Consider the following 109412-nt stretch of genomic DNA (forward strand, 5'->3'; position numbering starts at 1 on the left):
AGGGGAAGCAGCAAGAGGAGCTTAAAAGTTTCAAGGAGCTGGAGTCATTGCCATAGGCCCAGAGACCATCACCAAAGTCCCAGTGTGACTCTGCTGGTATGAGGCCAAGGACATGGCCTGCCCCTGGGCCAGGGCAATCCCAAGCACAGACTCAGGCTGGGCAGGGCAGGGGTTGAGAGCAGCTCTGAGCAGAAGGACTGGGGCATGTTGGTGGACAGAAGTCCCAGTGTGCCCCAACCCCTTGCGCTGTTACCCAGAAAGCCCCATGTCCTGGGCTGGCCCCACAGAGTGGGCAGCAGGGGACAAGGGGGATTCTGCACCTCTGCCCTGCTCAGGTGAGACCCCACCTGCAGAGCTGCCTCCAGCCCTCGGGTCCAGCATCAGAAGGATGTGGAGCTGCTGGAGTGAGTCCAGAGAGGCCAAAGAGATGCTCCAAGGTCTGGAGCCCCTCTGCTCTGAGCCGAGCTGGGAGAGCTGGGAGTGTTCAGCCTGGAGAAGAGAAGGCTTCAGGGAGACCTTAGAGACATTTCCAATGCCTAAAGGGACTCTAAGAGAGCTGAGGGCTGACCTTGGACAAGGGCTTGGAACGCCAGGACAAGGGGAATGGCTTTCCACTGGCAGAGGGCAGGGTTAGAAGAAACTCTTCCCTGTGGGGATGGTAAGACACTGGCACAGGTTGCCCAGAGCAGCTGTGGCTGTCCCGTCCCTGCACGTGTCCGAGGCCAGGTTGGAGGCGGCTTGGAGCAACCTGGTCTGGTGGCAGGTGTCCCTGCCCATGGCGGGGGGTGGAATAGGATGAGCTTTGAGGTCTCTCCAGCCCAAACCAGTCGGGGATTCTATGCTGAGGTGAAACATCACCATAGTTGATGCCAAATCCAGGGGTTGCCAAGCTGCCATGGCATCATGTCCATTGAGTGGTCCCTGGCAAGGTCAAAGGGCAGCTCCTGAGGAGACAGGGTCATCTGACTGGGCCAAAGCTGCAGAAGTGGGATGCCATCACTCAGTGCTGAAGGCTCACTGTCAGGTGCCCTGACCCTTGACCGGTAGAAGCTGGAGGCTCTTGTGCCTTCAAGGCGGGGCAGCCTGAGCACATGGCTTCTGCCTCTCCTGCCTGTGGTTCTCCCCTGTCTGGGCAAGGGATGCGAGCTGAGCTGAGGCTGGACATGACATCAGTGCGTGGCATGTCTGTCAGCCGCAGGGACCACAGAAATGGGGGTGGCTCCAGCCAGGAAGACGCATTGCTGCCACTCACCGTGACAGAAAACGTGGAAAACAGAAAGTTTTGGTTGCAAAATACAGCTTAAAGACTAACTAGCAAATGAGATAAAAGAATGTAAAAGTAGACAGACGGGATGTTGAACAGAGCTGGAAGCAGTGGAAAAACAGATTATAAGGCACCCAAGTGGGTTTTGTGGCAAAGTTATGTAACAAGAAACAACAGTGCATGCCCTAAGAGAAGTTCAAGGCAAGGGCACTTCCAGTTTTGAGGGCTCACTGTGAATATGACCACCAGAGACCTCTTTAGATGACCCTCCAAGACCATAAAGGGACTTCCAGCAAGAGGCAGAGGTGGGCAAAATAGTTCTATGAAAAGTAATGTTTATGTATGAGCTAGGAACTACCTTGTGATATGTATGATCATGGTGGAATAAGCCCCCTGTTGTAAAGTTTCTTCGATTAGAGGAGACATTCTCTGCATATAAATATTAGTCATTAATCAACAGTAATGCTGGCTCCAGGGATGATCTGGAGTGGGTGGTGTCACCACAGCCTGGCCACTTCATACATCTGATCCAGCAGCACTGAGCCCGCTGGTTTGGGCGGTTTTCCCTTGGCCATTCACTCAGTCCATATCTCACCAGTCGGGCTGTAAGGGGACTGCGTGGCTGCTGAATGTTTTGCAATGTCGGGCGACACCATGCCTGGTCTCCCGTAATTTGCAGAGTCGCTCAGGTTGGCCAGGCACCATGTCCCTGTGCTAAATCTGTGCTGGCTGTTCCCAATGCCCTTCTCTCTCAGTTGCTTGAAAGGGTGTCCAGGAGGATTTGCTCCATCACTTTCCCAGGGATTCCAAAGCAGCTGATTAGCCTGTAGGTCTTCAGACCCTCCTTTGTGCCCATCTTTAAGACTGCTGTAGTTCTCAGGAAGTTCTCAGGAACCACCTGCACTGGCCAGGCTCTTCTGAAGACAATGGACAGCTGACGTAGCTTCCTCCAGTCCTTAGACCTGGTGTATGCCTGGCTTAAGATTCTAACTATTCTCCCTAACTATTCTCCCCCTTCCCTACTGCTGTGGCATATGAATGTGAGAGACACAAGCTAGAAGCAAGTGAATTGGGTTTATTGCAAAGTTAAGACATTATTTATACATTTTATTGTGAGAAACTGTGCTCAGCAGTTTGCTCAAAAGCGGTTGCAGGCCTGTAATAAATCCGTCCTTTTGACGGCTTGTTCTTCTTCTCACAAGGTTTACAGGCTTGACAATCAGGACGCCTTTCCAGTTTTCAGATCGTGTGTAATCAGCTTTCTTCCCCATTTCTCAGCATTCTTGCTCACATGATGCAGGGCAGGCTTCCTCTTAACTCCATAACTGCTTCCACAGCAATGTCTGTACACGCCCCCTGGATAACTTGATTCTTCTTCCACATCCCTCCTTTCTGAGATGAGGTTGGTCAGAAGTTTCCGGTTCACTTGATCTCCTATCACCCAGGGTTGTGATTCTGCTTTTCACTTTGCTAAGTTATTTTAAATTATGCCCTCAACCCTTGACCTTGTATGTCACACCAGTCTGGCACAGTTCCTCTGCAGGTGACCTCCACTGTCACCAACAACAGGACCTCTTTTCCTTTAGCCACTGCCAGTGAGAGGGAGCATGGATCATTACATTTTTTCCCACTTAAGATATGGAGCAGAAATCCCTGTTGTAAATCCTGCCAATTCTTTCTGAATTTGTGCATACAAGCAAAGACGCCTTGCACAGAATCTACCTTCTTGGAACCCTGGAGGTCAGTGGCACAAAGTCTAGCGGTGGAGCCTGGAGGACAATGCTGAGTCCAGTCCTTGCTGACACCTTTGTCAGTAAACTGGGTGATGGGGCCAGGGGGTGCCCTCCCACAAACCGGGAGCGGTGGCTGCTCTGCCAGAGAGAAGTGCTGCCATCCCGAGGGACAGTTCAACAGGGGTGACAGTTCTATGACAGGTGCTGAGTCCTGTCCTTGGGAAGGAACAACCACAGGCACCGGTATCTGCTGGGGGCCACCCGGTTGAAAAACTAAAGTTTGGCAGGGTCCTGCTGGACACCAGGATGCCCACGGGCCAGCAATGTGCTCGTGCAGCAATGCAGAACAGCGTCCTGGGCTGCACCGGGAGGATGCGACACAGCTGCTGGAGGGAGGGGATCCTTTCCCTCTGCTCCACAGCAGTGAGGCCAGCCCTGGAGTGCTGGGCCCAGAGCTGGGCTGCCCAGTACAGGAGACAGGGACAGACTGGACAGAGTCCAGCACAGGGCCATGAAGGTGACGGAGGGACTGGAGCATCTCTGCCGTGAGGAGAGGCTGAGAGAGCTGGCACTGCCCAGCCTGGAGCAGAGCAGGCTCAGAGCATCTCATCCCTGGGGATAAATACCCGGGGGGAGGCTGCAGAGGGGACAGAGCCAGGGACATTCCAGGGGCCTCGGGCACCAAGTGACACACAGGAGGGGCTCTCTGAGCTCAGGAGGCACTTCTGCACTGGGAGGGTGGCCGAGCACTGGTGCAGGTGCCCAGGGAGGTGGTGGAGTCTCCATCCCTGGAGAGACTCAAAAGCCACCTGGACACATCCTGGGCAGCTGGCTCTGGGTGGCCCTGATGGAGCAGGGGCTGGGCAAGGTGACCTGCAGAGGTGCTTCCAGCCTCCCCCGGCCTGAGATTCTGGGACTCTGAGAATAATCAGGCTGCAGTTTCCTAAGGACAAATGACAAAGCTCCACACATGGCAGGTTTCTCCTGCTCTCACCAAAGTGGTTCATGTCACATGTCTCCCTTCTGCAGATTCCACCCTGGAGTGAGGATGCTTCTCAAGGTCATGCCTTGAGGCTGAGAGAAATGTTTGCCCGTGGTCCTTGCTTTGGGTGAGTAGCATCAATCTTCAAGAATTGGTTTTGCTGGCTTGACTAGAATTGCTACAATGTTGCTTCAAAACATAATGCACTATACTGGAAGTTATAGGTCTCTGTACTGGGTAGTAAATAACCCTGATAAAGATCTATTAGTTTAATCATGATCATCATAAACTCTTTATTTTTCTATAAATATATCTTTCATCCTATGGAACACAGTTGTGTAAAGGTTCAATTTCACCTATACTATCCTTTAAACATAAACTACTGACTAAGTCTAAGACTGCATCCAGCTGCACCCTGGCTGCTCTCTGAGTCGTTCAGGAAGCAAGGAGGTCCCTTCTGCACCTTGTGTCTCCTGCCTGCTCCCTGCACAGCTCTCCAGGTGGTCCTGTCGGTCTTGGGCCAGCTGTGACTGCAGCAGGGACACCTGAAAGAGGCACAAGGCCCGGCTCAGACAAGCCCACGCTGGCAGGAGCACCTGCAGCCCCACGGTACCGGCTCTCGGGGCAGACACAGCCTCCAACTCCAGCCCTCACCAACTCTCTGCCCTGGGGCAAGGGGAAGGGAACAGGCTCCCACACAGAGCAGAGCTCAGATGATCAACAGGTCCAGTTCAAGGCTGGCAAAGCCTTCCCACGGACATCCCCCAGCCACCACAGGTCTGTTAGAGAGAGTTCCGAGGGGATTTAGGAACCCAACTCTGATTTCCAAATTTGGGCCACTGACCCCTTTCTCCACAGGCTGTGCATCAGCAGGAGGGCTGCTGCTTCCCTGAGCTACTGGAGGAGTCTTCTGTTGTAGAAGTCGACGATTTCGATAGGCAGGCTTGTGGACAGGAAACGTAAAGCAATCTGGGGGGAACACTCTCCTAAAAGTTCTGTTTCTTCTCCTTTCAGGTTCCACCTGCACGTTGGATGGGAGAGAGGGTCACAGAAACCTGTCAGCAAACACGGAGCAAAAAGACCTGTGGACATCATGGCAAGGAGATCTCTGCTCTGAGACCCTGAATTGCACTAGACAACACTGGGGGCAAAAAGCTCTCGCTGGGGGCTGTGCAAGAGAGGCCAGTGTGTGTGCGGGGACACAGGGCCAGGGAGGGAGGCAGCGGAGTGAAGGTGCCCTTGTGAAAGCCATGGGCTGCCCCAAGAGAGAGGACAAACAAAAGGGTGTGCCCACAGCAGGGACAGGGAGAGGCAAGGAAACAAGCAGAGGTCTCCAAAGCACTGCCTGGGCTAACGTGCCAAGTTCCAGAGGAGCCTGAGGCTCGGCAGAGGCAGTGAAAGCCCAATTTACCCGCTCGCCACTTCTGGGCTCAGTGGTTAATTCAGGCCTCTCTCTCTTCTCCTCTTCTAGTGATGCAATTGGTTGCTTGGATTCCAGGATGGTCCCTGAGCCACGTAACAGCTGTTCCACTTGTGCTCCAACAGCCTGCAGGGTATTCAGAGAGGAGATGATGCCCATATTTCAAACACCACAGAAGCTGTCCCTCAGGAATCTCCATCTCAGGAAGCATCCTCGAAGCACCAGCAGTGCAGCTGCTCTTCAGCCCTCTCAGTACAAAACTCAGCTGGGTTTAGTGCATCCCTCTGCTCACCTGCTCCATTACTTCCCACACCAAATCCAAACCCCCATGTGTTGCATGGGCACAGGAAAAGCAGCTCCCCATGCCCAGCTTTTGGCCTGGAGCAGATTGGAACAGTAAGCTCCAGAGCTGGAGCAGTCTTTCTGGGCGAGCCAGGAAACAATCTGGCAGTCAATGGTCTCTGGCTGGAGCCAGGCAGACAGACAAGGCTGCCTGCTGCAGCCCGGGCTGCTTTACCCAAGCAGGCCTGGACTGACAGGGATAGAGACCCACCTCCTCATGGGAAACAGCACTGGAATAATTCAGGGACCCTGGAGTGGACTTAAGGTCAATGCCAGTGCCTGCCTGGATACCAGACTTTCCCTTCAGGATGTACAAGTGTTTCATCAGAGTCCCTTTGGCAATTTCACTTTTCTTCAGTGCAGCACTCAGTACTTGGGTGTTCTCTCTCCATTTCTTCAAAGAAGCAGCCCCATGCTCCAACTCTTCCTGCTCGCCTTCTCTCTCCACTTCCCATTCTTGAGTATTTTCCTTATGAATTCTTAACTCATCTGCATGCATTTCATTCTTCTCTTCCACATCTCTCATGTGCTGCTGGTTCAATTCCTGTCCATGCTGCCAAAACAGGGAGAAAAAGGGTCACTCATTCGCCCCCTCGGTTTGCTTTTCAGACCAGATCTGGACTCCTGCTGCAGGGGCAGGCACTGGCTGCCCCTCTCTCTCTGCCCCTCGGGATGCTGCAGACCTTTGCTGGGTTCCCCCCTTGATTCTGCTCCTTCCCTCAGCCTGTCCCAGCTTCCTTTCTGCCCTTCCCCAAGCTCTTGCAGCCCCACTCCAGTGCTCCTCTGGGGAGGAGCTGCCAGAACTGCAGCCAGGATTTCAAGTCCATGCTAAGCAGGATTTAGGCAGTGCCACGAGGATGTGCTCTCCATCAGGGAGGAAGGGAAGAGCAAACACCGCCAGCATTTCCTTCCCTGGGCTTGGGCTGACAGCAGTGGTTTTCCAGCTCTGCTGTGTAGAGTTTCCATGGCTCCATCCCCGAGAGCCCCACTGCCCTCTCTTGGAGCAGCAATGGCCAGATCCCTCTGTCATCCTCTGCTGCCACTCAGGACGAGTTCTCCCCTTGCAGGCACACGTCCTGGTGTGGATCAGCACTTGGCTTTCCTCTCTTCTCTCCCCACTGGCTGCTCTCAGATGGCCAAGGCCAAACACCTTTCTATTCACAGCAAACTTGGTCTTCTCACCCCTCCTTCCAGATCCAGATATTTAGGAATCTGGACATGGGTTTGGACACGAGGAATTCCCCAAAGCATGCAATGTCCATAGAGGCAGTGTGGACATTGAGGACTAAAGCTTCTAGGGCACAGAAGCCCAGCATGGAGGAAAATCAGCAGGCTCAGCATTAACTGGCTTTGACATGACTACAACATCTTCTCCTCCTTATTCAGAAGAACGCAGTTGGAGAAGTTTAACTGGAAAAAGGTGCTCCTTAGAACTATTAACTGAATGTGCAAACACAGCTAGGAAATGGCCCTTTGTGGCATCTGCCAATCTCACCAGCACATCCATCCTTTCCTTCTGCAGGCTCTCCAATTTCCTCTGCAGAGATGCCACCTCCTGACGAAGAGCCACAGCCTCTTCCTGCCTTTCACAGGCCTCTTTCTCCAGGGCAGTTTCTCGAGAGGTGTGCTTGACTGCTGCCTCCCACAAATCTGCAGCAGGGAGGGGGAAGGAACAGGAGAAAGGAGAAGGGGAAAAGCAAAGCAAAGGCAAACTGATGTGCATCCTGCAGACAACAGCAGTGTCTTCTCTGCCTGCCTGAGTTTGCCAGGCCCTGAGCCCACAAGGCAGAGAAAAAAGCAGGAATGAAAGGGGAAATGTTCAGAGGGATGGGAAAGTGTGTTTGCTCTAGGCCTTGTGCAGAGTGAGCAATCCAAGAGAGACAAAGGAGAGGGGATGCCTGTGCAGCTCTGCTCCAGAGAAGCCAGTAGCCTGGAGGCTCTGGCAGGGCCTGGAGTTTGGGGGAATCGAGCTGAGGCATCCAGCTACAGCTCCTCAGCACAGACACGGCACCTGGAAGGCTCCAGCTGTGCACGGGATCAGCCATGGCACAGCCGGATGGCACTGCCAGCCACAGCATCTTTCTCAAGAAAAAGCTTTCACTGGCACTTGGATGGATAAATCTCCTGCTGGTTGTTTTTCCCCTCTGCCATCTCTGGGCACTTTTCCTCTGCGAGCCATCAGCGAGATCCCCGCAGGTGAGGCAGGATGGGGCAGTGAGTGGGAGAGGAGAAGCTGTACCTTGCTCACTTTGCTCCAGCTGTTTCAGCAGCTCCTGATTGTGGGCTCTGAGATGGTCCCTCTGAGCCTGTGTCTTCCTCAGCTCCAGCTCCACGTCCTTACACTCTATGGCCATGGCCTCTGCTCTTTCCTCAGAGCTCTGGAGCCTCACACGCAGCTCAGACACCTCAGCCTCCAGCACATCCGCAGAGTCCCTCAAAGCCCATTCTCCTGCTCGAGACTCCTCAAACGTCTGCAGCAGCTTCTTCTTTCGAGTTGTTTGGGAAGCCTCCATCTGCAGCACTGTGTCCTGCAGGGCCTGGATCTGGAAGATGGATGCACAGAGCCTCAGGGACAGGGCTGCTCCTGAGGCTGCAGAGTGGGCCGCAGGGAGAGCAGCAAAGAAGAAATGATTTCAGACAAAAACCATGCCAAAACCAAAAGGCAGAAAAGCAAGGATTCCAAAGGAGACCAATGTAGAGAAAAGAGGGAAAGGGAGGCAATGGGCATCCTTGAGGCTGCAGCTCTGAACAGCAGCTGAGATGGCTGCGCTGGAAGTGCCCTGCCCAGCCTGCCATAGCCACCTCTGTGTCCCCACATTGCTCAGTGCCCGGCACAGGCACCAACTCTGTCTGGGACAACACTGCTAACTGAGGGACACAGAGGCTCCAGAGGAGTCTGCTGCTGCTCCCCTCCCAGATTTCCTGCTGGGAGCCGGGAGAGAACGGTGCAAAACTTGGGCAGCAGACAGCAGATCCAGCCTCGGCCTCAGGGTGCAGCAGCAGCCCCGGGCAGAAGACGGCAGCTGTGCGTGCTGCTGGGAGGGGAAAGAGGTTGGGGCCTCCAAGGCAAAGGTGCTGTGGTGTGTCCCTGGAGAAGAGGATGCCACTGCACAGCTTACCTGGGTGTTGAGCTCCCGCAGTTGTCCAGCGCGGTGAGAAGAGAGCTGCTCTGCCTGCTGAAGAGCAGAGTGATACTGAGACACCTGATAGTTCAGCAGCAGGTTCTGTTTTTCCAGAGTTCTGAGGCGCTGGTTCTTCTCCTCCAGAGACACTATCAGCCTAGAAGGGAAGCAAGCAACTCATTGCTACACGGTATCAGATTTTATAAACTCTCAGGACTTGCAGCACCTCAGGGAAAAACTCCTCTGTCTGATGAGGTCTGTCTAAACAACTTGGCTGTTTGTTCTCCCTGCAGTCAAAGCCCAGCATGTGCCTACTCTGCTTTTGGCCCTGAAAGAACAGGGAGTTCCTGCCTACATGCCCTACCTTCTTTTTGAGGTGGGAATGTGAATACAAACCTAACAAAGTCTTGCAATGAAGACGCCCTCCAGGCACCGGGGCACATTTTATGAGGAACCATGCAACAGAGCCGCTCTTGTTGCTGGGCTGCCTCCGAGGGCAATCTGGCCTAGATCAGCAATCAGGGCCTTCAGATGGTTCTGCCCAGAAAAAGCATCAGAGGCCAGGCTGATCCACATCCCAGAGGCTTCAAGTTACAGGACCCAAGGTGGAGCTGATGGATGTATCCAGCTCCTTACAATGCAGCTCGGGCAGTGTCAACACACCCACCTAAAAACACAATACCCCCTAGAGGGAAAGAGCTACCCCCAAATCCTTTCTCTGCAGAAAAACTCTGTTTGAAGTCTTAAAAGTAAAGAAAATGAAAGACAACATCCAGACAAGGAGAAGTGTCTGCACGGAGAGTTCAGAATCTGCCACTTAGGAAATGCTGCCAGAGCCCCTGGCAGGTGCAAAGAGGGCAAAGAGGGAATCCATTCACCACAATGCAGAGTCCCACAGGCTTTCATTTACCTGGCTTTTTCACTCTCTAGGACATCCACCGAAGCCTGCAATTCTGAATTTTGCTGAGCCACTTCTTCCCAGCGATTCCTTTCCCTCTTCAAGGACTCCACATGCACTTGCAGCTCCTTGTTCAGATTTTCTGCCTCCTCCAGGATCTTCTGGACGTGTTCAACCTCCGACAGCTTCTGCCTGGACTCTTCCTGGGCCTCCCTCACCTCTTGCTGGGCTCTCTGGACAGTCGTTTCCCGGGACTCTCGGGAGGCTGCCAGCTGAGATGTCAACTCTCCCACCTCCAGTCAAAGGGAACAAAGCAGTCAGGGGCTGCAGCCACAGCTTGTCACTGTCAGCCACAGCACAGGCTGAGAGGAAAGGCAAAGGACAACTTTCCATTTCTCCCTGTCCTGAGAGCACCAGATTCACACTGGATATGGACAACTTGTTTCAGTCTCTAAGTGGCCCACCACCAAGGGCACCTGAAAAAGCACCTCCCAAACCAAGGCTGGCAAGGAGAGGCCAGCAGGAATCCATGCTGATGGTTGCTGGCCAACAGCCCAGAGGACTAGCCCAGCTGTCCAGAGCAGCAGCTGAGATTCAGCAGAGCACTGTGTGTCCTACAGAGCAGCTGCCATGGAGCCCCCAGAGCCCGAGACAGCCCCAGGGATCACCCCACCAGCTGCTGCTCTGCCATGGAAAAGCAAGAAGGCCACAGACCCCTCGCTGCATGGCTGCCGTGCCAGTGCTGTTTCACTCACCTGCTTTTGTAGAGCCTCCCTCTGCTCAAGGAGCAGATTCATTTCCTCTTTGAGGCCGTGTAGCTCTTCCTTGTGCCTCCTCTGCACTGCCTGGACTTCACTGCGAGCTTCCTGCAGCTCAGCTTGCAGATTTGCCTTGATGGTCTGGCAACAAAATGCAGAGCAACTTCCTGGGACCTGCCCTCAGGCTCAGCTTGTTCCACGTGCTGCCTCAAAATCCCATTCCTTCAGCTGCTTCTTTTGGCTTCTCTAGCCAGCTCTGCTTCCACTGCAAGCCTTCCTTCCTGGGGCTGAGCTCTGGAGCTTACCAGGCTCTGTGCTCCCAGGGCCTGAAGCAGCCCTTGCCTCCTCAGTCCCAGGAGCTGCCTTTTGTGCCCTTGTCCCTGCCCTGCCCTCTGTTGCCTGCCTACTCACACTTACCTGCCCCTTCTCTTGCAGCTCTTTCACCTCCTGCCTGAGCTGCTGGACCTGCTGGTGGGCTCGGCTGAGCTCCCCCTGAGTCTGGAGCAGTGCCTCTGATAAAGCACTCTTCTCCTTCTGCTCTTCCAGCAGCACCTGCACCGAGGGAAAGAGCAGAGGGCTTCACACTTCTCCTGCAGCATCCGTGTGGCAGAGGCAGACTGATGGGCTCACGTGCTCTCACAGCACTCGGCTGCTGCTCCCCTGGGCCACTGCCTGCCCCGGGGCCAACACAGCTTCCCAGGAAGTGACTTAAAACACAGCCCAGAAGACATCTCTGGGTTACTGTTCAGAAATACTCCAGGCAAGTCTTTAAAAAGATTTTTCTCTTGTCAGTGTTGCTGCTGCACCCTCCCCGTTCCCACATAAGAAAAGAGCTACAAACTCACTTTGGCTGTGAACACCTACCAGTACACACCAAAAGGGGAGCGGAAAGAGAACAGCGAAGGTACCCTGAGGTACATCTTAGAACAACAGAGCACAAGAGCAGCACAAAGATCTCAGCTGATAGCTGATGTTTCTGCCTGGCTTCCTATGAGAGGGCTCATTGCTGGTCCCAAAGACAGCCCCGTTCAGCTTTCACCTCCCCCAGTTCAATGTAGAAGACACGGAGGGCATGCTCCACACAGCCCCATGTCCTGCCATCTCCCACAGCTCCAGCCTTGCAAAAAATCACACCAGTTCTCCTCTCTCAGTCATTACCTGTCGCTTGGCATTTTCAAATCTCCTTAGTTCTTCTTGTTGGGCCAGCAGGGTGGCATCTTTCTGCCTCATCTCAAACAGCACCTTCTTGTGCTCCTGCTCTCTCTCTGCCTTCTCTTTTTCCCATTGCTCCAGCGTCTCCTGCATCTCTGCACGGTGCCTTTCGCGCTCACTTGCCTGAGGAGGGGAGGAGAAATTTGCAAGATGAAGTCCCAGGCAAGCTCCCTGCTGAAAAAGGTGAAGCTTCATCCCTCCCACAACCCCCAACCGGAAAAGACAACAGCACTCCAGAAACCGTGTCCTGTCATGGAATTCAAAAGGAGGCTCAGCAGGTGCAAGAATCACAGACTCGTGGAATCTCTTCTGTTGGCAAAGACCTTCCCAAGCGTTGAGTCCAAGTGCTCAGAAAAGGAGGTGTCACCTTCCCTTCCCTGACACCCCAGTCACAAGGACTGAAGGACCAGGGACAAGGGGCCTGTTCCCTTTGCTTCCAGCCCAAAGCTAATCCCTCTGTCCACCATGGAAGCACAGCAAGAAAGGAACCGAGTTCCCACGCCTGCAGCCAGCAGCACTGTTGGCATCTGCTCCATGCCGGCAAGTGCTCCACGCTGGCATCTGCTCCGTGGCAGGTGGGACTCAGGGACAATCCTGCCCTGGGCTGCCACGCTTTGGGTGGGCACTGCCCAACCTGCTCTGGAACTCCTCTTACGCCCTCACTGAAGCTGTGGCTGCATTTACTGTCCCAGCACCATCCTGGGGGCTCTCAGGCACCTCCAAGTCCAAGCTGCTGCCTCTGCTGCCCGGCCCAGCAGCGGGAGGCCTTGGCAGAGGATTGCTGCCCTTTCACACCCTCAGGCTCTGCTTGTGCTAAACCAACCCACAGGGCTGGCTTGGACACTCCAGAAGTGTACTGTCCCCTACCAGGTCTTGCAGGAGCTTCTTTATTTCCAGTTGCTGAGCAGTTCCCTGAAGCCTGAGGCTTTTGTGATGCTGCTGCTCTGCCTGCAGGAGCTGTTGAGCTGTGTCTTCCCGTTCCTGCCTCCTGAGAGATCTCTCTGCTTCCAGCTCATCTTGCAGGCACTTCACTTCTCCTACAAACACGACCAACAGCAAGAGTCAGAGTCTTTACTGACTTTACTGACCTCAGGCCCTTTCAGTGCCACCAAGCCCCACCACTTCTCAGAAGCTCTGTGGACAGAGGCAGCTTTACAGGGTGCTTAGTTCTCTAGGCAGGGGCAGCACCACAAACAAAGCACACGAGGTTCTCACCTTCTATCACCTCCTTGGCCTGTGTGACTGTGAGCACTTGATCCTCCAGATGGTTCCTGGTGGTCTCCAGCTGAGATATCTGCTGCTGAGCAGCACTCAGCCTGGATTCCAGGCTCTCCTTTGCTGACCTATGAGTTGCACATACGGAGAGACATGAGTTGCTTGCTCCAGACACCCACAGCCGGGTATTCCAGGACGACGTGGCTCAAGATCCCCACACCTGAGTATGGGAAATGGGCCACGTGGAAATTCGCCCAGGCAAGGCACATTTGTGCCATCTCAACAGCAGAGCAGGGCCCTCTGAGGGACTGCCCAGGCCTTCCCTATGGCCTGGCACAGCACAGACAGCCCAGCCCAACTTGGCCTCAACAGCCAAACCTTCAGTTGCTGATCCTGACCTATGACACTGGCTAGCTGTGTCCAAACAGGCTGGGGCGACGAGCAAAAGCCCAGCCCCTGCTCACAGCCCTTCTCTCATTAGCACTTCCAAGCTTCTCTGCAGGGGGACACAACAGACTCTTGTCCTTGCTGACTGCTGACTTTTTAATGCTCTTGATAATGGACATAAAGGTCCATCATCTTCCAGACACCCTGTATTTATGTGGCTTCAGAACTACTTTGCGTGACACAGTAAAATCTCATGGTCATCTCACAGCAGCACTTGTAAAAAATCAGGACACCCTTTTGTCTGAACAACAACTACCTGAATGCAGGGACTGCAGTTTAAACTCTTGCAAGGTCATGGAGTAGACTTGCCACCTTTATTTTAGTGTTGCGGGGCAAGCAGGCAGTAGCCCGAGGCACTTGTCCTTCTTTACAGAGTGAGAGGGACCATCCAAAGGGAGGTTGGCAGGTTTGGCAGCTGGGTGCCCATCAACAATCAGCAAGAATCCCCAGAGGCTGTTGAGAATTCCAAAGAGCTTTCCCTGCTGCTCTCCAGCCAGCTCTAGGGCCTGTCCCACACTTCTCAAGAGTGTGCTTGGAAGCAGAAAGCCCTCAAGATTTTCAGCAGGAGCCTCTGGCTTCCCCCTGAATGGCAGTGTGCTACCCCCAACGTGCCAAGGTCGGAGCCTGGAATGCTGAAGACGAAGCTTCAGTTCTGAAGATCAGGATCATGTCAAGCTACTTGCTAAGGAATGAGGGACGTTCAATGCCCAGAAGAAGAAACCAAAGCCAAGAGAAACCTGAGGTTTCACTCAGCATCGGCATGGTTTACCTACTACTCAGTTCAGGGCTGGGTGGATTGCTTTGGACTTCCCACAGGAGTGTGCTCGGCAGCACAAACAGGAGCCCAAGAGAGCTTTGCTGGCTTTAGGTGTCAGAAAAAGAACCTTCACATTGTGGCATATTTTTGTTCTTGGGACTCTTCCATATTCTGTCCATGGAATGTAAATAGATCTGAAAAGGTTCTGCTCCCTGCCTTTACCTGGTCTCCTCCAGCTGCCTGGAAAGGTCTTGTTGGAGCCACTCCATGGCTGCCAGTCGGCCCTCAAGGTCAGCCTTCTGGCCCAGCAGCTCCTGCTCTCGGCACACCTGGGCCAGTGCGTGCCCTTGGCCAGAGGATTCCGGGCCCAGCTGCTCCAGAGAGCAGCTCGATGAATCTTGCTCCTGGGAAACCTGGAAGTGGGACAAGGTACAGCTCGAGCCCTTCCTCGGGAGCCCTGTGCAGAGCCAGCCAGTGGCACCTCACAGGCAGCCAGAGGACAAGGAGCACCTGTGCTCTGGGCTCAAAGTTTCACAGCATCTGCCCTATGCAGCTGTGATAGCCGGGGCTGCCAAAAGCCTCTGGCACTGTTACCTTGGAAGTGCTGTGTCAGGCCCTGCTGGCTTGCCTGGGACCAGACAGCTCCTTCCCAACAAACATCCCCACTCCAAACTCCGTGTTGTCACCCAAAAATACTGCATCTTCTGCAACTGGCAATACCATTTACTCTAAGCACCAGGAGTGCAGCTGATTTTCAGCCATTGGTCCACTTTAGTCCATCACTCAGTTTAGTCCATCCCTCTGCTCACCTGCTCCATTACTTCCCACACCAAATCCAAACCCCCATGTGTTGCATGGGCACAGGAAAAGCAGCTCCCCATGCCCAGCTTTTGGCCTGGAGCAGATTGGAACAGTAAGCTCCAGAGCTGGAGCAGTCTTTCTGGGCGAGCCAGGAAACAATCTGGCAGTCAATGGTCTCTGGCTGGAGCCAGGCAGACAGACAAGGCTGCCTGCTGCAGCCCGGGCTGCTTTACCCAAGCAGGCCTGGACTGACAGGGATAGAGACCCACCTCCTCATGGGAAACAGCACTGGAATAATTCAGGGACCCTGGAGTGGACTGAAGGTCAATGCCAGTGCCTTCCTGGATACCAGACTTTCCCTTCAGGATGTACAAGTGTTTCATCAGAGTCCCTTTGGCAATTTCACTTTTCTTCAGTGCAGCACTCAGTACTTGGGTGTTCTCTCTCCATTTCTTCAAAGAAGCAGCCCCATGCTCCAACTCTTCCTGCTCGCCTTCTCTCTCCTCTTCCCATTCTTGAGTATTTTCTTTACGATTTCTTAACTCAGCTGCATGCATTTCATTCTTCTCTTCCACATCTCTCATGTGCTGCTGGTTCAATTCCTGTCCATGCTGCCAAAACAGGGAGAAAAAGGGTCACTCATTCGCCCCCTCGGTTTGCTTTTCAGACCAGATCTGGACTCCTGCTGCAGGGGCAGGCACTGGCTGCCCCTCTCTCTCTGCCCCTCGGGATGCTGCAGACCTTTGCTGGTCTTCCCCCCTTGATACCGCTCCTTCCCTCAGCCTGTCCCAGCTTCCTTTCTGCCCTTCCCCAAGCTCTTGCAGCCCCACTCCAGTGCTCCTCTGGGGAGGAGCTGCCAGAACTGCAGCCAGGATTTCAAGTCCATGCTAAGCAGGATTTAGGCAGTGCCACGAGGATGTGCTCTCCATCAGGGAGGAAGGGAAGAGCAAACACCGCCAGCATTTCCTTCCCTGGGCTTGGGCTGACAGCAGTGGTTTTCCAGCTCTGCTGTGTAGAGTTTCCATGGCTCCATCCCCGAGAGCCCCACTGCCCTCTCTTGGAGCAGCAATGGCCAGATCCCTCTGTCATCCTCTGCTGCCACTCAGGACGAGTTCTCCCCTTGCAGGCACACGTCCTGGTGTGGATCAGCACTTGGCTTTCCTCTCTTCTCTCCCCACTGGCTGCTCTCAGATGGCCAAGGCCAAACACCTTTCTATTCACAGCAAACTTGGTCTTCTCACCCCTCCTTCCAGATCCAGATATTTAGGAATCTGGACATGGGTTTGGACACGAGGAATTCCCCAAAGCATGCAATGTCCATAGAGGCAGTGTGGACATTGAGGACTAAAGCTTCTAGGGCACAGAAGCCCAGCATGGAGGAAAATCAGCAGGCTCAGCATTAACTGGCTTTGACATGACTACAACATCTTCTCCTCCTTATTCAGAAGAACGCAGTTGGAGAAGTTTAACTGGAAAAAGGTGATCCTTAGAACTATTAACTGAATGTGCAAACACAGCTAGGAAATGGCCCTTTGTGGCATCTGCCAATCTCACCAGCACATCCATCCTTTCCTTCTGCAGGCTCTCCAATTTCCTCTGCAGAGATGCCACCTCCTGACGAAGAGTCACAGCCTCTTCCTGCCTTTCACAGGCCTCTTTCTCCAGGGCAGTTTCTCGAGAGGTGTGCTTGACTGCTGCCTCCCACAAATCTGCAGCAGGGAGGGGGAAGGAACAGGAGAAAGGAGAAGGGGAAAAGCAAAGCAAAGGCAAACTGATGTGCATCCTGCAGAGACAACAGCACTGTCTTCTCTGCCTGCCTGAGTTTGTCAGGCCCTGAGCCCACAAGGGCTCCAAAGCTGACAGAAATGAAGGAAATTTGCAGGCAGAGAAAAAAGCAGGAATGAAAGGGGAAATGTTCAGAGGGACGGGAAAGTGTGTTTGCTCTTGGCCTTGTGCAGAGTGAGCAATCCAAGAGAGACAAAGGAGAGGGGATGCCTGTGCAGCCCTGCTCCAGAGAGGCCAGTAGCCTGGAGGCTCTGGCAGGGCCTGGAGTTTGGGGGAATCGAGCTGAGGCATCCAGCTACAGCTCCTCAGCACAGACACGGCACCTGGAAGGCTCCAGCTGTGCACGGGATCAGCCATGGCACAGCCGGATGGCACTGCCAGCCACAGCATCTTTCTCAAGAAAAAGCTTTCACTGGCACTTGGATGGATAAATCTCCTGCTGGTTGTTTTTCCCTCTGCCATCTCTGGGCACTTTTCCTCTGCGAGCCATCAGCGAGATCCCCGCAGGTGAGGCAGGATGGGGCAGTGGGTGGGAGAGGAGAAGCTGTACCTTGCTCACTTTGCTCCAGCTGTTTCAGCAGCTCCTGATTGTGGGCTCTGAGATGGTCCCTCTGAGCCTGTGTCTTCCTCAGCTCCAGCTCCACGTCCTTACACTGTATGGCCATGGCCTCTGCTCTTTCCTCAGAGCTCTGGAGCCTCACACGCAGCTCAGACACCTCAGTTTCCAGCAGCTGCTTCTCTTGAGTTGCCTGGTGAGCTGTCTGCTCTATCTCTGCCAGCAGCTTGGCCTGGATCTGGAAGATGGATGCACAGAGCCTCAGGGACAGGGCTGCTCCTGAGGCTGCAGAGTGGGCCGCAGGGAGAGCAGCAAAGAAGAAATGATTTCAGACAAAAACCATGCCAAAACCAAAAGGCAGAAAAGCAAGGATTCCAAAGGAGACCAATGTAGAGAAAAGAGGGAAAGGGAGGCAATGGGCATCCTTGAGGCTGCAGCTCTGAACAGCAGCTGAGATGGCTGCGCTGGAAGTGCCCTGCCCAGCCTGCCATAGCCACCTCTGTGTCCCCACATTGCTCAGTGCCCGGCACAGGCACCAACTCTGTCTGGGACAACACTGCTAACTGAGGGACACAGAGGCTCCAGAGGAGTCTGCTGCTGCTCCCCTCCCAGATTTCCTGCTGGGAGCCGGGAGAGAACGGTGCAAAACTTGGGCAGCAGACAGCAGATCCAGCCTCGGCCTCAGGGTGCAGCAGCAGCCCCGGGCAGAAGACGGCAGCTGTGCGTGCTGCTGGGAGGGGAAAGAGGTTGGGGCCTCCAAGGCAAAGGTGCTGTTGTGTGTCCCTGGAGAAGAGGATGCCACTGCACAGCTTACCTGGGTGTTGAGCTCCTGCCTTTGTCTTCTATGCTCAGAACAGAGCTGCTCTGCCTGCTTAAGAGCAGAAAATAACCGAGATACGCGATTGTTCAGCAGCAGGTTCTGTTTTTCCAGAGTTCTGAGGCGCTGGTTCTTCTCCTCCAGAGACACTATCAGCCTAGAAGGGAATATGCAACTCATTGCTACACGGTATCAGATTTTATAAACTCTCAGGACTTGCAGCACCTCAGGGAAAAACTCCTCTGTCTGATGAGGTCTGTCTAAACAACTTGGCTGTTTGTTCTCCCTGCAGTCAAAGCCCAGCATGTGCCTACTCTGCTTTTGGCCCTGAAAGAACAGGGAGTTCCTGCCTACATGCCCTACCTTCTTTTTGAGGTGGGAATGTGAATACAAACCTAACAAAGTCTTGCAATGAAGACGCCCTCCAGGCACCGGGGCACATTTTATGAGGAACCATGCAACAGAGCCGCTCTTGTTGCTGGGCTGCCTCCGAGGGCAATCTGGCCTAGATCAGCAATCAGGGCCTTCAGATGGTTCTGCCCAGAAAAAGCATCAGAGGCCAGGCTGATCCACATCCCAGAGGCTTCAAGTTACAGGACCCAAGGTGGAGCTGATGGATGTATCCAGCTCCTTACAATGCAGCTCGGGCAGTGTCAACACACCCACCTAAAAACACAATACCCCCTAGAGGGAAAGAGCTACCCCCAAATCCTTTCTCTGCAGAAAAACTCTGTTTGAAGTCTTAAAAGTAAAGAAAATGAAAGACAACATCCAGACAAGGAGAAGTGTCTGCACGGAGAGTTCAGAATCTGCCACTTAGGAAATGCTGCCAGAGCCCCTGGCAGGTGCAAAGAGGGCAAAGAGGGAATCCATTCACCACAATGCAGAGTCCCACAGGCTTTCATTTACCTGGCTTTTTCACTCTCTAGGACATCCACTGAAGCCTGCAATTCTGAATTTTGCTGAGCCACTTCTTCCCAGCGATTCCTTTCCCTCTTCAAGGACTCCACATGCACTTGCAGCTCCTTGTTCAGATTTTCTGCCTCCTCCAGGATCTTCTGGACGTGTTCAACCTCCGACAGCTTCTGCCTGGACTCTTCCTGGGCCTCCCTCACCTCTTGCTGGGCTCTCTGGACAGTTGTTTCCCGGGACTCTCGGGAGGCTGCCAGCTGAGATGTCAACTCTCCCACCTCCAGTCAAAGGGAACAAAGCAGTCAGGGGCTGCAGCCACAGCTTGTCACTGTCAGCCACAGCACAGGCTGAGAGGAAAGGCAAAGGACAACTTTCCATTTCTCCCTGTCCTGAGAGCACCAGATTCACACTGGATATGGACAACTTGTTTCAGTCTCTAAGTGGCCCACCACCAAGGGCACCTGAAAAAGCACCTCCCAAACCAAGGCTGGCAAGGAGAGGCCAGCAGGAATCCATGCTGATGGTTGCTGGCCAACAGCCCAGAGGACTAGCCCAGCTGTCCAGAGCAGCAGCTGAGATTCAGCAGAGCACTGTGTGTCCTACAGAGCAGCTGCCATGGAGCCCCCAGAGCCCGAGACAGCCCCAGGGATCACCCCACCAGCTGCTGCTCTGCCATGGAAAAGCAAGAAGGCCACAGACCCCTCGCTGCATGGCTGCCGTGCCAGTGCTGTTTCACTCACCTGCTTTTGTAGAGCCTCCCTCTGCTCAAGGAGCAGATTCATTTCCTCTTTGAGGCCGTGTAGCTCTTCCTTGTGCCTCCTCTGCACTGCCTGGACTTCACTGCGAGCTTCCTGCAGCTCAGCTTGCAGATTTGCCTTGATGGTCTGGCAACAAAATGCAGAGCAACTTCCTGGGACCTGCCCTCAGGCTCAGCTTGTTCCACGTGCTGCCTCAAAATCCCATTCCTTCAGCTGCTTCTTTTGGCTTCTCTAGCCAGCTCTGCTTCCACTGCAAGCCTTCCTTCCTGGGGCTGAGCTCTGGAGCTTACCAGGCTCTGTGCTCCCAGGGCCTGAAGCAGCCCTTGCCTCCTCAGTCCCAGGAGCTGCCTTTTGTGCCCTTGTCCCTGCCCTGCCCTCTGTTGCCTGCCTACTCACACTTACCTGCCCCTTCTCTTGCAGCTCTTTCACCTCCTGCCTGAGCTGCTGGACCTGCTGGTGGGCTCGGCTGAGCTCTCCCTGAGTCTGGAGCAGTGCCTCTGATAAAGCACTCTTCTCCTTCTGCTCTTCCAGCAGCACCTGCACCGAAGGAAAGAGCAGAGGGCTTCACACTTCTCCTGCAGCATCCGTGTGGCAGAGGCAAAGACTGATGGGCTCGCGTGCTCTCACAGCACTCGGCTGCTGCTCCCCTGGGCCACTGCCTGCCCCGGGGCCAACACAGCTTCCCAGGAAGTGACTTAAAACACAGCCCAGAAGACATCTCTGGGTTACTGTTCAGAAATACTCCAGGCAAGTCTTTAAAAAGATTTTTCTCTTGTCAATGTTGCTGCTGCACCCCCCTACCCCCCCCCCCGTTCCCACATAAGAAAAGAGCTACAAACTCACTTTGGCTGTGAACACCTACCAGTACACACCAAAAGGGGAGCGGAAAGAGAACAGCGAAGGTACCCTGAGGTACATCTTAGAACAACAGAGCACAAGAGCAGCACAAAGATCTCAGCTGATAGCTGATGTTTCTGCCTGGCTTCCTATGAGAGGGCTCATTGCTGGTCCCAAAGACAGCCCCGTTCAGCTTTCACCTCCCCCAGTTCAATGTAGAAGACACGGAGGGCATGCTCCACACAGCCCCATGTCCTGCCATCTCCCACAGCTCCAGCCTTGCAAAAAATCACACCAGTTCTCCTCTCTCAGTCATTACCTGTCGCTTGGCATTTTCAAATCTCCTTAGTTCTTCTTGTTGGGCCAGCAGGGTGGCATCTTTCTGCCTCATCTCAAACAGCACCTTCTTGTGCTCCTGCTCTCTCTCTGCCTTCTCTTTTTCCCATTGCTCCAGCGTCTCCTGCATCTCTGCACGGTGCCTTTCGCGCTCACTTGCCTGAGGAGGGGAGGAGAAATTTGCAAGATGAAGTCCCAGGCAAGCTCCCTGCTGAAAAAGGTGAAGCTTCATCCCTCCCACAACCCCCAACCGGAAAAGACAACAGCACTCCAGAAACCGTGTCCTGTCATGGAATTCAAAAGGAGGCTCAGCAGGTGCAAGAATCACAGACTCGTGGAATCTCTTCTGTTGGCAAAGACCTTCCCAAGCGTTGAGTCCAAGTGCTCAGAAAAGGAGGTGTCACCTTCCCTTCCCTGACACCCCAGTCACAAGGACTGAAGGACCAGGGACAAGGGGCCTGTTCCCTTTGCTTCCAGCCCAAAGCTAATCCCTCTGTCCACCATGGAAGCACAGCAAGAAAGGAACCGAGTTCCCACGCCTGCAGCCAGCAGCACTGTTGGCATCTGCTCCATGCCGGCAAGTGCTCCACGCTGGCATCTGCTCCGTGGCAGGTGGGACTCAGGGACAATCCTGCCCTGGGCTGCCACGCTTTGGGTGGGCACTGCCCAACCTGCTCTGGAACTCCTCTTACGCCCTCACTGAAGCTGTGGCTGCATTTACTGTCCCAGCACCATCCTGGGGGCTCTCAGGCACCTCCAAGTCCAAGCTGCTGCCTCTGCTGCCCGGCCCAGCAGCGGGAGGCCTTGGCAGAGGATTGCTGCCCTTTCACACCCTCAGGCTCTGCTTGTGCTAAACCAACCCACAGGGCTGGCTTGGACACTCCAGAAGTGTACTGTCCCCTACCAGGTCTTGCAGGAGCTTCTTTATTTCCAGTTGCTGAGCAGTTCCCTGAAGCCTGAGGCTTTTGTGATGCTGCTGCTCTGCCTGCAGGAGCTGTTGAGCTGTGTCTTCCCGTTCCTGCCTCCTGAGAGATCTCTCTGCTTCCAGCTCATCTTGCAGGCACTTCACTTCTCCTACAAACACGACCAACAGCAAGAGTCAGAGTCTTTACTGACTTTACTGACCTCAGGCCCTTTCAGTGCCACCAAGCCCCACCACTTCTCAGAAGCTCTGTGGACAGAGGCAGCTTTACAGGGTGCTTAGTTCTCTAGGCAGGGGCAGCACCACAAACAAAGCACACGAGGTTCTCACCTTCTATCACCTCCTTGGCCTGTGTGACTGTGAGCACTTGATCCTCCAGATGGTTCCTGGTGGTCTCCAGCTGAGATATCTGCTGCTGAGCAGCACTCAGCCTGGATTCCAGGCTCTCCTTTGCTGACCTATGAGTTGCACATACGGAGAGACATGAGTTGCTTGCTCCAGACACCCACAGCCGGGTATTCCAGGACGACGTGGCTCAAGATCCCCACACCTGAGTATGGGAAATGGGCCACGTGGAAATTCGCCCAGGCAAGGCACATTTGTGCCATCTCAACAGCAGAGCAGGGCCCTCTGAGGGACTGCCCAGGCCTTCCCTATGGCCTGGCACAGCACAGACAGCCCAGCCCAACTTGGCCTCAACAGCCAAACCTTCAGTTGCTGATCCTGACCTATGACACTGGCTAGCTGTGTCCAAACAGGCTGGGGCGACGAGCAAAAGCCCAGCCCCTGCTCACAGCCCTTCTCTCATTAGCACTTCCAAGCTTCTCTGCAGGGGGACACAACAGACTCTTGTCCTTGCTGACTGCTGACTTTTTAATGCTCTTGATAATGGACATAAAGGTCCATCATCTTCCAGACACCCTGTATTTATGTGGCTTCAGAACTACTTTGCGTGACACAGTAAAATCTCATGGTCATCTCACAGCAGCACTTGTAAAAAATCAGGACACCCTTTTGTCTGAACAACAACTACCTGAATGCAGGGACTGCAGTTTAAACTCTTGCAAGGTCATGGAGTAGACTTGCCACCTTTATTTTAGTGTTGCGGGGCAAGCAGGCAGTAGCCCGAGGCACTTGTCCTTCTTTACAGAGTGAGAGGGACCATCCAAAGGGAGGTTGGCAGGTTTGGCAGCTGGGTGCCCATCAACAATCAGCAAGAATCCCCAGAGGCTGTTGAGAATTCCAAAGAGCTTTCCCTGCTGCTCTCCAGCCAGCTCTAGGGCCTGTCCCACACTTCTCAAGAGTGTGCTTGGAAGCAGAAAGCCCTCAAGATTTTCAGCAGGAGCCTCTGGCTTCCCCCTGAATGGCAGTGTGCTACCCCCAACGTGCCAAGGTCGGAGCCTGGAATGCTGAAGACGAAGCTTCAGTTCTGAAGATCAGGATCATGTCAAGCTACTTGCTAAGGAATGAGGGACGTTCAATGCCCAGAAGAAGAAACCAAAGCCAAGAGAAACCTGAGGTTTCACTCAGCATCGGCATGGTTTACCTACTACTCAGTTCAGGGCTGGGTGGATTGCTTTGGACTTCCCACAGGAGTGTGCTCGGCAGCACAAACAGGAGCCCAAGAGAGCTTTGCTGGCTTTAGGTGTCAGAAAAAGAACCTTCACATTGTGGCATATTTTTGTTCTTGGGACTCTTCCATATTCTGTCCATGGAATGTAAATAGATCTGAAAAGGTTCTGCTCCCTGCCTTTACCTGGTCTCCTCCAGCTGCCTGGAAAGGTCTTGTTGGAGCCACTCCATGGCTGCCAGTCGGCCCTCAAGGTCAGCCTTCTGGCCCAGCAGCTCCTGCTCTCGGCACACCTGGGCCAGTGCGTGCCCTTGGCCAGAGGATTCCGGGCCCAGCTGCTCCAGAGAGCAGCTCGATGAATCTTGCTCCTGGGAAACCTGGAAGTGGGACAAGGTACAGCTCGAGCCCTTCCTCGGGAGCCCTGTGCAGAGCCAGCCAGTGGCACCTCGCAGGCAGCCAGAGGACAAGGAGCACCTGTGCTCTGGGCTCAAAGTTTCACAGCATCTGCCCTATGCAGCTCTGATAGCCGGGGCTGCCAAAAGCCTCTGGCACTGTTACCTTGGAAGTGCTGTGTCAGGCCCTGCTGGCTTGCCTGGGACCAGACAGCTCCTTCCCAACAAACATCCCCACTCCAAACTCCGTGTTGTCACCCAAAAATACTGCATCTTCTGCAACTGCCACTTGGGAAACACAATTATTATCTGGATATATTTCATTGCTGGACATTTTCAGGAAGATTTGTGAAAACAAATTTGCTTGCTGAATCAAGGGGAAATATACAGGATTTCCCCCTGCCACATCAAAACTCTCGTCTAAGTTTCTCCTCCTCACATATTCTACGCAGCTCTCTGCAAGGAGAGGATGCCTCGCCGGGAAATGGCTCTTGTGCTGAGCAGACATTTTGTGACTTGTGGACGCCTGCCTGATGTGGCCAAATCAGAACGTCTGCTGTGCATTTGCCCAACCTATCACATTCCCCAGAACTGAGACTGTCTGACAGAGATCATCAGAAACAAAGCCTTCTCTTGCAGCTATCCTGTAACACCCAATCTAAACCTCCTCTGGCACAGCTTGGGGCTGTTTCCTCTTGTCCTGTCCCTTGTTCCCTGGGAGCAGAGCCTGACCCTCACCTGGCTGCAGCTTCCTGTCACAGAGAGCTGTAGAAGGCAAGAAGGTGCCCCCTGAGCCTCCTTTTCTCCAGGCTGAGCCCCCCCAGCTCCCTCAGCTGCTCCTGGTCACACCTGTGCTCCAGACCCTTCCCCAGCTCCGATCCCCGTTTTAGAGGCTCTGTGGCTGCCCAAAGCAACACATTTTGCAGAAGCATGCAACACTTTGCTGATGAACACGCATATCCCTGGCTCATAAACGCATGTGCCGTCTTGAGCCAGGTGTGCACAGCAGTGTGCCCGTCTTCTCCTGCCAGCAACAGCATCTGGGCTGATCTGGCTGCCACAACTCCCCCTCCCACAGGTGCTGCCGAGCAATAAGGTGTTCAGAGCCGTGCTAACATCATCCCTCTCCTGCTGCAGCAGATCCCTCTGAAGCTGCAATTCCTCCAATGACTGCCTCTTGACTTCCAGCTCGCTCTGCAACAATGGGTCTTCTCCCTCGAGTGCAGCCAAGTCCTCCAGTGTAGAAGAAGGGGCAAGACGAGTTTTCAAGGGAAAACCAGTCTCATTTCCAAAACCAACCTCCATCCTGTCCTGCTGCTCTGCCTGTTCGGCCTGGGCTGATGCTTCCTTCCGCTGCTTGGTGTTCTTCAGATGCAGACACAAGGCTCCTGTCTCCGGGATTCCAGTGCATTGCAGCAGCATTTCCCTGGACTTCTCAAGGTTTGCACAGTCACTGCAGAGACAAGGCTCAGTCAGAAGAATCAAGAGGCCTGAAGAGTCAGCAATGCCATTTTCAGCTCTCCAGGATGGAGCTGGGGGCAGTGGGCTAAGGAAGACCTTGCTCTTTCCCTCCCAGGAAAATCCTCCAGAGGCTGCCTTCTTTCAGTGAGAAGCTATGGCTGGGCAGGGGCACTTAAAGAACAGAATTCAGGGAAGCAGCACGGCGAGAAGGAGTCTCCTATTGCAACATGGCTCTGCAGCTCCCAGACAGCCTTGGGAGTCACAGAAGAGCATGGAAAAACCAGACAGGACCATGCTCGAGGGCCACACTGAGGACTACACATGGTAGGCAGGTGACTTCTTCACCAGGGACTCCTCTGAACTCCCCGGCCTGGAAGCAGATTGTTTCTGGAATGCAGGAGGAGGAGGAGGAGGAGGAGGAGGAGGAAAGACTCACCTACTGATTTCTTCTAGCAGAGAGTCTATCAGCTGGCAGCGGCTTCTGATCCTCTGAGTTCTCTCCTCCATTTGATCAAAATGCCGCTGCATGCGCCCCCAGTTCTCTGTAGCTTCCCGAACCAATTCAAAAGGATGCTGTTCATCAGTGGATGTCAGAGTTGAGAGGATGTTCCCAGGATTGTCGGTGCAGATGATGGAATTGGCCATGCTGTCACTGTCGCCTACCAGCGCCTGAAAGCCCACATCCAGCTGTTAGTCAGGTGTTCTGTTCCCATTCCAAAGCAGCACTGAGATACCTCTTTTCTGATCCCACAAGAACCAGCATCCATTCATGGAGAACCAGTTTCAAAATGCCAGCCAGCTCAGCACACTTTACTCACCTCAGGGGCTCCGGAGGAACGTCCCTGCTGAGAAAGCCCTCGAGCTCCCTGCAAGAGCACGGGGAAGAGCACACTCAGACTGCATGGCTGCCCCTGAGGCAGTCGCCTCTGAGTGCCTCCCAGCCTGTCCCAGAGCACAGCAATTCCAGCTGAGCTCTTCCTCCCCTCCTTGGGAATATTTTCAGCCCAGTAGTTTGACAGCAGCAGAAATGAACATGCTGGAAGGTGTTTCATCACTTCTAAGAACACCAGAAGGGGAGTTGCCCAGAGCCCCAGCCAGTCTGGCCTTGAACACTCCCAGGGATCCAGGGGCAGCCACAGCTTCTCTGGGAAACCTCAAGCCTGGGTGCCAGGGCCTCAGCACCCTCAGAGGGCAGAACTCCCTCCCAATATCCCATCCATCCCTGCCCTGTCTTGGTGGGAAGCTTTTGTCATTTGTCCTGTCCCTGCAGGCCTCTGGCTTAAGTCCATCTCCAGCTCTCATGCAGCCCTTTCATGCATTGGAAGGGGCTCTAAGGTCACCCTGGAACCTTCTCCAGGCTGGACAACCCCAACTCTTGCATCCTTTTCCCTTGCCACTGGTGCTCCAGCCCTTGGAGCATCTTCCTATCATGCTTGTGACCTCCTCTGGGCCACTAGGGATCATTTCAGAGATGTCTGGGAGAAACTCATTCTGGACTCTGGGAAGCACTGAGGCTGTGCTGTAATTTGGGTGAGGGGAAGGCAATGAAAAGCTGCTCCCTTGTTTGTGCCCACAGCCTCCAGTGGGACAAGGATGGAGGAGGAGATGTGGCTGTGCTCTGGGATGGCCAGGAGCCACCCATTCCCTCCCACACCTGTCCCCACAGCGAGCACCAAAGCTGCTGCCAGCTCCGGAACAGCCAACTGTTAATCCCTTGCTATTGCCAAAGGGAACTGTTCCCCGAGGCCCAGCCCAGGCCCTCCCAGGTCCCTGCTGGGCTTGGCACAAGGAGAGCAGTGGCTTTCTCACTCACCCGCCGGGTCTCCATCCTCCCCTTGGCACGAGCAGAGAGTAAACAGCAATGCCCAAAGGCCCTTGGCCCTAGCAGGGTGTAAACCCCAATATCCAAAGGCCCTTGGCCTTAGCAGGGTCTAAACCCCAATATCCAAAGGCCCTTGGCCTTTGCAGGGTCTAAACCCCAATATCCAAAGGCTCTTGGCCTTTGCAGGGTCAATAGCACACAATCCACGTGCCCTTGGCCTTTGCAAAGTCCAAGCCCCAAAGCTCATGAGCTGTTGACAGCTCCAGGGTCCAAACCCCAATAGCCAGGAGCTGTTGGTTGTCGCCAGGGTCTAAGCCCCAACATTCCATGGCCTTTGTGACAGTTCTCGGGCTCCAACCCCCAACATTCCATGGCCTTTGTGACAGTTGTCAGGCTCCAACTCCCAACATTCCATGGCCTTTGTGACAGTTGTCAGGCTCCAACTCCCAACTTTCCACAGCTTTTGCGATGGTTACCAGGGTCCATAGCCCAGCATTCCAGGGGCTCTTGGAGAGGCCCTCCCTGGCTCTCCCCCCATCCCAGCTTCCTGCCGGTCCTGGTGTTAAAAGCAGGCGAACTGGAGCCAAGACATTTTAAAAGGCCTGGGCCTGTTTATTAAAAACAAAGACAACTGAAGACGAGGCCCCAGGATAAGCCCAGGGCCTCAGGGGCAAGTCAGAGATCCAAGTAACTCTGTGCTACACAGGGAGTTTCTGTGGATACTGATTCTGCAGAAAGACCCGGGTGCTCGGCACCCAGGGGTTTTTAAAGTCTCTGAAAGGTGCGAGACTGGTGCACTTTTGATCCACTTGTTGATTGGTCCACCTCCTGGTAGCTGGTTGCTCCATAAGACAGCGCATTCCTGGCCAATCATCCTGGAATTCTGAGGCACTATTGGCTGGTTAGTCCCCCAGTCATAGGTTGAGTTGCTGACATCGCTCCATGATGTAACCCGTCTAGAAGATTCTTGCCTTGACACCTTTTCCGACCCCTCTTTTCCGTGATTGACAGCTATGCACGCACACTTGACCGACAATACCTTTAACTTTGTAACTTACTACATCAATTCCAACAATTAATTATATTAATTAGCAATTCATTACAACTCATTAAAACGATGAACTATTATTAAGCCGGCCTATTAAAACAAATTTATTTATACCACTGGCACGGGCCCTGCCTCCCCCGTGTCCCCAGAGCCCTGTTGGGCAGCTGGGCAGGGACCTGGCTCATAACATGAGTTCAAAGTTGCCGGTCCAGACAGTGTCAGTTTTAAGGCTCAGCGTTCTCAAGACCTGCAGGCTCTTTAGGGATGCGCTTGGTTCCTGAGTTACAGGAATTCTTCTGTCTTTCCTGACAAAGGAGAGATGGAAGAAAAAGCCTGCAAAGGTTCTTGCTGCTGACAAATATTCATGAAAGTAAAGCTTTGCCTTTAGAACAGCCGCATGAGGAGGAAGAATGGTGTTTCAGGGGCTTTTCAAATTCCTACAGAGAAATGCCAAGAGCTGCAGTGTTTAAGGCTCATAAAAGTGATTAAGAATGCTGAGACAACCACAAGTGCATTTTTTTTCTCTGCTCTCTGTTTGGCAATATATCACTAGGTTTTCTAGGCAGAAGAAAAGTCTTGCTGCTTACATCAGAGATTCCTCTCTAGGAACAGACCTTCAAGAACTAAATGAGCCTGCTTGTAAAAGCTTTGGCAGGTATTTTTTGCCCTCATCTTCGATAGCGTTCGTCTGTGACCTAGGGAGGAATTTTGTTCCCCAGTTGACAGGAATTGGCTTCTGAGCAGGGCACAAATCCTGCGTGGAAGAGAAGAGCTGCACCTGCCTTCTGCAGGGCCTGTCTCTCCAGAGACGGACAGCCCCTGGATGTCACTGCCAAGTTAAGGTTCAGAGACCGATGCAGCTTCAAGTGTCTGCTTCCACAAGAGCAGCTTTGGGCTCCTTGAGCAGAGCTGCAAAGGAGCAGGACAGCTCCTGCTGAAGGTCTGACATCTCCTGCCTGGTCCTTGCACAGCTCTCAGTGTAGTTCTGCCGGTGGTCCTGTCGGTCTTGGGCCAGCTGTGACTGCAGCAGGGACACCTGAAAGAGGCACAAGGCCCGGCTCAGACAAGCCCACGCTGGCAGGAGCACCTGCAGCCCCACGGTACCGGCTCTCGGGGCAGACACAGCCTCCAACTCCAGCCCTCACCAACTCTCTGCCCTGGGGCAAGGGGAAGGGAACAGGCTCCCACACAGAGCAGAGCTCAGATGATCAACAGGTCCAGTTCAAGGCTGGCAAAGCCTTCCCACGGACATCCCTCAGCCACCACAGGTCTGTTAGAGAGAGTTCCGAGGGGATTTAGGAACCCAACTCTGATTTCCAAAGCACACATTTGGGCCACCGAGCCCTTTTTCCACAGGCTGTGCCTCAGCACGAGGGCTGCTGCTCCCTTCAGTTCCTGGAGGACTCTTCTACTTGAGCTGCTCAACAGCCAGCCCAAGCATGAGGGGAATGTGGTGCTTGGGGTTTCCTGGTACTTTCTTGAGGCATTTGAGCACCCCAAGCCCCATATTACACGTCCCCCTTTTATACTGATATGTTAATTATGGCTTTAACCGATTTATATTTATTGATATTTATTATGCCTCTACTCAATTTTACTTAATTTTCAGGGATTCTTAAAGGGCCTTTGGGGTTTTTCTTGGTCTTGCCATGTTTCAGTGCACAGTCTGCCTTTCCCACACTCCATTGTCTAAATGGAACTAAAATATAGCCTGAAATATTTCCTACTTATTCAAATTTATTCCATTTTGGTCAGTTTTGTGTAAATTTCGAGGAGGTTTTGAGGCTTTTTGGGGTCATTTTGCGTACCCTCCCAGCCAATCCCTGAGGGCACTTTTCCCCGTTGTCACTCACTGAGGGGGGTCGGGCTGAGGCCGGAACTCCTCCCCGCCCTCCCCTTGCCCATCACTGCCGCCGCTCCCCTGCCTCGCTGCCAGTGGCCCCTTGTGACTCTGAACTTTGCCCAGCTGCCCCAGTCTGGACTGGTTTATGCTGGTTTATTCTCCCCCCTGCCCAGGTAGTGGAGTTCCAGCACCCCCCACCGCCCAGAGCGTCAAATTCACGTGGCTCGAGGGTCGTGTCCAGAAAGGAGACAGAGGAGTCCTGTAAAAGTCCCTTGGCTGGAACAAAGGGAGGGAGTCCATCAGGGTCTCTCTCAATTAGCTGGAGCAAGCAGCCTTCTTTTCTCCTTTCCCGGCTGCATTTTCTCCTCAGTCCCTTTCCCCTTTGGCTGAGCTACTTGGGAGGTACTCGGGACTTCCTGATCCGCCTATCCGTGTCCCCCTTAGTATGTGCCCTCTGTAAGACACACAAGCCATGATCATTGCAATCAGCTGAATCCATTAATTTATTTTAAAAAGCTTTACTAATTGCCATGGACTTCTTCTCAGGGAAGAAGAATAAAGACTTAATAGGGTTTTGAATATTAACTTTGTGAGAAATTATGCTCACTTTTAAAATTCCAAAGGTTCATTAAACCTGAACAAAATTGCAGCAAAAGTCTGTGTAAAATGACTACATAATATTGGCTTTCACCTTTACGTATTAGCTTTTGCATGTGGTCAGTGATTATAAGTATTTAGAAATAGTACCAACTGTAACTCTTTTTAGCTGCTTGTGAATATAATAGAATCTATCAGCTTAAGTGTGCACTGTATTGCTCATAGAAATAGTGTAATGAATATAATATCTGTGTAGCAGTTATGGAAATAAGAGTGTGATGAACGTATTGTAGAATAGAAAAGGCTTTTGTGTAACTAAGAAGAACAATGTAAGGCCGTCCACTGACCGACCCGTCCAAGTGATAAGATAACCGTCACACAAACCAGAGCACCGGAGGACAATTAGAGAATGCCATGTTCCATTTAAGGAGGACACACTAAATCCTTAACAGAGGATGTAAAACAGCAGGATGGAGACACAAGAAGAAATAAAATATATTGACCTGATACCCAGGATGTTATGCAGACAAGCCGGAGTGTGAAGAAATCAAACAAAGGAGTTCCCGAAACCTCAGAAAGTTCAAAAGAATGTTTGACTAATGTACAAAACACACGAATATGCATGTATCTCGGTGATGTAACTGTATAAAGGTGATGAAGGTGATGTCACCTTCTCCAGACCCCCAAAACCTCCCCAGAGACCCCCCAACCCTTGCTGCACTGGTGGATGAATGGCTCTATGTGTTTGGAGGTGGGGAGGGGGCTCGGGGGTCCTGGGTGAATCCTAGGGGGATTTGGGGCAGCTACAAGACAAGGGGGCCTGGGGAGTTTGGGGGAGTCAGGGAAAATTCAGAATGGGGGCAAGGTGGTGGCGTCTGGGGGGCTGGGGTTGGCAGCTCTACATGACTGGAGGTCAGGAGGAGCCCTGAGGGGCGTTCTAGGGGGGTTTAGGGAAGGTTTTGGGGTTCTACAGGATGGAGGGGGGGCTGGAGGGGTTGGAGGTGCTGGAGGAATTTGGGGACGGGTGGTTGGGGGCTTTTGAAGGGCTGGGAGACAACTGGGTCTCCTTGTTTGGAGATGGGGAGGAGCTTCAGGGAGTCTGAGGGGAGCTCTGGGGAACTTTGGGCAGGGCTAAATGGGCTGGGAGAGCTTCAGGGGATCTGGGGGGGCTGGAGGACATTTGGAATAGGGGAGATATGGGAGGGCTGGGGTGGCTGGTGGGCGACTTGCTCTATATCTTCGGAGGTGTGGAGGGGGCTGGGGAGGCTGATTTTGGGGCCCCTCCTGATTTTTGGGCGGGGACCACACAGCTCAGGCCATTTTCTCCTCTCATCTGGGTGGGGGCTTTAGGGGTCCCAACTTCTTAGGGTCCAGGGTCCCTTCCTGATTTTGGGGTCCCCTCCCCAGGCTGCACATCTGAGGATGTTTTCTCCTCAGAGCTGTTCCAGTTCCCGCTGTGAGGGGGGGCCCTTGGGAGTGGTTGGGGCTTGGGGGAGGGGGAAGCCCTCCACCTGCCCACCACCAGCTACTCCATGGTCTTCCACCCCCCTCCCACACCCTCATCCTCGGTGGGTGGCACTCCACTGCCGGGGGGGATCTGGGGAGGATCCTGGGGGCTCTGTGGGGGAAGATATGGGGGACACTGGCTCTCCACCATCAGGTACAAGCCATCCTGGGGCAGTCCTAGGGCAGGGCTCGGGGGATCTCTGGCTATCTGGAGGGGGCTGAGAGGGTCCTTCAGGGGTCTGGTAGGGGAAACAGGGGGAGATATGGGGGGAATATGAGGGAATACAGGAAGCTATGGGGTCCCGAGTGGGGATATGGCTGGAGAAATGGGGGGGGATACAGGGGGTACAGGGTCCTGGGGGCCTCATGGAAGGGAGACATAGGAGAGATATGAGAGGCACAGGGAGCTGAGGACTCCTTGAGGGGATTCAGGCAGTCCTGGATGGGCTGGGAAGAGATATATGGGAGGCAGATGGGTAGTACAGAGTCCTGGGTGGGAGATATAGGAGGGGAGATGGTCGGGTCCTGGGTGGCTCTGGGGAGGTCCTGGGAGATCCTGGGGGCTTCTGGGCAGGTTGTGGGAGCAGACTGCGGGGGAGAGATGGGGGAACAGGGAAAATGCGTGGATGCAGTTTGGCCTGGTTTGGAGGAAGCACAAGCAAGGCCTTATGGATAAACTCTTTATTGATGGAACAAGGGTGTGAAGTTTGCTGTCTAGAGGCCCTTCAGCTCTCCTGCCACACGCCTTGCTCGCCTCAGACGAGCTTTGAGTGCACTGATCTGTGCCGTGCTCTGTCCTGGGCAGGGGGCGTTGGACCCTCCGGAGGGATGGGCTGTGGGGAAAACTGTGGGTCCAAGGAGGGGAGAGTGTCCTCAGCAGCACAGCTCTCCTCTCTGCCTTGGCACGTGGCTGGGTTTGGGACAGGCCATTGGAAATTCTGCCTGCAGGTTGGTGCAGGCCTATGCCGAACAACCCACCCTAATACAGACTGAACGATCCAATTTGCCATGGTCCTTATGTCCCAAGTGTTGCCTGAGATTGCTGGATTCCTTTCTCTCACCAAGTCCCCCTTCACCATTGCTGGATACTCGGGCTCCATGGTTTTGGCATAGCCTGTCCCTTTTGCATGGAGCTGTGTTCCTAAGGCAGGCAGCTTTACTCCTGTGCTTTCTTCCTGGCTCTGTTTTTCAGATGCTCCAGGGAATCCTGGTGGCATCTGTCCTCTGGAGACCTTACCCTTGGGAAGCTTCAGGATTTTGGTGTAGTCACAGCTGGAGTCTCCTCCAAACTGAGAAGCTACCATGGATTTCTAGAGGCAGGGAATATTCTTGACAACTTGGATGGTGAGATAGTCAAGGCAAGCGTGTAAACGTCCTCTGTCTGTTTCAGCTTCCTTGGGTGTGTCTGCTTGGGTGGCTCCTCCATCAACAAGCTGCTCCTTCTGCCTGGCTGCCCTCCCTGACTCAGAAGCTTTGGACTCCAGATGGTCCCCCAAGATCTCCAACACCATCGCTGGAAGCTCCTGGGCCACCAGTTCTATTTCCTGTTGGCGGTCTAGTGGTGGCTCTGCAGGCTCTGTTCTCACAGAGCTGCCAAAAACTCTTCCTCTGATCCCCTGAGCAGTGTTTCTTAAGACACTGACACGCTGGTCCCAAGGAACCTTCTGCCTCGCAAACACTTTGTACACAATGGTCTCAACCAGCTCTTGGAGCTTCTGGCCTTCTGCTGTGGTCAGCTGCTCAAAGACAGCTTTAAAGAGGCCATCGGCAGTGTTGTCCGGCTTCCTCTGGGAGCCAGCGGCTCTGCTGGCATCTTTCTGAGCCAGCTCAGCTGTGGAGTGGGTTTGGCCCTTGTCTAAAGGTGCTTTCACTCTTCTGAATCTCCCTGATTTCAGGGGGGTCTCTTTGCTCTTCTGTGGAGGTGGGCAGGAAGGTTTCTGAGGCTGCAGCTGCCGCTGTGCCCTGCAGGAAGTGTCAGTGGTTCCTGACAGTTTGGGACCATCCTTTAATTTGGCCAAAAGTGGCAGAAGCCCTTCCAGAAAGGTGACACCAGGTTGTGGGTCATGGCGCCTGGACAAGCACTCAGCCCCTGCGTGCTGAGGATTCCTGCGGGCCCAGGCCGGCACTCTGCTTCAGCCAGGCCACGAGGGCAGGAGAGAAGGGCTTCCCTCAGCACGGGGTGTGCCTGCACATGGCCCTGCTGCCCGTGCCCAGCTCAGCGCCCTGCGCTGGCTCAGCTCCCAGCCGTGGAGTCCTTTCCACACCACAGCACCCAGCCCAGCAGCACAGCCCTGCACAGTCCCATGGCCCTGAACACAACGCTTTGCCTACCTCTTGCCGCCCCAAGATCTGCTCCGACTGCAGCTTGGTCCTGGTCAGGCACTGCCTGCACTCGTTGAACTCCTTCACAGTGCAAATCACCTGTGGAGGGACGAGGACAGAATCCCCCAGAAACTGTCAAGCCATGCTGTCAGCCTTCCCCAAAACAGCCTGACCTCAGTGGGAGAGGAGCTGCCCCCAAGCCCTCCCCCCATACCCTGGTGTTGGGGCCACTGATGTCCCCCCAGCCAGGGCTGAAGAGGCAGCGTGGGGCAGGCTGAGAAGGGCAGGACTGGGGCTTGCCAGGGCGATGTTGGCGCTGCTTCTGCTCCCAGAGACACCAGCGCACGGCTCTGTCCTCTGGCAGCAGCAGGCGGCTGCAGCAGGGGCTGTGGGAGCCCTGCTTGAAGAGGGCTGTTCTTGATCAGCCTGATGTCCAAACCTACCTTGTTGTCACTGGTGCTGCAGCCCTGTTTCTTCAGCATCCGCAGGATGTCCTTGCGCTTGTGGTAGTCCTGAAGGTGGGGGTCATGCAGGCAGTTGTATTGCAGGTTCAGGTGGTGCATGTAGGGGTCGTCCAGACTGAAAGAAGGACATTGCCAGTGAAGCTGTAAGAGACATTTCCCAGAGTATGAAGGAGGCCGGAGAGCTGTAAAGAGGTGCCATGCGGTACCTGTGGAAAGAGCAAGGTACTTTGAAGACCAACACTTTGAAGACCATCCTTCTGAAGACACAGAGACCCTCACAGAAAGACTGCGGGGCCGTGCTGGGCCAGGCTGGGCTGTGATGGGATGGGCTGAGGGAGAGAAAACAAACCCCAGCAGCAAATAGACACCTTAGGCCACCAGGAAGAACTGCTGACCCACCCACAAATGAACCTTCCAGCTGAAAAGGTCAGGCCCAGTGCTTCAAATGCAGACAGTGGAGAGGGGATGAAACCAGTCTCCTCGGGTTAGGCAGGCTCAAGGGCTGTGTCAGCCTGGAGCTTCCCTCTGCTGCCCAGCCCTGCCTGACTGTAGGGCTGCAGCTCCTGCTGTAGAGGAGGTGGCCACAAGAACTTCTGTGCATGATGAGGACCCCATGAAAGAGGAGAGCTTTTCTGCGCTCTTTTATTTCCTTACCTTTTCCCCCAGCTTTCCCTTGCAGAAGACAGAGTTGGACTTGGGCTTCACCTAGATCTTGACTCCGAGTGGGAGGTCCAGCAGGTCAGAATCCATCAGCCCGGTGGCTCAGTCTCCCAGGTGTGGCGTTCCGGGGCCAATCTGTGAAGACACAGACACTTGGGCAGTAGCTCAAGAAGCCTCCTGCACAGCAGGTGCAGGAGAAGGAGCTGAGGCTCTTGAGGGTCCTTAGGCCTAGAGCAGACCCGCATGCCCCAGGCTCAGCGGCTGAGCTCTCTCTATCAGCCCACTGCTTTCCTCCCCGTCATTCCCAGTGCACTCAGCAGTGCCTCTGCCTTTTGGCAGGACACCAGCAGTGAGATGGAGCTCCACAGCTCCTTCCAAGAGCTCTTGTGGTGCTCCTGTCCACAGGCCCCTTCCCCCCTCCCCTGTTGTGTCATTCTGTCAGGCAAAGCTTCCTCACCAACAGGAAGGAATGGGAGGAATTGCCACGCCAAAGATGCCCAGTTTGGGGGCTGCTTTTCCTCCTTTCCCTTTTTAGGGCTTCTTCCCTGTCATGGCCAAGCAGCAACGGCTGGGGAAATTGCAGAAAACTGGATATTTGGCCCATCCCTGGCAACGTGAGATTCCTTGGTCATGTTTTGAGAAAGAGAAGAGAAGCACGGGCTGAGGGAAAGCCTTCTCCTCCCCTTTCCTCAGGATCCCCTTCAGCCCAGACACCTCTCTGCCACCTTCCCAGTCTCCCCTGCTCTGGCTTCTGCTGTTCCTGTCTGCTCTTGTGATGAATGCTTTGATCAAATAATCAGATCATATAAAAGGGTTACTATGATTATAAGTAGACAGTTGTGAAGTATAAGGTATAGAAATGTCAGGAGCGCTGTGTTTGGAATGTAACTGGTGAAACCTCCCCAGGAAGTTACTGGACCCTTCTGTTGCAGTCACGCTCACCAGTAACACTGCTTGGAAACCCACTATCCTTCCCATCTTGATTTTAAGATTAAGGATTCCAGTCAGTAGACCTCAGGAGAGATGAGCAATGATTGGTTTAGAATATTGGCGAAGTTATTAACTCTTAGAACCAATCAATGTAAAGGTTAAATTTAAGAGTGGGCATAGTATGCGCAGTATGTAAAAGAAGGCACATAATGATGATTCAGCAGAAAAAGTAAATAAAATGGATGGGTTTTGTTTGTTAAGTGGAACACACTTCCAGAGGAGTTATCCCTGTGTTCCCAGCACCTGAATAAAGAAGTGTCTGCTTATTCACATCAAATTGGTATTGGATAAGTTCCCTTTTTCCTGTTTGGTGACACTCTCTGTTCCTACCCCTTCTTGGCTGGATGTGGCGAGGTCTCTGGCGCCCGTTCCTCCAGCCTGTCTGGTTCCTTGGGGCAGCTTTCACCCTACAGAGCCCTGCCAGCCTCGCTCTTTGCACAAAGGCAAGAGACAGGCAGAGCAATCTGTTGGAGGTGCAGTGATTGATCACCACGGGGCTCTTGGGAAACAGCGAGGGGCGCAGCCCAGGGACGCTGTTCCTCTGCTCCCAAAGCAGTTCCTGGCACACGCTCCAGCTGCAGCTCTTCTCCAGCTTGGCCAGGGGAGGAGCAGCATTGGCTTAGCCCCAGCTTCCCTGGGCCACATGGACTGCTCAGCCACGAGGGCCGTGAGCCCCGCAGCGCATTCACGCACACCCGCAGCTGGGGCAGTGCTCAGGCAGCTCCAGCAGCTCCAGCGTGCGGTCCCGGAGGCCGAGTGGGCGGTCCTGTGTGCAGTTCCTCGGCAGCTGCAAAGCACAGGTGCTGAGGAATACACCTGGTGCAGGTAGCTCGGGGTGCAGCTGCAGTGCCAGCTCCAGGCTGAGCTCTGGCTGGCAGGAGCCCAAGGGAAGAGCCCGTGACCTGCTGACCCTTGGCATGACAAAGAGCCCAAGGACCTGTGGCACAGCCAGAGACAGTGGCCGCTCAGAGACAGGGCAGATGCCAAGCCTCGGGAGGAAGAGCTGAGACTTTGATGTGCTCTGACCGTGAAGGCGTAACAGCCCAGGGGTTCGAGGTCCCTCCCTGGAGGCACCGGCTCGGGCTATTTCTGTGTTCCTGTGCTGCAAATAAATTGTTTTTTGGAATGAGACACGTGAGACTCTGCTGTGGGAAACCTGGCCTGACTGTGTGAGAGTGGGGGGAGTGCAGGGAGTCAATGGGGGCACCCTTTGGCTCACCTGAGCCACCCACTGCAAAGGGGATTTGGTCCCTGCAGGAACAGTCTGGTGATGGGAGTGTGAATGCCAGAGTGCCTCGGGGATGCTCAGACAGGGAAGTTTCCTTAACAACAGGGCTGCCTGAGAGCTGGAGCAGAGCCCAGGCCGTGCATCCGCTGGGCTCTGCCCGTAAGAAACCGGGCAAGGTGCAGCAGGGTTCCCTGGTGTGGCAGGGCATCTCCCCTGCCACGAGAGCTTATCTATTGCTTGTTCTTGCCAATTGGTGGGATAAGTCTCTCAAGACCCCTTGGCTCGTCTTAAGTAGTCCATTGTGCTGTTTCTCTTTCTGTCCTAGGGTGATGTTATGATGCTTGTATCCCCAGTCGTCTGTTCTGTTTATGCTGGATATTGTATTCAGTGCCTTCAAGACTGGTTCTGAGAGCAAAGGAGGGGAGAAGACGAAGCACGGAGTTTGTTACCAGATCGCACTCCTCCACATTCTGCTTGACTGTGTTGTCTGGGCACAAATGGAGCAGAACAGAGCGCTCCTTTGCTTTTTAGTTAGTTTAGCTAGCTGAGGCAGTGAAGTTTTCCCTGGACTGTCTTTCTTTCCCTTTTCCTGGAACCATTCGAACCTGCTCTGGACCAGGACCCGGGGAGCACCGAGAGCTCGCACTTTGTGGCCTACTCTGGGCAGCAGCCTTTCCCAGTGCCGGAGGGACTGATAACAGAGCGAGCAGCCACAGGAGAGACTTTCTGAATTTGTCATCTCTTCAGAGCAGCAAATGAGTTTTGTCATCTGGTATTGTTCATTTTTTTGCACGGGACAGTGCTTTGCCTGTTAAATAAACAGGTTTTCTCCACTTCTCTCTGAGGAAATTTTTCCCGAACCGGTTGCGGGAAGGGGGCTGTGGGGGTTTTCTTTCTGGGGGGGGGGGGGGGCAGAGGGGGGGAGGCTTTTGGCCAACCCCCTCCCAGTTTCTGTACTGGGCAGGAGGTTCTGTGGTCCAGAATATCCCTCTGGCCAGTTGGGGTCAGGTCTCCTGGCCATGCTGCCCCTTGCTGGCAGAGCGTGGGACACTGAAAAGTCCTTGACTGGGCTGCAACTCAAACATCAGTGTGCAACCAACACTGTTCTCATGCTAAATCCTGAATGTAGCCCTGGACACACTTCTGGGAAGAAAATTAACTCTATCCCAGCCAAAACCAGTGCACTGGAGCATCCCAGGAAGAGATAGGCGTTTGGGGAAGTGTATTCCTGAATGGATGCCACCTTGCTTTGTGAAGGAGCTTGACCTCCCAGAGGCCACACCACTCATCCAGGAGGTATTGGGTCAGCTGGAGTGGACCACAGAGGGAGAAAGGTGGCTCGAGGGGCTGTGGACCTTCTTTGACAGGATGGTCCCCTCCAGGACTTCAGATGTGGACATGAAGTCGTTCATGAATCATCTCCAGAATACGGCAGTGCTGCCTATTCAGGGGAGTAAGACAGACTCAAAGCACCTACTGCCACTATCCTCCCTCTCCAAGGTTCTTTTTGAGTGTCACTCTAAAGTAGAAAAGGTGCTGCACAAACTGGGCATCCCTGTGCTCCAGCAGTCCCTGCTGCCCTGGAGTTTTGCCTACTGTTGCCTGAAGCCAAGGGCACTGCAGGTCACAGATGCCAGGGCTGTAGTGGCCCATCTGGCAGACACAAGAGCTGATCTCTGCTGGGGGGATTTAGGGGAGCAGGACGTGTCAGCCCTGCTAAGGTTTGTCCAGGAGGGAAAGCTGGATTCACGTGCACTGGAGCAGCTCCTCCATGGAGAAGCATGCTGCTTCTCACACTAAGCCAGGACCCCAAATGGCTGGCCAAGCGTTTGAAGGGGGAGTTCACCGATGACCAAGAGCTCTTCATGACTGTGGTACTTCCCCGGCTGTCCCAGCTCACACAGCAAGACCTCATGGAAGCTGTACGCTCGTTCTTTGTCCTGCGACCCATCTGTTCCACTCAGAGCGTGGATGCCATTGTGGCAGCATTTCGGAAGGCGGCCTTTATACCAGATGCCCACAGAACACTGCGCCTGGCCTCCTACTTCTACCATGACATGCGGCTCCAAAACCGCTTTGCGCCTAAATCTTTCTTTAAGAAGCTGCCTTCGAACTGCATAGTAATTGTGGATTTCTTCCTTAAGGCAGGTGTCCGCACCAGCCTCTCTGTAGAGGACTTTGTGGCGCTGGCTGAGGAGATAGAGCGTGAAGCCACTCAGGCTACATGCCATGCTGCAGAACTGCTGGAGCGACAGCAGGAGATGCTCAAGCAACTTGCAATCCTGTTGGAAAATCCTGAGGAAAATTTCCTGAGGAAAATTGCCTCAATCCAATTCCTGCCTCCACTGGATATCCCCCCAAACTTGATGAACCTCCACCCTCCTTTTGCAGACTGCACTAAGGCCGTGGCTCTGAAAGGCAGCGTTTCCTACTGCAAAAATGTGGCTGAGCTCCTGTGGACATCAGCCACCATCCTGCCAGAATCCCTTGAACTTGGGGAGCGGTCCCTGGAGGCCATGGAAGTCTTTGCAGAGATACCCACTGCCCTGGTGGTGGCCAACCTGGAGCATGTGTGCAGGGCAGCCTGCTCGACAGAACTGCAGGTAAGCACACGGGCCAGGGTGCTCCATAGCATGTACAGCTTCCTGCAGACCCGTCTGAAGGAGGTGGACGCAGAGCACCTCTCTGAGCTGCCCGTGGTGCTGGCCAAGTCATGGGACATGGCCAGGCCACGGCAGGTGGTGACATCACTCCCGGACGAGGCTGACTTTTACCCCTACCTCCTCACGCCTCACCCCCACGTGGCTGCCTTTAGAGATCTCCTGCAACACCTTGGTGTCGTCCTGGTCCCCACACTGACTCACTACAGCCGTGTCCTGGCCCAAATCTACCAGGAGAGCCATGGCAGTGGAACCCTTTCCAGTAGCCAGGAGAAGACAGTCCTGCTGGCCACACGGCATTTCTTCCAGCTGCTGCGGGAGGAACCGGAGCCCCCCGATTGCTCTGCTGTGGCTGAGCTGTACCTGCTGAGCACTGCTGACTGCCTGGAGCCATCCCACAGACTGTGCTTCAATGACTGTGTGCCCTCAGAGACCGCTCGGGCCCTAGAGAAGACCTTTGTGCTCATGGCTGCGCTGCCAGTGTCTGGGTGTAATGTCAGGTGGCTGCTGCAAAGGCTGCCACCGCACCTGCGGCCGCGGGCACTCTCAGAGGTGACAGAGAAGCAGCTGGAGGAGGGTGGTCCACAGCCATGTCATTACGGCTCTCAGTGCGCTGCGCAGAGGCGTCTCCAGACCCTGCTGGTATCCCCATGGTTTAGGCTGGGGCTGGAGTCCCTGCTGCAGTGGCAGACCCCCAAGGCTACGATGGGAATGGAGGGGGATGGTGGCTTTGCAGTGGAGCAGGTGAAAGTGCAGTGCTGCAAGGACATCTGCACTGTGCTGGTGCACAGTGGGGCAAAGGTGGAGGGCAGCTCCCAGTCACAAGTTATCTATGTGTGCCCGTCTGGTGGTGCCCAGCGGCTCCTCTACATCCGGCATGCAGAGATGGTGCTGAACTGGCAGCAGCTGAGGGTCGTGGAGACACTGGCACAGGAGATCAATAACATCCTGGGTGGGCAGCTGGAGGCACAGGCTTTGTCCGTGCTGCGTGAAATGCTGGTCTGCCAGGAGCCACAGGACGTGGCCTTGGTTCTGGAGGCGAACAACGTGGCACTGGTGGGTGCTGCACCAGAGCCAGAGAAAAGGCTGCAGGAGGAGGCTGAAGCTGATCCATGGAAGGATCCCAGCCTGCCAGCCTTGAGGCCTCTGCATGGTGTCAGGGGGCCAAAGGTGTGGGTCCAATACAAACCTGTGAGTGCTGCCCAGCACCACAGACAGGGAGGCTGTGGCTCCTGGCTGAGCAGTGAGGAGCTCATGGCCCTGACTCCATCCGTCCCCGAGGCCCTGCGTTGGCTGTGTCAGGCCACGAGTGACCTGCAGGCAGCCCGCAATGACATCCGGCACTGCTGCCCCAACTGGGTGCCCTTCAAAGTGCACCAGGCCCTGGAGAAGGCACTGGTGGCGGCCGTGCTTTGCCGTGGTGAAGCTTTTGCGGGCCACAGGGGGCCGATGGGTACGGCCCAAAGGCTGGAGGCGGAGGAGCCGGAGCTGAGGGGCCTTGTCCTGGACGTGCAGTGGTTGTGTGACCGTGGCACGGACGGCAAGGCCACACAGTACCCGAGTTACCATCCCTTTCCCGTGACCCCCAGTGAGGCCTTCCCCAGCGTGGATGAGGAGGAGGTCCTGAAGCGGGCACAAAAAGTGCTGGTAACACTGAAGGACCACGTGGGCAGAAAGTGACAGCTCCCCACCAAGGCGCACGGCACCTGGGCCAAAGGACCATCAGGCGCCCATCAGAGACCCACCATGGACCTGTTGTGGACTTGCCGTGGGCGTGCCACAGACCTGCCACAGCCAATTCCAGACTGTCCAGCCCTGGCAGGGGAGTTCTGGTGGCAGACGCGGGCCCAGAGCACTGGACATCACAGAGTTGCCTGTGCCATTGGCATGTCTGGAGTGTGCAGTAAATAAAGTGCAAAATAAATGCTGCAATGCTGGAAGACCCTTCACTGACAGTGGAGTCAGGGACATGAAGAAGTCATGGGCAATGGGTGTTGAAGGTGGAGGTGGTGATGAAGGAGTTTGGAGAACTGTGGTTGGTCAATTTTGGCTAGCCAGGTGCTCACTGAGCCACTCCATTACTCCCCCTCTTTGACTGAAAAGGAGAAGAAAATGTGATAAAAATCCCACGGGTCAGGGAGATCACTCACCAATTACTGCCACAGTCAAAACAGACTCACCTCGGGGAAATTAATTTATTTTATAACCACTTAAACAGAGTAGGAAAATGAGAACTAAGAATAAACCTAAAACCACCTCCCCCTACCCTCCCTTCTTCCCAGACTCAGCTTTACTCCCAACTCTTTTACCTCCTCCCCTTGAGCAGTGCGCAAGATGGGGAACGTGGATTGCTGTCAGCTCATAACACTTGTCTCTGCTGCTCCTTTCTCCTCATAGATTCCCCTCTCCATGGGAGACAGTCCTGCACCAACTTTTCCAATGTGGGTCCTTCCCACGGGCTGCAGTTCTCTAAGAACTGCTCCAGCAAGGTGCCTTTCCCTGGGGTCCAGTCCTTCAGGAACAGCCTGCTCCAGTGTTCTGCCAGCTCCTGCATGGACTCCTCTCCACAGAGCATAGCCCCTGCCAGGAGCCCGCTTGTGGCAAGCACATTTCTCTCTCTCTCAGGATTTTTCTTAGAGGTGCACAGAGAGAGAGAAGGAGAAAACAGTTTCTATTTCTGCTCCTTGTTTTTCCTTGTGGAATGTGTTTGGAGAGTTGTTTACCTGGGGTGATTGCTGGATTGGATTCTGGTCAGAATTGTTTGGGCCTGATGCCAATCGGATCCACCTGTGTCTGGACTCTGGAGAACAGGGTCACAAGCTGTTGGTTAGTTAGATTTAGTAGTGTTAGAGAAAGTAGCATGTAGTTTTAGTATCCTCCTTTATATAGTCAATTAATGTATTATAGCATAGTTATAATAAAGAAATCGTTCAGCCTTCTGAACTGAGTCAGACATCATCATTCTTCCCACTGGGTTCGCCTGCCTTTACAATACCTGCTGGAGCGTGGGCTCCTTCCAGGCTGCAGATCCCTTCAGGGCATCCCCACCCGCTGTGCTGTGGGCTCCTCACATGGGCTGCACTGGGGATCTGTTCCTCTGCTCACCTACACGGGCTATGGGTCAAAATCCACTGTTGCTCTCCCATCTTCTTCCTCCCTGCCAGCTGCTGTTGCACAGCAGTGTTTAGCCCTTTTTTAGTACCTAATCCCAGAGGCCCTCCCAGCATCACTGGTTGGCTCAGCCTTAGCCAGTGGCAGGTCCCTCCTGGAGCCCTCTGGAGCCGGCTCTGCCCAACACGGGAGCAGCTTCTGGTGTCTTCTCATAGAGGGTCACCCTGCGGGCCCCTGCTACCCGGATGTGACCACGCAAACCTGCGACAAGGATGATGAGGCAGTACCAAAGGGAGCATGGGGTTCTCAAGAAAAGCATGAGGTAGGGGAAGCAGCAAGAGGAGCTTAAAAGTTTCAAGGAGCTGGAGTCATTGCCATAGGCCCAGAGACCATCACCAAAGTCCCAGTGTGACTCTGCTGGTATGAGGCCAAGGACATGGCCTGCCCCTGGGCCAGGGCAATCCCAAGCACAGACTCAGGCTGGGCAGGGCAGGGGTTGAGAGCAGCTCTGAGCAGAAGGACTGGGGCATGTTGGTGGACAGAAGTCCCAGTGTGCCCCAACCCCTTGCGCTGTCACCCAGAAAGCCCCATGTCCTGGGCTGGCCCCACAGAGTGGGCAGCAGGGGACAAGGGGGATTCTGCACCTCTGCCCTGCTCAGGTGAGACCCCACCTGCAGAGCTGCCTCCAGCCCTCGGGTCCAGCATCAGAAGGATGTGGAGCTGCTGGAGTGAGTCCAGAGAGGCCAAAGAGATGCTCCAAGGTCTGGAGCCCCTCTGCTCTGAGCCGAGCTGGGAGAGCTGGGAGTGTTCAGCCTGGAGAAGAGAAGGCTTCAGGGAGACCTTAGAGACATTTCCAATGCCTAAAGGGACTCTAAGAGAGCTGAGGGCTGACCTTGGACAAGGGCTTGGAACGCCAGGACAAGGGGAATGGCTTTCCACTGGCAGAGGGCAGGGTTAGAAGAAACTCTTCCCTGTGGGGATGGTAAGACACTGGCACAGGTTGCCCAGAGCAGCTGTGGCTGTCCCGTCCCTGCACGTGTCCGAGGCCAGGTTGGAGGCGGCTTGGAGCAACCTGGTCTGGTGGCAGGTGTCCCTGCCCATGGCGGGGGGTGGAATAGGATGAGCTTTGAGGTCTCTCCAGCCCAAACCAGTCGGGGATTCTATGCTGAGGTGAAACATCACCATAGTTGATGCCAAATCCAGGGGTTGCCAAGCTGCCATGGCATCATGTCCATTGAGTGGTCCCTGGCAAGGTCAAAGGGCAGCTCCTGAGGAGACAGGGTCATCTGACTGGGCCAAAGCTGCAGAAGTGGGATGCCATCACTCAGTGCTGAAGGCTCACTGTCAGGTGCCCTGACCCTTGACCGGTAGAAGCTGGAGGCTCTTGTGCCTTCAAGGCGGGGCAGCCTGAGCACATGGCTTCTGCCTCTCCTGCCTGTGGTTCTCCCCTGTCTGGGCAAGGGATGCGAGCTGAGCTGAGGCTGGACATGACATCAGTGCGTGGCATGTCTGTCAGCCGCAGGGACCACAGAAATGGGGGTGGCTCCAGCCAGGAAGACGCATTGCTGCCACTCACCGTGACAGAAAACGTGGAAAACAGAAAGTTTTGGTTGCAAAATACAGCTTAAAGACTAACTAGCAAATGAGATAAAAGAATGTAAAAGTAGACAGACGGGATGTTGAACAGAGCTGGAAGCAGTGGAAAAACAGATTATAAGGCACCCAAGTGGGTTTTGTGGCAAAGTTATGTAACAAGAAACAACAGTGCATGCCCTAAGAGAAGTTCAAGGCAAGGGCACTTCCAGTTTTGAGGGCTCACTGTGAATATGACCACCAGAGACCTCTTTAGATGACCCTCCAAGACCATAAAGGGACTTCCAGCAAGAGGCAGAGGTGGGCAAAATAGTTCTATGAAAAGTAATGTTTATGTATGAGCTAGGAACTACCTTGTGATATGTATGATCATGGTGGAATAAGCCCCCTGTTGTAAAGTTTCTTCGATTAGAGGAGACATTCTCTGCATATAAATATTAGTCATTAATCAACAGTAATGCTGGCTCCAGGGATGATCTGGAGTGGGTGGTGTCACCACAGCCTGGCCACTTCATACATCTGATCCAGCAGCACTGAGCCCGCTGGTTTGGGCGGTTTTCCCTTGGCCATTCACTCAGTCCATATCTCACCAGTCGGGCTGTAAGGGGACTGCGTGGCTGCTGAATGTTTTGCAATGTCGGGCAACACCATGCCTGGTCTCCCGTAATTTGCAGAGTCGCTCAGGTTGGCCAGGCACCATGTCCCTGTGCTAAATCTGTGCTGGCTGTTCCCAATGCCCTTCTCTCTCAGTTGCTTGAAAGGGTGTCCAGGAGGATTTGCTCCATCACTTTCCCAGGGATTCCAAAGCAGCTGATTAGCCTGTAGGTCTTCAGACCCTCCTTTGTGCCCATCTTTAAGACTGCTGTAGTTCTCAGGAAGTTCTCAGGAACCACCTGCACTGGCCAGGCTCTTCTGAAGACAATGGACAGCTGACGTAGCTTCCTCCAGTCCTTAGACCTGGTGTATGCCTGGCTTAAGATTCTAACTATTCTCCCTAACTATTCTCCCCCTTCCCTACTGCTGTGGCATATGAATGTGAGAGACACAAGCTAGAAGCAAGTGAATTGGGTTTATTGCAAAGTTAAGACATTATTTATACATTTTATTGTGAGAAACTGTGCTCAGCAGTTTGCTCAAAAGCGGTTGCAGGCCTGTAATAAATCCGTCCTTTTGACGGCTTGTTCTTCTTCTCACAAGGTTTACAGGCTTGACAATCAGGACGCCTTTCCAGTTTTCAGATCGTGTGTAATCAGCTTTCTTCCCCATTTCTCAGCATTCTTGCTCACATGATGCAGGGCAGGCTTCCTCTTAACTCCATAACTGCTTCCACAGCAATGTCTGTACACGCCCCCTGGATAACTTGATTCTTCTTCCACATCCCTCCTTTCTGAGATGAGGTTGGTCAGAAGTTTCCGGTTCACTTGATCTCCTATCACCCAGGGTTGTGATTCTGCTTTTCACTTTGCTAAGTTATTTTAAATTATGCCCTCAACCCTTGACCTTGTATGTCACACCAGTCTGGCACAGTTCCTCTGCAGGTGACCTCCACTGTCACCAACAACAGGACCTCTTTTCCTTTAGCCACTGCCAGTGAGAGGGAGCATGGATCATTACATTTTTTCCCACTTAAGATATGGAGCAGAAATCCCTGTTGTAAATCCTGCCAATTCTTTCTGAATTTGTACATACAAGCAAAGACGCCTTGCACAGAATCTACCTTCTTGGAACCCTGGAGATCAGTGGCACAAAGTCTAGCGGTGGAGCCTGGAGGACAATGCTGAGTCCAGTCCTTGCTGACACCTTTGTCAGTAAACTGGGTGATGGGGCCAGGGGGTGCCCTCCCACAAACCGGGAGCGGTGGCTGCTCTGCCAGAGAGAAGTGCTGCCATCCCGAGGGACAGTTCAACAAGGGTGACAGTTCTATGACAGGTGCTGAGTCCTGTCCTTGGGAAGGAACAACCACAGGCACCGGTATCTGCTGGGGGCCACCCGGTTGAAAAACTAAAGTTTGGCAGGGTCCTGCTGGACACCAGGATGCCCACGGGCCAGCAATGTGCTCCTGCAGCAATGCAGAACAGCGTCCTGGGCTGCACCGGGAGCTGCGACACAGCTGCTGGAGGGAGGGGATCCTTTCCCTCTGCTCCACAACAGTGAGGCCAGCCCTGGAGTGCTGGGCCCAGAGCTGGGCTGCCCAGTACAGGAGACAGGGACAGACTGGACAGAGTCCAGCACAGGGCCATGAAGGTGACGGAGGGACTGGAGCATCTCTGCCGTGAGGAGAGGCTGAGAGAGCTGGCACTGCCCAGCCTGGAGCAGAGCAGGCTCAGAGCATCTCATCCCTGGGGATAAATACCCGGGGGGAGGCTGCAGAGGGGACAGAGCCAGGGACATTCCAGGGGCCTCGGGCACCAAGTGACACACAGGAGGGGCTCTCTGAGCTCAGGAGGCACTTCTGCACTGGGAGGGTGGCCGAGCACTGGTGCAGGTGCCCAGGGAGGTGGTGGAGTCTCCATCCCTGGAGAGACTCAAAAGCCACCTGGACACATCCTGGGCAGCTGGCTCTGGGTGGCCCTGATGGAGCAGGGGCTGGGCAAGGTGACCTGCAGAGGTGCTTCCAGCCTCCCCCGGCCTGAGATTCTGGGACTCTGAGAATAATCAGGCTGCAGTTTCCTAAGGACAAATGACAAAGCTCCACACATGGCAGGTTTCTCCTGCTCTCACCAAAGTGGTTCATGTCACATGTCTCCCTTCTGCAGATTCCACCCTGGAGTGAGGATGCTTCTCAAGGTCACGCCTTGAGGCTGAGAGAAATGTTTGCCCGTGGTCCTTGCTTTGGGTGAGTAGCATCAATCTTCAAGAATTGGTTTTGCTGGCTTGACTAGAATTGCTACAATGTTGCTTCAAAACATAATGCACTATACTGGAAGTTATAGGTCTCTGTACTGGGTAGTAAATAACCCTGATAAAGATCTATTAGTTCAATCATGATCATCATAAACTCTTTATTTTTCTATAAATATATCTTTCATCCTATGGAACACAGTTGTGTAAAGGTTCAATTTCACCTATACTATCCTTTAAACATAAACTACTGACTAAGTCTAAGACTGCATCCAGCTGCACCCTGGCTGCTCTCTGAGTCGTTCAGGAAGCAAGGAGGTCCCTTCTGCACCTTGTGTCTCCTGCCTGCTCCCTGCACAGCTCTCCAGGTGGTCCTGTCGGTCTTGGGCCAGCTGTGACTGCAGCAGGGACACCTGAAAGAGGCACAAGGCCCGGCTCAGACAAGCCCACGCTGGCAGGAGCACCTGCAGCCCCACGGTACCGGCTCTCGGGGCAGACACAGCCTCCAACTCCAGCCCTCACCAACTCTCTGCCCTGGGGCAAGGGGAAGGGAACAGGCTCCCACACAGAGCAGAGCTCAGATGATCAACAGGTCCAGTTCAAGGCTGGCAAAGCCCTCCCACGGACATCCCCCAGCCACCACAGGTCTGTTAGAGAGAGTTCCGAGGGGATTTAGGAACCCAACTCTGATTTCCAAATTTGGGCCACTGACCCCTTTCTCCACAGGCTGTGCATCAGCAGGAGGGCTGCTGCTTCCCTGAGCTACTGGAGGAGTCTTCTGTTGTAGAAGTCGACGATTTCGATAGGCAGGCTTGTGGACAGGAAACTTAAAGCAATCTGGGGGGAACACTCTCCTAAAAGTTCTGTTTCTTCTCCTTTCAGGTTCCACCTGCACGTTGGATGGGAGAGAGGGTCACAGAAACCTGTCAGCAAACACGGAGCAAAAAGACCTGTGGACATCATGGCAAGGAGATCTCTGCTCTGAGACCCTGAATTGCACTAGACAACACTGGGGGCAAAAAGCTCTCGCTGGGGGCTGTGCAAGAGAGGCCAGTGTGTGTGCGGGGACACAGGGCCAGGGAGGGAGGCAGCGGAGTGAAGGTGCCCTTGTGAAAGCCATGGGCTGCCCCAAGAGAGAGGACAAACAAAAGGGTGTGCCCACAGCAGGGACAGGGAGAGGCAAGGAAACAAGCAGAGGTCTCCAAAGCACTGCCTGGGCTAACGTGCCAAGTTCCAGAGGAGCCTGAGGCTCGGCAGAGGCAGTGAAAGCCCAATTTACCCGCTCGCCACTTCTGGGCTCAGTGGTTAATTCAGGCCTCTCTCTCTTCTCCTCTTCTAGTGATGCAATTGATTGCTTGGGTTCCAGGCTGGTCCCTGAGCCACGTAACAGCTGTTCCACTTGTGCTCCAACAGCCTGCAGGGTATTCAGAGAGGAGATGATGCCCATATTTCAAACACCACAGAAGCTGTGCCTGAGAAATCTCCATCCCGGGAAGCATCCTCGAAGCACCAGCAGAGCAGTTGCTCTTCAGCCCTCGGCACAAAACTCAGCTGGGTTTAGTGCATCCCTCTGCTCACCTGCTCCATTACTTCCCACACCAAATCCAAACCCCCATGTGTTGCATGGGCACAGGAAAAGCAGCTCCCCATGCCCAGCTTTTGGCCTGGAGCAGATTGGAACAGTAAGCTCCAGAGCTGGATCAGTCCTTCTGGGTGAACCAGGAAACAATCTGGCAGTCAATGGTCTCTGGCTGGAGCCAGGCAGACAGACAAGGCTGCCTGCTGCAGCCCGGGCTGCTTTACCCAAGCAGGCCTGGACTGACAGGGATAGAGACCCACCTCCTCATGGGAAACAGCACTGGAATAATTCAGGGACCCTGGAGTGGACTTAAGGTCAATGTCAGTGCCTGCCTGGAGACACATCTTTCCCTTCAGGAAGGTGAAGTGTTTCTGCAGAGACCCTTTGGCAATTTTACACTTGGTCAGTGCAGCATGCACAGCGCTCCCTCTTTCCTTCAAAGTAGCAGTCCCATGCTCCAACTCTTCCTGCTTGGTTTCCTTTTCAGTGTCCAGTTGTGTCCTTTCCTGGTGACTTTCCATCACAGGTGCATGCATTTCATTCTTCTCTTCCACATCTCTCATGTGCTGCTGGTTCAATTCCTGTCCATGCTGCCAAAACAGGGAGAAAAAGGGTCACTCATTCACCCCCTCGGTTTGCTTTTCAGACCAGATCTGGACTCCTGCTGCAGTGGCAGGCACTGGCTGCCCCTCTCTCTCTGCCCCTCGGGATGCTGCAGACCTTTGCTGGTCTTCCCCCCTTGATTCTGCTCCTTCCCTCAGCCTGTCCCAGCTTCCTTTCTGCCCTTCCCCAAGCTCTTGCAGCCCCACTCCAGTGCTCCTCTGGGGAGGAGCTGCCAGAACTGCAGCCAGGATTTCAAGTCCATGCTAAGCAGGATTTAGGCAGTGCCACGAGGATGTGCTCTCCATCAGGGAGGAAGGGAAGAGCAAACACCGCCAGCATTTCCTTCCCTGGGCTTGGGCTGACAGCAGTGGTTTTCCAGCTCTGCTGTGTAGAGTTTCCATGGCTCCATCCCCGAGAGCCCCACTGCCCTCTCTTGGAGCAGCAATGGCCAGATCCCTCTGTCATCCTCTGCTGCCACTCAGGACGAGTTCTCCCCTTGCAGGCACACGTCCTGGTGTGGATCAGCACTTGGCTTTCCTCTCTTCTCTCCCCACTGGCTGCTCTCAGAGGGCCAAGGCCAAACACCTTTCTATTCACAGCAAACTTGGTCTTCTCACCCCTCCTTCCAGATCCAGATATTTAGGAATCTGGACGTGGGTTTGGACATGAGGAATTCCCCAAAGCATGCAATGTCCATAGAGGCAGTGTGGACATTGAGGACTAAAGCTTCTAGGGCACAGAAGCCCAGCATGGAGGAAAATCAGCAGCCTCAGCATTAACTGGCTTTGACATGACTACAACATCTTCTCCTCCTTATTCAGAAGAATGCAGTTGGAGAAGTTTAACTGGAAAAAGGTGCTCCTTAGAACTATTAACTGAATGTGCAAACACAGCTAGGAAATGGCCCTTTGTGGCATCTGCCAATCTCACCAGCACATCCATCCTTTCCTTCTGCAGGCTCTCCAATTTCCTCTGCAGAGATGCCACCTCCTGACGAAGAGTCACAGCCTCTTCCTGCCTTTCACAGGCCTCTTTCTCCAGGGCAGTTTCTCGAGAGGTGTGCTTGACTGCTGCCTCCCACAAATCTGCAGCAGGGAGGGGGAAGGAACAGGAGAAAGGAGAAGGGGAAAAGCAAAGCAAAGGCAAACTGATGTGCATCCTGCAGAGACAACAGCAGTGTCTTCTCTGCCTGCCTGAGTTTGCCAGGCCCTGAGCCCACAAGGGCTCCAAAGCTGACAGAAATGAAGGAAATTTGCAGGCAGAGAAAAAAGCAGGAATGAAAGGGGAAATGTTCAGAGGGACGGGAAAGGGTGTTTGCTCTTGGCCTTGTGCAGAGTGAGCAATCCAAGAGAGACAAAGGAGAGGGGATGCCTGTGCAGCCCTGCTCCAGAGAGGCCAGTAGCCTGGAGGCTCTGGCAGGGCATGGAGTTTGGGGGAATCGAGCTGAGGCATCCTCCTACAGCTCCTCAGCACAGACACGGCACCTGGAAGGCTCCAGCTGTGCACGGGATCAGCCATGGCACGGCCGGATGGCACTGCCAGCCACAGCATCTTTCTCAAGAAAAAACTTTCACTGGCACTTGGATGGATAAATCTCCTGCTGGTTGTTTTTCCCCTCTGCCATCTCTGGGCACTTTTCCTCTGCGAGCCATCAGCAAGATCCCTGCAGGTGAGGCAGGATGGGGCAGTGGGTGGGAGAGGAGAAGCTGTACCTTGCTCACTTTGCTCCAGCTGTTTCAGCAGCTCCTGATTGTGGGCTCTGAGATGGTCCCTCTGAGCCTGTGTCTTCCTCAGCTCCAGCTCCATGTCCTTACACTGTAGGGCCATGGCCTCTGCTCTTTCCTCAGAGCTCTGGAGCCTCACACGCAGCTCAGACACCTCAGCCTCCAGCACATCCGCAGAGTCCCTCAAAGCCCATTCTCCTGCTCGAGACTCCTCAAACGTCTGCAGCAGCTGCTTCTTTCGAGTTGTTTGGGAAGCCTCCATCTGCAGCACTGTGTCCTGCAGGGCCTGGATCTGGAAGATGGATGCACAGAGCCTCAGGGACAGGGCTGCTCCTGAGGCTGCAGAGTGGGCCGCAGGGAGAGCAGCAAAGAAGAAATGATTTCAGGCAAAAACCATGCCAAAACCAAAAGGCAGAAAAGCAAGGATTCCAAAGGAGACCAATGTAGAGAAAAGAGGGAAAGGGAGGCAATGGGCATCCTTGAGGCTGCAGCTCTGAACAGCAGCTGAGATGGCTGCGCTGGAAGTGCCCTGCCCAGCCTGCCATAGCCACCTCTGTGTCCCCACATTGTTCAGTGCCCGGCACAGGCACAAACTCTGTCTGGGACAACACTGCTAACTGAGGGACACAGAGGCTCCAGAGGAGTCTGCTGCTGCTCCCCTCCCAGATTTCCTGCTGGGAGCCGGGAGAGAACAGTGCAAAACTTGGGCAGCAGACAGCAGATCCAGCCTCGGCCTCAGGGTGCAGCAGCAGCCCCGGGCAGAAGACGGCAGCTGTGCGTGCTGCTGGGAGGGGAAAGAGGTTGGGGCCTCCAAGGCAAAGGTGCTGTTGTGTGTCCCTGGAGAAGAGGATGCCACTGCACAGCTTACCTGGGTGTTGAGCTCCCGCAGTTGTCCAGCGCGGTGAGAAGAGAGCTGCTCTGCCTGCTGAAGAGCAGAGTGATACTGAGACACCTGATAGTTCAGCAGCAGGTTCTGTTTTTCCAGAGTTCTGAGGCGCTGGTTCTTCTCCTCCAGAGACACTATCAGCCTAGAAGGGAAGCAAGCAACTCATTGCTACACGGTATCAGATTTTATAAACTCTCAGGACTTGCAGCACCTCAGGGAAAAACTCCTCTGTCTGATGAGGTCTGTCTAAACAACTTGGCTGTTTGTTCTCCCTGCAGTCAAAGCCCAGCATGTGCCTACTCTGCTTTTGGCCCTGAAAGAACAGGGAGTTCCTGCCTACATGCCCTACCTTCTTTTTGAGGTGGGAATGTGAATACAAACCTAACAAAGTCTTGCAATGAAGACGCCCTCCAGGCACCGGGGCACATTTTATGAGGAACCATGCAACAGAGCCACTCTTGTTGCTGGGCTGCCTCCGAGGGCAATCTGGCCTAGATCAGCAATCAGGGCCTTCAGATGGTTCTGCCCAGAAAAAGCATCAGAGGCCAGGCTGATCCACATCCCAGAGGCTTCAAGTTACAGGACCCAAGGTGGAGCTGATGGATGTATCCAGCTCCTTACAATGCAGCTCGGGCAGTGTCAACACACCCACCTAAAAACACAATACCCCCTAGAGGGAAAGAGCTACCCCCAAATCCTTTCTCTGCAGAAAAACTCTGTTTGAAGTCTTAAAAGTAAAGAAAATGAAAGACAACATCCAGACAAGGAGAAGTGTCTGCACGGAGAGTTCAGAATCTGCCACTTAGGAAATGCTGCCAGAGCCCCTGGCAGGTGCAAAGAGGGCAAAGAGGGAATCCATTCACCACAATGCAGAGTCCCACAGGCTTTCATTTACCTGGCTTTTTCACTCTCTAGGACATCCACCGAAGCCTGCAATTCTGAATTTTGCTGAGCCACTTCTTCCCAGTGATTCCTTTCCTTCTCCAAGGACTCCAGATGCACTTGCAGCTCCTTGTTCTGATTTTCTGCCTCCTCCAGCATCTTCTGGACGTGTTCAACCTCCAACAGCTTCTGCCTGGACTCTTCCTGGGCCTCCCTCACCTCTTGCTGGGCTCTCTGGACAGTCGTTTCCCGGGACTCTCGGGAGGCTGCCAGCTGAGATGTCAACTCTCCCACCTCCAGTCAAAGGGAACAAAGCAGTCAGGGGCTGCAGCCACAGCTTGTCACTGTCAGCCACAGCACAGGCTGAGAGGAAAGGCAAAGGACAACTTTCCATTTCTCCCTGTCCTGAGAGCACCAGATTCACACTGGATATGGACAACTTGTTTCAGTCTCTAAGTGGCCCACCACCAAGGGCACCTGAAAAAGCACCTCCCAAACCAAGGCTGGCAAGGAGAGGCCAGCAGGAATCCATGCTGATGGTTGCTGGCCAACAGCCCAGAGGACTAGCCCAGCTGTCCAGAGCAGCAGCTGAGATTCAGCAGAGCACTGTGTGTCCTGCAGAGCAGCTGCCATGGAGCCCCCAGAGCCCGAGACAGCCCCAGGGATCACCCCACCAGCTGCTGCTCTGCCATGGAAAAGCAAGAAGGCCACAGACCCCTCGCTGCATGGCTGCCGTGCCAGTGCTGTTTCACTCACCTGCTTTTGTAGAGCCTCCCTCTGCTCAAGGAGCAGATTCATTTCCTCTTTGAGGCCGTGTAGCTCTTCCTTGTGCCTCCTCTGCACTGCCTGGACTTCACTGCGAGCTTCCTGCAGCTCAGCTTGCAGATTTGCCTTGATGGTCTGGCAACAAAATGCAGAGCAACTTCCTGGGACCTGCCCTCAGGCTCAGCTTGTTCCACGTGCTGCCTCAAAATCCCATTCCTTCAGCTGCTTCTTTTGGCTTCTCTAGCCAGCTCTGCTTCCACTGCAAGCCTTCCTTCCTGGGGCTGAGCTCTGGAGCTTACCAGGCTCTGTGCTCCCAGGGCCTGAGGCAGCCCTTGCCTCCTCAGTCCCAGGAGCTGCCTTTTGTGCCCTTGTCCCTGCCCTGCCCTCTGTTGCCTGCCTACTCACACTTACCTGCCCCTTCTCTTGCAGCTCTTTCACCTCCTGCCTGAGCTGCTGGACCTGCTGGTGGGCTCGGCTGAGCTCCCCCTGAGTCTGGAGCAGTGCCTCTGATAAAGCACTCTTCTCCTTCTGCTCTTCCAGCAGCACCTGCACCGAAGGAAAGAGCAGAGGGCTTCACACTTCTCCTGCAGCATCCGTGTGGCAGAGGCAAAGACTGATGGGCTCACGTGCTCTCACAGCACTCGGCTGCTGCTCCCCTGGGCCACTGCCTGCCCCGGGGCCAACACAGCTTCCCAGGAAGTGACTTAAAACACAGCCCAGAAGACATCTCTGGGTTACTGTTCAGAAATACTCCAGGCAAGTCTTTAAAAAGATTTTTCTCTTGTCAGTGTTCCTGCTGCACCCTCCCTGTTCCCACATAAGAAAAGAGCTACAAACTCACTTTGGCTGTGAACACCTACCAGTACACACCAAAAGGGGAGCGGAAAGAGAACAGCGAAGGTACCCTGAGGTACATCTTAGAACAACAGAGCACAAGAGCAGCACAAAGATCTCAGCTGATAGCTGATGTTTCTGCCTGGCTTCCTATGAGAGGGCTCATTGCTGGTCCCAAAGACAGCCCCGTTCAGCTTTCACCTCCCCCAGTTCAATGTAGAAGACACGGAGGGCATGCTCCACACAGCCCCATGTCCTGCCATCTCCCACAGCTCCAGCCTTGCAAAAAATCACACCAGTTCTCCTCTCTCAGTCATTACCTGTCGCTTGGCATTTTCAAATCTCCTTAGTTCTTCTTGTTGGGCCAGCAGGGTGGCATCTTTCTGCCTCATCTCAAACAGCACCTTCTTGTGCTCCTGCTCTCTCTCTGCCTTCTCTTTTTCCCATTGCTCCAGCGTCTCCTGCATCTCTGCACGGTGCCTTTCGCGCTCACTTGCCTGAGGAGGGGAGGAGAAATTTGCAAGATGAAGTCCCAGGCAAGCTCCCTGCTGAAAAAGGTGAAGCTTCATCCCTCCCACAACCCCCAACCGGAAAAGACAACAGCACTCCAGAAACCGTGTCCTGTCATGGAATTCAAAAGGAGGCTCAGCAGGTGCAAGAATCACAGACTCGTGGAATCTCTTCTGTTGGCAAAGACCTTCCCAAGCGTTGAGTCCAAGTGCTCAGAAAAGGAGGTGTCACCTTCCCTTCCCTGACACCCCAGTCACAAGGACTGAAGGACCAGGGACAAGGGGCCTGTTCCCTTTGCTTCCAGCCCAAAGCTAATCCCTCTGTCCACCATGGAAGCACAGCAAGAAAGGAACCGAGTTCCCACGCCTGCAGCCAGCAGCACTGTTGGCATCTGCTCCATGCCGGCAAGTGCTCCACGCTGGCATCTGCTCCGTGGCAGGTGGGACTCAGGGACAATCCTGCCCTGGGCTGCCACGCTTTGGGTGGGCACTGCCCAACCTGCTCTGGAACTCCTCTTACGCCCTCACTGAAGCTGTGGCTGCATTTACTGTCCCAGCACCATCCTGGGGGCTCTCAGGCACCTCCAAGTCCAAGCTGCTGCCTCTGCTGCCCGGCCCAGCAGCGGGAGGCCTTGGCAGAGGATTGCTGCCCTTTCACACCCTCAGGCTCTGCTTGTGCTAAACCAACCCACAGGGCTGGCTTGGACACTCCAGAAGTGTACTGTCCCCTACCAGGTCTTGCAGGAGCTTCTTTATTTCCAGTTGCTGAGCAGTTCCCTGAAGCCTGAGGCTTTCGTGATGCTGCTGCTCTGCCTGCAGGAGCTGTTGAGCTGTGTCTTCCCGTTCCTGCCTCCTGAGAGATCTCTCTGCTTCCAGCTCATCTTGCAGGCACTTCACTTCTCCTACAAACATGACCAACAGCAAGAGTCAGAGTCTTTACTGACTTTACTGACCTCAGGCCCTTTCAGTGCCACCAGCCTCACCACTCCTCAGAAGCTCTGTGGACAGAGGCAGCTTTACAGGGTGCTTAGTTCTCTAGGCAGGGGCAGCACCACAAACAAAGCACACGAGGTTCTCACCTTCTATCACCTCCTTGGCCTGTGTGACTGTGAGCACTTGAGCCTCCAGATGGTTCCTGGTGGTCTCCAGCTGAGATATCTGCTGCTGAGCAGCACTCAGCCTGGATTCCAGGCTCTCCTTTGCTGACCTACGAGTTGCACATACGGAGAGACATGAGTTGCTTGCTCCAGACACCCACAGCCGGGTATTCCAGGACGACGTGGCTCAAGATCCCCACACCTGAGTATGGGAAATGGGTCACGTGGAAATTCGCCCAGGCAAGGCACATTTGTGCCATCTCAACAGCAGAGCAGGGCCCTCTGAGGGACTGCCCAGGCCTTCCCTATGGCCTGGCACAGCACAGACAGCCCAGCCCAACTTGGCCTCAACAGCCAAACCTTCAGTTGCTGATCCTGACCTATGACACTGGCTAGCTGTGTCCAAACAGGCTGGGGCGACGAGCAAAAGCCCAGCCCCTGCTCACAGCCCTTCTCTCATCAGCACTTCCAAGCTGCTCTGCAGGGGGACACAACAGACTCTTGTCCTTGCTGACTGCTGACTTTTTAATGCTCTTGATAATGGACATAAAGGTCCATCATCTTCCAGACACCCTGTATTTATGTGGCTTCAGAACTACTTTGCGTGACACAGTAAAATCTCATGGTCATCTCATAGCAGCACTTGTAAAAAATCAGGACACCCTTTTGTCTGAACAACAACTACCTGAATGCAGGGACTGCAGTTTAAACTCTTGCAAGGTCATGGAGTAGACTTGCCACCTTTATTTTAGTGTTGCGGGCCAAGCAGGCAGTAGCCCGAGGCACTTGTCCTTCTTTACAGAGAGAGAGGGACCATCCAAAGGGAGGTTGGCAGGTTTGGCAGCTGGGTGCCCATCAACAATCAGCAAGAATCCCCAGAGGCTGTTGAGAATTCCAAAGAGCTTTCCCTGCTGCTCTCCAGCCAGCTCTAGGGCCTGTCCCACACTTCTCAAGAGTGTGCTTGGAAGCAGAAAGCCCTCAAGATTTTCAGCAGGAGCCTCTGGCTTCCCCCTGAATGGCAGTGTGCTACCCCCAACGTGCCAAGGTCGGAGCCTGGAATGCTGAAGACGAAGCTTCAGTTCTGAAGATCAGGATCATGTCAAGCTACTTGCTAAGGAATGAGGGACGTTCAATGCCCAGAAGAAGAAACCAAAGCCAAGAGAAACCTGAGGTTTCACTCAGCATCTGCATGGTTTACCTACTACTCAGTTCAGGGCTGGGTGGATTGCTTTGGACTTCCCACAGGAGTGTGCTTGGCAGCACAAACAGGAGCCCAAGAGAGCTTTGCTGGCTTTAGGTGTCAGAAAAATAACCTTCACATCGGGGCATATTTTTCTTCTTGAGACTCTTCCATATTTTTACAAGGGAATAATAAAATACCACAAAAAGTTCTGCTTCCTGCCTTTACCTGGTCTCCTCCAGCTGCCTGGAAAGGTCTTGTTGGAGCCACTCCATGGCTGCCAGTCGGCCCTCAAGGTCAGCCTTCTGGCCCAGCAGCTCCTGCTCTCGGCACACCTGGGCCAGTGCGTGCCCTTGGCCAGAGGATTCCGGGCCCAGCTGCTCCAGAGAGCAGCTCGATGAATCTTGCTCCTGGGAAACCTGGAAGTGGGACAAGGTACAGCTCGAGCCCTTCCTCGGGAGGCCTGTGCAGAGCCAGCCAGTGGCACCTCGCAGGCAGCCAGAGGACAAGGAGCACCTGTGCTCTGGGCTCAAAGTTTCACAGCATCTGCCCTATGCAGCTCTGATAGCCGGGGCTGCCAAAAGCCTCTGGCACTGTTACCTTGGAAGTGCTGTGTCAGGCCCTACTGGCTTGCCTGGGACCAGACAGCTCCTTCCCAACAAACATCCCTACTCCAAACTCCGTGTTGTCACCCAAAAATACTGCATCTTCTACAACTGGCAATACCATTTACTCTAAGCACCAGGAGTGCAGCTGATTTTCAGCCATTGGTCCACTTTAGTCCATCACTCAGTTTAGTCCATCCCTCTGCTCACCTGCTCCATTACTTCCCACACCAAATCCAAATCCCCATGTGTTGCATGGGCACAGGAAAAGCAGCTCCCCATGCCTAGCTTTTGGCCTGGAGCAGATTGGAACAGTAAGCTCCAGAGCTGGAGCAGTCTTTCTGGGCGAGCCAGGAAACAATCTGGCAGTCAATGGTCTCTGGCTGGAGCCAGGCAGACAGACAAGGCTGCCTGCTGCAGCCCGGGCTGCTTTACCCAAGCAGGCCTGGACTGACAGGGATAGAGACCCACCTCCTCATGGGAAACAGCACTGGAATAATTCAGGGAGCCTGGAGTGGACTGAAGGTCAATGCCAGTGCCTTCCTGGATACCAGACTTCCCCATCAGGATGTACAAGTCTTTCATCAGAGACCCTTTGGCAATTTCACTTTTCTTCAGTGCATCACTCAGTACTTGGGTGTTCTCTCTCCATTTCTTCAAAGAAGCAGCCCCATGCTCCAACTCTTCCTGCTCGCCTTCTCTCTCCACTTCCCATTCTTGAGTATTTTCCTTATGATTTCTTAACTCAGCTGCGTGCATTTCATTCTTCTCTTCCACATCTCCCATGTGCTGCTGGTTCAATTCCTGTCCATGCTGCCAAAACAGGGAGAAAAAGGGTCACTCATTCGCCCCCTCGGTTTGCTTTTCAGACCAGATCTGGACTCCTGCTGCAGGGGCAGGCACTGGCTGCCCCTCTCTCTCTGCCCCTCGGGATGCTGCAGACCTTTGCTGGGTTCCCCCCTTGATTCTGCTCCTTCCCTCAGCCTGTCCCAGCTTCCTTTCTGCCCTTCCCCAAGCTCTTGCAGTCCCACTCCAGTGCTCCTCTGGGGAGGAGCTGCCAGAACTGCAGCCAGGATTTCAAGTCCATGCTAAGCAGGATTTAGGCAGTGCCACGAGGATGTGCTCTCCATTAGGGAGGAAGGGAAGAGCAAACACCGCCAGCATTTCCTTCCCTGGGCTTGGGCTGACAGCAGTGGTTTTCCAGCTCTGCTGTGTAGAGTTTCCATGGCTCCATCCCCGAGAGCCCCACTGCCCTCTCTTGGAGCAGCAATGGCCAGATCCCTCTGTCATCCTCTGCTGCCACTCAGGACGACTTCTCCCCTTGCAGGCACACGTCCTGGTGTGGATCAGCACTTGGCTTTCCTCTCTTCTCTCCCCACTGGCTGCTCTCAGATGGCCAAGGCCAAACACCTTTCTATTCACAGCAAACTTGGTCTTCTCACCCCTCCTTCCAGATCCAGATATTTAGGAATCTGGACATGGGTTTGGACACGAGGAATTCCCCAAAGCATGCAATGTCCATAGAGGCAGTGTGGACATTGAGGACTAAAGCTTCTAGGGCACAGAAGCCCAGCATGGAGGAAAATCAGCAGGCTCAGCATTAACTGGCTTTGACATGACTACAACATCTTCTCCTCCTTATTCAGAAGAATGCAGTTGGAGAAGTTTAACTGGAAAAAGGTGCTCCTTAGAACTATTAACTGAATGTGCAAACACAGCTAGGAAATGGCCCTTTGTGGCATCTGCCAATCTCACCAGCACATCCATCCTTTCCTTCTGCAGGCTCTCCAATTTCCTCTGCAGAGATGCCACCTCCTGACGAAGAGTCACAGCCTCTTCCTGCCTTTCACAGGCCTCTTTCTCCAGGGCAGTTTCTCGAGAGGTGTGCTTGACTGCTGCCTCCCACAAATCTGCAGCAGGGAGGGGGAAGGAACAGGAGAAAGGAGAAGGGGAAAAGCAAAGCAAAGGCAAACTGATGTGCATCCTGCAGAGACAACAGCAGTGTCTTCTCTGCCTGCCTGAGTTTGCCAGGCCCTGAGCCCACAAGGGCTCCAAAGCTGACAGAAATGAAGGAAATTTGCAGGCAGAGAAAAAAGCAGGAATGAAAGGGGCAAGGTTCAGAGGGACAGGAAAGGGTGTTTGCTCTTGGCCTTGTGCAGAGTGAGCAATCCAAGAGAGACAAAGGAGAGGGGATGCCTGTGCAGCTCTGCTCCAGAGAGGCCAGTAGCCTGGAGGCTCTGGCAGGGCCTGGAGTTTGGGGGAATCGAGCTGAGGCATCCAGCTACAGCTCCTCAGCACAGACACGGCACCTGGAAGGCTCCAGCTGTGCACGGGATCAGCCATGGCACAGCTGGATGGCACTGCCAGCCACAGCATCTTTCTCAAGAAAAAACTTTCACTGGCACTTGGATGGATAAATCTCCTGCTGGTTGTTTTTCCCCTCTGCCATCTCTGGGCACTTTTCCTCTGCGAGCCATCAGCAAGATCCCTGCAGGTGAGGCAGGATGGGGCAGTGGGTGGGAGAGGAGAAGCTGTACCTTGCTCTTTTTTCTCCAGCTGTTTCAGCAGCTCCTGATTGTGGGCTCTGAGATGGTCCCTCTGAGCCTGTGTCTTCCTCAGCTCCAGCTCCATGTCCTTACACTGTAGGGCCATGGCCTCTGCTCTTTCCTCAGAGCTCTGGAGCCTCACACGCAGCTCAGACACCTCAGTTTCCAGCAGCTGCTTCTCTTGAGTTGCCTGGTGAGCTGTCTGCTCTATCTCTGCCAGCAGCATGGCCTGCATCTGGAAGATGGATGCACAGAGCCTCAGGGACAGGGCTGCTCCTGAGGCTGCAGAGTGGGCCGCAGGGAGAGCAGCAAAGAAGAAATGATTTCAGGCAAAAACCATGCCAAAACCAAAAGGCAGAAAAGCAAGGATCCCAAAGGAGACCAATGTAGAGAAAAGAGGGAAAGGGAGGCAATGGGCATCCTTGAGGCTGCAGCTCTGAACAGCAGCTGAGATGGCTGCGCTGGAAGTGCCCTGCCCAGCCTGCCATAGCCACCTCTGTGTCCCCACATTGCTCAGTGCCCGGCACAGGCACCAACTCTGTCTGGGACAACACTGCTAACTGAGGGACACAGAGGCTCCAGAGGAGTCTGCTGCTGCTCCCCTCCCAGATTTCCTGCTGGGAGCCGGGAGAGAACGGTGCAAAACTTGGGCAGCAGACAGCAGATCCAGCCTCGGCCTCAGGGTGCAGCAGCAGCCCCGGGCAGAAGACGGCAGCTGTGCGTGCTGCTGGGAGGGGAAAGAGGTTGGGGCCTCCAAGGCAAAGGTGCTGTTGTGTGTCCCTGGAGAAGAGGATGCCACTGCACAGCTTACCTGGGTGTTGAGCTCCTGCATTTCTCTTCTGTGCTCTGCGTGGAGCTCCTCAGCCTGGGTAAGGGCAGAACGAAGCTGAGACACCTGACTGATCTGGGCCAGGTTGTTTTCTTCCAGGGTTCTGAGGCTCAGATCCTTTTCTTCCAGAGACAGAGTCAGCCTGTAGAACAAGGCAACAGATGGCCATGAGAGACATTCAAATCCCTTGAGTGCCTCAGAGTTGGTCAACTCCAACTCAACTGATGGAGTTGACCACTATGTCAGGCAACATTTGGAATGTGTCAAGCTTAGTCTGGGGTAGATGATGAGTGAGTCCAGAGCTTATGGGTCAGAATAAAAGGACAGACAAGTAAGGGTGACATTGCTGTGGGTGCTTGCTAGAGGCCAGCTAAACAGGAGGAGAAGTAGATAAGGCTTTCTACAGGCAACATAAAGCAAGCTCAAAGTCACAGGACCTGGTTCTTGTGGGGGACTTTAGCTTCCCTGCCGTCAGCTAGAGAAGCAACACAGTGCAGAATGTTCCTGGAAAGCACTGATGACAACTTGCTGACACAGGCAGTGGAGGATCCCACAAGGAACAGCATGCTGCTCAACGTTACCCTAACAATCAGGGAAGGCCTTGTTGGAGATGTGAGCCTGAGGTCAGCCTTGGCTGCACTGCCTATGAATGAGATTGTGGAGTTCAGCTGGGGGTGAGGAAAAAGCAGGGTAGCAAGCAAGATTACAACCACAGACCTCTTGAGAGCTAACTTTAGTCTCTCCAGGGACCTTCTTGAAAGAAGCACATGAGAACAGGCCTTGCAGGGTAAAGGGATCCAAGCTGATACTGAAGGATCACTTCCTCCAGGCTCCACAACAATACATCCTAGTGAGCAAGAAACTGGGCAAAGGGGGCAAGAGACCTGAGTGGATAAGCAAAGAACTCTTGTCGTTCCTCAAGCACACGCAGGAAGTACAGAGGAGATGGAAGCAGGCTCAGGCCACTTAAAATGAGTATAGTGAGATTGTTGGAGTAATTAGAAATGAGACAAAGAAGACCAAGGACCACCTTGGAATTAAATCTGGGCAAGGACATCAAGGACATCAAGAAGAGCTTTTTAAAATACATCAGTTACAAAAGGAAAACCAAGGATGATGTGTCTCTGTCTGTTCCTAAATGGAGGGGAGACCCTGGTAACAGAGGATGCAGAGAAGGCAGAGTTCCTGAGTGCCTTTCTTTGAATCAGTCTGTACTGGTTAAGACCAGCCCTCGGGGATCTCTGGCCCAGGAGACCAGGCTAAAGGAATGTTGGAAGGAAGACTATCCCTTAGTGTGGCAGCAGCTCTCTGGCCACAGAGAGCAGGCACAGACTTTCCCAGGCATTTTCCCAGGGAAGGCTGTGAGAAGATCAGAGAAAAGAATGAGAAACAATTCTTATCTTCACTTGTTGCACCTGCTGTTGTGCGCATGTGGAATGTGTCATGGAGATTTGTTTACCAAAGGGTGATTTCTTAATTGGACACTGGATGGTTGGATTGATTGACCAATTAGGTCAAAGCTGTATCGGACTGGCTGTAAAGGTTACTGAATTTCTTAATAGTATAGTATAGTGTAAGATGATATAATAAAGCAATTGATCAGCCTTCTGCAATCATGGAGTCAATGCTAATTATTACCCGGCTGGGGGCCTGCAGCGACACCTTAGCAAGACTGTCCTTTCAAGGAGGCCTGGGCTAGTGAATGCCTGGGCAAACTCGACATCCACAAGTCCTTAGGCCCTGACAGGATGTGTCCATGAGTGCTGAGGGAGCTTGTGGACACCAGAGGGAGGCCACTCCCCATTATCTTTGAAAGGTCATGGAGATCAGGAGAGGTGCCCGTGGGCTGGAAGAAAGCAAATGTCATTCTGCTCTTCAGAAAGGGCATGGAGGAGGACCCAGAGAACTATGGGCCTGTCAGAATCACCTCAATCCCTGGAAAGGTGATGGAGTACCTCATGTTGGAGGTCCCCTCTTCCCCACATGGAAGGACAAAAAGGTGATCAGGAATGGTAAGCACGGATACACTAAAGATAAATCATGCCTGACCAACCTGATTGCCTTCTACAATGAAACATCTACCTGGGTGGACAAAGGGAGAGCAGTGGACATTGTCTACCTTGATTTCAGCAAGGCTTTTGACACAGTCTCTCACAACATCCTCCTTGGGAAACTCAGGCATTGGTGGCTGGAGGAGTGGACTGCAATTAGTGGCACAGGGGCTCGTTAGAGGCCTGTCATTAGTGGTGTCCCCCAGGGCTCACTCCTGGGCACACTATTGTTGAACTTGCTCATCAATGACTTGGATGAGGGGGTCGATCTCTCCCCAGCAGGGTCACTGTGCATCCCCTCAGAGGGATCTCAGCAGGCTGGGGATGGGCAGAGGAACCTTCTGAAATCCAGCAAGGGCCAAGGCAGGGTCCTGCACCTGGGGAGGAACAGCCCCAGGCACCTGTACAGGCTGGGGCCAACCTGCTGGGCAGCAGCTTTGTGGAGAAGGACCTGGGGGTCCTGGTGGACAAGAAACGCTCCACGAGCCAGCAGTGTGTTCTTGTGGCCAAGGGGCCACTGGGATCCTGGAAAGCACTGGGAACAGCATTGCCAGCAGGTCAGGCAGGGGATTCAGTCCCTCTGCTCAGCCCTGTGAGGCACATCTGGAGTGCTGTGTCCAGCTCTGGCTCCTCAGCACAGCAGGCACAGGGAGCTCCCGGAGCGGGGCCAGCGGAGGCTGCGCAGCTGAGCAAGGGCCTGGAGCATCTCGGTGCCCAGGAAAGGCTGAGGGAGCTGGGGCTGCTCAGCCTGGAGAGCAGCCCCAGTCAGAGAGGGGCCCTCAGCCCTGGGTGTCCCTGTGTGCAGGGAGGGTCAGAGCAGGGCCCAGGCTCTGCTCCCTGGGGCCCAGCAATGGCACCAGAGGAACGGGCAGGGACTGATGCCCAGGCAGTTCCACCTGGACAAGAGGAAGAAATTCTTTCCTGTGCAGAGACCGAGCCCTGAACAGATTGTCCAGAGAGGCTGTGGAATCGCCAGCTCTGGAGACATTCCAGAACGATCTAGATGCAATCCTCTTCCATGTGCCCTGGGATGACCCTGCGTGAGCAGGGAGGTGGGACTAGATGAGCCACTGTGGTGCCTCCAACCTTACCCATTCTGCGATTCTTTTTGTCTGGCTTAGACAAAAAATCATGGGTTTAACACGTCTTATGTCAACAAAAAGCATGAGATACCAGGCTGATGCAGATCTCAAAGGCTTCAAGTTACAGGACCCAAGGTGGAGCTGATGGATGTATCCAGCTCCTCACAATGCAGCTCGGGCAGTGTCAACACACCCACCTAAAAACACAATACCCCCTAGAGGGAAAGAGCTACCCCCAAATCCTTTCTCTGCAGAAAAACTCTGAAGTCTTAAAAGTAAAGAAAATGAAAGACAACATCCAGACAAGGAGAAGTGTCTGCACGGAGAGTTCAGAATCTGCCACTTAGGAAATGCTGCCAGAGCCCCTGGCAGGTGCAAAGAGGGCAAAGAGGGAATCCATTCACCACAATGCAGAGTCCCACAGGCTTTCATTTACCTGGCTTTTTCACTCTCTAGGACATCCACCGAAGCCTGCAATTCTGAATTTTGCTGAGCCACTTCTTCCCAGCGATTCCTTTCCTTCTCCAAGGACTCCAGATGCACTTGCAGCTCCTTGTTCAGATTTTCTGCCTCCTCCAGCATCTTCTGGACGTGCTCAACCTCCGACAGCTTCTGCCTGGACTCTTCCTGGGCCTCCCTCACCTCTTGCTGGGCTCTCTGGACAGTCGTTTCCCGGGACTCTCGGGAGGCTGCCAGCTGAGATGTCAACTCTCCCACCTCCAGTCAAAGGGAACAAAGCAGTCAGGGGCTGCAGCCACAGCTTGTCACTGTCAGCCACAGCACAGGCTGAGAGGAAAGGCAAAGGACAACTTTCCATTTCTCCCTGTCCTGAGAGCACCAGATTCACACTGGATATGGACAACTTGTTTCAGTCTCTAAGTGGCCCACCACCAAGGGCACCTGAAAAAGCACCTCCCAAACCAAGGCTGGCAAGGAGAGGCCAGCAGGAATCCATGCTGATGGTTGCTGGCCAACAGCCCAGAGGACTAGCCCAGCTGTCCAGAGCAGCAGCTGAGATTCAGCAGAGCACTGTGTGTCCTGCAGAGCAGCTGCCATGGAGCCTCCAGAGCCCGAGACAGCCCCAGGGATCACCCCACCAGCTGCTGCTCTGCCATGGAAAAGCAAGAAGGCCACAGACCCCTCGCTGCATGGCTGCCGTGCCAGTGCTGTTTCACTCACCTGCTTTTGTAGAGCCTCCCTCTGCTCAAGGAGCAGATTCATTTCCTCTTTGAGGCCGTGTAGCTCTTCCTTGTGCCTCCTCTGCGCATCCTGAATTTCACTGTAAGCTTCCTGCAGCTCAGCTTCCAGCTCTTCCTCCACATAGTTCCTGGTCATCTGCAGCTGAGATATCTGCTGCTGAGCAGCACTCAGCCTGGATTCCAGGCTCTCCTTTGCTGACCTACGAGTTGCACATACGGAGAGACATGAGTTGCTTGCTCCAGACACCCACAGCTGGGTATTCCAGGACGACGTGGCTCAAGATCCCCACACCTGAGTATGGGAAATGGGTCACGTGGAAACTCGCCCAGACAAGGCACATTTGTGCCATCTCAACAGCAGAGCAGGGCCCTCTGAGGGACTGCCCAGGCCTTCCCTATGGCCTGGCACAGCACAGACAGCCCAGCCCAACTTGGCCTCAACAGCCAAACCTTCAGTTGCTGATCCTGACCTATGACACTGGCTAGCTGTGTCCAAACAGGCTGGGGCGACGAGCAAAAGCCCAGCCTCTGCTCACAGCCCTTCTCTCATCAGCACTTCCAAGCTGCTCTGCAGGGGGACACAACAGACTCTTGTCCTTGCTGACTGCTGACTTTTTAATGCTCTTGATAATGGACATAAAGGTCCATCATCTTCCAGACACCCTGTATTTATGTGGCTTCAGAGCTACTTTGCGTGACACAGTAAAATCTCATGGTCATCTCACAGCAGCACTTGTAAAAAATCAGGACACCCTTTTGTCTGAACAACAACTACCTGAATGCAGAGACTGCAGTTTAAACTCTTGCAAGGTCATGGAGTAGACTTGCCACCTTTATTTTAGTGTTGCGGGCCAAGCAGGCAGTAGCCCGAGGCACTTGTCCTTCTTTACAGAGAGAGAGGGACCATCCAAAGGGAGGTTGGCAGGTTTGGCAGCTGGGTGCCCATCAACAATCAGCAAGAATCCCCAGAGGCTGTTGAGAATTCCAAAGAGCTTTCCCTGCTGCTCTCCAGCCAGCTCTAGGGCCTGTCCCACACTTCTCAAGAGTGTGCTTGGAAGCAGAAAGCCCTCAAGATTTTCAGCAGGAGCCTCTGGCTTCCCCCTGAATGGCAGTGTGCTACCCCCAACGTGCCAAGGTCGGAGCCTGGAATGCTGAAGATGAAGCTTCAGTTCTGAAGATCAGGATCATGTCAGGCTACTTGGTAAGGAATGAGGGACGTTCAATGCCCAGAAGAAGAAACCAAAGCCAAGAGAAACCTGAGGTTTCACTCAGCATCTGCATGGTTTATCTACTACTCAGTTCAGGGCTGGGTGGATTGCTTTGGACTTCCCACAGGAGTGTGCTCGGCAGCACAAACAGGAGCCCAAGAGAGCTTTGCTGGCTTTAGGTGTCAGAAAAAGAACCTTCACATTGTGGCATATTTTTGTTCTTGGGACTCTTCCATATTCTGTCCATGGAATGTAAATAGATCTGAAAAGGTTCTGCTCCCTGCCTTTACCTGGTCTCCTCCAGCTGCCTGGAAAGGTCTTGTTGGAGCCACTCCATGGCTGCCAGTCGGCCCTCAAGGTCAGCCTTCTGGCCCAGCAGCTCCTGCTCTCGGCACACCTGGGCCAGTGCGTGCCCTTGGCCAGAGGATTCCGGGCCCAGCTGCTCCAGAGAGCAGCTCGATGAATCTTGCTCCTGGGAAACCTGGAAGTGGGACAAGGTACAGCTCGAGCCCTTCCTCGGGAGGCCTGTGCAGAGCCAGCCAGTGGCACCTCGCAGGCAGCCAGAGGACAAGGAGCACCTGTGCTCTGGGCTCAAAGTTTCACAGCATCTGCCCTATGCAGCTCTGATAGCCGGGGCTGCCAAAAGCCTCTGGCACTGTTACCTTGGAAGTGCTGTGTCAGGCCCTGCTGGCTTGCCTGGGACCAGACAGCTCCTTCCCAACAAACATCCCCACTCCAAACTCTGTGTTGTCACCCAAAAATACTGCATCTTCTGCAACTGCCACTTGGGAAACAAAATTATTATCTGGATATATTTCATTGCTGGACATTTTCAGGAAGATTTGTGAAAACAAATTTGCTTGCTGAATCAAGGGGAAATATACAGGATTTCCCCCTGCCACAACAAAACTCTCGTCTAAGTTTCTCCTCCTCACATATTCTACGCAGCTCTCTGCAAGGAGAGGATGCCTCGCCGGGAAATGGCTCTTGTGCTGAGCAGACATTTTGTGACTTGTGGACGCCTGCCTGATGTGGCCAAATCAGAACGTCTGCTGTGCATTTGCCCAACCTATCACATTCCCCAGAACTGAGACTGTCTGACAGAGATCATCAGAAACAAAGCCTTCTCTTGCAGCTATCCTGTAACACCCAATCTAAACCTCCTCTGGCACAGCTTGGGGCTGTTTCCTCTTGTCCTGTCCCTTTTTCCCTGGGAGCAGAGCCTGACCCTCACCTGGCTGCAGCTTCCTGTCACAGAGAGCTGTAGAAGGCAAGAAGGTGCCCCCTGAGCCTCCTTTTCTCCAGGCTGAGCCCCCCCAGCTCCCTCAGCTGCTCCTGGTCACACCTGTGCTCCAGACCCTTCCCCAGCTCCGATCCCCGTTTTAGAGGCTCTGTGGCTGCCCAAAGCAACACATTTTGCAGAAGCATGCAACACTTTGCTGATGAACACGCATATCCCTGGCTCATAAACGCATGTGCCGTCTTGAGCCAGGTGTGCACAGCAGTGTGCCCGTCTTCTCCTGCCAGCAACAGCATCTGGGCTGATCTGGCTGCCACAACTCCCCCTCCCACAGGTGCTGCCGAGCAATAAGGTGTTCAGAGCCGTGCTAACATCATCCCTCTCCTGCTGCAGCAGATCCCTCTGAAGCTGCAATTCCTCCAATGACTGCCTCTTGACTTCCAGCTCGCTCTGCAACAATGGGTCTTCTCCCTCGAGTGCAGCCAAGTCCTCCAGTGTAGAAGAAGGGGCAAGACGAGTTTTCAAGGGAAAACCAGTCTCATTTCCAAAACCAACCTCCATCCTGTCCTGCTGCTCTGCCTGTTCGGCCTGGGCTGATGCTTCCTTCCGCTGCTTGGTATTCTTCAGATGCAGACACAAGGCTCCTGTCTCCGGGATTCCAGTGCATTGCAGCAGCATTTCCCTGGACTTCTCAAGGTTTGCACAGTCACTGCAGAGACAAGGCTCAGTCAGAAGAATCAAGAGGCCTGAAGAGTCAGCAATGCCATTTTCAGCTCTCCAGGATGGAGCTGGGGGCAGTGGGCTAAGGAAGACCTTGCTCTTTCCCTCCCAGGAAAATCCTCCAGAGGCTGCCTTCTTTCAGTGAGAAGCTATGGCTGGGCAGGGGCACTTAAAGAACAGAATTCAGGGAAGCAGCACGGCGAGAAGGAGTCTCCTATTCCAACATGGCTCTGCAGCTCCCAGACAGCCTTGGGAGTCACAGAAGAGCATGGAAAAACCAGACAGGACGATGCTCGAGGGCCACACTGAGGACTACACATGGTAGGCAGGTGACTTCTTCACCAGGGACTCCTCTGAACTCCCCGGCCTGGAAGCAGATTGTTTCTGGAATGCAGGAGGAGGAGGAGGAGGAGGAGGAGGAGGAGGAGGAGGAGGAAAGACTCACCTACTGATTTCTTCTAGCAGAGAGTCTATCAGCTGGCAGCGGCTTCTGATCCTCTGAGTTCTCTCCTCCATTTGATCAAAATGCCGCTGCATGCGCCCCCAGTTCTCTGTATCTTCCCGAACCAATTCAAAAGGATGCTGTTCATCAGTGGATGTCAGAGTCGAGAGGATATTCCCAGGATTGTCGGTGCAGATGATGGAATTGGCCATGCTGTCACTGTCGCCTACCAGCGCCTGAAAGCCCACATCCAGCTGTTAGTCAGGTGTTCTGTTCCCATTCCAAAGCAGCACTGAGATACCTCTTTTCTGATCCCACAAGAACCAGCGTCCATTCATGGAGAACCAGTTTCAAAATGCCAGCCAGCTCAGCACACTTTACTCACCTCAGGGGCTCCGGAGGAACGTCCCTGCTGAGAAAGCCCTCGAGCTCCCTGCAAGAGCACGGGGAAGAGCACACTCAGACTGCATGGCTGCCCCTGAGGCAGTCGCCTCTGAGTGCCTCCCAGCCTGTCCCAGAGCACAGCAATTCCAGCTGAGCTCTTCCTCCCCTCCTTGGGAATATTTTCAGCCCAGTAGTTTGACAGCAGCAGAAATGAACATGCTGGAAGGTGTTTCATCACTTCTAAGAGCACCAGAAGGGGAGTTGCCCAGAGCCCCAGCCAGTCTGGCCTTGAACACTCCCAGGGATCCAGGGGCAGCCACAGCTTCTCTGGGAAACCTCAAGCCTGGGTGCCAGGGCCTCAGCACCCTCAGAGGGCAGAACTCCCTCCCAATATCCCATCCATCCCTGCCCTGTCTTGGTGGGAAGCTTTTGTCATTTGTCCTGTCCCTGCAGGCCACTGGCTTAAGTCCATCTCCAGCTCTCATGCAGCCCTTTCATGCATTGGAAGGGGCTCTAAGGTCACCCTGGAACCTTCTCCAGGCTGGACAACCCCAACTCTTGCATCCTTTTCCCTTGCCACTGGTGCTCCAGCCCTTGGAGCATCTTCCTATCATGCTTGTGACCTCCTCTGGGCCACTAGGGATCATTTCAGAGATGTCTGGGAGAAACTCATTCTGGACTCTGGGAAGCGCTGAGGCTGTGCTGTAATTTGGGTGAGGGGAAGGCAATGAAAAGCTGCTCCCTTGTTTGTGCCCACAGCCTCCAGTGGGACAAGGATGGAGGAGGAGATGTGGCTGTGCTCTGGGATGGCCAGGAGCCACCCATTCCCTCCCACACCTGTCCCCACAGCGAGCACCAAAGCTGCTGCCAGCTCCGGAACAGCCAACTGTTAATCCCTTGCTATTGCCAAAGGGAACTGTTCCCCGAGGCCCAGCCCAGGCCCTCCCAGGTCCCTGCTGGGCTTGGCACAAGGAGAGCAGTGGCTTTCTCACTCACCCGCTGGGTCTCCATCCTCCCCTTGGCACGAGCAGAGAGTAAACAGCAATGACCAAAGGCCCTTGGCCTTTGTAGGGTCTAAACCCCAATATCCAAAGGCTCTTGGCCTTTGCAGGGTCAATAGCACACAATCCAAGTGCCCTTGGCCTTTGCAAAGTCCAAGCCCCAAAGCTCATGAGCTGTTGACAGCTCCAGGGTCCAAACCCCAATAGCCAGGAGCTGTTGGTTGTCGCCAGGGTCTAAGCCCCAACATTCCATGGCCTTTGTGACAGTTCTCGGGCTCCAACCCCCAACATTCCATGGCCTTTGTGACAGTTCTCAGGCTCCAACTCCCAACATTCCATGGCCTTTGTGACAGTTGTCAGGCTCCAACTCCCAACATTCCACAGCCTTTGCGATGGTTACCAGGGTCCATAGCCCAGCATTCCAGGGGCTCTTGGAGATGCCCTCCCTGGCTCTCCCCCCATCCCAGCTTCCTGCCGGTCCTGGTGTTAAAAGCAGGCGAACTGGAGCCAAGACATTTTAAAAGGCCTGGGCCTGTTTATTAAAAACAAAGACAACTGAAGACGAGGCCCCAGGATAAGCCCAGGGCCTCAGGGGCAAGTCAGAGATCCAAGTAACTCTGTGCTACACAGGGAGTTTCTGTGGATACTGATTCTGCAGAAAGACCCGGGTGCTCGGCACCCAGGGGTTTTTAAAGTCTCTGAAAGGTGCAAGACTGGTGCACTTTTGATCCACTTGTTGATTGGTCCACCTCCTGGTAGCTGGTTGGTCCATAAGACAGCGCATTCCTGGCCAATCATCCTGGAATTCTGAGGCACTATTGGCTGGTTAGTCCCCCAGTCATAGGTTGAGTTGCTGACATCGCTCCATGATGTAACCCGTCTAGAAGATTCTTGCCTTGACACCTTTTCCGACCCCTCTTTTCCGTGATTGACAGCTATGCACGCACACTTGACCGACAATACCTTTAACTTTGTAACTTACTACATCAATTCCAACAATTAATTATATTAATTAGCAATTCATTACAACTCATTAAAACGATGAACTATTATTAAGCCGGCCTATTAAAACAAATTTATTTATACCACTGGCACGGGCCCTGCCTCCCCCGTGTCCCCAGAGCCCTGTTGGGCAGCTGGGCAGGGACCTGGCTCATAACATGAGTTCAAAGTTGCTGGTGCAGACAGTGTCAGTTTTAAGGCTCAGCGTTCTCAAGACCTGCAGGCTCTTTAGGGATGCGCTTGGTTCCTGAGTTACAGGAATTCTTCTGTCTTTCCTGACAAAGGAGAGATGGAAGAAAAAGCCTGCAAAGGTTCTTGCTGCTGACAAATATTCATGAAAGTAAAGCTTTGCCTTTAGAACAGCCGCATGAGGAGGAAGAATGGTGTTTCAGGGGCTTTTCAAATTCCTACAGAGAAATGCCAAGAGCTGCAGTGTTTAAGGCTCATAAAAGTGATTAAGAATGCTGAGACAACCACAAGTGCATTTTTTTTCTCTGCTCTCTGTTTGGCAATATATCACTAGGTTTTCTAGGCAGAAGAAAAGTCTTGCTGCTTACATCAGAGATTCCTCTCTAGGAACAGACCTTCAAGAACTAAATGAGCCTGCTTGTAAAAGCTTTGGCAGGTATTTTTTGCCCTCATCTTCGATAGCGTTCATCTGTGACCTAGGGAGGAATTTTGTTCCCCAGTTGACAGGAATTGGCTTCTGAGCAGGGCACAAATCCTGCGTGGAAGAGAAGAGCTGCACCTGCCTTCTGCAGGGCCTGTCTCTCCAGAGACGGACAGCCCCTGGATGTCACTGCCAAGTTAAGGTTCAGAGACCGATGCAGCTTCAAGTGTCTGCTTCCACAAGAGCAGCTTTGGGCTCCTTGAGCAGAGCTGCAAAGGAGCAGGACAGCTCCTGCTGAAGGTCTGACATCTCCTGCCTGGTCCTTGCACAGCTCTCAGTGTAGTTCTGCCGGTGGTCCTGTCGGTCTTGGGCCAGCTGTGACTGCAGCAGGGACACCTGAAAGAGGCACAAGGCCCGGCTCAGACAAGCCCACGCTGGCAGGAGCACCTGCAGCCCCACGGTACCGGCTCTCGGGGCAGACACAGCCTCCAACTCCAGCCCTCACCAACTCTCTGCCCTGGGGCAAGGGGAAGGGAACAGGCTCCCACACAGAGCAGAGCTCAGATGATCAACAGGTCCAGTTCAAGGCTGGCAAAGCCTTCCCACGGACATCCCCCAGCCACCACAGGTCTGTTAGAGAGAGTTCTCACGGGATTTAGGAACCCAACTCTGATTTCCAAAGCACACATTTGGGCCACCGAGCCCTTTTTCCACAGGCTGTGCCTCAGCACGAGGGCTGCTGCTCCCTTCAGTTCCTGGAGGACTCTTCTACTTGAGCTGCTCAACAGCCAGCCCAAGCATGAGGGGAATGTGGTGCTTGGGGTTTCCTGGTACTTTCTTGAGGCATTTGAGCACCCCAAGCCCCCTATTACACGTCCCCCTTTTATACTGGTATGTTAATTATGGCTTTAACTGATTTATATTTATTGATATTTATTATGCCTCTACTCAATTTTACTTAATTTTCAGGGATTCTTAAAGGGCCTTTGGGGTTTTTCTTGGTTTTGCCACGTTTCAGTGCATAGTCTGCCTTTCCCACACTCCATTGTCTAAATGGAACTAAAATATAGCCTGAAATATTTCCTACTTATTCAAATTTATTCCATTTTGGTCAGTTTTGTGTAAATTTCGAGGAGGTTTTGAGGCTTTTTGGGGTCATTTTGCGTACCCTCCCAGACAATTCCTGAGGGCACTTTTCCCCGTTGTCACTCACTGAGGGGGGTCGGGCTGAGGCCGGAACTCCTCCCCGTCCTCCCCTTGCCCATCACTGCCGCCGCTCCCCTGCCTCGCTGCCAGTGGCCCCTTGTGACTCTGAACTTTGCCCAGCTGCCCCAGTCTGGACTGGTTTATGCTGGTTTATTCTCCCCCCTGCCCAGGTAGTGGAGTTCCAGCACCCCCCACCGCCCAGAGCGTCAAATTCACGTGGCTCGAGGGTCGTGTCCACAAAGGAGACAGAGGAGTCCTGTAAAAGTCCCTTGGCTGGAACAAAGGGAGGGAGTCCATCAGGGTCTCTCTCAATTAGCTGGAGCAAGCAGCCTTCTTTTCTCCTTTCCTGGCTGCATTTTCTCCTCAGTCCCTTTCCCCCTTGGCTGAGCTACTTGGGAGGTACTCGGGACTTCCCGATCCGCCTATCCGTGTCCCCCTTAGTATGTGCCCTCTGTAAGACACACAAGCCATGATCATTGCAATCAGCTGAATCCATTAATTTATTTTAGAAAGCTTTACTAATTGCCATGGACTTCTTCTCAGGGAAGAAGAATAAAGACTTAATAGGGTTTTGAATATTAACTTTGTGAGAAATTATGCTCACTTTTAAAATTCCAAAGGTTCATTAAACCTGAACAAAATTGCAGCAAAAGTCTGTGTAAAATGACTACATAATATTGGCTTTCACCTTTACGTATTAGCTTTTGCATGTGGTCAGTGATTATAAGTATTTAGAAATAGTACCAACTGTAACTCTTTTTAGCTGCTTGTGAATATAATAGAATCTATCAGCTTAAGTGTGCACTGTATTGCTCATAGAAATAGTGTAATGAATATAATATCTGTGTAGCAGTTATGGAAATAAGAGTGTGATGAACGTATTGTAGAATAGAAAAGGCTTTTGTGTAACTAAGAAGAACAATGTAAGGCCGTCCACTGACCGACCCGTCCAAGTGATAAGATAACCGTCACACAAACCAGAGCACCGGAGGACAATTAGAGAATGCCATGTTCCATTTAAGGAGGACACACTAAATCCTTAACAGAGGATGTAAAACAGCAGGATGGAGACACAAGAAGAAATAAAATATATTGACCTGATACCCAGGATGTTATGCAGACAAGCCGGAGTGTGAAGAAATCAAACAAAGGAGTTCCCGAAACCTCAGAAAGTTCAAAAGAATGTTTGACTAATGTACAAAACACACGAATATGCATGTATCTCGGTGATGTAACTGTATAAAGGTGATGAAGGTGATGTCACCTTCTCCAGACCCCCAAAACCTCCCCAGAGACCCCCCAACCCTTGCTGCACTGGTGGATGAATGGCTCTATGTGTTTGGAGGTGGGGAGGGGGCTCGGGGGTCCTGGGTGAATCCTAGGGGGATTTGGGGCAGCTACAAGACAAGGGGGCCTGGGGAGTTTGGGGGAGCCAGGGAAAATTCAGAATGGGGGCAAGGTGGTGGCGTCTGGGGGGCTGGGGTTGGCAGCTCTACATGACTGGAGGTCAGGAGGAGCCCTGAGGGGCGTTCTAGGGGGGTTTAGGGAAGGTTTTGGGGTTCTACAGGATGGAGGGGGGCTGGAGGGGTTGGAGGTGCTGGAGGAATTTGGGGACGGGTGGTTGGGGGCTTTTGAAGGGCTGGGAGACAACTGGGTCTCCTTGTTTGGAGATGGGGAGGAGCTTCAGGGAGTCTGAGGGGAGCTCTGGGGAACTTTGGGCAGGGCTAAATGGGCTGGGAGAGCTTCAGGGGATCTGGGGGGGCTGGAGGACATTTGGAATAGGGGAGATATGGGAGGGCTGGGGTGGCTGGTGGGCGACTTGCTCTATATCTTCGGAGGTGTGGAGGGGGCTGGGGAGGCTGATTTTGGGGCCCCTCCTGATTTTTGGGCGGGGACCACACAGCTCAGGCCATTTTCTCCTCTCATCTGGGTGGGGGCTTTAGGGGTCCCAACTTCTTAGGGTCCAGGGTCCCTTCCTGATTTTGGGGTCCCCTCCCCAGGCTGCACATCTGAGGATGTTTTCTCCTCAGAGCTGTTCCAGTTCCCGCTGTGAGGGGGGGCCCTTGGGAGTGGTTGGGGCTTGGGGGAGGGGGAAGCCCTCCACCTGCCCACCACCAGCTACTCCATGGTCTTCCACCCCCCTCCCACACCCTCATCCTCGGTGGGTGGCACTCCACTGCCGGGGGGGGATCTGGGGAGGATCCTGGGGGCTCTGTGGGGGAAGATATGGGGGACACTGGCTCTCCACCATCAGGTACAAGCCATCCTGGGGCAGTCCTAGGGCAGGGCTCGGGGGATCTCTGGCTATCTGGAGGGGGCTGAGAGGGTCCTTCAGGGGTCTGGTAGGGGAAACAGGGGGAGATATGGGGGGAATATGAGGGAATACAGGAAGCTATGGGGTCCCGAGTGGGGATATGGCTGGAGAAATGGGGGGGGATACAGGGGGTACAGGGTCCTGGGGGCCTCATGGAAGGAGACATAGGAGAGATATGAGAGGCACAGGGAGCTGAGGACTCCTTGAGGGGATTCAGGCAGTCCTGGATGGGCTGGGAAGAGATATATGGGAGGCAGATGGGTAGTACAGAGTCCTGGGTGGGAGATATAGGAGGGGAGATGGTCGGGTCCTGGGTGGCTCTGGGGAGGTCCTGGGAGATCCTGGGGGCTTCTGGGCAGGTTGTGGGAGCAGACTGCGGGGGAGAGATGGGGGAACAGGGAAAATGCGTGGATGCAGTTTGGCCTGGTTTGGAGGAAGCACAAGCAAGGCCTTATGGATAAACTCTTTATTGATGGAACAAGGGTGTGAAGTTTGCTGTCTAGAGGCCCTTCAGCTCTCCTGCCACACGCCTTGCTCGCCTCAGACGAGCTTTGAGTGCACTGATCTGTGCCGTGCTCTGTCCTGGGCAGGGGGCGTTGGACCCTCCGGAGGGATGGGCTGTGGGGAAAACTGTGGGTCCAAGGAGGGGAGAGTGTCCTCAGCAGCACAGCTCTCCTCTCTGCCTTGGCACGTGGCTGGGTTTGGGACAGGCCATTGGAAATTCTGCCTGCAGGTTGGTGCAGGCCTATGCCGAACAACCCACCCTAATACAGACTGAACGATCCAATTTGCCATGGTCCTTATGTCCCAAGTGTTGCCTGAGATTGCTGGATTCCTTTCTCTCACCAAGTCCCCCTTCACCATTGCTGGATACTCGGGCTCCATGGTTTTGGCATAGCCTGTCCCTTTTGCATGGAGCTGTGTTCCTAAGGCAGGCAGCTTTACTCCCGTGCTTTCTTCCTGGCTCTGTTTTTCAGATGCTCCAGGGAATCCTGGTGGCATCTGTCCTCTGGAGACCTTACCCTTGGGAAGCTTCAGGATTTTGGTGTAGTCACAGCTGGAGTCTCCTCCAAACTCAGAAGCTACCATGGATTTCTAGAGGCAGGGAATATTCTTGACAACTTGGATGGTGAGATAGTCAAGGCAAGCGTGTAAACGTCCTCTGTCTGTTTCAGCTTCCTTGGGTGTGTCTGCTTGGGTGGCTCCTCCATCAACAAGCTGCTCCTTCTGCCTGGCTGCCCTCCCTGACTCAGAAGCTTTGGACTCCAGATGGTCCCCCAAGATCTCCAACACCATCGCTGGAAGCTCCTTGGCCACCAGTTCTATTTCCTGTTGGCGGTCTAGTGGTGGCTCTGCAGGCTCTGTTCTCACAGAGCTGCCAAAAACTCTTCCTCTGATCCCCTGAGCAGTGTTTCTTAAGACACTGACACGCTGGTCCCAAGGAACCTTCCGCCTCGCAAACACTTTGTACACAATGGTCTCAAACAGCTCTTGGAGCTTCTGGCCTTCTGCTGTGGTCAGCTGCTCAAAGACAGCTTTAAAGAGGCCATCGGCAGTGTTGTCCGGCTTCCTCTGGGAGCCAGCGGCTCTGCTGGCATCTTCCTGAGCCAGCTCAGCTGTGGAGTGGGTTTGGCCCTTGTCTAAAGGTGCTTTCACTCTTCTGAATCTCCCTGATTTCAGGGGGGTCTCTTTGCTCTTCTGTGGAGGTGGGCAGGAAGGTTTCTGAGGCTGCAGCTGCCGCTGTGCCCTGCAGGAAGTGTCAGTGGTTCCTGACAGTTTGGGACCATCCTTTAATTTGGCCAAAAGTGGCAGAAGCCCTTCCAGAAAGGTGACACCAGGTTGTGGGTCATGGCGCCTGGACAAGCACTCAGCCCCTGCGTGCTGAGGATTCCTGCGGGCCCAGGCCGGCACTCTGCTTCAGCCAGGCCACGAGGGCAGGAGAGAAGGGCTTCCCTCAGCACGGGGTGTGCCTGCACATGGCCCTGCTGCCCGTGCCCAGCTCAGCGCCCTGCGCTGGCTCAGCTCCCAGCCGTGGAGTCCTTTCCACACCACAGCACCCAGCCCAGCAGCACAGCCCTGCACAGTCCCATGGCCCTGAACACAACGCTTTGCCTACCTCTTGCCGCCCCAAGATCTGCTCCGACTGCAGCTTGGTCCTGGTCAGGCACTGCCTGCACTCGTTGAACTCCTTCACAGTGCAAATCACCTGTGGAGGGATGAGGACAGAATCTCCCAGAAACTGTCAAGCCATGCTGTCAGCCTTCCCCAAAACAGCCTGACCTCAGTGGGAGAGGAGCTGCCCCCAAGCCCTCCCCCCATACCCTGGTGTTGGGGCCACTGATGTCCCCCCAGCCAGGGCTGAAGAGGCAGCGTGGGGCAGGCTGAGAAGGGCAGGACTGGGGCTTGCCAGGGCGATGTTGGCGCTGCTTCTGCTCCCAGAGACACCAGCGCACGGCTCTGTCCTCTGGCAGCAGCAGGCGGCTGCAGCAGGGGCTGTGGGAGCCCTGCTTGAAGAGGGCTGTTCTTGATCAGCCTGATGTCCAAACCTACCTTGTTGTCACTGGTGCTGCAGCCCTGTTTCTTCAGCATCCGCAGGATGTCCTTGCGCTTGTGGTAGTCCTGAAGGTGGGGGTCATGCAGGCAGTTGTATTGCAGGTTCAGGTGGTGCATGTAGGGGTCGTCCAGACTGAAAGAAGGACATTGCCAGTGAAGCTGTAAGAGACATTTCCCAGAGTATGAAGGAGGCCGGAGAGCTGTAAAGAGGTGCCATGCGGTACCTGTGGAAAGAGCAAGGTACTTTGAAGACCAACACTTTGAAGACCATCCTTCTGAAGACACAGAGACCCTCACAGAAAGACTGCGGGGCCGTGCTGGGCCAGGCTGGGCTGTGATGGGATGGGCTGAGGGAGAGAAAACAAACCCCAGCAGCAAATAGACACCTTAGGCCACCAGGAAGAACTGCTGACCCACCCACAAATGAACCTTCCAGCTGAAAAGGTCAGGCCCAGTGCTTCAAATGCAGACAGTGGAGAGGGGATGAAACCAGTCTCCTCGGGTTAGGCAGGCTCAAGGGCTGTGTCAGCCTGGAGCTTCCCTCTGCTGCCCAGCCCTGCCTGACTGTAGGGCTGCAGCTCCTGCTGTAGAGGAGGTGGCCACAAGAACTTCTGTGCATGATGAGGACCCCATGAAAGAGGAGAGCTTTTCTGCGCTCTTTTATTTCCTTACCTTTTCCCCCAGCTTTCCCTTGCAGAAGACAGAGTTGGACTTGGGCTTCACCTAGATCTTGACTCCGAGTGGGAGGTCCAGCAGGTCAGAATCCATCAGCCCGGTGGCTCAGTCTCCCAGGTGTGGCGTTCCGGGGCCAATCTGTGAAGACACAGACACTTGGGCAGTAGCTCAAGAAGCCTCCTGCACAGCAGGTGCAGGAGAAGGAGCTGAGGCTCTTGAGGGTCCTTAGGCCTAGAGCAGACCCGCATGCCCCAGGCTCAGCGGCTGAGCTCTCTCTATCAGCCCACTGCTTTCCTCCCCGTCATTCCCAGTGCACTCAGCAGTGCCTCTGCCTTTTGGCAGGACACCAGCAGTGAGATGGAGCTCCACAGCTCCTTCCAAGAGCTCTTGTGGTGCTCCTGTCCACAGGCCCCTTCCCCCCTCCCCTGTTGTGTCATTCTGTCAGGCAAAGCTTCCTCACCAACAGGAAGGAATGGGAGGAATTGCCACGCCAAAGATGCCCAGTTTGGGGGCTGCTTTTCCTCCTTTCCCTTTTTAGGGCTTCTTCCCTGTCATGGCCAAGCAGCAACGGCTGGGGAAATTGCAGAAAACTGGATATTTGGCCCATCCCTGGCAACGTGAGATTCCTTGGTCATGTTTTGAGAAAGAGAAGAGAAGCACGGGCTGAGGGAAAGCCTTCTCCTCCCCTTTCCTCAGGATCCCCTTCAGCCCAGACACCTCTCTGCCGCCTTCCCAGTCTCCCCTGCTCTGGCTTCTGCTGTTCCTGTCTGCTCTTGTGATGAATGCTTTGATCAAATAATCAGATCATATAAAAGGGTTACTATGATTATAAGTAGACAGTTGTGAAGTATAAGGTATAGAAATGTCAGGAGCGCTGTGTTTGGAATGTAACTGGTGAAACCTCCCCAGGAAGTTACTGGACCCTTCTGTTGCAGTCACGCTCACCAGTAACACTGCTTGGAAACCCACTATCCTTCCCATCTTGATTTTAAGATTAAGGATTCCAGTCAGTAGACCTCAGGAGAGATGAGCAATGATTGGTTTAGAATATTGGCGAAGTTATTAACTCTTAGAACCAATCAATGTAAAGGTTAAATTTAAGAGTGGGCATAGTATGCGCAGTATGTAAAAGAAGGCACATAATGATGATTCAGCAGAAAAAGTAAATAAAATGGATGGGTTTTGTTTGTTAAGTGGAACACACTTCCAGAGGAGTTATCCCTGTGTTCCCAGCACCTGAATAAAGAAGTGTCTGCTTATTCACATCAAATTGGTATTGGATAAGTTCCCTTTTTCCTGTTTGGTGACACTCTCTGTTCCTACCCCTTCTTGGCTGGATGTGGCGAGGTCTCTGGCGCCCGTTCCTCCAGCCTGTCTGGTTCCTTGGGGCAGCTTTCACCCTACAGAGCCCTGCCAGCCTCGCTCTTTGCACAAAGGCAAGAGACAGGCAGAGCAATCTGTTGGAGGTGCAGTGATTGATCACCACGGGGCTCTTGGGAAACAGCGAGGGGCGCAGCCCAGGGACGCTGTTCCTCTGCTCCCAAAGCAGTTCCTGGCACACGCTCCAGCTGCAGCTCTTCTCCAGCTTGGCCAGGGGAGGAGCAGCATTGGCTGTGCCCCAGCTTCCCTGGGCCACGTGAACTGCTCAGCCACGAGGGCCGTGAGCCCCGCAGTGCGTTCACGCACACCCGCAGCTGGGGCAGTGCTCAGGCAGCTCCAGCAGCTCCAGCGTGCGGTCCCGGAGGCCGAGTGGGCGGTCCTGTGTGCAGTTCCTTGGCAGCTGCAAAGCACAGGTGCTGAGGAATACACCTGGTGCAGGTAGCTCGGGGTGCAGCTGCAGTGCCAGCTCCAGGCTGAGCTCTGGCTGGCAGGAGCCCAAGGGAAGAGCCCGTGACCTGCTGACCCTTGGCATGACAAAGAGCCCAAGGACCTGTGGCACAGCCAGAGACAGTGGCCGCTCAGAGACAGGGCAGATGCCAAGCCTCGGGAGGAAGAGCTGAGACTTTGATGTGCTCTGACCGTGAAGGCGTAACAGCCCAGGGGTTCGAGGTCCCTCCCTGGAGGCACCGGCTCGGGCTATTTCTGTGTTCCTGTGCTGCAAATAAATTGTTTTTTGGAATGAGACACGTGAGACTCTGCTGTGGGAAACCTGGCCTGACTGTGTGAGAGTGGGGGGAGTGCAGGGAGTCAATGGGGGCACCCTTTGGCTCACCTGAGCCACCCACTGCAAAGGGGATTTGGTCCCTGCAGGAACAGTCTGGTGATGGGAGTGTGAATGCCAGAGTGCCTCGGGGATGCTCAGACAGGGAAGTTTCCTTAACAACAGGGCTGCCTGAGAGCTGGAGCAGAGCCCAGGCCGTGCATCCGCTGGGCTCTGCCCGTAAGAAACCGGGCAAGGTGCAGCAGGGTTCCCTGGTGTGGCAGGGCATCTCCCCTGCCACGAGAGCTTATCTATTGCTTGTTCTTGCCAATTGGTGGGATAACTCTCTCAAGACCCCTTGTCTCGTCTTAAGTAGTCCATTGTGCTGTTTCTCTTTCTGTCCTAGGGTGATGTTATGATGCTTGTATCCCCAGTCGTCTGTTCTGTTTATGCTGGATATTGTATTCAGTGCCTTCAAGACTGGTTCTGAGAGCAAAGGAGGGGAGAAGACGAAGCACGGAGTTTGTTACCAGATCGCACTCCTCCACATTCTGCTTGACTGTGTTGTCTGGGCACAAATGGAGCAGAACAGAGCGCTCCTTTGCTTTTTAGTTAGTTTAGCTAGCTGAGGCAGTGAAGTTTTCCCTGGACTGTCTTTCTTTCTTTCCCTTTTCCTGGAACCATTCGAACCTGCTCTGGACCAGGACCCGGGGAGCACCGAGAGCTCGCACTTTGTGGCCTACTCTGGGCAGCAGCCTTTCCCAGTGCCGGAGGGACTGATAACAGAGCGAGCAGCCACAGGAGAGACTTTCTGAATTTGTCATCTCTTCAGAGCAGCAAATGAGTTTTGTCATCTGGTATTGTTCATTTTTTTGCACGGGACAGTGCTTTGCCTGTTAAATAAACAGGTTTTCTCCACTTCTCTCTGAGGAAATTTTTCCCAAACCGGTTGCGGGAAGGGGGCTGTGGGGGTTTTCTTTCTGGGGGGGGGGGGGGGGGGCAGAGGGGGGGAGGCTTTTGGCCAACCCCCTCCCAGTTTCTGTACTGGGCAGGAGGTTCTGTGGTCCAGAATATCCCTCTGGCCAGTTGGGGTCAGGTCTCCTGGCCATGCTGCCCCTTGCTGGCAGAGCGTGGGACACTGAAAAGTCCTTGACTGGGCTGCAACTCAAACATCAGTGTGCAACCAACACTGTTCTCATGCTAAATCCTGAATGTAGCCCTGGACACACTTCTGGGAAGAAAATTAACTCTATCCCAGCCAAAACCAGTGCACTGGAGCATCCCAGGAAGAGATAGGCGTTTGGGGAAGTGTATTCCTGAATGGATGCCACCTTGCTTTGTGAAGGAGCTTGACCTCCCAGAGGCCACACCACTCATCCAGGAGGTATTGGGTCAGCTGGAGTGGACCACAGAGGGAGAAAGGTGGCTCGAGGGGCTGTGGACCTTCTTTGACAGGATGGTCCCCTCCAGGACTTCAGATGTGGACATGAAGTCGTTCATGAATCATCTCCAGAATACGGCAGTGCTGCCTATTCAGGGGAGTAAGACAGACTCAAAGCACCTACTGCCACTATCCTCCCTCTCCAAGGTTCTTTTTGAGTGTCATTCTAAAGTAGAAAAGGTGCTGCACAAACTGGGCATCCCTGTGCTCCAGCAGTCCCTGCTGCCCTGGAGTTTTGCCTACTGTTGCCTGAAGCCAAGGGCACTGCAGGTCACAGATGCCAGGGCTGTAGTGGCCCATCTGGCAGACACAAGAGCTGATCTCTGCTGGGGGGATTTAGGGGAGCAGGACGTGTCAGCCCTGCTAAGGTTTGTCCAGGAGGGAAAGCTGGATTCACGTGCACTGGAGCAGCTCCTCCATGGAGAAGCATGCTGCTTCTCACACTAAGCCAGGACCCCAAATGGCTGGCCAAGCGTTTGAAGGGGGAGTTCACCGATGACCAAGAGCTCTTCATGACTGTGGTACTTCCCCGGCTGTCCCAGCTCACACAGCAAGACCTCATGGAAGCTGTACGCTCGTTCTTTGTCCTGCGACCCATCTGTTCCACTCAGAGCGTGGACGCCATTGTGGCAGCATTTCGGAAGGCGGCCTTTATACCAGATGCCCACAGAACACTGCGCCTGGCCTCCTACTTCTACCATGACATGCGGCTCCAAAACCGCTTTGCGCCTAAATCTTTCTTTAAGAAGCTACCTTCGAACTGCATAGTAATTGTGGATTTCTTCCTTAAGGCAGGTGTCCGCACCAGCCTCTCTGTAGAGGACTTTGTGGCGCTGGCTGAGGAGATAGAGCGTGAAGCCACTCAGGCTACATGCCATGCTGCAGAACTGCTGGAGCGACAGCAGGAGATGCTCAAGCAACTTGCAATCCTGTTGGAAAATCCTGAGGAAAATTTCCTGAGAAAAATTGCCTCAATCCAATTCCTGCCTCCACTGGATATCCCCCCAAACTTGATGAACCTCCACCCTCCTTTTACAGACTGCACTAAGGCCGTGGCTCTGAAAGGCAGCGTTTCCTACTGCAAAAATGTGGCTGAGCTCCTGTGGACATCAGCCACCATCCTGCCAGAATCCCTTGAACTTGAGGAGCGGTCCCTGGAGGCCATGGAAGTCTTTGCAGAGATACCCACTGCCCTGGTGGTGGCCAACCTGGAGCATGTGTGCAGGGCAGCCTGCTCGACAGAACTGCAGGTAAGCACACGGGCCAGGGTGCCCCATAGCATGTACAGCTTCCTGCAGACCCGTCTGAAGGAGGTGGACGCAGAGCACCTCTCTGAGCTGCCCGTGGTGCAGGCCAAGTCATGGGACATGGCCAGGCCATGGCAGGTGGTGACATCACTCCCGGACGAGGCTGACTTTTACCCCTACCTCCTCACGCCTCACCCCCACGTGGCTGCCTTTGGAGATCTCCTGCAACACCTTGGTGTCGTCCTGGTCCCCACACTGACTCACTACAGCCGTGTCCTGGCCCAAATCTACCAGGAGAGCCATGGCAGTGGAACCCTTTCCAGTAGCCAGGAGAAGACAGTCCTGCTGGCCACACGGCATTTCTTCCAGCTGCTGCGGGAGGAACCGGAGCCCCCCGATTGCTCTGCTGTGGCTGAGCTGTACCTGCTGAGCACTGCTGACTGCCTGGAGCCATCCCACAGACTGTGCTTCAATGACTGTGTGCCCTCAGAGACCGCTCGGGCCCTAGAGAAGACCTTTGTGCTCATGGCTGCGCTGCCAGTGTCTGGGTGTAATGTCAGGTGGCTGCTGCAAAGGCTGCCACCGCACCTGCGGCCGCGGGCACTCTCAGAGGTGACAGAGAAGCAGCTGGAGGAGGGTGGTCCGCAGCCATGTCATTACGGCTCTCAGTGCGCTGCGCAGAGGCGTCTCCAGACCCTGCTGGTATCCCCGTGGTTTAGGCTGGGGCTGGAGTCCCTGCTGCAGTGGCAGACCCCCAAGGCTACGATGGGAATGGAGGGGGATGGTGGCTTTGCAGTGGAGCAGGTGAAAGTGCAGTGCTGCAAGGACATCTGCACTGTGCTGGTGCACAGTGGGGCAAAGGTGGAGGGCAGCTCCCAGTCACAAGTTATCTATGTGCGCCCGTCTGGTGGTGCCCAGCGGCTCCTCTACATCCGGCATGCAGAGATGGTGCTGAACTGGCAGCAGCTGAGGGTCGTGGAGACACTGGCACAGGAGATCAATAACATCCTGGGTGGGCAGCTGGAGGCACAGGCTTTGTCCGTGCTGCGTGAAATGCTGGTCTGCCAGGAGCCACAGGACGTGGCCTTGGTTCTGGAGGCGAACAACGTGGACCTGGTGGGTGCTGCACCAGAGCCAGAGAAAAGGCTGCAGGAGGAGGCTGAAGCTGATCCATGGAAGGATCCCAGCCTGCCAGCCTTGAGGCCTCTGCATGGTGTCAGGGGGCCAAAGGTGTGGGTCCAATACAAACCTGTGAGTGCTGCCCAGCACCACAGACAGGGAGGCTGTGGCTCCTGGCTGAGCAGTGAGGAGCTCATGGCCCTGACTCCATCCGTCCCCGAGGCCCTGCGTTGGCTGTGTCAGGCCACGAGTGACCTGCAGGCAGCCCGCAATGACATCCGGCACTGCTGCCCCAACTGGGTGCTCTTCAAAGTGCACCAGGCCCTGGAGAAGGCACTGGTGGCGGCCGTGCTTTGCCGTGGTGAAGCTTTTGCGGGCCACAGGGGGCCGATGGGTACGGCCCAAAGGCTGGAGGCGGAGGAGCCGGAGCTGAGGGGCCTTGTCCTGGACGTGCAGTGGTTGTGTGACCGTGGCACGGACGGCAAGGCCACACAGTACCCGAGTTACCATCCCTTTCCCATGACCCCCAGTGAGGCCTTCCCCAGCGTGGATGAGGAGGAGGTCCTGAAGCGGGCACAAAAAGTGCTGGTAACACTGAAGGACCACGTGAGCAGAAAGTGACAGCTCCCCACCAAGGCGCACGGCACCTGGGCCAAAGGACCATCAGGCGCCCATCAGAGACCCACCATGGACCTGTTGTGGACTTGCCGTGGGCGTGCCACAGACCTGCCACAGCCAATTCCAGACTGTCCAGCCCTGGCAGGGGAGTTCTGGTGGCAGACGCGGGCCCAGAGCACTGGACATCACAGAGTTGCCTGTGCCATTGGCATGTCTGGAGTGTGCAGTAAATAAAGTGCAAAATAAATGCTGCAATGCTGGAAGACCCTTCACTGACAGTGGAGTCAGGGACATGAAGAAGTCATGGGCAATGGGTGTTGAAGGTGGAGGTGGTGATGAAGGAGTTTGGAGAACTGTGGTTGGTCAATTTTGGCTAGCCAGGTGCTCACTGAGCCACTCCATTACTTCCCCTCTTTGACTGAAAAGGAGAAGAAAATGTGATAAAAATCCCACGGGTCAGGGAGATCACTCACCAATTACTGCCACAGTCAAAACAGACTCACCTCAGGGAAATTAATTTATTTTATAACCACTTAAACAGAGTAGGAAAATGAGAACTAAGAATAAACCTAAAACCACCTCCCCCTACCCTCCCTTCTTCCCAGACTCAGCTTTACTCCCAACTCTTTTACCTCCTCCCCTTGAGCAGTGCGCAAGATGGGGAACGTGGATTGCTGTCAGCTCATAACACTTGTCTCTGCTGCTCCTTTCTCCTCATAGATTCCCCTCTCCATGGGAGACAGTCCTGCACCAACTTTCCCAATGTGGGTCCTTCCCACGGGCTGCAGTTCTCTAAGAACTGCTCCAGCAAGGTGCCTTTCCCTGGGGTCCAGTCCTTCAGGAACAGCCTGCTCCAGTGTTCTGCCAGCTCCTGCATGGACTCCTCTCCACAGAGCATAGCCCCTGCCAGGAGCCCGCTTGTGGCAAGCACATTTCTCTCTCTCTCAGGATTTTTCTTAGAGGTGCACAGAGAGAGAGAAGGAGAAAACAGTTTCTATTTCTGCTCCTTGTTTTTCCTTGTGGAATGTGTTTGGAGAGTTGTTTACCTGGGGTGATTGCTGGATTGGATTCTGGTCAGAATTGTTTGGGCCTGATGCCAATCGGATCCACCTGTGTCTGGACTCTGGAGAACAGGGTCACAAGCTGTTGGTTAGTTAGATTTAGTAGTGTTAGAGAAAGTAGCATGTAGTTTTAGTATCCTCCTTTATATAGTCAATTAATGTATTATAGCATAGTTATAATAAAGAAATCGTTCAGCCTTCTGAACTGAGTCAGACATCATCATTCTTCCCACTGGGTTCGCCTGCCTTTACAATACCTGCTGGAGCGTGGGCTCCTTCCAGGCTGCAGATCCCTTCAGGGCATCCCCACCCGCTGTGCTGTGGGCTCCTCACATGGGCTGCACTGGGGATCTGTTCCTCTGCTCACCTACACGGGCTATGGGTCAAAATCCACTGTTGCTCTCCCATCTTCTTCCTCCCTGCCAGCTGCTGTTGCACAGCAGTGTTTAGCCCTTTTTTAGTACCTAATCCCAGAGGCCCTCCCAGCATCACTGGTTGGCTCAGCCTTAGCCAGTGGCAGGTCCCTCCTGGAGCCCTCTGGAGCCGGCTCTGCCCAACACGGGAGCAGCTTCTGGTGTCTTCTCATAGAGGGTCACCCTGCGGGCCCCTGCTACCCGGATGTGACCACGCAAACCTGCGACAAGGATGATGAGGCAGTACCAAAGGGAGCATGGGGTTCTCAAGAAAAGCATGAGGTAGGGGAAGCAGCAAGAGGAGTTTAAAAGTTTCAAGGAGCTGGAGTCATTGCCATAGGCCCAGAGACCATCACCAAAGTCCCAGTGTGACTCTGCTGGTATGAGGCCAAGGACATGGCCTGCCCCTGGGCCAGGGCAATCCCAAGCACAGACTCAGGCTGGGCAGGGCAGGGGTTGAGAGCAGCTCTGAGCAGAAGGACTGGGGCATGTTGGTGGACAGAAGTCCCAGTGTGCCCCAACCCCTTGCGCTGTCACCCAGAAAGCCCCATGTCCTGGGCTGGCCCCACAGAGTGGGCAGCAGGGGACAAGGGGGATTCTGCACCTCTGCCCTGCTCAGGTGAGACCCCACCTGCAGAGCTGCCTCCAGCCCTCGGGTCCAGCATCAGAAGGATGTGGAGCTGCTGGAGTGAGTCCAGAGAGGCCAAAGAGATGCTCCAAGGTCTGGAGCCCCTCTGCTCTGAGCCGAGCTGGGAGAGCTGGGAGTGTTCAGCCTGGAGAAGAGAAGGCTTCAGGGAGACCTTAGAGACATTTCCAATGCCTAAAGGGACTCTAAGAGAGCTGAGGGCTGACCTTGGACAAGGGCTTGGAACGCCAGGACAAGGGGAATGGCTTTCCACTGGCAGAGGGCAGGGTTAGAAGAAACTCTTCCCTGTGGGGATGGTAAGACACTGGCACAGGTTGCCCAGAGCAGCTGTGGCTGTCCCGTCCCTGCACGTGTCCGAGGCCAGGTTGGAGGCGGCTTGGAGCAACCTGGTCTGGTGGCAGGTGTCCCTGCCCATGGCGGGGGGTGGAATAGGATGAGCTTTGAGGTCTCTCCAGCCCAAACCAGTCGGGGATTCTATGCTGAGGTGAAACATCACCATAGTTGATGCCAAATCCAGGGGTTGCCAAGCTGCCATGGCATCATGTCCATTGAGTGGTCCCTGGCAAGGTCAAAGGGCAGCTCCTGAGGAGACAGGGTCATCTGACTGGGCCAAAGCTGCAGAAGTGGGATGCCATCACTCAGTGCTGAAGGCTCACTGTCAGGTGCCCTGACCCTTGACCGGTAGAAGCTGGAGGCTCTTGTGCCTTCAAGGCGGGGCAGCCTGAGCACATGGCTTCTGCCTCTCCTGCCTGTGGTTCTCCCCTGTCTGGGCAAGGGATGCGAGCTGAGCTGAGGCTGGACATGACATCAGTGCGTGGCATGTCTGTCAGCCGCAGGGACCACAGAAATGGGGGTGGCTCCAGCCAGGAAGACGCATTGCTGCCACTCACCGTGACAGAAAACGTGGAAAACAGAAAGTTTTGGTTGCAAAATACAGCTTAAAGACTAACTAGCAAATGAGATAAAAGAATGTAAAAGTAGACAGACGGGATGTTGAACAGAGCTGGAAGCAGTGGAAAAACAGATTATAAGGCACCCAAGTGGGTTTTGTGGCAAAGTTATGTAACAAGAAACAACAGTGCATGCCCTAAGAGAAGTTCAAGGCAAGGGCACTTCCAGTTTTGAGGGCTCACTGTGAATATGACCACCAGAGACCTCTTTAGATGACCCTCCAAGACCATAAAGGGACTTCCAGCAAGAGGCAGAGGTGGGCAAAATAGTTCTATGAAAAGTAATGTTTATGTATGAGCTAGGAACTACCTTGTGATATGTATGATCATGGTGGAATAAGCCCCCTGTTGTAAAGTTTCTTCGATTAGAGGAGACATTCTCTGCATATAAATATTAGTCATTAATCAACAGTAATGCTGGCTCCAGGGATGATCTGGAGTGGGTGGTGTCACCACAGCCTGGCCACTTCATACATCTGATCCAGCAGCACTGAGCCCGCTGGTTTGGGCGGTTTTCCCTTGGCCATTCACTCAGTCCATATCTCACCAGTCGGGCTGTAAGGGGACTGCGTGGCTGCTGAATGTTTTGCAATGTCGGGCAACACCATGCCTGGTCTCCCGTAATTTGCAGAGTCGCTCAGGTTGGCCAGGCACCATGTCCCTGTGCTAAATCTGTGCTGGCTGTTCCCAATGCCCTTCTCTCTCAGTTGCTTGAAAGGGTGTCCAGGAGGATTTGCTCCATCACTTTCCCAGGGATTCCAAAGCAGCTGATTAGCCTGTAGGTCTTCAGACCCTCCTTTGTGCCCATCTTTAAGACTGCTGTAGTTCTCAGGAAGTTCTCAGGAACCACCTGCACTGGCCAGGCTCTTCTGAAGACAATGGACAGCTGACGTAGCTTCCTCCAGTCCTTAGACCTGGTGTATGCCTGGCTTAAGATTCTAACTATTCTCCCTAACTATTCTCCCCCTTCCCTACTGCTGTGGCATATGAATGTGAGAGACACAAGCTAGAAGCAAGTGAATTGGGTTTATTGCAAAGTTAAGACATTATTTATACATTTTATTGTGAGAAACTGTGCTCAGCAGTTTGCTCAAAAGCGGTTGCAGGCCTGTAATAAATCCGTCCTTTTGACGGCTTGTTCTTCTTCTCACAAGGTTTACAGGCTTGACAATCAGGACGCCTTTCCAGTTTTCAGATCGTGTGTAATCAGCTTTCTTCCCCATTTCTCAGCATTCTTGCTCACATGATGCAGGGCAGGCTTCCTCTTAACTCCATAACTGCTTCCACAGCAATGTCTGTACACGCCCCCTGGATAACTTGATTCTTCTTCCACATCCCTCCTTTCTGAGATGAGGTTGGTCAGAAGTTTCCGGTTCACTTGATCTCCTATCACCCAGGGTTGTGATTCTGCTTTTCACTTTGCTAAGTTATTTTAAATTATGCCCTCAACCCTTGACCTTGTATGTCACACCAGTCTGGCACAGTTCCTCTGCAGGTGACCTCCACTGTCACCAACAACAGGACCTCTTTTCCTTTAGCCACTGCCAGTGAGAGGGAGCATGGATCATTACATTTTTTCCCACTTAAGATATGGAGCAGAAATCCCTGTTGTAAATCCTGCCAATTCTTTCTGAATTTGTGCATACAAGCAAAGACGCCTTGCACAGAATCTACCTTCTTGGAACCCTGGAGGTCAGTGGCACAAAGTCTAGCGGTGGAGCCTGGAGGACAATGCTGAGTCCAGTCCTTGCTGACACCTTTGTCAGTAAACTGGGTGATGGGGCCAGGGGGTGCCCTCCCACAAACCGGGAGCGGTGGCTGCTCTGCCAGAGAGAAGTGCTGCCATCCCGAGGGACAGTTCAACAGGGGTGACAGTTCTATGACAGGTGCTGAGTCCTGTCCTTGGGAAGGAACAACCACAGGCACCGGTATCTGCTGGGGGCCACCCGGTTGAAAAACTAAAGTTTGGCAGGGTCCTGCTGGACACCAGGATGCCCACGGGCCAGCAATGTGCTCCTGCAGCAATGCAGAACAGCGTCCTGGGCTGCACCGGGAGCTGCGACACAGCTGCTGGAGGGAGGGGATCCTTTCCCTCTGCTCCACAGCAGTGAGGCCAGCCCTGGAGTGCTGGGCCCAGAGCTGGGCTGCCCAGTACAGGAGACAGGGACAGACTGGACAGAGTCCAGCACAGGGCCATGAAGGTGACGGAGGGACTGGAGCATCTCTGCCGTGAGGAGAGGCTGAGAGAGCTGGCACTGCCCAGCCTGGAGCAGAGCAGGCTCAGAGCATCTCATCCCTGGGGATAAATACCCGGGGGGAGGCTGCAGAGGGGACAGAGCCAGGGACATTCCAGGGGCCTCGGGCACCAAGTGACACACAGGAGGGGCTCTCTGAGCTCAGGAGGCACTTCTGCACTGGGAGGGTGGCCGAGCACTGGTGCAGGTGCCCAGGGAGGTGGTGGAGTCTCCATCCCTGGAGAGACTCAAAAGCCACCTGGACACATCCTGGGCAGCTGGCTCTGGGTGGCCCTGATGGAGCAGGGGCTGGGCAAGGTGACCTGCAGAGGTGCTTCCAGCCTCCCCCGGCCTGAGATTCTGGGACTCTGAGAATAATCAGGCTGCAGTTTCCTAAGGACAAATGACAAAGCTCCACACATGGCAGGTTTCTCCTGCTCTCACCAAAGTGGTTCATGTCACATGTCTCCCTTCTGCAGATTCCACCCTGGAGTGAGGATGCTTCTCAAGGTCATGCCTTGAGGCTGAGAGAAATGTTTGCCCGTGGTCCTTGCTTTGGGTGAGTAGCATCAATCTTCAAGAATTGGTTTTGCTGGCTTGACTAGAATTGCTACAATGTTGCTTCAAAACATAATGCACTATACTGGAAGTTATAGGTCTCTGTACTGGGTAGTAAATAACCCTGATAAAGATCTATTAGTTTAATCATGATCATCATAAACTCTTTATTTTTCTATAAATATATCTTTCATCCTATGGAACACAGTTGTGTAAAGGTTCAATTTCACCTATACTATCCTTTAAACATAAACTACTGACTAAGTCTAAGACTGCATCCAGCTGCACCCTGGCTGCTCTCTGAGTCGTTCAGGAAGCAAGGAGGTCCCTTCTGCACCTTGTGTCTCCTGCCTGCTCCCTGCACAGCTCTCCAGGTGGTCCTGTCGGTCTTGGGCCAGCTGTGACTGCAGCAGGGACACCTGAAAGAGGCACAAGGCCCGGCTCAGACAAGCCCACGCTGGCAGGAGCACCTGCAGCCCCACGGTACCGGCTCTCGGGGCAGACACAGCCTCCAACTCCAGCCCTCACCAACTCTCTGCCCTGGGGCAAGGGGAAGGGAACAGGCTCCCACACAGAGCAGAGCTCAGATGATCAACAGGTCCAGTTCAAGGCTGGCAAAGCCTTCCCACGGACATCCCCCAGCCACCACAGGTCTGTTAGAGAGAGTTCCCACGGGATTTAGGAACCCAACTCTGATTTCCAAATTTGGGCCACTGACCCCTTTCTCCACAGGCTGTGCATCAGCAGGAGGGCTGCTGCTTCCCTGAGCTACTGGAGGAGTCTTCTGTTGTAAAAGTCGACGATTTCGATAGGCAGGCTTGTGGACAGGAAACGTAAAGCAATCTGGGGGGAACACTCTCCTAAAAGTTCTGTTTCTTCTCCTTTCAGGTTCCACCTGCACGTTGGATGGGAGAGAGGGTCACAGAAACCTGTCAGCAAACACGGAGCAAAAAGACCTGTGGACATCATGGCAAGGAGATCTCTGCTCTGAGACCCTGAATTGCACTAGACAACACTGGGGGCAAAAAGCTCTCGCTGGGGGCTGTGCAAGAGAGGCCAGTGTGTGTGCGGGGACACAGGGCCAGGGAGGGAGGCAGCGGAGTGAAGGTGCCCTTGTGAAAGCCATGGGCTGCCCCAAGAGAGAGGACAAACAAAAGGGTGTGCCCACAGCAGGGACAGGGAGAGGCAAGGAAACAAGCAGAGGTCTCCAAAGCACTGCCTGGGCTAACGTGCCAAGTTCCAGAGGAGCCTGAGGCTCGGCAGAGGCAGTGAAAGCCCAATTTACCCGCTCGCCACTTCTGGGCTCAGTGGTTAATTCAGGCCTCTCTCTCTTCTCCTCTTCTAGTGATGCAATTGGTTGCTTGGATTCCAGGATGGTCCCTGAGCCACGTAACAGCTGTTCCACTTGTGCTCCAACAGCCTGCAGGGTATTTAGAGAGGAGATGATGCCCATATTTCAAACACCACAGAAGCTGTCCCTCAGGAATCTCCATCTCAGGAAGCATCCTCGAAGCACCAGCAGTGCAGCTGCTCTTCAGCCCTCTCAGTACAAAACTCAGCTGGGTTTAGTGCATCCCTCTGCTCACCTGCTCCATTACTTCCCACACCAAATCCAAACCCCCATGTGTTGCATGGGCACAGGAAAAGCAGCTCCCCATGCCTAGCTTTTGGCCTGGAGCAGACTGGAACAGTAAGCTCCAGAGCTGGAGCAGTCTTTCTGGGCGAGCCAGGAAACAATCTGGCAGTCAATGGTCTCTGGCTGGAGCCAGGCAGACAGACAAGGCTGCCTGCTGCAGCCCGGGCTGCTTTACCCAAGCAGGCCTGGACTGACAGGGATAGAGACCCACCTCTTCATGGGAAACAGCACTGGAATAATTCAGGGACCCTGGAGTGGACTTAAGGTCAATGCCAGTGCCTGCCTGGATACCAGACTTTCCCATCAGGATGTACAAGTGTTTCATCAGAGTCCCTTTGGCAATTTCACTTTTCTTCAGTGCAGCACTCAGTACTTGGGTGTTCTCTCTCCATTTCTTCAAAGAAGCAGCCCCATGCTCCAACTCTTCCTGCTCGCCTTCTCTCTCCACTTCCCATTCTTGAGTATTTTCCTTATGATATCTTAACTCATCTGCATGCATTTCATTCTTCTCTTCCACATCTCTCATGTGCTGCTGGTTCAATTCCTGTCCATGCTGCCAAAACAGGGAGAAAAAGGGTCACTCATTCGCCCCCTCGGTTTGCTTTTCAGACCAGATCTGGACTCCTGCTGCAGGGGCAGGCACTGGCTGCCCCTCTCTCTCTGCCCCTCGGGATGCTGCAGACCTTTGCTGGGTTCCCCCCTTGATTCTGCTCCTTCCCTCAGCCTGTCCCAGCTTCCTTTCTGCCCTTCCCCAAGCTCTTGCAGCCCCACTCCAGTGCTCCTCTGGGGAGGAGCTGCCAGAACTGCAGCCAGGATTTCAAGTCCATGCTAAGCAGGATTTAGGCAGTGCCACGAGGATGTGCTCTCCATCAGGGAGGAAGGGAAGAGCAAACACCGCCAGCATTTCCTTCCCTGGGCTTGGGCTGACAGCAGTGGTTTTCCAGCTCTGCTGTGTAGAGTTTCCATGGCTCCATCCCCGAGAGCCCCACTGCCCTCTCTTGGAGCAGCAATGGCCAGATCCCTCTGTCATCCTCTGCTGCCACTCAGGACGAGTTCTCCCCTTGCAGGCACACGTCCTGGTGTGGATCAGCACTTGGCTTTCCTCTCTTCTCTCCCCACTGGCTGCTCTCAGATGGCCAAGGCCAAACACCTTTCTATTCACAGCAAACTTGGTCTTCTCACCCCTCCTTCCAGATCCAGATATTTAGGAATCTGGACATGGGTTTGGACACGAGGAATTCCCCAAAGCATGCAATGTCCATAGAGGCAGTGTGGACATTGAGGACTAAAGCTTCTAGGGCACAGAAGCCCAGCATGGAGGAAAATCAGCAGGCTCAGCATTAACTGGCTTTGACATGACTACAACATCTTCTCCTCCTTATTCAGAAGAACGCAGTTGGAGAAGTTTAACTGGAAAAAGGTGCTCCTTAGAACTATTAACTGAATGTGCAAACACAGCTAGGAAATGGCCCTTTGTGGCATCTGCCAATCTCACCAGCACATCCATCCTTTCCTTCTGCAGGCTCTCCAATTTCCTCTGCAGAGATGCCACCTCCTGACGAAGAGTCACAGCCTCTTCCTGCCTTTCACAGGCCTCTTTCTCCAGGGCAGTTTCTCGAGAGGTGTGCTTGACTGCTGCCTCCCACAAATCTGCAGCAGGGAGGGGGAAGGAACAGGAGAAAGGAGAAGGGGAAAAGCAAAGCAAAGGCAAACTGATGTGCATCCTGCAGAGACAACAGCAGTGTCTTCTCTGCCTGGCTGAGTTTGTCAGGCCCTGAGCCCACAAGGGCTCCAAAGCTGACAGAAATGAAGGAAATTTGCAGGCAGAGAAAAAAGCAGGAATGAAAGGGGAAATGTTCAGAGGGATGGGAAAGTGTGTTTGCTCTAGGCCTTGTGCAGAGTGAGCAATCCAAGAGAGACAAAGGAGAGGGGATGCCTGTGCAGCCCTGCTCCAGAGAAGCCAGTAGCCTGGAGGCTCTGGCAGGGCCTGGAGTTTGGGGGAATCGAGCTGAGGCATCCAGCTACAGCTCCTCAGCACAGACACGGCACCTGGAAGGCTCCAGCTGTGCACGGGATCAGCCATGGCACAGCCGGATGGCACTGCCAGCCACAGCATCTTTCTCAAGAAAAAGCTTTCACTGGCACTTGGATGGATAAATCTCCTGCTGGTTGTTTTTCCCCTCTGCCATCTCTGGGCACTTTTCCTCTGCAAGCCATCAGCGAGATCGCCGCAGGTGAGGCAGGATGGGGCAGTGAGTGGGAGAGGAGAAGCTGTACCTTGCTCACTTTGCTCCAGCTGTTTCAGCAGCTCCTGATTGTGGGCTCTGAGATGGTCCCTCTGAGCCTGTGTCTTCCTCAGCTCCAGCTCCACGTCCTTACACTGTATGGCCATGGCCTCTGCTCTTTCCTCAGAGCTCTGGAGCCTCACACGCAGCTCAGACACCTCAGCCTCCAGCACGTCCACAGAGTCCCTCAAAGCCCATTCGCCTGCTCGAGACTCCTCAAACGTCTGCAGCAGCTGCTTCTTTCGAGTTGTTTGGGAAGCCTCCATCTGCAGCACTGTGTCCTGCAGGGCCTGGATCTGGAAGATGGATGCACAGAGCCTCAGGGACAGGGCTGCTCCTGAGGCTGCAGAGTGGGCCGCAGGGAGAGCAGCAAAGAAGAAATGATTTCAGGCAAAAACCATGCCAAACCAAAAGGCAGAAAAGCAAGGATCCCAAAGGAGACCAATGTAGAGAAAAGAGGGAAAGGGAGGCAATGGGCATCCTTGAGGCTGCAGCTCTGAACAGCAGCTGAGATGGCTGCGCTGGAAGTGCCCTGCCCAGCCTGCCATAGCCACCTCTTTGTCCCCACATTGCTCAGTGCCCGGCACAGGCACCAACTCTGTCTGGGACAACACTGCTAACTGAGGGACACAGAGGCTCCAGAGGAGTCTGCTGCTGCTCCCCTCCCAGATTTCCTGCTGGGAGCCGGGAGAGAACGGTGCAAAACTTGGGCAGCAGACAGCAGATCCAGCCTCGGCCTCAGGGTGCAGCAGCAGCCCCGGGCAGAAGACGGCAGCTGTGCGTGCTGCTGGGAGGGGAAAGAGGTTGGGGCCTCCAAGGCAAAGGTGCTGTTGTGTGTCCCTGGAGAAGAGGATGCCACTGCACAGCTTACCTGGGTGTTGAGCTCCCGCAGTTGTCCAGCGCGGTGAGAAGAGAGTTGCTCTGCCTGCTGAAGAGCAGAGTGATACTGAGACACCTGATAGTTCAGCAGCAGGTTCTGTTTTTCCAGAGTTCTGAGGCGCTGGTTCTTCTCCTCCAGAGACACTATCAGCCTAGAAGGGAAGCAAGCAACTCATTGCTACACGGTATCAGATTATATAAACTCTCAGGACTTGCAGCACCTCAGGGAAAAACTCCTCTGTCTGATGAGGTCTGTCTAAACAACTTGGCTGTTTGTTCTCCCTGCAGTCAAAGCCCAGCATGTGCCTACTCTGCTTTTGGCCCTAAAAGAACAGGGAGTTCCTGCCTACATGCCCTACCTTCTTTTTGAGGTGGGAATGTGAATACAAACCTAACAAAGTCTTGCAATGAAGACGCCCTCCAGGCACCGGGGCACATTTTATGAGGAACCATGCAACAGAGCCGCTCTTGTTGCTGGGCTGCCTCCGAGGGCAATCTGGCCTAGATCAGCAATCAGGGCCTTCAGATGGTTCTGCCCAGAAAAAGCATCAGAGGCCAGGCTGATCCACATCCCAGAGGCTTCAAATTACAGGACCCAAGGTGGAGCTGATGGATGTATCCAGCTCCTTACAATGCAGCTCGGGCAGTGTCAACACACCCACCTAAAAACACAATACCCCCAGAGGGAAAGAGCTACCCCCAAATCCTTTCTCTGCAGAAAACCTCTGTTTGAAGTCTTAAAATAAAGAAAATGAAAGACAACATCCAGACAAGGAGAAGTGTCTGCACGGAGAGTTCAGAATCTGCCACTTAGGAAATGCTGCCAGAGCCCCTGGCAGGTGCAAAGAGGGCAAAGAGGGAATCCATTCACCACAATGCAGAGTCCCACAGGCTTTCATTTACCTGGCTTTTTCACTCTCTAGGACATCCACCGAAGCCTGCAATTCTGAATTTTGCTGAGCCACTTCTTCCCAGCGATTCCTTTCCCTCTTCAAGGACTCCACATGCACTTGCAGCTCCTTGTTCAGATTTTCTGCCTCCTCCAGGATCTTCTGGACGTGTTCAACCTCCGACAGCTTCTGCCTGGACTCTTCCTGGGCCTCCCTCACCTCTTGCTGGGCTCTCTGGACAGTTGTTTCCCGGGACTCTCGGGAGGCTGCCAGCTGAGATGTCAACTCTCCCACCTCCAGTCAAAGGGAACAAAGCAGTCAGGGGCTGCAGCCACAGCTTGTCACTGTCAGCCACAGCACAGGCTGAGAGGAAAGGCAAAGGACAACTTTCCATTTCTCCCTGTCCTGAGAGCACCAGATTCACACTGGATATGGACAACTTGTTTCAGTCTCTAAGTGGCCCACCACCAAGGGCACCTGAAAAAGCACCTCCCAAACCAAGGCTGGCAAGGAGAGGCCAGCAGGAATCCATGCTGATGGTTGCTGGCCAACAGCCCAGAGGACTAGCCCAGCTGTCCAGAGCAGCAGCTGAGATTCAGCAGAGCACTGTGTGTCCTACAGAGCAGCTGCCATGGAGCCCCCAGAGCCCGAGACAGCCCCAGGGATCACCCCACCAGCTGCTGCTCTGCCATGGAAAAGCAAGAAGGCCACAGACCCCTCGCTGCATGGCTGCCGTGCCAGTGCTGTTTCACTCACCTGCTTTTGTAGAGCCTCCCTCTGCTCAAGGAGCAGATTCATTTCCTCTTTGAGGCCGTGTAGCTCTTCCTTGTGCCTCCTCTGCACTGCCTGGACTTCACTGCGAGCTTCCTGCAGCTCAGCTTGCAGATTTGCCTTGATGGTCTGGCAACAAAATGCAGAGCAACTTCCTGGGACCTGCCCTCAGGCTCAGCTTGTTCCACGTGCTGCCTCAAAATCCCATTCCTTCAGCTGCTTCTTTTGGCTTCTCTAGCCAGCTCTGCTTCCACTGCAAGCCTTCCTTCCTGGGGCTGAGCTCTGGAGCTTACCAGGCTCTGTGCTCCCAGGGCCTGAAGCAGCCCTTGCCTCCTCAGTCCCAGGAGCTGCCTTTTGTGCCCTTGTCCCTGCACTGCCCTCTGTTGCCTGCCTACTCACACTTACCTGCCCCTTCTCTTGCAGCTCTTTCACCTCCTGCCTGAGCTGCTGTACCTGCTGATGGGCTCGGCTGAGCTCTCCCTGAGTCTGGAGCAGTGCCTCTGATAAAGCACTCTTCTCCTTCTGCTCTTCCAGCAGCACCTGCACCGAAGGAAAGAGCAGAGGGCTTCACACTTCTCCTGCAGCATCCATGTGGCAGAGGCAGACTGATGGGCTCACGTGCTCTCACAGCACTCGGCTGCTGCTCCCCTGGGCCACTGCCTGCCCCGGGGCCAACACAGCTTCCCAGGAAGTGACTTAAAACACAGCCCAGAAGACATCTCTGGGTTACTGTTCAGAAATACTCCAGGCAAGTCTTTAAAAAGATTTTTCTCTTGTCAGTGTTGCTGCTGCACCCTCCCCGTTCCCACATAAGAAAAGAGCTACAAACTCACTTTGGCTGTGAACACCTACCAGTACACACCAAAAGGGGAGCGGAAAGAGAACAGCGAAGGTACCCTGAGGTACATCTTAGAACAACAGAGCACAAGAGCAGCACAAAGATCTCAGCTGATAGCTGATGTTTCTGCCTGGCTTCCTATGAGAGGGCTCATTGCTGGTCCCAAAGACAGCCCCGTTCAGCTTTCACCTCCCCCAGTTCAATGTAGAAGACATGGAGGGCATGCTCCACACAGCCCCATGTCCTGCCATCTCCCACAGCTCCAGCCTTGCAAAAAATCACACCAGTTCTCCTCTCTCAGTCATTACCTGTCGCTTGGCATTTTCAAATCTCCTTAGTTCTTCTTGTTGGGCCAGCAGGGTGGCATCTTTCTGCCTCATCTCAAACAGCACCTTCTTGTGCTCCTGCTCTCTCTCTGCCTTCTCTTTTTCCCATTGCTCCAGCGTCTCCTGCATCTCTGCACGGTGCCTTTCGCGCTCACTTGCCTGAGGAGGGGAGGAGAAATTTGCAAGATGAAGTCCCAGGCAAGCTCCCTGCTGAAAAAGGTGAAGCTTCATCCCTCCCACAACCCCCAACCGGAAAAGACAACAGCACTCCAGAAACCGTGTCCTGTCATGGAATTCAAAAGGAGGCTCAGCAGGTGCAAGAATCACAGACTCGTGGAATCTCTTCTGTTGGCAAAGACCTTCCCAAGCGTTGAGTCCAAGTGCTCAGAAAAGGAGGTGTCACCTTCCCTTCCCTGACACCCCAGTCACAAGGACTGAAGGACCAGGGACAAGGGGCCTGTTCCATTTGCTTCCAGCCCAAAGCTAATCCCTCTGTCCACCATGGAAGCACAGCAAGAAAGGAACCGAGTTCCCACGCCTGCAGCCAGCAGCACTGTTGGCATCTGCTCCATGCCGGCAAGTGCTCCACGCTGGCATCTGCTCCGTGGCAGGTGGGACTCAGGGACAATCCTGCCCTGGGCTGCCACGCTTTGGGTGGGCACTGCCCAACCTGCTCTGGAACTCCTCTTACGCCCTCACTGAAGCTGTGGCTGCATTTACTGTCCCAGCACCATCCTGGGGGCTCTCAGGCACCTCCAAGTCCAAGCTGCTGCCTCTGCTGCCCGGCCCAGCAGCGGGAGGCCTTGGCAGAGGATTGCTGCCCTTTCACACCCTCAGGCTCTGCTTGTGCTAAACCAACCCACAGGGCTGGCTTGGACACTCCAGAAGTGTACTGTCCCCTACCAGGTCTTGCAGGAGCTTCTTTATTTCCAGTTGCTGAGCAGTTCCCTGAAGCCTGAGGCTTTCGTGATGCTGCTGCTCTGCCTGCAGGAGCTGTTGAGCTGTGTCTTCCCGTTCCTGCCTCCTGAGAGATCTCTCTGCTTCCAGCTCATCTTGGAGGCACTTCACTTCTCCTACAAACACGACCAACAGCAAGAGTCAGAGTCTTTACTGACTTTACTGACCTCAGGCCCTTTCAGTGCCACCAAGCCCCACCACTCCTCAGAAGCTCTGTGGACAGAGGCAGCTTTACAGGGTGCTTAGTTCTCTAGGCAGGGGCAGCACCACAAACAAAGCACACGAGGTTCTCACCTTCTATCACCTCCTTGGCCTGTGTGACTGTGAGCACTTGAGCCTCCAGATGGTTCCTGGTGGTCTCCAGCTGAGATATCTGCTGCTGAGCAGCACTCAGCCTGGATTCCAGGCTCTCCTTTGCTGACCTATGAGTTGCACATACGGAGAGACATGAGTTGCTTGCTCCAGACACCCACAGCTGGGTATTCCAGGACAACGTGGCTCAAGATCCCCACACCTGAGTATGGGAAATGGGCCACGTGGAAACTCGCCCAGGCAAGGCATATTTGTGCCATCTCAACAGCAGAGCAGGGCCCTCTGAGGGACTGCCCAGGCCTTCCCTGTGGCCTGGCAGAGCACAGAGAGCCCAGCCCAACTTGGCCTCAACAGCCAAACCTTCAGTTGCTGATCCTGATCTATGACACTGGCTAGCTGTGTCCAAACAGGCTGGGGCGACGAGCAAAAGCCCAGCCTCTGCTCACAGCCCTTCTCTCATCAGCACTTCCAAGCTTCTCTGCAGGGGGACACAACAGACTCTTGTCCTTGCTGACTGCTGACTTTTTAATGCTCTTGATAATGGACATAAAGGTCCATCATCTTCCAGACACCCTGTATTTATGTGGCTTCAGAACTACTTTGCGTGACACAGTAAAATCTCATGGTCATCTCATAGCAGCACTTGTAAAAAATCAGGACGCCCTTTTGTCTGAACAACAACTACCTGAATGCAGAGACTGCAGTTTAAACTCTTGCAAGGTCATGGAGTAGACTTGCCACCTTTATTTTAGTGTTGCGGGGCAAGCAGGCAGTAGCCCGAGGCACTTGTCCTTCTTTACAGAGTGAGAGGGACCATCCAAAGGGAGGTTGGCAGGTTTGGCAGCTGGGTGCCCATCAACAATCAGCAAGAATCCCCAGAGGCTGTTGAGAATTCCAAAGAGCTTTCCCTGCTGCTCTCCAGCCAGCTCTAGGGCCTGTCCCACACTTCTCAAGAGTGTGCTTGGAAGCAGAAAGCCCTCAAGATTTTCAGCAGGAGCCTCTGGCTTCCCCCTGAATGGCAGTGTGCTACCCCCAACGTGCCAAGGTCGGAGCCTGGAATGCTGAAGACGAAGCTTCAGTTCTGAAGATCAGGATCATGTCAAGCTACTTGGTAAGGAATGAGGGACGTTCAATGCCCAGAAGAAGAAACCAAAGCCAAGAGAAACCTGAGGTTTCACTCAGCATCTGCATGGTTTACCTACTACTCAGTTCAGGGCTGGGTGGATTGCTTTGGACTTCCCACAGGAGTGTGCTCGGCAGCACAAACAGGAGCCCAAGAGAGCTTTGCTGGCTTTAGGTGTCAGAAAAAGAACCTTCACATTGTGGCATATTTTTGTTCTTGGGACTCTTCCATATTCTGTCCATGGAATGTAAATAGATCTGAAAAGCTTCTGCTCCCTGCCTTTACCTGGTCTCCTCCAGCTGCCTGGAAAGGTCTTGTTGGAGCCACTCCATGGCTGCCAGTCGGCCCTCAAGGTCAGCCTTCTGGCCCAGCAGCTCCTGCTCTCGGCACACCTGGGCCAGTGCGTGCCCTTGGCCAGAGGATTCCGGGCCCAGCTGCTCCAGAGAGCAGCTCGATGAATCTTGCTCCTGGGAAACCTGGAAGTGGGACAAGGTACAGCTCGAGCCCTTCCTCGGGAGGCCTGTGCAGAGCCAGCCAGTGGCACCTCACAGGCAGCCAGAGGACAAGGAGCACCTGTGCTCTGGGCTCAAAGTTTCACAGCATCTGCCCTATGCAGCTCTGATAGCCGGGGCTGCCAAAAGCCTCTGGCACTGTTACCTTGGAAGTGCTGTGTCAGGCCCTGCTGGCTTGCCTGGGACCAGACAGCTCCTTCCCAACAAACATCCCCACTCCAAACTCCGTGTTGTCACCCAAAAATACTGCATCTTCTACAACTGGCAATACCATTTACTCTAAGCACCAGGAGTGCAGCTGATTTTCAGCCATTGGTCCACTTTAGTCCATCACTCAGTTTAGTCCATCCCTCTGCTCACCTGCTCCATTACTTCCCACACCAAATCCAAATCCCCATGTGTTGCATGGGCACAGGAAAAGCAGCTCCCCATGCCCAGCTTTTGGCCTGGAGCAGATTGGAACAGTAAGCTCCAGAGCTGGAGCAGTCTTTCTGGGCGAGCCAGGAAACAATCTGGCAGTCAATGGTCTCTGGCTGGAGCCAGGCAGACAGACAAGGCTGCCTGCTGCAGCCTGGGCTGCTTTACCCAAGCAGGCCTGGACTGACAGGGATAGAGACCCACCTCCTCATGGGAAACAGCACTGGAATAATTCAGGGACCCTGGAGTGGACTGAAGGTCAATGCCAGTGCCTTCCTGGATACCAGACTTTCCCATCAGGATGTACAAGTGTTTCATCAGAGTCCCTTTGGCAATTTCACTTTTCTTCAGTGCAGCACTCAGTACTTGGGTGTTCTCTCTCCATTTCTTCAAAGAAGCAGCCCCATGCTCCAACTCTTCCTGCTCGCCTTCTCTCTCCACTTCCCATTCTTGAGTATTTTCCTTATGATATCTTAACTCAGCTGCATGCATTTCATTCTTCTCTTCCACATCTCTCATGTGCTGCTGGTTCAATTCCTGTCCATGCTGCCAAAACAGGGAGAAAAAGGGTCACTCATTCGCCCCCTCGGTTTGCTTTTCAGACCAGATCTGGACTCCTGCTGCAGGGGCAGGCACTGGCTGCCCCTCTCTCTCTGCCCCTCGGGATGCTGCAGACCTTTGCTGGTCTTCCCCCCTTGATACCGCTCCTTCCCTCAGCCTGTCCCAGCTTCCTTTCTGCCCTTCCCCAAGCTCTTGCAGCCCCACTCCAGTGCTCCTCTGGGGAGGAGCTGCCAGAACTGCAGCCAGGATTTCAAGTCCATGCTAAGCAGGATTTAGGCAGTGCCACGAGGATGTGCTCTCCATCAGGGAGGAAGGGAAGAGCAAACACCGCCAGCATTTCCTTCCCTGGGCTTGGGCTGACAGCAGTGGTTTTCCAGCTCTGCTGTGTAGAGTTTCCATGGCTCCATCCCCGAGAGCCCCACTGCCCTCTCTTGGAGCAGCAATGGCCAGATCCCTCTGTCATCCTCTGCTGCCACTCAGGACGAGTTCTCCCCTTGCAGGCACACGTCCTGGTGTGGATCAGCACTTGGCTTTCCTCTCTTCTCTCCCCACTGGCTGCTCTCAGATGGCCAAGGCCAAACACCTTTCTATTCACAGCAAACTTGGTCTTCTCACCCCTCCTTCCAGATCCAGATATTTAGGAATCTGGACATGGGTTTGGACACGAGGAATTCCCCAAAGCATGCAATGTCCATAGAGGCAGTGTGGACATTGAGGACTAAAGCTTCTAGGGCACAGAAGCCCAGCATGGAGGAAAATCAGCAGGCTCAGCATTAACTGGCTTTGACATGACTACAACATCTTCTCCTCCTTATTCAGAAGAACGCAGTTGGAGAAGTTTAACTGGAAAAAGGTGCTCCTTAGAACTATTAACTGAATGTGCAAACACAGCTAGGAAATGGCCCTTTGTGGCATCTGCCAATCTCACCAGCACATCCATCCTTTCCTTCTGCAGGCTCTCCAATTTCCTCTGCAGAGATGCCACCTCCTGACGAAGAGTCACAGCCTCTTCCTGCCTTTCACAGGCCTCTTTCTCCAGGGCAGTTTCTCGAGAGGTGTGCTTGACTGCTGCCTCCCACAAATCTGCAGCAGGGAGGGGGAAGGAACAGGAGAAAGGAGAAGGGGAAAAGCAAAGCAAAGGCAAACTGATGTGCATCCTGCAGAGACAACAGCAGTGTCTTCTCTGCCTGGCTGAGTTTGTCAGGCCCTGAGCCCACAAGGGCTCCAAAGCTGACAGAAATGAAGGAAATTTGCAGGCAGAGAAAAAAGCAGGAATGAAAGGGGAAATGTTCAGAGGGATGGGAAAGTGTGTTTGCTCTAGGCCTTGTGCAGAGTGAGCAATCCAAGAGAGACAAAGGAGAGGGGATGCCTGTGCAGCCCTGCTCCAGAGAAGCCAGTAGCCTGGAGGCTCTGGCAGGGCCTGGAGTTTGGGGGAATCGAGCTGAGGCATCCAGCTACAGCTCCTCAGCACAGACACGGCACCTGGAAGGCTCCAGCTGTGCACGGGATCAGCCATGGCACAGCCGGATGGCACTGCCAGCCACAGCATCTTTCTCAAGAAAAAGCTTTCACTGGCACTTGGATGGATAAATCTCCTGCTGGTTGTTTTTCCCCTCTGCCATCTCTGGGCACTTTTCCTCTGCAAGCCATCAGCGAGATCGCCGCAGGTGAGGCAGGATGGGGCAGTGAGTGGGAGAGGAGAAGCTGTACCTTGCTCACTTTGCTCCAGCTGTTTCAGCAGCTCCTGATTGTGGGCTCTGAGATGGTCCCTCTGAGCCTGTGTCTTCCTCAGCTCCAGCTCCACGTCCTTACACTGTATGGCCATGGCCTCTGCTCTTTCCTCAGAGCTCTGGAGCCTCACACGCAGCTCAGACACCTCAGTTTCCAGCAGCTGCTTCTCTTGAGTTGCCTGGTGAGCTGTCTGCTCTATCTCTGCCAGCAGCTTGGCCTGGATCTGGAAGATGGATGCACAGAGCCTCAGGGACAGGGCTGCTCCTGAGGCTGCAGAGTGGGCCGCAGGGAGAGCAGCAAAGAAGAAATGATTTCAGGCAAAAACCATGCCAAAACCAAAAGGCAGAAAAGCAAGGATTCCAAAGGAGACCAATGTAGAGAAAAGAGGGAAAGGGAGGCAATGGGCATCCTTGAGGCTGCAGCTCTGAACAGCAGCTGAGATGGCTGCGCTGGAAGTGCCCTGCCCAGCCTGCCATAGCCACCTCTGTGTCCCCACATTGCTCAGTGCCCGGCACAGGCACCAACTCTGTCTGGGACAACACTGCTAACTGAGGGACACAGAGGCTCCAGAGGAGTCTGCTGCTGCTCCCCTCCCAGATTTCCTGCTGGGAGCCGGGAGAGAACGGTGCAAAACTTGGGCAGCAGACAGCAGATCCAGCCTCGGCCTCAGGGTGCAGCAGCAGCCCCGGGCAGAAGACGGCAGCTGTGCGTGCTGCTGGGAGGGGAAAGAGGTTGGGGCCTCCAAGGCAAAGGTGCTGTTGTGTGTCCCTGGAGAAGAGGATGCCACTGCACAGCTTACCTGGGTGTTGAGCTCCTGCAGTTGTCCAGCGCGGTGAGAAGAGAGCTGCTCTGCCTGCTGAAGAGCAGAGTGATACTGAGACACCTGATAGTTCAGCAGCAGGTTCTGTTTTTCCAGAGTTCTGAGGCGCTGGTTCTTCTCCTCCAGAGACACTATCAGCCTAGAAGGGAAGCAAGCAACTCATTGCTACACGGTATCAGATTTTATAAACTCTCAGGACTTGCAGCACCTCAGGGAAAAACTCCTCTGTCTGATGAGGTCTGTCTAAACAACTTGGCTGTTTGTTCTCCCTGCAGTCAAAGCCCAGCATGTGCCTACTCTGCTTTTGGCCCTAAAAGAACAGGGAGTTCCTGCCTACATGCCCTACCTTCTTTTTGAGGTGGGAATGTGAATACAAACCTAACAAAGTCTTGCAATGAAGACGCCCTCCAGGCACCGGGGCACATTTTATGAGGAACCATGCAACAGAGCCGCTCTTGTTGCTGGGCTGCCTCCGAGGGCAATCTGGCCTAGATCAGCAATCAGGGCCTTCAGATGGTTCTGCCCAGAAAAAGCATCAGAGGCCAGGCTGATCCACATCCCAGAGGCTTCAAGTTACAGGACCCAAGGTGGAGCTGATGGATGTATCCAGCTCCTTACAATGCAGCTCGGGCAGTGTCAACACACCCACCTAAAAACACAATACCCCCTAGAGGGAAAGAGCTACCCCCAAATCCTTTCTCTGCAGAAAACCTCTGTTTGAAGTCTTAAAAGTAAAGAAAATGAAAGACAACATCCAGACAAGGAGAAGTGTCTGCACGGAGAGTTCAGAATCTGCCACTTAGGAAATGCTGCCAGAGCCCCTGGCAGGTGCAAAGAGGGCAAAGAGGGAATCCATTCACCACAATGCAGAGTCCCACAGGCTTTCATTTACCTGGCTTTTTCACTCTCTAGGACATCCACCGAAGCCTGCAATTCTGAATTTTGCTGAGCCACTTCTTCCCAGCGATTCCTTTCCCTCTTCAAGGACTCCACATGCACTTGCAGCTCCTTGTTCAGATTTTCTGCCTCCTCCAGGATCTTCTGGACGTGTTCAACCTCCGACAGCTTCTGCCTGGACTCTTCCTGGGCCTCCCTCACCTCTTGCTGGGCTCTCTGGACAGTTGTTTCCCGGGACTCTCGGGAGGCTGCCAGCTGAGATGTCAACTCTCCCACCTCCAGTCAAAGGGAACAAAGCAGTCAGGGGCTGCAGCCACAGCTTGTCACTGTCAGCCACAGCACAGGCTGAGAGGAAAGGCAAAGGACAACTTTCCATTTCTCCCTGTCCTGAGAGCACCAGATTCACACTGGATATGGACAACTTGTTTCAGTCTCTAAGTGGCCCACCACCAAGGGCACCTGAAAAAGCACCTCCCAAACCAAGGCTGGCAAGGAGAGGCCAGCAGGAATCCATGCTGATGGTTGCTGGCCAACAGCCCAGAGGACTAGCCCAGCTGTCCAGAGCAGCAGCTGAGATTCAGCAGAGCACTGTGTGTCCTACAGAGCAGCTGCCATGGAGCCCCCAGAGCCCGAGACAGCCCCAGGGATCACCCCACCAGCTGCTGCTCTGCCATGGAAAAGCAAGAAGGCCACAGACCCCTCGCTGCATGGCTGCCGTGCCAGTGCTGTTTCACTCACCTGCTTTTGTAGAGCCTCCCTCTGCTCAAGGAGCAGATTCATTTCCTCTTTGAGGCCGTGTAGCTCTTCCTTGTGCCTCCTCTGCACTGCCTGGACTTCACTGCGAGCTTCCTGCAGCTCAGCTTGCAGATTTGCCTTGATGGTCTGGCAACAAAATGCAGAGCAACTTCCTGGGACCTGCCCTCAGGCTCAGCTTGTTCCACGTGCTGCCTCAAAATCCCATTCCTTCAGCTGCTTCTTTTGGCTTCTCTAGCCAGCTCTGCTTCCACTGCAAGCCTTCCTTCCTGGGGCTGAGCTCTGGAGCTTACCAGGCTCTGTGCTCCCAGGGCCTGAAGCAGCCCTTGCCTCCTCAGTCCCAGGAGCTGCCTTTTGTGCCCTTGTCCCTGCCCTGCCCTCTGTTGCCTGCCTACTCACACTTACCTGCCCCTTCTCTTGCAGCTCTTTCACCTCCTGCCTGAGCTGCTGGACCTGCTGGTGGGCTCGGCTGAGCTCTCCCTGAGTCTGGAGCAGTGCCTCTGATAAAGCACTCTTCTCCTTCTGCTCTTCCAGCAGCACCTGCACCGAAGGAAAGAGCAGAGGGCTTCACACTTCTCCTGCAGCATCCATGTGGCAGAGGCAAAGACTGATGGGCTCACGTGCTCTCACAGCACTCGGCTGCTGCTCCCCTGGGCCACTGCCTGCCCCGGGGCCAACACAGCTTCCCAGGAAGTGACTTAAAACACAGCCCAGAAGACATCTCTGAGTTACTGTTCAGAAATACTCCAGGCAAGTCTTTAAAAAGATTTTTCTCTTGTCAATGTTGCTGCTGCACCCCCCTCCCCCCCCGTTTCCACATAAGAAAAGAGCTACAAACTCACTTTGGCTGTGAACACCTACCAGTACACACCAAAAGGGGAGCGGAAAGAGAACAGCGAAGGTACCCTGAGGTACATCTTAGAACAACAGAGCACAAGAGCAGCACAAAGATCTCAGCTGATAGCTGATGTTTCTGCCTGGCTTCCTATGAGAGGGCTCATTGCTGGTCCCAAAGACAGCCCCGTTCAGCTTTCACCTCCCCCAGTTCAATGTAGAAGACACGGAGGGCATGCTCCACACAGCCCCATGTCCTGCCATCTCCCACAGCTCCAGCCTTGCAAAAAATCACACCAGTTCTCCTCTCTCAGTCATTACCTGTCGCTTGGCATTTTCAAATCTCCTTAGTTCTTCTTGTTGGGCCAGCAGGGTGGCATCTTTCTGCCTCATCTCAAACAGCACCTTCTTGTGCTCCTGCTCTCTCTCTGCCTTCTCTTTTTCCCATTGCTCCAGCGTCTCCTGCATCTCTGCACGGTGCCTTTCGCGCTCACTTGCCTGAGGAGGGGAGGAGAAATTTGCAAGATGAAGTCCCAGGCAAGCTCCCTGCTGAAAAAGGTGAAGCTTCATCCCTCCCACAACCCCCAACCGGAAAAGACAACAGCACTCCAGAAACCGTGTCCTGTCATGGAATTCAAAAGGAGGCTCAGCAGGTGCAAGAATCACAGACTCGTGGAATGTCTTCTGTTGGCAAAGACCTTCCCAAGCGTTGAGTCCAAGTGCTCAGAAAAGGAG

The 109412-nt window shown here is 54.0% G+C and overlaps 5 protein-coding genes and 1 long non-coding RNA gene across 7 annotated transcripts; all 6 read right to left on the bottom strand.

Annotated features, from left to right (window-relative positions):
* Window positions 1–5743: 5743 nt before the first annotated feature.
* Window positions 5744–8200, bottom strand: LOC137484468 (60 kDa neurofilament protein-like). Of its 2 annotated transcripts, none has more exons than XM_068208315.1 (3): window positions 7981–8200; window positions 7237–7391; window positions 5744–6294 (listed from the first exon to the last, which is right to left on the bottom strand). In XM_068208315.1, the coding sequence occupies exons 1-3, from the start codon at window positions 8093–8095 to the stop codon at window positions 5851–5853; spliced, it is 714 nt and encodes a 237-aa protein (XP_068064416.1). In that variant the 5' UTR covers window positions 8096–8200; the 3' UTR covers window positions 5744–5850. The 2 variants fall into 2 exon arrangements, 1 of the variants encoding a protein (XP_068064416.1); XR_011004886.1 differs by having other exon boundaries at window positions 6231–6294; window positions 7183–7391.
* Window positions 8201–12544: 4344 nt separating this feature from the next.
* Window positions 12545–18289, bottom strand: LOC137484431 (centrosome-associated protein CEP250-like). The gene is made up of 7 exons (XM_068208298.1): window positions 18191–18289; window positions 17287–17530; window positions 16506–16660; window positions 15221–15562; window positions 14373–14563; window positions 12947–13074; window positions 12545–12768 (listed from the first exon to the last, which is right to left on the bottom strand). The coding sequence occupies exons 1-7, from the start codon at window positions 18287–18289 to the stop codon at window positions 12545–12547; spliced, it is 1383 nt and encodes a 460-aa protein (XP_068064399.1).
* Window positions 18290–22226: 3937 nt separating this feature from the next.
* Window positions 22227–25290, bottom strand: LOC137484469 (uncharacterized). The gene is made up of 3 exons (XR_011004887.1): window positions 25136–25290; window positions 23631–23821; window positions 22227–22332 (listed from the first exon to the last, which is right to left on the bottom strand). It is a non-coding gene; the product is annotated as an uncharacterized lncRNA (long non-coding RNA).
* Window positions 25291–48860: 23570 nt separating this feature from the next.
* On the bottom strand, window positions 48861–96414 carry LOC137484432 (centrosome-associated protein CEP250-like). Its single transcript, XM_068208299.1, has 12 exons — window positions 96049–96414; window positions 95267–95421; window positions 93983–94324; window positions 67852–68042; window positions 66334–66553; window positions 65591–65871; window positions 62004–62163; window positions 51877–52180; window positions 51095–51249; window positions 49822–50151; window positions 49262–49396; window positions 48861–48905 (listed from the first exon to the last, which is right to left on the bottom strand). Exons 1-12 carry the CDS (start codon window positions 96320–96322, stop codon window positions 48861–48863), a joined length of 2592 nt encoding a protein of 863 aa, XP_068064400.1. The 5' UTR covers window positions 96323–96414.
* LOC137484394 (centrosome-associated protein CEP250-like) lies at window positions 56443–58865 on the bottom strand. The gene is made up of 4 exons (XM_068208268.1): window positions 58857–58865; window positions 58270–58460; window positions 56844–56971; window positions 56443–56666 (listed from the first exon to the last, which is right to left on the bottom strand). Exons 1-4 carry the CDS (start codon window positions 58863–58865, stop codon window positions 56443–56445), a joined length of 552 nt encoding a protein of 183 aa, XP_068064369.1.
* A 3003-nt stretch (window positions 96415–99417) lies between the features above and the next one.
* Window positions 99418–105614, bottom strand: LOC137484433 (centrosome-associated protein CEP250-like). Its single transcript, XM_068208301.1, has 8 exons — window positions 105353–105614; window positions 104571–104725; window positions 103286–103627; window positions 102438–102628; window positions 101012–101139; window positions 100664–100833; window positions 99743–99919; window positions 99418–99444 (listed from the first exon to the last, which is right to left on the bottom strand). Exons 1-8 carry the CDS (start codon window positions 105465–105467, stop codon window positions 99418–99420), a joined length of 1305 nt encoding a protein of 434 aa, XP_068064402.1. The 5' UTR covers window positions 105468–105614.
* Between the last annotated feature and the right edge of the window lie 3798 nt (window positions 105615–109412).

The sequence above is a fragment of the Anomalospiza imberbis genome, chromosome 17 (assembly GCF_031753505.1).
Source record: "Anomalospiza imberbis isolate Cuckoo-Finch-1a 21T00152 chromosome 17, ASM3175350v1, whole genome shotgun sequence".
NCBI lineage: Eukaryota > Metazoa > Chordata > Aves > Passeriformes > Viduidae > Anomalospiza > Anomalospiza imberbis.

What these genes read in the sequence shown, in the direction of transcription:
- LOC137484468 (XM_068208315.1), bottom strand. Translation starts at nt 8,095, where the DNA reads ATGGCCATAGAGTGTAAGGACGTGGAGCTGGAGCTGAGGAAGACACAG. An exon ending in GCTGGAGCAAAGTGAGCAAG is followed by an intron (nt 7,392 to 7,980) that starts GTACAGCTTCTC and finishes TCCCTGCTGCAG; the next exon opens with ATTTGTGGGAGGCAGCAGTC. An exon ending in AGGAAAGGATGGATGTGCTG is followed by an intron (nt 6,295 to 7,236) that starts GTGAGATTGGCA and finishes CTGTTTTGGCAG; the next exon opens with CATGGACAGGAATTGAACCA.
- LOC137484431 (XM_068208298.1), bottom strand. Translation starts at nt 18,289, where the DNA reads ATGAGTTGCATATTCCCTTCTAGGCTGATAGTGTCTCTGGAGGAGAAG. An exon ending in ACCTGCTGCTGAACAATCGC is followed by an intron (nt 17,531 to 18,190) that starts GTATCTCGGTTA and finishes TCCATCTTCCAG; the next exon opens with ATCCAGGCCAAGCTGCTGGC. An exon ending in GCTGGAGCAAAGTGAGCAAG is followed by an intron (nt 16,661 to 17,286) that starts GTACAGCTTCTC and finishes TCCCTGCTGCAG; the next exon opens with ATTTGTGGGAGGCAGCAGTC.
- LOC137484394 (XM_068208268.1), bottom strand. An exon ending in AGGCAGCTGGAGGAGACCAG is followed by an intron (nt 56,972 to 58,269) that starts GTAAAGGCAGGA and finishes TGCAACTCGTAG; the next exon opens with GTCAGCAAAGGAGAGCCTGG. An exon ending in GGCCAAGGAGGTGATAGAAG is followed by an intron (nt 56,667 to 56,843) that starts GTGAGAACCTCG and finishes TCATGTTTGTAG; the next exon opens with GAGAAGTGAAGTGCCTGCAA.
- LOC137484432 (XM_068208299.1), bottom strand. Translation starts at nt 96,322, where the DNA reads ATGGAGGCTTCCCAAACAACTCGAAAGAAGCAGCTGCTGCAGACGTTT. An exon ending in TGCAGGAGCTCAACACCCAG is followed by an intron (nt 52,181 to 62,003) that starts GTAAGCTGTGCA and finishes TCCATCTTCCAG; the next exon opens with ATCCAGGCCCTGCAGGACAC. An exon ending in AGCCCAGAAGTGGCGAGCGG is followed by an intron (nt 48,906 to 49,261) that starts GTAAATTGGGCT and finishes GTTTGCTGACAG; the next exon opens with GTTTCTGTGACCCTCTCTCC.
- LOC137484433 (XM_068208301.1), bottom strand. Translation starts at nt 105,467, where the DNA reads ATGGCCATACAGTGTAAGGACGTGGAGCTGGAGCTGAGGAAGACACAG. An exon ending in AGGAAAGGATGGATGTGCTG is followed by an intron (nt 103,628 to 104,570) that starts GTGAGATTGGCA and finishes CTGTTTTGGCAG; the next exon opens with CATGGACAGGAATTGAACCA. An exon ending in GGCCAAGGAGGTGATAGAAG is followed by an intron (nt 100,834 to 101,011) that starts GTGAGAACCTCG and finishes TCGTGTTTGTAG; the next exon opens with GAGAAGTGAAGTGCCTCCAA.